The 142184-nt window shown below is 51.1% G+C and overlaps 2 protein-coding genes across 5 annotated transcripts; both read right to left on the minus strand.

Moving 5' to 3' along the window:
- Window positions 1-780: 780 nt before the first annotated feature.
- Htra3 (HtrA serine peptidase 3) lies at window positions 781-30314 on the minus strand. 3 transcript variants are annotated; one of them, XM_027387112.2, is made up of 9 exons: window positions 29912-30314; window positions 20349-20448; window positions 17400-17622; window positions 15139-15333; window positions 14501-14533; window positions 12876-12990; window positions 4050-4098; window positions 2689-2784; window positions 781-1821 (listed from the first exon to the last, which is right to left on the minus strand). In XM_027387112.2, exons 1-9 carry the CDS (start codon window positions 30312-30314, stop codon window positions 1656-1658), a joined length of 1380 nt encoding a protein of 459 aa, XP_027242913.1. In that variant the 3' UTR covers window positions 781-1655. The 3 variants fall into 3 exon arrangements, with proteins under 3 accessions (XP_027242913.1, XP_027242912.1, XP_027242914.1); XM_027387111.2 differs by having other exon boundaries at window positions 12852-12990; XM_027387113.2 differs by lacking the exons at window positions 781-1821; window positions 2689-2784; window positions 4050-4098 and adding an exon at window positions 10677-11384.
- A 17065-nt stretch (window positions 30315-47379) lies between these two features.
- Sh3tc1 (SH3 domain and tetratricopeptide repeats 1) lies at window positions 47380-91666 on the minus strand. Of its 2 annotated transcripts, none has more exons than XM_027387110.2 (18): window positions 91538-91666; window positions 75734-75949; window positions 73615-73689; window positions 71006-71133; window positions 70361-70466; window positions 69012-69158; window positions 68181-68391; window positions 66989-67065; window positions 66010-66205; window positions 62729-62862; window positions 61487-61528; window positions 57451-59130; window positions 54419-54599; window positions 52762-52912; window positions 51256-51378; window positions 50525-50675; window positions 49459-49655; window positions 47380-47748 (listed from the first exon to the last, which is right to left on the minus strand). In XM_027387110.2, the coding sequence occupies exons 2-18, from the start codon at window positions 75900-75902 to the stop codon at window positions 47491-47493; spliced, it is 4026 nt and encodes a 1341-aa protein (XP_027242911.1). In that variant the 5' UTR covers window positions 75903-75949; window positions 91538-91666; the 3' UTR covers window positions 47380-47490. The 2 variants fall into 2 exon arrangements, with proteins under 2 accessions (XP_027242911.1, XP_027242908.1); XM_027387107.2 differs by having other exon boundaries at window positions 91474-91632.
- Window positions 91667-142184: the final 50518 nt, after the last annotated feature.

The raw sequence follows: 142184 nt of genomic DNA on the forward strand, positions 1-142184 counted from the left end.
TATGCCTGGGTATACTCCCATCTTCTCTTCTAGTTAGCCATACATCATGCAGCCATCCATCCTCCACAGCTTCCAAAAATTAAGACATCTGCCTCCAGAGAGCCCCAGTACAAGACACAGATGCTGCCCTGGGTGTTTGAGACTGGGGAACAGGAAGGAGCCCTAGAATGGGTCACTCAAAATGCCTTCAGTTTATGCTGTGCAGACCCTGCCCCTGTAAGCACGTTGAGCTGAAAGGTCCCAGATCCTTCTGAACTATATGGTACAGAGCAGCATGGTTGTGGGCCCCCATCCCCAAAGCCCCACACCAAGCCCTTCTGAGAATTTCCTCTTGGAAAACTTGGGATGTGTCTTACTCCCAGTTACTGTGGGCTGTGGGTAGTATTTATGAAAAGAAAGAAAAAAGGGGGAGGCAGAGAAAGAGCTCCCCAACATGGTGAAGTATGCATGGAAGGGCTTGGGTACTCACTGGGGGCCACATGCCCTTCTAACTGATGTTGTTTCCCACAGCAAAAAGGAGTTGGGTAGTGTCAGGAGTGAGAAGTAAAACCTCAAAGCTAGATGCAAAGGAATGGTCCTCAGAGGCCTGACTTAAGGCTGCTCACAGCATCAGGAAGATCTGCTGCGTTCCATGCCTTTTGTGGTTGACACTGCATATGCCTGGAAAGGCCACTTACAGATCTCCGATTGGCACCAACGATGTACTAGGTGTGGAACCCCATGAAGACCCTGGTCGGTGGGGTGCAAACATCTCTCTGTGGCAGCTATTTGCTTGTAAACTTTAATTTTGTACAGTAGAGAAACATACAGTACAAGCAACATGGGCAGTGGGGGTAATTTTACAGCAAAGCTCACAAATACACTTGAAACACTAGGGAGAACGAAGATGCCCTTGGGAGCCTGCTGGCTGCTAGATGGCAGTCTTCAGAGATGCACCAGAACTGTGTGTGGAGGTGAAGTGGCTCAGTCCTTGCACCTCAGGCAGGTGCCAGCTCCCTCTTCAGCCACCACTTGGTCACCTTGGGAGAATGAGCTCTCAGGATTGGAGACCGTGATCATGACACTCCTTCCTGCCTGCCTGGACCAGCACAGGGCTCAGCTCAGCAGTGAGTGACATACCTGCTCCAAGTCAGGACCCTGGCTTCTCCAGGGTGACAGCTGCAGGGCCTGACCCCCAGGGATGCCAGGTGGCAGGGCAAGCAGCCCCTGTCTTACTATGAGGAAGTGCTGAGGCAGATGGAAGCCAGATGGGGTCAGGAAAGCACTTGTGAGGGGAGAGGTCTAGGCACTGGGACACAAGGGAGAGGAGGTGGGATGGAAGCCAGGAGGGCCTTCCTGAGGGTAGAGGTGGGAAACAGGGGAAGGGCAGACTTCCAGGGAAGTCTCTAGGAGCTTCTAAATCCAGAGAACTCAGAAGGTGACATCAGGAGCATTTGGTTCAGGGGACACTGTGCTCCCTCTATTGGAACTGGAACTCAGGATTAAGGCTGAGATCCAGGCCCCTGGTTAGGTCCAGCCTCTGACTCAGCTCCAGATGCAGAGAGGAGCCTGTTTGGCCCTTCTGAGGACCACAGCAGCCCTTCGTCCTGACCTCATGAAGGTCAAGACCCTGCCTTCTGCAGGCTTTGGCACGGCACTGGAGGAAGGTAGCTGCTTCACACCACCACCTCAGGAGTGATGCTGAAGAGGAGGTCATCATTGCCCCGCCGCACCTCCAACAGCAGTGGGGATTCACTCAGGACTGCCTCCTGCAGCTCACTGGAGTCCACCAAGGGGCGTCCATTGACTTTGACGATGATGTCACCATCTTGGATGCCTCCTCTGCCAACCAGGAGAAAGACCCTCAGCATGCACATACCCTCAGGGCTCAGGTGGGGCTTACCTGGGCTCAGCAGCAGCAGTTTAACAAAATGATTTTGAGAAGGAACACCAGTGGAAAGCCAGTGGCATGTGGTGGCCAGTGATGTTCAAAGTGCAGAAGGGGAGCAGGCAGTCTACATGCCAATGAGGCCCCTCTAGATCCCAGAGCCACAGTTCAAAACAACTGATGTGATCCACCCATCATGGCATGGATGAGGCAGAGGCCTGGATGCCAGAGCATGGGCACATTGACACATGGCCTCAACTCACGGTGACCCAATACTTAACATTGCTTTGTTTGTTTGGATTCTTTTTTTTTTTTTTTTTTTTTTGAGACAGGGTCCCACGTGGCTTAGGTTGGATCTCTATATAGCTGAGGCTGGCTTTGAACTTCCAATCCTTTCAATTCTATTTCCCAAATGCTGAGGGTACACTCTTGTGCTACCATACCTGTACCTAACATTTCTGTAGTTCTTAAAATTTGCTGTGACAAAGTCTCTGGGATGGGGGTCTGCAGAACCATATCCTTTCTACAGATATGAAAACTGAGGCCCCAGCTCCTTCTGGAGAGAGGGATGCTTGGAGACAGCCTCTGCTTCATGAAGGAAAGATCCCTCTGCTCCAAGGACAGGCGAGGCCAATGCTCTCAGGGACAGTTCATCCCTCCCATGGCTCAGAAGGGAGGCCAGACTCCACAGCTCCTTGCCAGGAGACTTGTGGGTCACATAAGGTCAGTGAGGAGGCCCAGCCCCGGCACCAACACACACACACCCACACACACACCCATGTCTGAGTGTCAGCAGCCCTCCCTCTGCTGGCCGAGCATACCTCTGAGAAGGTGAGTTAGGAACAACCTCTTGCACGTATATTCCGCTGCTGACCGATGGAAAGTCTGGGTTGGCAGCCTTCAGCTCCTCCACCAAACTGAAAAAGCAGTTCTGTGTCAGCCTCTGCCTTCAGCCCAGCTCCCTGGCATGTGGCTGCCCCTTTCTGCCACCACCCAAGCCAGACAAACAGCCTCCTGTGGGCTCTCAGAGCACCCTGAGCCCCATGAGATGGGGCTGCTTAGCGGCCACAACTGGCCTTGAGTGTGGAGAGGAGACAGCTAGATGGAGGATGGGTACTAAAGGGTGATGGAGGGAGGGCAGGTGGGTGGGTGGGTGGGTGGATGAACAGACGGCACTGGATGGAAAGGTGGAGAATGATCAGTCATGGAGTGGAGAGAAAAGACTGGATAGATGGAAGTGAGTGGCTGGTTGTGGAAGCACACAATACAAAGATGAGTTGGTATACTGGTCTTAACTGCAGATTGTTTAAAATCTGTTACCTAGATTGACAGCTACCTAAGCAGGAGAGTGAGTTAGGGGTGGCTAGTGGATATCCCCGGGTTATCCCCAGAACTTCACAATGTAGTAAATCTTCCCCCCACCTGCCTCCCCAACCCCCTTCTTTATCATTTCATCCTGTAATTCCAGACAGCTGCCCTGTTCTGAACCTCCATCAGGACCAGAGCCAAGAGGAGGGTGGGAACACAGCCATCTCCTTGGAACTCACAGTCAAGGTGGCAGGTAGGGAGGGAAGGTCACAAGACAGGCGATTATACCACAGTGTTAAAGGAAAGTGGGTGTACAATGGCCTGTGGAGATGGAGAAATGTCCACTAGGACCTCAGAACATGACCATGTTTGGAAACAAGGTCTTTGCCACGCTAGTTGGTCAGGGACCTTGAGATGAAGTCATGGACCTGGGCAGCTCTCATATCCAGTGACTGGCAGTTTTGGGGCTCAGACACAGGCTGGAGGAGGCCATGTGGAGGTGGGCGGGGATGAGGGATATGACAGCCTGCTGAGGAATGCCCATGGCCAGGAGGAGTCAAGACACACAGGAAGGATGAACCCTGGAACCTCAGAGAGTGAGGCCTGTGGGCACCAGAACTCTCAAGTAATATATTTTTGTTGTTTTAAACCACCCAGTTTTAATCACTTATTGTGGGAACCTCAGGAAGCAAAGCCTGGGAGCTTCCTGGATGATGGGGCATCTGAGTAGATTTGTGAAGGAGCAGAGGGAATCCATCAGGCAGTGGTAGTGGGCCTGACCTCTCTAGCACCTGCCAGCCGCTGCCCATAGTGGTCAGCATGTGGAAGGGGTCTCGGGAGGACAGGACAGAGGGATGTCACCCACGGCATTCACCTTGGTGTGATGGTCCGCATCCGGATGCCAATGAAGCGCTTCTTCCAGTCTGGAAATGAACACAGTGGACTCAGTTAGGCTGCACGGTCTCTGCCCTTGAGAAGGGAACCCATAGGAGACTTGGTAGGGTGGGGAACCAGGAGCCATTTTGCTATTGAGTAGGGGCCTGGGGCTGCCCGGTCCTGACTGCTCTCTGGACATGTCTGGCTCTAATCTGCTCCTGGAAGGTGGCTTTAGTCCCTTCCCTCCCCTTCATCTGACCCCTCACCTTTGCCCCCAGCTGAGCTCCTTCCTTACTCCAGCCCCCTCTAGCTTCCCCACTGCTGATACCCCACTGGGGCCTGAACTCATATTTCTCTGTAAAGGCAACATCACCTGACTATACCGGAGAGCACTGGTCACAATGAGGAGCAGTTCTCAAGGGCCTCCCCAAACCCTCCCCTCCCCGGCTTTCCTCACCCTCAATCCTGGCTGCTCTAGTCATGAAACCACCAGGGCAGTTTCTGAACCCAAAGCAAGGCTTGACACATTTCAGGTTTTCATTTCACTAGAATTCCCTAAACACAGTGGAATCGGACCAGAAATCAACAATAGAAAGAGTCTGTGAAACCCAAATGTTTAAGAAGAGACAAGAAGCCATTTTCAGAGATGAGATCAAAAAGAGAAATGAGAGATTATTTTCAACTGCGTCAATGAAAATATTACTAACTAAAATTTTCAGGGAGCAGAGGCTGTTCCTTAAGCAAAGAGCACAACTAAACACCCATGTCAGAAAAAACATGACTCAGGTGGGCAAGGTGGCTCAGCAGGTAAAAGTACTTGTGGTATAAGCATGGTGACTTGAGCTTGATACCCAGATAAAGATGGAAGGAGAGAACTGACCCCACAAAGTTGTCCTCTAAACCTCTACTTGCATGCCATGGCACACACACCCCTGCAGAAACAATAAAAATTTAAAGAGATTTATTAATTTTTGTTATATATATGTATATATATATATGAGTATTTTGTCTATGTAGTATGTAGTATGTAGTATGTGCATCCCATGCATGCAATGCCAATGTTGGCCAGAAGAGAGCATCAGATCCCCTGGAAATGGAGTTAACAGCTGCCATGTGGGTGCTGGGAACTGAACCCAGGTCCTCTGCAAAATCAGGAAGTACTTTAAACTGCTGTGCCATCTCTCCAGCCCCAGTAATTTTTTTCTAATTTAAAGAGGAAAGTATCAAACCAGTGGCTTCAAATTCCCTTTAAAGAAAAAGGCCAAGCAGTGGTGGCACATGCCTTTAATCCCATGCAGAGGCAGAGGCAGGTGGATCTCTGTGAGTTCAAGACCAGCCTGGTCTACAGAGTGAGTTCCAGCCTGGCTAGGGCTACATAAAGAAACCCTTTCTTGAAAACAAAAAGCAAAACAAAACAAAACAAGAAAAAGGTGGCCAAATGAAACTCAAAGAAAGCAGAAGAAAAGACGAGAACATAAACCAATGAGTCTCAAAACAGCCCAGCAGAGATAGAAATGAACCAAAATCCAATCCTCTGAAATCAATAAAATGGATAAATCATTGCCCAATGTGATCGTGAGGAAAAGACAGATAGTTACCAATGTCAAAAATCCGAGATGAGTTGTTGCTGTGAACCCTCAGACCTCACAGGGCTGCTAGGGGAGCTATCCACTGCTCGTGTCCGTGCATTCCACCACTCAGGGTCTGGAAAGCCCCAAACACTTAGGTCCACTCAGGGAGAAATGAATGGCCGGAAGCCCTCCATCTAGTAGAGAAGCTGATGAGTGGTTAAAAATCTTCCCACAAAGAGCTCAGATGATGTCGAAGCTGAAACCAGTAGTTTAAGGGAGAAACAGCCCAGGTTCTACAGATGCCTCCAGGGGACTGAAAGTGACCCTGGTGTCTCCTGACCAAACCCAGAAAGTAAACCAATAACCTCTTGTCTTGGAGGAGATACAAACACAGCAAATCAGACCCAACACACCAAACACATACATAATACATTACGGCTGAGAGGTGCACAGGACGGTTAACATTAAAGATCAGCCTGACCTAGTAGCACAGGTCTGTCACCCCAACTACTCCAGAGGCTGAGCCAGGAGAGTGGCAAGTTCAAAACCTGCCTGAGGTACAAAGTGAGTTCAAGGCCAACCCCGGTAATGAACTGAAACCCTGATTTAAAATAAAAAGTTGGAAGAGGGCTGGAGAATATGACTCAGCAGTAGAGCACTTGCCTGCCTTGTATTTGGTCAGGATTCAGTCTCCAATACTTAAAAAAAAAATAAGAACCCGCTAATATTAGTTATATTATAGACTAAAAAAGAAAGCATGCTACTAGCTAAACAGACACACAGAAAACAGTGGGCCAAATCTTACATTGTGTACCTATGAGAAGCAAGAAACAGAAGGGAAGTTTTCAACTTGATTTTTTAAAAAAAGCAAAAACAAAAATGACTTTAGCCAGCAGTATACCTACGGGTATAAGACCGGATGCCTCTTCCAGCAGGGACCAGACAAGGAAGGCCATTCCCAAAAACTTTATTCAATGTTTTAGGAATTAGGGTGGGCCATTCAGGTGGAAAATGAAAGGACTGTTTACTTACAGACCATACAATCATCTACAATAGGAAACTCAGCGAAATCTACCAAGAGGCTACTAGAACCCATGAATTATCAAGTATTCAACATACCAAAGTCAAATTTGCTTGTAGTTCCTGGTAGCAGGACATCAGAGATTGGCCAGTATAGTGTATACTCAGTATAACATATGCTGAGAAGAGCTAGATGCTGTGATCCTGGATCTGAGGGTGCAGCACTGTTAAACTGACAATTGACCCCAAAGTATTTGACAGACACATTGCAGCTCCAATCGAAATGCCATCAGGCTTTTGATTTCTTTCCATACAAATAAAAAAGCTGATTTTCAGCTGTATCTGGAACAAAGGGAGCTCAGAGAGCAGAGATGATGAGGAAGAACAGAGTGAGAGGGCTCAGACCTCCTGAGAGAGCCATGGGCGCTCAGACCACCTGCCTCAGGACTTCCTAGGAGAGCCACAGGCGCTCAGACCACCTGCCTCAGGACTTCCTGGGAGACCACAGGCACTAAGCCATGCAGCACTAGGACAAGGATGAACAACTTGATATATGGTAAAGCTGGGAAACCACTGGGGTTGGGGAGAGTCCTTTGAACACATGGTGCTAGAATAACCTATTATCCAGAGCAAACGATGAATGAATAGCAACAATACCCAGGGGAGCTGGGCTGGAAGGCTCTGGATTCTACCTGAATCATGGACACACACACACACTCGGCTGTCATTCTGAGGCCTATGGGAGGCACTGTGGTGTGGCTAGAGTAGCACCATAGTGAGCTAGGGCTCTGGTGGCTGGTGATGTTGAATGATAGAGTAAATGTGGGGCCAATGAAGATCTACCCAGGAGGGAGGGCCTAGGGACTTGCAGATGGGTGTCAGAAGGGCATAGGACTCAGGGAGAATGGGGATGCCCTTAACTGAGGGATCAGCAGGTGGGGTTTAGGCACAGTGCTTCTTATACTCATGTGATGTCCCATAATCACTTGAAAATTCAGCTCAAGCAAAGAGAGGCTGGGAGGGGAGATGGGGAGTATGGGACTTCACTGTGGATGCCACCTAAATCTAGGAACCTTGAATCAGGACAGGATGAAGCCCAACTCTCAAGCTTGGGTATCCAGGATGCCCCTCCTTCGACACCTCCACTGGCCTTTAGCCTAAGGCCATGTTTAAAAAGCACAAAGTTCAGCTTCCCACAGGTGCGGGGCCTCATCCCTTTCCAATGGGAGATGCCTTCCTGGCAAAGCAGCAGCCTGGGGTACCTTTGAGGGACATCCTAAGATAGGGGATTACCATTTCAGGTCACCTGGCAGTACCCCAGCCCTAAGCACAGAGGCTGGGTATTTAGACACACTGCTGGGGTTGGTACAGAGCTGGGGCTGGGTTCTGTCCCCAAGGCTAGAGCAATTATATCTGTCAACCCTTCCACCCTGCCCTGATCTCTGTGGGAAAATCATTCTGTAAGGTACGTGCAGCCCAACAGGAAAGAGACTAGCACAGATGGGAATCTTCACTTTGCCCCCTAAGTACCCCCCACTTTAATGAGCATCAGGCATCAGCAACAGAATCCCAAAATAGGGAAGGGGGGTTACCTTAAAGGGATAAGACAGCTGGATACCTGAGAATGTTCTGGACCTTTAGAGCCGTAGCTACAATAAGTACCACTGCCACCACACACCTCCAAATAACATCAAGCACAAAGCTCTAGCCAGGGCCTCATACTTGAGGGCTCATTCTGAGATTAGGTTGGAAGGGCACCTGACCCTAAGGGTAAACAGGGGACATGGGTAACATTATTTCCATACAGGTTCTTTAATGTAAGCAGATTTTAGTGTTTCTGAGTTCGTTCCTTCTTTAAATAGGGCAAGCATTTAGGAACAGGTCATTGAGTGACCAGAATGACAGCTTGACAGGCCCTTCTGCCTCACTGCTTTTAACAGGGGCTATAAGCCAGGCAAATCCTTCTTTGGCAGCCCATATGGTGGTTGTGCACACTCCATGGTCCTTGGGGGTGCAGATGGGGCCCTCCACTCTAACTGCAACAAACTCTAACTACAGCTGCCTCTGGAGCCAGGAGGAGGTTTTACTCCAGTCAGGCCAGCTCCAGACAGTTCTGGGATGCCTCACTCCGGCCTTGAGAAGCCTTGGTGACCGCCATCCCTGGCAGAAGCAGTCTTCAGCAAGTTCTGTGTGGGGTAGGGTAGGGTGGGGTGGGGCAGAATTTCCCCCAGTGAGAGCTGTCCATCACAAACGACTTGTGATTGACAGAAAAGTGGCTGTGTTTGTGAGAGACTTGCGATTGGTGGACAGGAAGCTGTGCTGTGATTGGTAGAATCCTACCATGCTCTTTCTAGCTATATAAGGACACATCCCTCAGACCCTATAAAGGCTTATTCCTGACTGGTTTTTTGCCTACTTCTGATCTTTATCACAGATGGAGTGGGCTGAACTGGTTGCACAAAAAGCAGATGAAAAAACCCCAAGTTCTTGGCAGCCCCAAGAGGACAGCTAGGAGCTCCAGATAGGCACTGAGAACTATAGACACCCAATAAATCAGAGCTGTAGCCCCAAAAGGAGCTGAGAGTCCTACACAGACATGGAGAGCTATAGACCATGACACCCAAAGCTCAAAGCTGTAGCCCCAAATGGAGCTTAGAGTTCCATACAGACATAGAGAGCTATAGACCCTGACACCCAAAGTTCAGAGCTGAAGCTCCAAAGGGAGCTGAGAGTTCTAGAGAACTGCCAAGAGATACAGACCCTGACACCTGAAGCTCTGAAGAGTCTGGAGATCAACAGAAGGGAGACTCTGAAAGAAAATGGCCAAGAACAATACTACAAACCGAAAGAGTATGAAGAGCCCAAAGAGAGTGCAGAGACTCATAGCCTCTAGATGTGGAGAGTGGTGACGAGAGTTGAGGAGCAGAGGATCCCCACACCCAATGCTCTGGAGCTATAATTCTCGGAACTTTAGACGCCCAGTCTGTGAGCCCCTATTTCTCAGGAATATCAACAACAAGAGAGCTACCCTTTGCTTATCTGTGATTTCTACCAGGTCAGGTCAAGGAACCCCAGCCAACTGTCTGTGACAGCTCCTCAGCATTTGGTTCCCTCCCACCTCAGCACACAAGCCCCTCCCTGGCTCCTATACCACTTCTTGCCTTTTGGTAAACCCGTATCTCAACCTCCAAACAAAGGTTGATTCAACCGTGAGAAAGGGTTATGCCCTGATGTCTTCTTGCCTCCTTACTCCTTCCCCAAGGCCCCACAACACCTAGCCTATGTAGGCCCCCTGCTCTGGAAGTTTCCTCAGTACTGCCTTGCACACTGGCCTCCTGGGATATTGGGCTATCCTGCACTGCCCCCAGCTGGGATAGGCATGACCCCCATCTCCTGAGCTCTTTGTCTCCCCATTTTCCCTACCCAGGCCATCATTCAGATGTCATATCATTCCAAGGTCCTCTAGGTTTCCCTCCCCACAACAGGGAAGGCTCAGAGGGCTATGTGCTCGCTTTGGAACAGGCAGAGCAGCTCAGCCAGTCATACACTTGCCATGACTGCCCAGCCTTGGACCCAGTCAGACCTCTGGGTCCAAGGCTAGCCCACCCTCAGTTGTCAAGGTTCCCAGAGCTGTCCCCAGAAGGATGCAGAGAGGCACAGCAGAACTGCTGCTCTGCACTGGCTCAGAGTCCAGCCCAAGTTCCTATCCAGCCCCTGCTTCTGTGGCAGGTCCCGTGTATTCCCTAGGCCACCTCCTCATCTGGGATTCCACCAAGCAGGGAGTTCCCCAAAGGGAATCTATGAGCTGTGGAGGTAGGCATGTGCCTTGCCCACTGGCTACCTCTCCTGTCACCCTAAAGTTCCTGGCTCACAGCCAGGGGGCCAGCTTCCCTGAACAGCACTGCTGTGGTCACTCAGGAATCTGAAAACCCCAGAGGTCCCTGCAAAAACCCTGGATGAGAAAAGAGACAGATGTACTCAATGCTTCCCTGATTTCATAAAAGAAACATATTAAAGAACTTAGATTAGCTGAGTTCAGGTCTTTAAATGTTTTATTTTAAAAAGGAAAAGCATAAATAAGCACAAATTTCAGAAGACTTTAAGTCAACAGACTCCACTTAGCTAGGCCTGGTCAGACCCTCGGGTAGTAGGCACTGTCCTTACGTGATAACACAGCTCTAGCGACGAGGGTGCACATTTCCGCAGAACCCAGGGTAAGTAACTAGGACACTTGTGACTAGGACAAGTGCTCTCCAATGGAGGAGCAGATCTGTCCCCAGTGAGTTCTTATCTGACAGTGGAAATGGGAAAGAGGGGACAGGAGGCCATTGGCCATGTCCAGCAATACAGTTACACACAGGCCGATCTGTGTGGAGTGGAGCTCTGATCCTATGAACAGGAAAAGCTGGAAAGCTCCAGTCACTAGAGAAAGGGGCCAAGGCTACCAATGGAGCAAAGGTGGAACCCTGGGCTAGTTCTGAGCTTCCTACTAGCTGAGAGAAAAGGTGGCTAGTTCCCACTGTTCACCAGAAGGTGCCTTGGATTCTTGGGAGGGACAGGCTCTGCCTGCTCCTGTCATCTTCACACAGGGCCACTTGGAACAGAACGAGGCTCCTCAATTGCAGTTCTTCATGGGACCAGTCTTGGCTGTACTGGGGTCCATGTGTGTGTCTGGCAGGGCCGCAAAGGAAGGGGCAAGCAGTAGGAAGGCCCCTGATCTCAGTGCAGTGCTGGTGAGAGGGCTAGGGGGAGACAGGGAGGCAGTGTGAGAGGATATAGGCAGCAGGGTGGGGTCAGACCTGGGCGTTGGAGACATGTGGCAACTGGCAGCTCACTGGGCTGAAAATGGGAAGGTGAGGGCCACCAGGAGCCTGAGATAAGAAGTGGAGCCCTTTTCTGGACAGTAGTCATTAACACCAACTAAAAAGATTAGTATGCTCTCACCTGGAAAGCAATGTTGTCCTTGGCAAGTCCTCTCTCTAGAGGAATGCAGATGGCCACCCAGAGGGCAAGAAGGACTGGGAATGTTTATACCGGGATGAGGGGATCAGGGCTGGCAGGAAGTGACTCCCAAGCATTGGGTTTTTGGGCTTTGCTCCCTTGTAACAAAAGATACCCTACTAGGCTGACTGTATAGACTGAAGAGAGTGCTTAGGGATGGGTAGATGAATGGGTGGAAGTTTAAATGGATAGGAGAAAGAGAACAGGTGTATGAATGAATGGATGACTCCATGGATGGGTAGATTGGTGGATGCATGAATGGATGGGTGGGTGTGTGAGAGTGGATGAATGACTGGGTGTGTACACGTAGATGAGTAGATAGATGGAAGGATAAGAGGACGAATGGTTAGATTGATGGATGGGTAGATGTGTGGGTAGATTGGGGGAGCAACAGAGGAGTGAGTGGGCATGTGGATTGATGGAAGGATGGATAAATGGATGCAATTCGTACAAATGAACAGATAGACTGGTGGATGGGTGAATGAGTGAATGGAAGGGTAGGTGAATAGATGGATATATGGATAAAAAATTGAATGAGTGAGTAGATAGTAAATGGATGAATGGCTGAATGAATAGATGTATAAATAAGTGAATGAGTGGGTGGATGTATAAACTGATGGATGGATGGATGGATAGATGGGAATATGAATGGGCAGGCAAATGAATGTATAGATTAGAGAGTAGAGTGGTAGATAGGTTGATGGATGGATGGATGAATTAGCAGGTGATTAGGTGAGTATAGGTGAATGGATAAATAGGTAAATGGATGAATGAAACGAACAGTAAATAGAATGGATGGGTGGGTTGATTGCATATAGATAAATTGGGGAATGGGTAAATAGATGAATTCTTAGATGGAGGGTTGGATGTGTGGGTAGATGATTGGTGGAGAGATGGATGGGTGGGTGGGCAGGTGGGCAACAGGAAGGAAACACAAGTTTCTGCTGACTAAGAAGAATCCTGGGAGTCCAAGCTTGGATGGTGGGACATGGGAAGAAATTGTCTGGAGGAGCAGGAGGTGAATGTGGCCATGAGCTGAGAGGCATCGAGGAAGGCTCTAAGACAGGCTGGGGATGAGATACCCTGGGGTCTCCTGGTTTGGGGAGAGTGAAGGACCTAGGAGTAAACATGGCTTATATAGCCCCTGCAGATGATCCCTGGCTAACCTGGGTGGGACTGGGCCTCCTCCTGGGAGTGCCCTGCCTTACCTGCCCCTTTGGTGAGTTCTTTACCTTTCACATGCTTGTTTTGGAACTCGGAGAGGAAGCGTGTGATGCGATCCGAGGGGATGGCAAAGGAGATGCCAGCTGCAACCTTGAGTGTGTTGATGCCGATGACCTCACCATCCTGGGCAGGGTGAGCGGAGCATGGGGTTACTCAGAGGCATGCAAACAAACCACCAACTGCTGCTGAGCTGACTGTGACAGCACCCTTTCCAGAGGCAGAGCTGGCTGCCAGTGCACCACTGAGATGCCCCAAGCACCTCCCAGCTACTCTGGAAAGTTGGCTGTCTGGGTTACACTGGGGTCAGTGACATTACCCCTACCCTGTGTAACCTCCAAATCCTGGGGACTTCTTGTTTTACCCCGGGAGAGGGCTTTGGGGAAGTTACTAGGTTGAGCCTGCTTTACTAGCCCCAGCATCTCTGCCCTAGGATTCAGTATCCACTGCACTCAGGACATCATCTGTTTCCATCAGAGATGCAGACCCCTTCTATCCCTTCCTTATGAAAGCAGAGACCAGTGAGCCGAGCCAGGGCAGCAGTCTGTAATCTGTTTTGAGCTCGATTTCCACCCTGTCCAGCTTCAAGGGACCATTGCCAACAACAGAGCAGGAGCTGGTCCAGTCAATGGGACCCACTCCTGGGCAGGACCCCTCCACAAAGATGCCAGGCCATGGGAGGGCTGCTGGATGCTTTCCCTAGACAACCCAACCAGGGCACTATCAGCTTGTCAGGGAAGCTCTTTGGGGCCTAGGGCAGAAAATTGAGAACCTAGCCCAGGCCCTACCACATGGATCTCTCTCTCCCTTAGCAGCTTTGCCTGGAAAATATTTAATGTCGAGGAGACAGCCACCTACACAAGTGGCCTAAGTGCCAGCTAGACACAGCCCCAGCCCACGAAGTGGCCCATGCTGTCTTCACCTACCCTGGTGTGGCCCATGCTGTCTTCACTACCCTGGTGTGGCCCATGCTGTCTTCACTACCCTGGGGTGCCCCCACGTGCTGTGTCTTATCCTTAGCATTCCCTTGTCCACCTATTCCTTCACCTCCACACCCTCACTAGATGCTGCCGTCTCCAGGAATCCCTCCCTGGTCTGTCTCAGTGATGAGGCCTGTATCCCTGCAGAGCCTCCTCAGGTACTCCTGTAGCACATGGGCCCACCAAGTCTGGACACCACCCATTCTATGATAAGTTTCCTGGGGCAGGCTGCACTAGTCTTCAGAGTCTGGGATCCAACCTTGCCCTATTCTGGAAAAATCTCAGCCAGGATGAAGCAGGGCCTGACTCCAGGAGTGAGGGTAACATAACTCATGGGGATGGTCTCCTCTCCCCTTAAATTATAAGTGAGGACAGCAAAGCCCAGGGCAGTAACAGCCTGATCTGTGCCCCCATTGTCCAGTGCCACCTTCGGACACATGGTCCCAGCCTGGCAGCTGTTTTCAGTTGTTGCTGAAGGTTCCAGACAGCACAGGCCTGGTGCTTAGGTCTTCCTGGACTCCATTCCAGCCACACTACTGATCTCTGGACATGCAATTACTATGGCTGCACCAGGGGGCTTGTCCCTACCTCCAAACTGAGCCTCTGTGTGAGCAAAGCCTTGAAAAACCAGACACTCCACTTTAGTGCACACTTACCAGGTTCACCAGGGGTCCTCCAGAGTTCCCATACTGCAAGGGGGAAACACTGTGTTAGCTGTGCCACAAACTCCCAGGTGGTTCCCAAGCTCTTTCCCTACCACTGACTCCAGCCAGTGACAAGATGGGTTACTGGAATTGACTTTCACTGCCTTGGTGTTCAACCCACAGGCATCAGCAAGCAGCTATCTCATTAACCCTCTGGGTATCTGCACAAACCATGTGCTTTTGTGTCTACACAACTCACCAGTTGCTAGGTACCTGCAGAATAGGCAGTGTCTGAGGTTTGGTAGTCTCCTCAGACATAAATGGCTCCAGAAACTAGTCATGGCAAGCACAGGGGTACATACCAAGGCACCCAGGCTTGGAGCTGTGTAAATGTAGTGGTGCCATCCAACATAACCTTAATCCAAGTAAAGTGCCAAGCTGTGTGGGGAAGGCTAAGACCTTCCAGGGATATGACTGGGCCACCCCATCTCTGCAGCTGTCCAAGGTGGCCCATATCTAGGAAGTAGTCACTGGGTGAATGCTCCACATGAGATAAGGAAAGGCCTTCACAGATAGTGGTTTGCTGTATTATGGGACAGGGAACAAGATGGCCAGAGGTCACTGAGGTCAGCCTTGCCCACAGGACTCACATTGATGATGGCATCTGTCTGGATATAGTCCATGTCTGAGTCTCGGAGGCCCAGCTCCTTGCCATCTCGCTGGGCAGTGCTGACAATGCCCGTTGTCACAGTGTTCTGCAGAGCAAAGGGACTGCCAATGGCCACCACAAACTCGCCAGGCCGCAGGTCTGCTGAGTGACCCAGAAGCAACATAGGGAGCTTTTTCTGGAAGGAAAAGAGGGGCATGAGAGAGAACAGGCTCAGACCACAGAGAGGGATCTGACGGGCTGGTCTCTGGAGCGGAAGGAGGCTATTCACAGCTCCAAGACCAGGCTGAGGCAAGTTGCCAACGTTAACTGAGGCCAGGCCAGCAGCTGGCTGAGATTGGGGCTGGAGCCTACAGAACCAAGGCTTATCTTAGGAGGCCACAAATGTCTGTCATGGGGATGTACACAGGGCCTGGCCTCTGACATCCTTGAGCCCAGGGGTTTGTTATAGTTTTGTTTATTTTCTGAGACAAGGTTTTTCTATGTATCTCTGACTAATCTCAATAGAACTCACAATGTAGACCAGGCTGGCCTCAAACTCACAGAGATTCACCTGCCTCTGTCTCCAAAGTGCTGGGATTAAAGGGGTGTGCTACTGCCCAGCTAAGCCTGAGATTTAGTGGTGAGAGTTTTCTCTGCAGGTCCCCAGGCTTAGTATACTGCACCCAACAGAGGCATGGAGGAGGGGTATATAGCTCCCCAGAGCCCTGCCATGGGCCTGGGAAACATAGTTTGGAATCTTTGATCTCTTAATATAGACACACAGGGAAACTGAGGCCTGGGAAGGAAACACTGCCCTGCCATCTCTGGCATGCTAGGTACCTGAACACTGTTTCACACAGGGCTAGCAGAGCCCATCTGTCTGTGAACTCAGTTATCCAGCCCTGCGGCTGCTGTGGTCCGAGAGAGTAGGTGTATGTGCGTATCTGTTTGGGGAGCTGCAGGGCACAGGTTCTGAGCTTCAGAGGCTCTAGGTGTGTGTGTGTGTGTGTGTGTGTGTGTGTGTCTGTCTGTCTGTCTGTCTGTCTGTCTGTCTGTCTGTGACGTTGAGATACACACATCAAGCTTGTATTACCAATGAAAGCCAGGCATGCTCTACCAATCACGTCAGGGCAGTGTCCTTGATGTCCACAGCAATCATTTATGCTCTTAACACCATGGAAACCGTGGAAGGGCTGTGGCATCCTGTGCTGCCCTATAGCTTCCTGCAGCTGCACAGGGTTGAGCATGCAGCCCCTCCTAGCCTGTATACTCTAAGCACAGTAGAGCTGCATGCTGGTCACAGAGAAGTGGGCTTTCACAGTGTGAAGAGTTCCTGCCACTTCAGCCCTCCTGTGTGTCCCACCCACTCTCAGTTTTTATGTCATCAGGAGGAAGGGGTGCACCCAGATTCAGCTCATGACAGGGTTCAGGACTACAGAGGGTCTGTATCAGGGTAGTCCATTATGGATCCTCCATCTAGGTAGTGAACTCTGCAAACATCTGTCACCATGTACACTGAGAACCTGCATCCAGGATGGGCTAGGCACACAGACAAGTAAAGGAAATTATGTGCCTGTCCCTGACTAAAAGCACAGTGACCTGTTTGATGGTGGATGCAGGGGACACAGAAGACTCCCATAACCATCCCAGAGCCATGCAGTGGTACAATGGTTGCAATAAATCCAGTTTGAGAATGACTTGTATCTAGGCCTGGCCCGCTGGGCCTGCCACTGTTAGCTGTGGTCCTAGGTCTGAGGTCTAACCTCTCTGGGCCCCAGTTTCCCCTCAGATTCCAAATGATGAGAATTCTAATCTTCCCAAGGCTCCATTTCTCCCTGTAACAGTCTAGGTGATGAGGGTTCTCCCTCCAGGGGCTATGCCACAAACAGAAAGAACACCACCTGAGCTTCCGGGGACCATAAAGGGTCTTGTGATAGCCAGAGTAAGTATGGGAACAGATGTGGAAGGTGGATACTGACTTCCCTGGTCTGTTAGTCTGCAGGGACAGGGAACCCCAGATGTGGGCCTGGCTAGGACAATAAAGAGGTGGGAAGGCATGGGAGGCTGAACCCCTCCCTCTTGTGTCCTGCTTGCTCCTGGTGTTGGCACCTTGGGCAAGGGCAATTCCGAGCTCTAGGTCTGATGTGACCAGTGGCCCTGGGCCTCAGATCGCTGCTATCCTCTGGGAAGGCTGAGCTATTAAAGCTGTGCGATCTGGGGAGGGCACTTCTGGGACAGGCCGAGGCGCCCCATCCCATTCACCTTGGGGTGGATTACAATAGTGGCGATGTCAGACTTCTTATCAATGTCCTGGATGGTTGCCTCATAGGCATCTCCATTCTGTAGTTGCACCTTCAGCTGCTGCCGGCCTGAGGCGGTGTTGGAGCTGGTGACCACGTGGGCGTTGGTGATAATCAAACCAGCCTCTGACATGATGAAGCCGGAACCACTGGACAATGGCACATTCCGGCCAAACAGAGGATGTCTGCAAAGAAAGCACAGGGGACACTCAGGGCCAGGCCTGGGCCTGGGGGAGTCAGCATAGTGGAGGGAGTAGAGCCCTATGTGTTGAAGGAACAGGCGTGGGGGACCACTCCCTCCACCACCTGGGTTTGAACTGAGGCTGTCACTTGTGGGTATAGCCTTGGCAACACTGCAGCTGGACCTAGTTCATGGCCATAAAGATATGACCATCATCTCTGATCTGCAGTTTGCTGTAGTGAGACACAGTACTTGTTGACATGTTAGCATGCACTATCCCACAGTGGCGCCAATGCCTGACAGCAGGGCCCTGGAGACAAACAGCCAGGACACTAACTGCTAGTCCCACCTGTGACCTAGCTGCCCTCAGGCAGGCTCTGTAAGCTCTCTGAGCTTGTCTTTCATCTGAGAAATGGGCCATCTGCTTAAGGATGGGAGGGGGCAGAAGGCTGGAGCAGCTTAGGATCCTCCTCAGGGTAACACAAAATGTACACAGGCCCTGAGGACACTAAGCAGATGAGCCCAAGTGTCTATCTAGCACTCTTGAGCATGTGACAGTCTTTTCAAAATGTCACCTCAGCCTGGCAAGACCATGGAAAGCAACAAACATCCTAAGTGCTCGCTGGAGCCAGGGACAAGTTCATTCAAAGTTCACAGGAGACTTGTGGGTCAGTGTCCTCCAAACAAATGTGATCAAGTCCTGACTACAGCTCCATGGGTGTGACCTTATTTGGAAGTGGGTCTCTGTGAGTGTGGCAGGACTGTGACATTTTGATGGAGTACGGGCCCTATGTCCAAGCATCAGTACCTTGAGAAGACAGGAACCCAGAAGAGGACAAGGGGGACATGGGAGATGGGTGGGGAGGATGTACTCCAACCCAAGGGTGCCTGGAAGTACTAAAAGTTAAGAGCTGGCCCAGGATCCAGGTGCGATGTCCTGCAGATAATTTCATCATGGCCCTCAACCTCCAGAATGGGGTTTAATCCTCCAGTCTGTGGGACTCTGTAACTTAGCCCTAGATAACCACTGCTATACAAAACTCTCAGGGGAGAGTGAGGCCCAGAGATGTGGTATCCTCCTCCCCTCCCATACTTGCTGGGGTCAGGCAAGAGGCAGAGCACAGCAAGATTCCCACCATGCCAGGCTGCTTAGCTTCCTGCAGTGTCTGTTTCCTTACCAGTCACGTCTCTCTGAGAAGCCCTGGAGGGCAGCTACATCCAGCCACTCAAGGCTGCAGACAGGGCCCAAGAGAGCCCTGCACCCATACCCTCAGGTCAAGGGTCGTGACTGGAAGGCTCTGTGCTGTCTGCCCGACTTGGACCTTACCCACCCATGAGGCTTTGGCTTCACGAGTCAGACATCACTGCTGCTCAGCTGCCTTAACCTGTGATTAACCAGCTCAGGGTTAGTGCCCCAGGCCCTCTGGAAATACACAGTCCCTCCTTAGCCCCCTTTGGTTGAGACAGCCTCCTAGGGCATCCATTTGTAATTTCCTCAATGATGTGTCTCAGATTTTACCCCAGGGCCAAAGGCAAGGGCAGGGAAAAATCACACATGGCAGGAGGATGCTTCTGTTCCAGGGTCAGACAGGCTGGAGTCAAACCCCGCTCCAGGTGGAATGGTGTGTGTGTGTGTGTGTGTGTGTGTGTGTGGAAAGGCCTTGAGAAGCATAGGTCTATAAGTTGTTAATCACAGGAGGGACATGGCAAGCAGAAGGGTCCCACAGTCCCATTGGGGCTGAGTCCACATCTGCCTCTCTTGTCGAAGAGCAGGAGCCCCAGGGTAGCTTAAGGAAACAGACTCAAAATGGACTAGGTCCAGAGCTCAGGCTAGACCCTGGATGAGTCCGCCTCATCCTCCTCCCCTGCCATATCTCACCACCACCATGCACACCTTGCCACTGCGAGGCTCTTGCCACTGTTAGTGGGCAGGAGGTTGAGTAGCCTGACACTTCGCTGGCCATGGAGCATAGAGGGAGGGGATGGTGATTGACATCAGTAACCAGGCGGCTCCAGACCAGAGTCAGACTAATAAGCCGGTCACCAGCTTCCCTGATCCCTATCAGGTGGGCTCCTGTCTGGCTCCCCCATCCCAGCTGGCTCTCTCCACTCAGCTGCAGGGCGAGAAGGGTGGAGATTGTTGTGTCTAGAATCTTGAGGCTCCTGACACAACCGGCCTCTCTCTAGGGGGTCTAAATTGAGACCTCAGGACCGGATGTGAGTGATGGGACCTTGGCTGGTGTGTCTGGAAGGCAGGGCCTCCTCACCCAGCACAAACATCTCTGGGATAGAATACTGGGTGTGGGAGGAAGGAGGAGGCTCTTTCCCTGTCTGTAAAGAGGGATCCTGCCAGGATGCTAGACCATACATTATACAGTGGGCTTCCTCTCCCATGGACAAACCTGCTTCCCTATCAACCCACCTCCACTCAATCAGTCCTCCCTCTCCTCCACATCTAGTCATGAGTCCTCCCTCATGCCTGATTCAGACACTTTGTCCTGTTGAGCTGGCACCTCAGTGGGACTGTCCCCTATTCCTCTATATCTCCTTGACTCCTATGTTCTCATTTTAGGCTAACCTTCAGCCTCCAGATTTCCATAGTTGCTACTCATCCCACACCACCTGTGCTATGCCTCTGGCTGCTGGAATCAGGTCTAGTCTGAGTGACAGCCGGAGCAGGACAGATGGGAATGGCTGGGAAGCTGCAGAGCAACTTGGGACCCCACGTACCTCAGGAAGAGCTCTATATGGACCACAGCTGGCGCGATCTTCTCCACCACATCAGCGATGAAGTTGAACTTGTACCGAGGGCTGGTCAACTGGTGGAGACCTGCGCTGGCGGCAAGGACCAAGGGTGTCAATGAGACCTCCTGGCTCCCAGAAGCCCCTAAGCCCAAGGTGGAAGAGGCCCTGCTGGAGACCCCTGCCTGGACTCAAAGACAGTGTCAACATGCTCTGCACCCCATTCCCCAGAAGTACACGGACACCCAGACATTTGAGATAGTGGTCCCTGCCCTGGAGAATGGTTAACTAGAACTTCTGGGAGTTGAGCCTCTGCACATTTTCCCCTCTGGGCTCTTCAGGGTTGAGCAGGAGTTGTAGAGAGGTTTGGATCTTTGCTCCAGGAAGCACAGGACTGATGCTGGGGACCAGAATCCCTGGATCCTTGTTTGCTCCCATGTAACAGAAATATGTTGGAGAGTGGACCATCTGCCTTTCCCTGCCTGAGGACCAGTGCACTGATAGATAAGGGCAGAGTGAAAGTCCCTGAGGCCTCCTCTTCTGAGCCACCCCCATCTGGCCTCTGTGAGGCCCTTCCTCATTGGCTGGGCTATAGATTCCTGGGTGGACAGAGCACCCGCCTTTGTCTGACTTGGCCATAGCCCAGGGCTACTTGCCAGACAGCTCACAAATGTCCCCCAAACCTTAATCACTGGCTCAGATTCCTGCCACCATCAGCATAGGAACTGTGGCCTGCCAGGACCACAGGCCTGAGGCATGCGGGTGGGCAGGAGCCTATACTGAGACCTCCAGGTCCCAGTCTCTGACACCATGCTGGTTAGCACTACTTCTGAGTGCTTCGTTGGCTTTAAAGTGAGCACAGGACTGGGAGATGCACACAACTGGGCTCAGCTGGACCTGTTGCAAGTCACATTCCCTCTCTGGGCCTCGACTTTCCCATCTGACAAGTGGGACTGAAGATGACCTCTCATGGGGCCTGGGTGAACTCATAAGAATGTAAACCGTGACATTCCCTGTCCCAGGAAGCGACCACTCACCCTGGTACCTGATGATGTGAAAGGACCCTGTATGGCTCTCTAGGGATTAGCTTCCTTCTCATAAACCTGCTTTTCCACACCATCAAACAGTATGGAAAAAAAACATGTCTACATGAGAGGGGTACAGACCACAGCCTGTGCTCTGAAACAATTAATTGTGGGCCAGCACTGTCCCCACATACAGCTGACTCCCAGTGGCAGCCTAGGGGGAATGGAGCCACAAATGTAAAGGTGGGAAAAGAGAGGCTTATGAATCAATTCCTAGCCAGGTCGTCTCTTTACCCAGTCAAACCTGCCCACAGCCTTGGTGAACCCAACCTGGCATCCACTGGCAGTGAGAGACAGCAAGTGACCAGCCAGGGATGGACACGTGTTAAAAGGCTGGGTCAAATGGAACCTGGGGTGAGATGGGGTGTGCAGAGGGTTCCTCTGTGGGCAAAGCCACCAGCCGCCCCTGACTGGCAGGAAGTAATCAGAGAAGTTGTTTAAGTGGGTTAAGACCTAGGCCCAGTGTGTCTGTGACTGAGAAGGAGGGAATATCGCCCTTCTTGCAGACAACATGGAGAACAGATCACCCTGTCTGCCTCACTGCTGAGTCCTTCTTGGGGATCAGCACTTCCAGGACCTATAGACCCCTCCCTAGACTCTGCCCACATGACCTGCCAGGCCCAATATAGGTAGCAAGGCAGGAGCCAAGGCCTCCCAGTCCCTGTGTCCCCAGGCTGTTGGGCGCTGACCTGGAGGCTCAAGACAGTCAGCACTCTCACCATGGTGTTGCCCCAAGCTCTTAAGCCACTTGTCATTCCAGAATGAGGACCAGGCCTTCAGAAGGACCTCATCAGCTAAGACTCTGCATGGTAGGTAACTGGAGACATTCAAAGGCCTGGAGCAAGGATTCAGAACAACAGAACAACCAAAGAGATAATACACATAGTCCCCATTCCCCAGCACAGAGACATGTTTTGCTCACCCCACTTCCCAGCAGTGACAGCACAGCAGGCAACCCCATGAGCTTCCTGGGAGAAGGGAGGAGGAGGATGCAGCCACCAGCCACACCACAAAACCAGAACTTGCTCAGCCCAGTCACCAGCTTTGGAACCCCCACCCACAGAGCATTAGCCATGGCCCATACAGGCCAGAAAACTGAAGCTGAGTGTGAATGCCATCTTAGAATGGCAGGCCTAGCCCTGTGCCAGGTTAGTGAACCCTGTAGCCCGACAGGCATGGCCCTTTAATCCATCAGGCCCTACTCTCAGATGAGTCATCATGAGTCACACAGAGGGCCCCAAGCCCCCACCACAGGCTTCCCACATGAACTGGCTTGGCTGGGCCAGGAAACAGCACTGTTTATTTGGGGTTTCTTAACAGCCCCACCCCCATGCCAGGCTGAGCCAAGTTCTAAAGGCACACTCAGCACACTCAGCTGTTGGCTGGGGGCGGGGGGGAGGCGCTTGTTTTTAAAAAATAAACAGAATCTGGCGACCCGGAAGTTTTGTTCGGCAGCCTGACAGAGCACAGCCATCAGGGCCAGGTGTCTGGGGCCTCCAAGGAAAGGAAGGGCTGTAAGAAGTAACACCGGGAGGGGAGCTGGCCTCAGGGCTCCATTGCCAACATTCCTGCCCAAGTGACAATGGATGACCTTCAAGTAGGATGATGTGCGAGCTTTTGGACAGTCAAAACTGCCATGGAAGAGATGAGGAAACAAAGCCACAGAATGTGAATGACCGAGACACACATCACGGAGACACCATACATACTGCATAGTTCCATCAGCATTATCAATGGGGATCTGTATCTGTGCCCATATCCCCTGGAGTTGTACAGTACACATGTACAACTGTGTGCGTTAGCCCAGAGCAGCACACAGTCAACACATAAAGAAGCCAACTCTGTCACTTCTTAACAGAATGACCCCACAAGTCTCCTGCGTTCACTGTGCCTCGGTTCCCTTATGGGGGGACAGCCGTGGTATCCCTCCCTGGATTACTAGCCAGTCACAATTATGAATTTACAGGCTTGGTGTGGTATGGGGTCTAATGGGGGACATCAAATAGATCTAGACATGGCACATGTTTCCTGACAGGGCTGGACGACTGAAGGCAGCATTAAGAACCCCACACCTGGAACTTTTTACTGCCCCTCCCCACTCAGTCACAGGTGGAAGGGCATTCCATAAGGGGAGCAGGGACTCTCTGTGAAGTGAGCATGGCCTCACAGCACAGTGGCGGGCAGACAGCACCTCCTCCAGAGGTTGGCTCAGCCAGCAGAGCCTGGAATTTCACAGCCCACAGGCTCTGGGCTGGCCCCAAGCCAGAGACAGGTCAAGGCTGGGCTCTTCTGGAAGCCAACCAGCCGTTACACCCTCCAGAGCAGCACAGAGATGGGATGTACCTCGGTTTAGGAGTCTGGCCTTGTGCCTTGGGCAGGCCACCTGATCTTTCTAAGCCTTGTTTCCCAACCTATAAAACAGCCACTGTATCCACATTGGAGAGCTCAGTGAGGCTGACTCTGGGTCTAGAGCCTTATACCTGGTGTGCTGTGCTTGATACCCTGCACCTGGGCCAGTGCCCTGGGCTGTGGCAGTGAGGAAGAGGTGGTGTGTGGTATGTGTGCTCCAAGCTGGGCAGCTGCTTTCCCATCTTCCATTTCCTAGGCAGGACCTGGGTCTGACTGAGGGCTGCAGACAGCAGTATGACTCCCTGGGAACCACAGAGAGATCTTAAGCTGATGTTTGTGGCCAGGGGACATGGGTCACCTAGGAACAGGCAAGCTTTTAGGAGGAGGAAAAACAGTGAACTTATTGGCTCTCCGGGCAAGAAATCTGCAACAGGGCTGAAGCTGTGGGGCTGTGTGCTCCATTCTTGATGCTCACTTCCATGGCCAGCCCAGCCTGAATACTCAAGCACTGAGGATACTCTAGAGCAGTGGTTCTCAACCTGTGGGTCACAATTGGCTTGCATATCAGATATTTACATAAGGATTCATCACAGTAGCAAAATTACAGTTATGAAGTAGCAATGAAATAATATGGTTGGGAGTCACCACAACATGAGGAACTGTATTAAAAGGTCAGAGCATTAGGAAGGTTGAGAACCACTACTCTAGAGAGGGTACAAGTGTGACCTTAGGGTAGGTGCCCTGTTGGCCTGGGTCTTGAGGAATGGGGAATCGGCACACCTGGCAAAGGGACTATGTGTGCAAAGGCAAGTGACACTGGGAGAAAGAGCCCAAGACTGGAGCTGGGATAGGAGGTGAGGCTACTGAGTTGACAGAGCCTCTACTGGAGGAGTGTGTGGCCTGCAGGCCACACTGGCACCACAGATAAACAGATACAACTTGTAGTTGAGGCATACATGTCTGCCTGGTCATGCTTCCACAGCCCCAAGAACAGGGGCTTGTGACTGCATTCTGTTACTCATAACTTAGTCACCTCCTCACCAATGTCCTGCAGGGTAGCCACCTCCTCAAGGGGCTCAATGACCATGGTATGTCAGACCAGCAATAGGGAGTCAGAGGTGATAGGTTTTCTGAACTCCAATATTAGGTTTCTCCACAGACACAGTAAGCCAAATCAAGCCAAATAAAAATTCCAGATTTAATGAGCCAAGCACTCTCAAGTGACTCTGAAGCCCCCAGAAGTGAGGCAGGGAAGAGAAGAGGAGAAATCATACAGCAGGTCTAGGGACCAGAGCTTAAATACACTGTGGCTATGGTCTTGAGCTTTGTGGGAAGATCCTGGACTTTTGGTGGTCTTTCTAAGGACAGTGGGGCTTGGAGAGGGAGGACTGGGACTGATATGAAGCTTCCAACTGTACAAGGGGGACCATGGCTTGTTGAGAGCCCTAGGGTGGCACACTACAGCATTGCAACCTGTCCTTGTAACATTATCCCCATCATGAGTTCAAGGCTTCAGAAGTTATGGCAGGAGTCTGAGACACCTGAAGCTAGGAGTTCACCATGGTAGCCACCTCCCCCAAAGCACCAGGCTGTAGATGTCCTGTCCAGCCCGCTGTGACATCTGCACAGGTTTGCTGCCTACAGTGAAGGTCAAGGAGGCCACCTGCCTCACTGTGTCTAGAGAGCTCCTATAGGCCAGTGAGCACACACAGACTCTTGGTGGTATAGGACACCAGGGTCAGCAGGCAGGCAAGCATGGTGACTGTCACTCTGTCTAGGCATCATTATCCCCACACAATCCTCTGCAGGGCCACCTCTGCATGTCCGGAAGGTACATGAAGAAAGGGACTTGGGTTTGACAGTGCTTCTGGACTCAGGTCACAGAGTTCCTCCTTGTAACTGATCATGACACACAGTCCTATCCATCATCAAATAAATGTATGAAGCCACTAAAAACCCTGCCAGTCCTCACCAACAGCTGTACTGCTGTCCAGTTCTTCTGTCCCAGCAGGCAGAGGGGCAGATAGAGGACACTTCATCTTGCCTGGGTAGTGTCAAATGCTGAACTCCAAGACCCTAGAAGCTGCTAAGAAGACTGAACACAAAAGCCAACCAAAGCTCTTACATAAACAGGCTGCGACAGGCCAGCAGGGCTTTGCACACTAAAAGCTGCCTATTAAATCTGTGTGGGAACTTCCACAAGGCCCCACCCAGTTCCAAGTTCCAGAAACAGGTAGGTATCTACTGTCACAAAGGGGCTGTGGGACATAGACTCCAGGAATACAGCAGGCAACCACCTGCAAATAGATCCCTGAGTGCTGGTCATCCTAGCAAAAGGACCCTTCTCATGGGAATGCTTTTCTAACATGCAGGTAGGCAGCTCCCATCTCTTCCATTGGAGCAATCTAACAGGGACCAGGAGAGCTACAGGGATCCATGGGCTCAGGCATTCATATAACAACACCCACTGCATGTAATCAGGTGCTAGACCCACCTCTACCATGAGGCCCAGAGTGAGCAAGAAGCAGAAAGAACAGACGGGTCAATGGACAGGTAGTATAGGCCTAGTACAGTGACAGGGAAGGTTGCTCAGGGTGGTGGGACATCAAAGCCCAGGAAGAGGAACCCTACTAGGTGAGGATGAGGGAGGGAACTGTGGGTAGTGGGCAGAACATGTGCAAAGACCCTGAGGGAGAAGGGAGGGGAAAAAGTAAGGTGGCCAGAGGATGAGAAGGTCACAGAAGATGGCAGTGGATGTGTGTGTGTGTGTGTGTGTGTGTGTGTGTGTGTGTGTGTGTGTGTTGGCAGACACAGGGCCTGAGAGTCCAGGTAAGTCAGGGGAGGGTGTTAGAAGAGGTCTTGCTGATAACATTCAGTACAGACTGACCAGTCTGCCAGGTAAAGTGATACAGGATGATAAAGAAGGTGGAAGCCAGCAGAAGCCAGTGGTGGCTTAGTCTCCCTCTGCTACCCAATCTGTTCTGAGACCCCAATGCCACAGGAGCCCCCCTCTCAGATATCACCCTCAAGTGGGGCTCACTAGCTCTCCCTGCACCCCCCCCAGACACTCATGAGCCCAGGGCATCTAGACACTGTGGTTTGTGGTCAGGCTGGTTAGTGACCACACTCACAGTGGACAGGAGGCGATGACAGGTGCAGTGGTGAGGGAGGCTGAGACATTAATGTCCTGGGGCGGTGTTGTCAGCTGAGCTGGGAGGCTGCCTGAGCCAATCTCCATCTGCATGGAGCAAGCCTGGCACTTGTATGTGAGGATTCCCTGCAGCCAGAGATAGCAGCCTAGAAGCCTATGCAAATGATGACCCTGGAGTAAGCAGCAACCTGGACCATCCGGGTCCAAGTGGGCAATGGACAGATGTCAGGCTCAAGGTCACTAGCCCTGTCTAGCTGTAACCATCCTGACTGGAATTAAGATGTTTTGAAGGACACTTGGCCCTCCCCTCTGACTATCAGACTACTGAGACAATGGGCCCTGAGAAATTGGAATTTCCCCAAGAATTCCAAGCTGGGAGGAGAAGGCTGCAGCCAGTGAGAGGGATGCATCAGACCACCTTGCAGGAGAGATTGGAGCAGAGACAATGATGGGTCAAGGATGGGTGGGAACTGCTTGGTTGTATATACTTCTGTCCCTCTATTTAAAGCTAAATTTCGTGTCAGGCCCTTGATGGACTTGGGCCTTTTTTCTCTTCTTCCCATCGTGGTTACATTGCTTTAGTTGGCCCTTTGAGGATGGGTGGTAGAGCCTGGCTTGTTAACATCCCTAGTAATGTGCCCTCCCTCTCTGTCGTCAGCTCCTGCCAACTCCTTGGCACCTTGAGCTTTGGTGGTGGCCAGTGCTCTAGACCAGATCTTGGTCCCTGATCCGCCCAGGCTTCTCCATCCTCCCCTTCTTTGCTAGGAGATTCCTGTTCACTGTTCCAACTCAGCACCTCTCCTAGGGGCCTCGTTGCTTAGCAGCAATAGTGCACCCAGCACAGGAAGTAACACTGGTGCCCAGTTTGCACTGCCCTGGGGCTAAATATTCCTTGCATGGGTCTCTCCCAGACTTGTCATCAGATCATTTATGGATGAGAACCCAGAATACAATGAAGCAGCGTAACTAAGGACAGTGGGTCTATGAAGCCTAGGGTCCTGCCAACACCATTCTTAGTGATGGATACCTGCCTGATCCTTAGGCTGACTTTCTCCTCTCTCCTTGCTCTGTGCCCTCCAGGGTCTAGAAGTCTCAAGTGCACTAACAAGGTCTGCTTTGTGCCATACATTGTTACCAATTAAGGGACAGCCAGGCACAGGAAGGATTTTTCATAAATGGCTCAGTCTGTAAAGAAGATCCACCTCCATCCCTGTCCATCTCTACCCAAAGCTTAATGCTAATAGCATCTGCCACATGGGGGAGCAGGGGAAAAGCATGCCAAATACAACCAAGATGACAGCAGAATATCAGAGGAGGCCAGGTGCCTGGCTACCCTGAACCCTCTGCATCTCAGACAGCAAAGCCCAAGATGGGCACATAAAACCAGCACCCAGCACATCCTGGGTGTCCATATAGTTTATTACAATTGCCCAGACAAAGATAGCTCGGACTGCTGTCCCTCATGTGACCTGTGACCCCACCCATACCAACATACAGTCCCTTCAAAATTTAGGTGTATACCCTATAAGATCCTTCCACTTATGAATAGGGACTAAGGTCATTGTAAAAGGTACTATACCCTTTGGGTCTCTCACCCATGCCACCTGCTTACCTTCTGCCCCACCATGGCATTTGAGTGCACAGCAGCCTCCCCTTAAGGGATCAGGGCTCTCACCACACTGCTGAGTCCAGTTGGGCCTCAATCATGGACTTCCAGGTCCCAGACTATGAGACATGAATGTGTGTTCATGATAACCTGCCTAGTCTCCTGTACTTCATTGTAATACCATAAAACAGATAAGGACATCCTCCTCCCAACTCTCCTGAAATGGCTTAGCCATGTGATCCATGCAATCCTACATGACATTTTCCAGCCTGCGCACCTGTGGTCACCCAGCCTAGGGAGAAGGTAGGTGTTCACCAGGAAAGGGCAGTGCCTGCCACTCGTTCGATGCCCTCTGGTTGTCTAGAGCCCCTCCAAGCTTATACACCTTCTCCCCAGGAGAATGTTCAGCTTCCTGGCCTTTTGGGGGCACAGGCTCTTAGTGTTCAGAAAGCTACACAGCTCTGTCTGACAGGGCAAAGCCAGCCTCTGGCACGATACTTACAGTCACCAAGTCCCAGTCCTACCTGGCTCTGAGCTACCTACACTTTCCAATGTGTCAAGTGCACACAGCCAAGCCCACACAGATCTGTTCATGCCAATGTGACTTTCCAGGAAGCCTTCCACACAGCACAGAGAAAATGCAGCATTGTTCTCCCAGAGATGGCTTAGGTGACCCTCTGCCTGCTTCCTAGGTGTCCTCTGAGTACCAGCAGAACACCTCAGGCAAAAGACACATAGGGGTCTTATTCCACATGAGCTTTGGTCTGGCTGAGCTGCGTTGAGGAACAGCCACTGAGTCCCTATCACACCAAGAGCAAAGCTTGGCGTCCTAAACAATGCTCCAGGCAAGAAGAAGATTGGCAGGGTTTTCTGACAGTTTCCTGGATGTAGCACCTGCCAAGCAGTGGAGGCTGTTCTAGGATTGCCCCCCTGTACACTTGAGCCTGAACGTTAACACACTGGCTGTAGCCCCAAACTGCCCTCCAAAGACCACCTAGCTACAGACAGAAGAAAAGAAATCCCGAAGAGCAGAAATTCAAGATAGACCAGAAGAGACTGCTCGCCATTCGTTCTCGTCTAAACCATTACAGGACTCTAAAAAACAGGAGAGTGGCTGGGTCAGAGAGCCCCCACAGCCCACCAGACCCTACCAGGCTGCCATACTAGGTTTCAATTCTAACTTGTTCTGTGGCTTTGGGAAAAGCATTTACCACTTGGGCCTCAGTTTCTCCATATAGAAGGCTAGAGGGTTGTCTCAACTGTTACTAACAGGCTGCGTAATGGTACTCCTGGAGCGGGCAGAATCCCTTTGGGCCTCGGTTTCCTCAGGACAAGCCTTTGGATTCTTGGTGGAGCTTACCCGAAGGACAGGCGCCCTTCTGCAGCTGGCGCACCGGCGTCCCGGAGATCTGCAGGGCACGGCGGCTGGCAGCCTGCAGCGCGCACACGTCGGCATAGGTGTGCCCATCCGTGCCACACACTGCGTGGGTCCAACGGCAGCGGCAAACACCGCGCACGCACTCTAGACTGTCTCCACACGGTGAGTCCAATGGGCGACCGCAAGGCTCGCCCTCGCTGGCAGCGCACACCAGGCAGCAATTGCAGAGGTCAGGAACATAGCCCCCGGGGCAGCGCGGGCTCGGACAGCGAGACACGTCGCAGCGCGCAGGGCACGGCGCCGTCGGGGGCTCCCGGGCCAGCGCCAGCACAGCCAGCGTGGCCAGCGTGGCCAGCGCGGTGGGAAGCAGCGCACGCGCCTGCATCGTAAAGAGGCGGCAGCGCGAGACCCGCGGGGACACCGAGGCCTGGCCGGTTCAAGCGCACTCTGACCGGGAGCGCAAGGACATGGTGTGGGGACTGACCGGGGGCCTCTCCTTTGCCGACCGTCTGTCCGCAGGCGTTTAAAAGCCAAGGCCGCCCTCGAAGGCCGCCCTCGCTAGAAGGGGCGGCCCTGCCCGCCGTCAGCCCCGCCCCGGCCCCACGGGACCCCGCCCCGGCTGGTGGGGGCCCACCCGGCTCTTCTCCTCCCGGCCTGCCTGGTGGGGGATGCGCTTTGGGTGACAGGTCTGCGAGGCCATGTGAGAGCTTGGAGAAGGGGAGCTGCCACGGAGTACCTCAATCCTAGCCAGGGGCCTTACCACAACCCTAGACACATAACAAGTCCAAATTCTGTCCCTAGATTTCCTCCATAGAGGTGCCCCTCCTCTACCCTTCTGAGAGGGAGAGCTCAGCAAGTCCCCAAACCCAGACCCACTCCTGCTCCATATCACTCCCTCTGGGGACATTGGAGCAGATACTTAGGAAGCAGCTGGGTGCCCCCTCCTCCCATTTTCAGCTGGAGGGTGTGCCCCCAGCTAGGGAGGGAGCCCATCTGCCTTCTATTAGGGGTCTATTCTGTGCTCTCCCAGATCTAGAACTCTGGTTGCTGCCTGGTGTACCTCAGTTTCTTCTCCTACAAGAAGGACTGAGCACCTCCCACCTCAGGGTTGTTGGAAGTGCCAAGGTACCAGGCAGTGCAGGAGCAGGAAGCACCCCACCTCAGCTCACCCTGCCTCAGCTCTCCCTCCCCCACATCTCCTTGTGCATTCACCAAAAGCTACTTCAGACCCAGGCCAGGCAGCAGGGTCACTGGTGACAGGGATGTCAAGTTGCTGGCAGTTGAGTCAGAATACCCAACAGACACCCCCCCCCCGGACCCCCACTTCCCCAGTTGGTGATCCTAGATTGAATACACAGCTCTAGGGTCTAGAAAACTAGTATCCTGGTCTGTAACACAGAAGAGAAAGAAAGCAAAGCAGAGGGGCCTGGCAGGAAGCTGTTTTCTGCTTGGAGTTGCCCAGCAGCACTGGAGCGTGTGGTATGGTGTGTGGTGTGGCATGGCAACACCTCTGCTTCTATGGGTGAGCTGGGGAGATAGGGTAAGGATCAGTCAGTTCCTGGGAACTCTTATGTTTTAAAGGCCTATGCAAGGCCCAATGGCCAGGAAGCAGACTGAATGGTTTGGGGAGAGGAGATGGGGCTCCAATTGTGAGCTCTTACCTGTTTGCAGGGAGGGGGTTGCTGTCTCTTCACAAAGGGGTAGACCAGGCCTTGCTCCAGACTTTTGTGTGCAGATGGGGAAACGGAGTCTCAGGTTCCTGGACTGGACATTCTACAGTGTATAAGTGGTCCTGGCTGCTGCTTGGCAGGCTGTTCCACATGTGTTATTTGGTTCCATGTGCCCTCCTGCCTGAGAGGTGGGTATCAGGGGCCTCAGAGTGAGGCTGGGAAAGACAGTGGGCTGCACTCATATCCATTTTGTCTGAAGTCTCAAGTCCAACTTTTCCTCTCTAGATCGCATCATCCTCAATGGTCACCTGGGCTTACCCTTACCATGGCTGTGTACAGCACTTTAGTCCCTGGGTAGAAGAGAAACTGAGGCTTAGAGTTAAAGGGTAAACACAGCCGTAGCTAGCTTCTCTTCTAAGAGGGAGGTAGTTCCAGGCCCTGTCTTTGTTCTTCTGGAAGCTTCCAGGGAGTTCAGCAAAGGCAGGACAGTGGCTCCCCCTGCTGTCTTAGCCCTTTACAACCCATTCAGCCTCAGGGACACCTTGGGTCTGTCTCTGGAGTCTGAGTGACACCCAGGCCTCTGACCTCCAAGGTCCTGGCATCTCCTGCATGGTCCACCAGGGAAGGGTCAGCCCCTCCTACTCTCAGGACAGATGGAGGCACAAGGCATTTGGCAACCTTTGTTATCCACCAGTGTGAGTGGGCTCTGGACTGGCTGCTACCCTCTCTTGAATCATGGTAGGTGGCTGGTTGATCCGTACAGCCCCATCAACCTTTGTTTCCCCTCCCCAATACACTGTAAATTCTTCACCATGAAATAGTGTGGAGCTGGTTGTAACCAGGCTGAACCCGGGTCTGTGTCACTTCTGGGCACCACAGATTGTCCCTCCTGCTAAGCCATAGCAGAATAACAGAGCCAAACTGGGCCTACCAGACCCTTATGCCTGACCCTTGCTGCAACCCAGATGTCATCAGATGAGGTCACAGCTTACATGGTTTGGGGGACCTCAAAGATCATCCCTGGCCACACCTGGCATGTGATAAGGATCCTCAGCCCAAGTTAGTTGGTGACTCACAGGGTGGGCCCTGCTTGGGTGATGATATAAAGCACTGTCTACAGCCCCTCCTTTGGGAACTCCCTCATGGGGGTGCTGAGAAGGGCAGGAGCAGCCTCTAGCTGTTCCTAGGAACCCAAGAAGGATACTGCTAATCCCAAAGATGTGAGGAGAAAGACCATCAATTCAAATCATCATGACCGAATTAATTAAAGCAAGCAATTAATTGAAGCAAATTTTTATTCATGTACATGGGCTGCCTGCCCCTAAGGTAGGGCTCAAGAGGTCAGTACTGGACACGAGGAAGACATGGTTTTTATAACTCAAGGATATGGAGTTTCCAAAATAGGGGGGTGGCAGGCAAAATAGGTGGGGTTACAGAAGCAGAATGTAACAAGTTAGTCATATCAACCTTTTGAAACAAAGGTAAGATAGTCATTATAACTTTTTAAAACAAAGACATGGTTGCTGTTTCCTGGAACAAGCAGTACACAATCATTTGCAGAGAAGGTTACATGTAGGGCATAACCCAATTCCTGAGACACAGAAGTTTAATCATAAATAGAATTGTGCCTGGTTTGTCTTTACTATAAGATGGATTTCAAACCTAAGACAGAGGCAGGCTGGTTCATTACTTTGAGTCTCTGTATGAACTGCTGCCCACTGCAAAAAGAAAGAAGCTTCTGTGGTTAAGGGTGAGAGCCACAGTAAGCTATGGTCATAAACATAAATATTTAGAAGGCAGTATTAGAATATGTCCATTCATCAAAACAACCTAGGGTCTATGAATGCCTCAGCCATGGACTTTGATCAAGTTTACAGTATCAGGCATGAATTCCCTCTTAATGGAACAGGCTTCAGATTCAATTAGACACAGCTGGTAACTCTCATAACAGTAGTGTCACTATTGCACCTCTAGGCGCACACCTTGTCAGGCAGGTTGGTATTGCTGCATGAAGGGGTGGTTGCAGGGTAAGACCATTATTGTCTCTTCTCCCCAGCAGCCTGCACAGTACCCTGTAGCATTCCACCCAAAGTGTGTGGTGTCTCCAGCAATAAGGGAAGCCAAGAACAATGGCAATAGCTCATGCTGTTGTGTTTCTGGGGCCTCCCTGACTAATAACTCATAGGGAGGTATCCCACATCTGTCACAGAGATTTTCATTTAATAATCTGTGTCTTCTAGGAGCACCATTGTCTACCTATGCAGGGTAACCACATTCAAATTTATTTAAAATATTTTTTAAGATGAGTTTTCAAAGTAGTGGGCTTCCATATGGATTTCTCGTATCTCCTTAGTTTTGGTTAACTCTCCCCATCCATCCTCTCCCTCATTCTTCTCACCCCATCCTGCTCCACCCGTCCTTTCCCCCGTTCCTCTTACCCCATTCCTGGTTAAGCATTTGACCCTTGGTATACATCCACCTACTTGCATACACAACTCCCCTTTTAAAGAGTGTGGCTGGTCATTTGTAATGTGGTCATAGAAATATACAACTACCATTACAATTAGTTTAGACTGTTTTCATCCCTGTGAGTTAGCTGCTCTGTTTCCACTTGAATAGGGTTGTGTGACCTGGGGTCTTCTGTCTGCCTCCTCTCCCTCAGCATCATGAGTCCAGGTTCATCTGCAGGCAGCATGAGTCAGTTCTTCTCTATTCCTTTGCATGGCTGAACACTATTCCAGGGCACGACTAGACCACACACGTTTGTACATTCTTCTGCCAACACATGGATTTTTCCCCTCACTTTTCAGTAATCATGGGAAAAAAATGCTGCCCTGAACATTCCTGTATGGAGTCCTACGTGGTCTGGATTCTCCTGAGAGTATTCCTAAGAGCACAATGACTAAGCCATGGAGTAGTGTCGTGCTTGTCCATTTAAGGAACACCAGGCTTTCCCACATCTGCATCATTTTCCACCCAAAACCGTGAAGCTCCATTTACCCCAAACCCTCAACAACTCAGTATTTTCCATTAAAACAAAAAAAGACAAAACGAAAAACTTTTGTTGCCATTCTAGTAGCTATGACGTGTGGTGGTCTCCTCGTGGTTTTTGATTTATGTTTTCCAGGGAGTGGACAATACCATGTGTCTTCTGTATGTTTTTGGCCACTTGTGTCTCTGTCTGGGAGAGATGTCTCTTCATATTTGTAGATAGGTGTGGTTAACACAGGCATTGGGTCCTTGACCAGCAGTGCTTTGTTCCCTGTCTCCCTATCCCTAGGCCCTGTTCTCTGCTGCAGTGACATCAGCTTTCTTAGATCCCCTGTGAGTGACATCAAACCACCTTTGCCCTCCTGTGCCCAGCTTATCTTTCAGTGCTCAGTTGTCTGGGTTCCTCTGTGTTGTTACTTATGACAGGTTTTCCCCTTTGGGGCTGAATAATATTCCACTGTGTGCACACACCACATCTGCTTTACCTGCCTGCTGATGGACACTGCACTTGCTCCCATATCTGCCAATTGTGGACAGTACCTCAAGAATACGGGACTGCAGATGCCCTCGGAGAGGAAACAGAAGCCCAGAGAGCCGCTTGGCCAGCTCATGGACCTCCTCCTCTCTCCATTCTGAACACATACCCACCTCTGTCCTCTGATTCCTTGGTATATTCCAGAGACTCATCTTTCCCCAGACCCTTCTGCCTCAACCCTGACCTCTCCCACACCTGCTCTTCACACCACTGCTCCTCCTGGGATGGGAGAGCTGGTGAGGGCCATGGTATGTGGCTGTCCCCTCCCCAGCCCACCTCACCTTCTCTGACACATCCGAAGGCTGCATGCAAACTCCTACCCCCCACCCATTGCACCTTTCCCAGTGATGCCACTGTGTTCTGGGATTTTCATTCTCAGATAATTGTAGAGTTTCACAAAAGTTGGATTGATAACCCAAAGAAAGATGACCCTGTGCTGAGCATCCCACAGTCAGCACATTATTGCATTCACTTGGTCCTTTTGCAACGTTCTGACTACCCTCCTTAACTTCACAAGTTGGAAACTTCAGATTGGATGAGGAGGCTGGGCCTTTGAGAGGTGACTGGGAATAAATACCGCCATGGGGATAGGACCCTTGGACAGCATTAGTGGCCTTCCAAATGGACAAGAGTCCTGAGAAAGTAGTTTGCTCTGTCTCACCACGTCACTACATAGCCCAAGGCCTCAGCAGACACCATCAAACACCACTGCCACACTTTAGAAGTTCTAGACTCCAAAACTGTGAACCAAATATTCCTCTCTTTACTAAAAGAGAGGAATATTTTATTAGCCGCTCTCAGATGTTCGGCTACAATGTCAGAATGTGGATTAAGTCATCTCTGACCTCTCTCTCTCACCCTTGCCCCTCCTTCACACATGCTATTTTCAGCTTGTCTCTAGTGAACTTGTAAACTCTTCCTTCTTCTGCCCTGCTGTCTTCCAGCATGCATCCTAAGAGCAGGGTGGCCTCTCACACGCCCAGAGACAATGGTCAAAGTCCAACTCAGGCCTGCTTCTATGGAGCCAGGAGCTGAAGTGAGAGTCCAGACTGGGTAGAGCTCACTATAACTGAGGCCTCTGTGCACAGTCACTCAGAGGACAGAGCACTGCTTGTGTCAGCAGGGGCTCCTCTCTGGGGAAGGGGAACAAGCTCGACCTCCCTCTTGCCTGCCCTGCATGCTTCATCCTGTGGGCCAGATACATGAAGCCTGAACATAGGGAATTGAGGATCGAAGAGGTGCAGCCTTCTGCTTCACTGAGGGTCAGTGGAGGGCCAAGTTGGCTTCCAGGACTCACACTCCTGCTCAAGAGCCAAGAGTTGGGCAGGGCTGTCTCAAGTGACTGCAGGATTATTTTCCCAGGCCAAGACAGGGTTTTGGTGGGGGGGGGGGTAAGGTGGACAGTCCCATTCTAAACATGGAGTATGGCTTAATGCCTACTTCTTGAAGAGGGTGACAGGGACATGTTGAGAGAGCTCTGAGGATGAATGTGGGGCTAGGCCAGGTGTGGGGAGGCAGAGCTGGCAAGGCACTCCAGCATGATGTCAAACTTGTATGGTGGCTGGGGCTGGAGAGTGAGCCTATGTGTATATGATCAGACAACCAAGTTCACATGCTCCCTGGGAAAGCAGGGATAAGCACTCAGGGTAGTCACAGAAGTGCCCCTACCACTGTCATCCCCAGGGACACCTTGGTGGCACTTGGAGTTTCAGACCCAGTGCCCCATTGACCTTATGTGCCCCAGCATGATGTGGTCAATGACAAACTCCATAGACTGTGACACAAGGGGCAACTGCTCCCACCAGCAGACTGTGCTGGCAGCAGCAGAGTGTGAGGCCCCTGTCAGCCTTGGCCTGTAATTTTCCTGTTCAGTGGGCAGGAAGTTCCAGCCACACATCTAATGTGGCTGCTCTGTCAGAGAGGGCCCCTTGCCGCCGGGCTCTGACTGGGGTCACCACAGGGCCCTCACGGTAACTATGTGCAGACACAGCACTGGCAGCGAGTGACTTCATCTCTGAGGCATCCCCTTCCCACAAACCGAGACTGAGGTCCCCATGACTGGCTCATGCTGTGAACAAGGGCTGAAGCCTTCTGGGAACCTTAGCTCAAGTCTGTCCCTGTCTGATATGGCTCCCCTGGACCTAGTCTCTACTTCCTGTCTCCATGAGGGTCCTCCAGTGATCTCTGTTGTCCCTAGCTCCAGGGCCTTTGCTTTTGCATGATGCCTTCTTCACTGTTCTTACTTGGGACTTTTCTCCAGCTTTATGTGTTTGAACTTGGCAGTGACTCCCTAAATTGGAACAGGCCTTACCTCTGGACCCACAGGGTCCAGGACTCCCTAGAAGAAGTCAAGCCAAGTATGACCAGCACTGTTCTAGCCATCACAGGCCCACTGTCAGTGAACCCTTGTCATACTTGTTTGTATTTGCAACCCTCCCTCCAATGGCACGTTCCCACCCCTGGTGATTCTCAGAACTCATGACACATGGCCCTGTGGCTTGTCTGAGCCTCTTCTGTGTCAGGTAGGGTGGCTGTGCCTGAGAGGGGTGAAGGGAGAAGATCTGGGGTCTGAGTACAGAATGAGCTGGCTCCTCTCACTGTGGCATCTGGGAGCTGTTGTGGAGAACATTGGCTTTACTCCCTGCTTGCTGCTCTGAGTGCTATGGGGTGTGGAGAAGGAACAGGAGGGGTGATGACACAGGGCCAAAGAAGAGAGCTTCTTATGTGACCCCCATCAAATTGGGAGAAACCCAACACTGGCTGCCAGGGCTCTTAGCCTTCAGGACAGTGGGCAGGCAGAGACTTCTCTAGCTGGGATGTGGTGGGAAGAAGGGCACTAGGGACCCTAAGCATCAATGTGCCTCTTTGGACTTGTTTGCACAATGGCTGTTGTGGAAGTTGACTGTGATCCAGGACACACCTTCAGCCACTCACTGGAAATCACTTCACAGAACCATGGGAAAGACAGGCTGGCCTACAGCTCCGCTGTGGCTCTTGGGCTCTCCTCTCAGTTGACCCTTTTCCTCACAGTCAGGGAGGATCACAGCACACAGTAGCTGTCTCTGTGAAGATGCAGAATGGTCAGCCATGGGGACAGTGAGAGAGGTCACATAGCTGCCTGAGCTTACCCACCCCCTCCCATATACACACACACACACACCAGGGCACCTGTTCAGAGAGATAGTGGGAGGGAGCGTCTCAAGTCATTGAGAGTATAGGAGGAAACCTGTTATCTTGTTGATCACCCTGCTCTGAGAAGCTTGTGCAATGCCCACAAGCCAGCCCAATCACTGTTCAGATTGAGAATCTAAGATGCTGAGATGATCTGACATGACCCAAATCACAGGATTGGAGCTCAACTCTGAGGTTAGGGCCTCAGGGCTCAGAACACTAACTACTGCTCGCTCTGGCTTCATGGGTGTCATAACCTGGCCCTGGCTCCTTCTGCCATGACCCCCAGAATCTCCCTGTCTTGGGGCAGGTGGCTGATAACAGAGTCAGACAACATGCATTCCCTGGAAAACATTTATTGAGCACCACTGTATACACTCAGGATAAATAAGGACATGTTTTCTGGTCTACATTCAGAGTTGTCAACTTTGTAAGGTGTCCTACACCTGAGCTCACATACCCCTCCAAGTTACAGCCACATCACCCCCAAGCTGTGATTATCAAAACAAATGATGCCACCATCCAAGCTGCTGTCACCTCAACTGTGCAGTGGGAGATGAAGCCAGCCTCCCCAGAGTTGAGGATAGGATAGGGCTTCCCATCTCTGCCCCTGTCATCTCAGGGACACTGGCTTATCCAGACGTCCCCATGTGCTCAGGAAATACCTTTGTGATGATGTCATCCTTCCTCAGGGACAGAGCTGCTCTCTAGGGCAATGTCAGCCCTTTGCAAAAGGGGGAAGGAGGTTTTACACCCAGTGGAGGACTAGGGAAGGGGATATTTTATCTTGGAAGGGTCTAGGGAGAGAGTCCAATAGGAGAAGTCAATGAAGGGGTCCTGCAGGAGGGTCAGGGAGGGGTCCTACAGGATGCTGTGTGTGAGTGTTTGTGGATTGACTGACAGACAATGTCTTAGTCTTTTAAACAGCTTGATTCCCTGAGAATCCTCCAATCTTATCACGTGCTTTTTAGAGAACTGCTTCTTTCTGATTTTAAAACATATAGTACAAAATGCATATTTATTTTACAGAAGTTGGATGATTCAGAGCTAGCGACACAAGGAACAAAAATACATTTAGCGTCATCTAAAAGCAAGGACCGGTTTTGTTTTTCTTCTCATTTTGGGTTTTGTCAAAACCCTCACAGGAGCATCTGGGAGATGGACCGGTGGATAAAGTCTTGTCGAGCAAGTGTGAGGGCTGGAGTGTGGAGCCCCAGCACCGACATAAGAAGTCAGAGAGGCCTGGTGGCTACCTGCAATCCCAGTGCTCCTGATGTGGAGACAGGGGGTGCCTGGAGCAAAACTAACCCAGTCAGTGAGTTCTGGGTCCACGTAAGAGGTTCTGACTTAGTAAATAAAGTGAGTGACCAAAGAGACACTTGGCAGCAACCTCTGACCTCCACACACATGTACACACACAGACACACAGACACAGACACACATGCAAACATGCATGCACAATCACAATAACAAACAAAATCCTTTTAGAGAATATAAAAATGATGCAACCTTTGCTAACCTGTTTGTTGAATCCCAGCCATTGCTTGTCCACATGACAGCTGGGACAGGATAACCCACAGCACATTCATTTGTAACCACTGAAGTTTTGCCTATTGTGCCAAACTAATGCTGAAGCAGCTATGGTCTGTCCCCAGCAAGCCACAGACCATGGCTGTTGTCAAGAGGAAGAAGAGCGTCACTGGCCCCCACAAGCCTGGGGTGCATGCAAGGATTCTTTGAGAGAAGCTTGTATCTCATCCACTGCATAACTTGAAATGGTGGCAACAGACCTAAGGCTGCCAGGGATGGCTGGAGGCACATGACTGCCAGACATGCCTCTCAGCTGTGGCAGCCACAGGAATCTACTGAACACGATAACTAACATGGAGTCACAAACAGCAGTACAAGGCTGGAACCCCTGGTGTCCCTACTGTACTGGGTTATGTAGCATGAGGTATGGAGGGACGCTGGGAGAAGGGCTTGCAGGACCTCTCTAAACTGTTTTGCAAATCTATAACTATTTCAAGATAAAAAGTCAAAGTGGTCCTGATTTGAAGATGGAAGCCACCCCAGGGAAATCAAAGACAAGCAGGCAATAGAGTCTGGGTGGCTGCCACCTGGTGGGCGGAAGGACATGAGCACCTGAGCGGGGAGGTATATGCCCCAAGGGGCTCAGGTCAGCAGAGCCTGAGGCAGAAGTCCATGGCTGGAGTTAGAACCCTGGGGTAGAGACAGGGGAAGTTTGCCTGGAATTTGTGCAGCCCAGTCCAAGGCTCTCCCAGGTTGAGCCTAGCAAGAGAACTACAGGTAGAAAGCTCCCTGACTAGAGCAATTGAGAAGGGGGTGTCACCAGTCATTGAATATAAAATCCTTATGCCCTCTCATTTCTCACAGTCTGTTTGCTTCCTGCAGGGGCCCTCTTGATGCATCATCGTCATGTTGAGCGTTATCTTGAGAGGACATTTGCCGTTTTATCTCTTTACTACTATTCATGGTGCTGGACAGACATGCACTCAGACCATGGGCAGGGGAAGAGGACAGAAAGCCAAGGAACTCCTGCTACTCCGTCATTGTGACTCTTATCCTCCCTCAGTGACCCCTAGTCAGTATTTGCTCACTCTCCAAACCTTCCCTTCTGGCAGCTGGCTTGATCAATCCCTCCTCGCAGCCCACTCCACAGGCACGCCCTGAAACTCATTGTCAGCCAGGAGTTACTGGCACAGTCTGGAATCCCTGCCCGCTTCTCCTGCTATCTATTCACTCCTGGCTCCCCCAGTCACATCCTGAGTCCTGGGGCTTTGTGATCTGGGGTGGCCAGGGAAGCATCTAAATGTCTAGTGCATGTTAAGTCCTCACTGAACTTCAACTTCTGTGGCTCAGGGGTCCAGGGAGGATGTCCACGGTGTTCTCTGTGCCCCATGTCCTGCTGTTTGTTTGCATGGAAGGCCTCATGTCTTCCACATGGCACCAGCACTTCAGTCACTCTGCACTACTCTAGACCAGGAACTCAGACTTAAAACTGAGCAGTATAAATGGACTGGGAACTGTTCCTTGGACTGCTACACAATGACACATGGTGACCTTAGTCCTGGCCTGGAGCCCCCAGAGAGTACCAGATACTTTTGGAATGGGGACCATATACTTTTGGAACACACTTCTGTTCATAGCCGAGTAACCAAAGAGTCAGAGAGGAAGGTGACCTGCCTGGCCACAGGCAGTGTCTGGTCATTCCAGAGACAGTCAAGGGTGTGCTCTCCAGCCTGGAGAGCTTGTGACTGTGGGAAGCCTTATGGACTCCTCCTGACTGTGTGTCAGGGAAAGAGAATGGCAGGTGTTCATGTGGATACCGTGACTGGTCAGAAGGAATTGTTCCTGACATCATGGTTCAACATGGAAGACCTTGGTTATGGAACTGAAGGGCAGAGCGCCAAGTCATCTGTTGAAATCCTGATCCCTAAGGCAAGGGTACCAACCAGGAGGGGTACTTAAGACTGGAGCAAGCCTAGAGGGTGAAGGGTGTGGGACATAAAAAGCCTTGTCCACCGTGCCTTGCCATTTTCCCACAGACAGAAGACAGAGCCTGTTGTTTGTCAGCCTTACAGACCACGGAACAGATCACAGCAGCTATATTAGGCAAGACAGGTTTCTCCACAGTAGAACACTGTGGATTTTTAAATGGAGAAAAGAAGCAGTCCTAGGTGGATAGGGCAATGAGGGGAGTATTAGGGAGGAAGATAACTGCTCCACACACACACACACACACACACACACACACACACACACACACACACACACACACACACACACACTGTTCCCACTGGCAACAATCTTAGGTAGCAGGAAGCTGACCTGGGAGCCTGAAAGCTCAGATCAACTATTGAGATGATCCAGATTATAGGAAGATGTTCAGGGGCAGAGGAGGATGCTGCTTGGGAATCAGAAGCTGGTCACTCCCCAGTGCACCAACCATTATTAGCTGCTGGTGAGAAGAGGTGGGCCAGTTCCCTCTGGTGGGAACTGCATAGTCAAAGGCTGGGCAGCCGCAGCTATGTGATGAGAATTCCCACTGTAGAAGGGACTGATGAGGCTGACTGCACAGAGCTAAAAAAGATATGTGTTTACACTGCCTGAGAAGTAGAGAGCACTTAGACTGTATGTGTGAGTCCCTAACTTCTGGAGCCAGTTGGAGTAAGCTTTGCAGAAGATGGGACATTAAAGCTGGGTTTAGGAGGGAACATAGGAGTTTGCCACACGGCTTCTCAGGCAGCATTTGAGCACTTAGTTCATGCCTCCTTTCTGTACCCATCATCTGAGTGGGTAACACATGAAAAGGACCTGAGAGGAAACCTTTGGGTTCCCTGTCTATCTGTTTGGGTCTCGGGTGTACTCCAATCATGCCCTCATCCACGTTGGCCTCATTCCATCAGGGAGGGGCTGGTGCCTTAGTGAGCGAGCTGAGAGCTGCTGTTTGCAAGGAACCCTGCTTGGCTGTGTCCTCAGAGCCACCCAGTGAAATGTTGTGCCCCAGGTCTTTCCGAAGTCTCAGAGGAGGGAGCTGAGGAATCCAGTACCATGCAGCCATTCCCAAGAGTACAGCGGTACTCAGGGCCAGAGGAGCCCCTCCATGAAATGTCAGAGGAGGGAAGAAGACCGTGGGAGTACACAGGGTACACAGTGGCACCCCCATGACTCTGTGGATCTTCGCTATGTGGGATGGTGGATACACAGCAACTCAAGGTGCAGGGGTGAAGAGAGAGGGATGTCTCTAAGCATCTACCAAAGGGTAATCTGTTTCCAGACACTGCCTGTGCCTGGGGCTTACAGAACCCTATGGCCTCTGCAAGGGGAATGACCCCTCCAAGCCATGCCCCACCCCCACTGTGATATGCAGTCCACCCCTTCCCTCCTTCTATCAGTCACCCCTCACCTTGCAGACAAGCTTCTCTGCCTCTACCTTACCCCATTTCCGGATTCCTTAATATCCTCCTTCCTCCTCTCTGCTTGAGTCACCCAGCCAGAGAGCCATAGTGACCCTGGAGATGCCAAGGCACCAATGACTACCTTGCAAACACGATCCTTACCAAACAAGTGTTTTTGGAACAAGGCAGACTCCTAGGTGGGTGATGGCCTGGGTCATCCAAGTGGCCCTGACTGCCTTCCTGTGTCCTTGCTGGAGTGAGGAACAGGGAGACACACCCCACCCTACACATTTGGACATTGGTGTGACTGGAAGGATGCAGAGACTGGAATGGTACTGTCAGCAGAGGTGGCTGGAGCCTCCCAGAGCTGCTGTGCTCCACACAGCCCTGGCCTCTGCAATCCCACGTGCTGCTACTCAGGTTTGCCAGGCACATGGCACAGGAGCTAAGCTGGGATGTTCTGCTTTTCCCAGCCACCTCCCACCTAGCCTCAGCTCCCAGGGTCTGTTCTGAGGAATACCCCTCATCCCCATGGTGCAGCACCTCCAGCTGCCCACCAGAGAAGTTTGGGGTCAGAATTTGGAAATGTTCCGTTGTCAAACATAGTTGACACAAGCAGAGTATGGGCTCTGCTCTGGCAGAAATCCAACCCAGGTGGCTCTTCTAAGCCTCTCAGGAAATAAAGATCACGTTGATGTATCCCAGACCTATGGCCTGGAGGGCAGCCTTCAGACTTCTGGGAGGAAGACAAGCCCCACAGAGAATTCTCCAGACAGCCTCCCCGGAGGCTTAGCATCATTTCCTGCCAGGGCTCCAGAAGCTTGGGGACTTTCAACTCAACCTCCTGCCTCTGGGAGCCCTCCTGACCTCTTCACAGATCACTTCTGCAAGGAATGAGTCAGACAGTGCTGGCCATCACAGGTAGTACTTGATGGCATCACAGTGAAAGTGCCAGGGGGATGGGGTGCAGACAACCTCCTATGACTGTGGCTTTTGGGATGTTAAGGGAGAAGAAACTAAACAACAAGGGGCAGGGGGGTGCTAGTCAGGGCAAGCTTGTGAAGGAGCTATTGACATGGGGTCATGTATGCTAAGGAGGAGTCCATAAGACCAGGAGTGTGAGCTGTTCATGGGGAGCATGAATGGTGGGTAGAATGTTGGCCTCACCTGTGGTAACCTCTCTGTTGAAACTTTTTGCAATAAAAGACAAGTGACAGGAGCACAATCATCGAGGGTTCACACCCTCCCATGGTTCCTATGATCATGTCTGAGATGAACCTCAGTGTTCTTGAGATGGACCAGGACCCAGGGAAAGCTAACTTGCTGAGAACTATGTGGATTGGATGTCGCTATACACCAAAGGCCTGTGTATTGATGCCATGGTTCCCAAAGTGGCATTGCTGGGTGATGCACCAGGGACACTGCACACTCTTGGGCTTAAGTGGGTTTTTCTGATGCTGCTTGCTGGCAGTGGTAGGACTCTCAGCTCAGGTGGCTGCATTACAGTTGATGGCTGAGAGCCAACATGGAACTGAGTCCTCTCTGCTGTTTGTTCCATCTGTCCCCACACAGCCCCTGATCCCCATGCCCTATGGGGAAGGGAATCCCCACCTCCAGTGGGAACTGCTGCAATCAGGACTAGTCCAGCCTCACTTGGCTGCAGTACAGGCCATGCTAGGAATGGGTGTGCCCACGGTCATCACTGAATGATGACCGCCTGGTCGAGCCTTTATGCTGGCTCCTGGTCTAGAAATGGACATCTAGAGTGAGTTCATTGCTCAATGGTCCTTTTCCTAGCCCTCTGAGGCAGGCATGATGGAAAGGTGAGGAGAACTAGCAGGTTCTGGGAACAGGGAAACATGGGTGAGGAGTCAACACCCACTGCCCTCCTCCTAGGGCAAGCCTGTCTCTGTCCTCAGACATATCTGGAAGTCCCCCCTCCCAGGCTAATGGGTCCCCACAGAGATGTTCTTACCCTGCTGACTGGGTCATAGAGGCATCCTGGACTTCCAGGAGCCAATTCCCCTGCTCTCTACAGATATAAGCATAGAATTCCTGCCTCCCTAAGACACAGAGGCTGTCAACATGAGTCTGGTCAAGAGGACTGGCTTTGAAAAGATGCCACAATGGGTAGGAAAGACTGAGTGTATGTCGTTTACACACTAAAGCCACCCAAAGCTCTGGCCCAGGTCACAAAGAGGGTCCTGGTGATCCTGCCCTCATGCCTGCTCAGATCCCTCAACACCTGCATCTGTCTGCCCTTGGACAAAACTGGTACAAAGAGGGACAAGAGAGTGCTCCCAAGAGAGTGGACACAGCCCTGCTGGGGTGGGGCCCCATGGCCTCAAAGTCAGGCCATGTATGAAGGAAGGTAGTTGGATAGACTTGGCAGACACTGGGCCTCCTTTTAAATCTAGGCAATGGGAAATGGGCCTGCTGGTTCCTGCATCCTTCCTCAGACCCATGCTGATGAAAGAGCCCTAAAGAGTATACCAGGCCTAGGTGGAATCCCAGCTTCCACCATCCACTCTTGCCTTAGTAGGGATTCTGAAGGCTGCTCTGGGCCCATGTTGTCTTCCTCCCTTCGCAGAAACTCAAAGTTAGGTTTCTTTGGTTACAGATGATGTGACAGAGGGTCTGAGAGGTTAAGACAGTGACCAGTGTTACTCCACCTTGGTGCAGCATGGCTGTTGGGCATCCTGGGATCATAGGCATTGTAATAGGAAACAGCCCTGTGGGAGGGCCAGCTCAGGGAGCACCCTGCTACCCAAGCCTCACCTCAGCCCCCAGGCAGTCACTTTGTTTCAGGGATGACCAACCTAGGGTCAGAGAGATTACTCCCAAAGGCCCTGCATCCCCAAGACAGCTGGCATCTGAGGATCCCCAGGCTGTGCACAACTCCTTGCTGAACCACAGGCAGGTGATGACCTCAGCCAAGTGTCCTTAGTTACCATGATGACTGGCTGAGCTCAGAGTGGGTCACCAGTACCTTTCATCTTCAGTACCCCACTTCTGCTGTGGCCCAGCCCACCTGAGATTGGGACTGTCAGCAACTGACAAAGGGCTTGGGTGGGGGAGGACCTGGTACTGAAAGTTCTCTGCTGCTCCCTGGTGGGGAGGAAGGGAGGACCGATCATCTGTTTCAGTAGGGTTTTGAAAAGTGGACAAATCTCCTTGGTTTTCAGCAAGGTTATGTGGAGTGGACACCCCAGTTTCTGCCTGCAGTGTCTGTTTTAAAGGGAGACTTGGGGAGAGTATAGTGTTCTGGGATACATGGGGGCTGCAGGACACTCTGACACTGTCATTATCTCCAGAAGTCATTAAAGTGAGAAATTTCGCTCATTTAAACATGACTGATGGAAGGGCTTGGAACATTGCAGGTCACTTTCAACCTTGCTGTGCCATGGTGTCTATGCTTAGTAAAGAAACTGTCTCAATCACCTTGCCTGGGCTGGAGACTTGAGAGACACAAAGGTCTTGGGGACTAGGTGACAGCAGAGGCCAGAGGGGAGCAGGCAATAGCAGGGAGTGTGGCCATGAGGCCATCACATGTACCAGGCAGCAGACTACAGCACTCTGCAGGCCAGACAAGTCTTGGACCAAGGGACACTGGGCAGGGAGAATCTTCCTCCTGTGGCCTGTGGCTCTCCTACACCATCAGGTGTGGAGAGGTCTACAGGCTGCTCTCCAGACCTTAGGGTCTGCATCCCTGAGGGGAGGGCAGTCACTGTACTTGGCACTGAGGCTCTGTTCCTACCCACTGTGCCGATGGATAATCTGGGTCCCTACATCTCCCACTGCCAATAGGGGCCATCATGTCCTGAACTCCTCTCAGGACATGTTCAGTATTGTGAGAGTGAAGATAAGCTTGTGTCAGATACATGAGAGAGCAGAGAGGGAAACAAGGCCACCTTAGGTCCTGCCAAGGGACTCCCATAGCCAACTTACCTTTTTATAGACAAGGTGACAGAGGACTGAGGTAAGTGACTAGCCAAGACCACACTGTGAGACAGCCAGCAGGAGGCCTTACGAACACCTGCTGTGTTCAGTCCTCACTTGAGACAAGGTGGGCACAGGCTGCAGTGTGATGGGTCAGGGAGCTGGGAGGGAGGCAGAGCCAGCGTCCAATGGGACACATACCACACACCTTGAAGATACCGCAGGTGCTGAAAAATATTTACTACTGTTTGGTCCTTCCTTCAGTAACCTCCCCAAAACAAAACAAGTCACCTGCACCCAAAGAAGAGTCCCCTTGCACAGACCCTTCTCAGGTTGTCAGGATGGGTAACCAGGGGCCAGCCAGGGTGTCCGGCCACAGAAGCGCTGGGGCACCAGGTTGGTCCTGCGGAGGTTCAGTTCTGAGGCAAAGGTCCTTGCTTTTTGATAGAAGAAGAGGGACATCTCACGGTCCATGAGGAAGTGGTGGTAGATGGTGGCCAGGCGTGTGTAGATCTTCAGCTGAGCTTTCTTGTGGCCCAGGTCCACGGCCGCTGCCAGTGCCAGCTGGTAATACCCAGCTGCGTCAAAGGGATCCTGTGGACAGATGTATTTGACTGGGATTTAGCTGACTCACTGCAGTGGGGTAGAGGGTGGGGGTGCAGAGGATGCCAGGGGCAACCCCCAAGGGCTACACTATCCCAGGGTCACTTGGATACACCCACCCATAATGGTTGACCCACAAGTCATATGAGGGTACTATGAGGATATTCCATCTTGCCCCACCACAGCCACAGCTTAGCCTTTTCCCAACAGGGTTAAAGCTTCCTGGTCCTTGTGTTTGGATACTGGTTTTAAATAAAACTGTCCCAGCTAAGGGCATACCAGCTTCTGGGCAGGCTCAGAGAAGCATCATGCCTACCCCAGATATGATCCAATGATCCAAGTGGCTCGGAACAGCATTATGGCTGCCCTTCAGCAACTTCCTGTGCACAGATCTGTGCCCCTTTTCTGAATCTCCCTTCTTCCTCCTAGATTCCAGAGCCTAAGGTCTTGACCTGTTGTGGCCTCCGCTTCTCCCCTGAGCCTTCCTGCTGCCTGGATCTTACCACGCCTCACCCCTAGTCATTCCAGAGGGGTGCATGATGCCTTCCTTGGAGGAGGTGAGGCCCCTGGGACTGCAGGGCCTCCCTGGCTCTGGGGGCTTCCTGGCCCCCTATTGTTAAGTGATTGTCCAAGTGGCCATGTCCCCGGGAACTAAGATGAGGTGTATGACACACCTCACCCCCAGGTCAAGTGTACTTTTGTCTCAAATTCAACATCCTAGTAAGATGCAAACTCTCTCTGGACCCACTCCAGAGGAGTCTCCCACCATAGATTCTTTCAGAGGTCCCTTCTCAGAAGGGTGGCCTGAGGGGCTTCCTGAGACCCCACCCAGCCTGCCTCTCCTTGTTCAGCATCTGTGACAGCTCCCTTGGTTGGCAACAAAGTCCAAGATCTACCAATGTCTCCTCTTGTACCAGCTCCACAGAGCCAGAACCAAGAACCAAGCAGAGTGGGCCATGTACTAATGGTGGGCACTCCTCACCCTGAGCTCAAGGCCACCCCTCCCTGACTAACTCTGTGACGCGAGGAAACATGGGAGGTACCTGGCATCTATCTCAGGGGGATAAGGAGCTCTGGAGGAAAGGGTACCCCGATAAGTTGGAAGGACAGCAAAGCATGTGCATCTGCACATGTGTGGCACCTGGGATTCACATATGTACCCCAAGCTGTGACTAGGAAAGACTCAAAAAGGGAGTGTACCCATGCCTGAATCTCAGATTCCTTCACTGTGAGGCAAGATGGTAATATCTCCACCCACTCCTCCCAAATGACGAGGAAAGACAATGCCACAGAATTCCAACAAGGAATTGTGGAGAAAGGCTGGCACTCCAGCTGCGCTTCCTGGAAGAGGCACTAGGATGTGGGCTGGATTCTGCAATGTGAGTCTCAGGGGCCAATGATCATAAACGTCGTTGTCCCTTTACGTTTTTTTAGGAGGTCACCATATCCAGGAAGCCCCCTAACTACTTTCCCACATACTTCTGGAGTATGGTAACCCTGTGCCCTCTACTTGTCACATAAGAGGGCCAAGACTGACCAGCTCAAGAAACTAGCCCTGTCTGCTGACCTTGCTGGCTTCTCACAGACAGGCCTTCTCCATGGGAACATGAGGCCATTGCTGGGAGGCAGTGACTGCAAGTGCAGACCTCACACTCAGGCAGAGCAACGACTCCACCCCAGGCTGAGTCCCTTCTTACCCACCTTCAGGTCATAGAAGATGATGTCACCCAGTACCAGATACACCTTCACATAGTACAGAGTCTCCTCATCGAATTCCAGGGGTGAGTTGCAAAGTGACAAAGCCTTGAGGAAGAAGTGCTCAGCCAGTTCTCCGTGGCCCAGCTGGTGATGCAGGGTGGCTAGCCGGTGGTAGGCCACTCGCTCATTCAGGCGGTCACCTGGGGATGCAGGTAGAGGGGCAGGTGTGAGGAGTGAGCATGCATGCAAATGCAGCAAGAGATCACACAGCTGTGTACATTCACAGCCTTAAACCAGGCCGCTCTAGCCAGTCCTTTCCTGTCCCCGGCTCATTTGTTCGTGTGTAAAGTGAGCTAATGATAGCATTTCCCTTTCCATTCCCAGATCTGGCAAAGCTGCAGGCTCACATGCCCCACTTTGTGTCTGCATGGAGCTGCCTGGGGTGCCTGCCTTCCCAGACACAGGGCTCAAGGACTGGCTGTGGCTGCTGCCTTCCTTATATGTTCAGCACAGTCTATATCACTTTAGGCAGTCATGCTCAGAGCCTGGGGCTTGTCCCTGCAAACAGGTAACCTGGCTCCCTGGCTCTGGGGGCTTCCTGGCCTGCGTGGCTGGGCTTGAGTGCCAGTTCACAGAACCTATACTCAGTGCTTTGAGTTCAGCTGCATTCTGCCTGAGGTCAGGGCTTCTGTCCAGGAGGAACACCGATACTTCCAGTCAGTGGTACAGTACTGGAGAAAAGGTAGCCTAGCACTATCAGGCTGCAGATGGTAAGGACAGAAGAGGCGGGGAAGGGATGGTGGAGGGGAGCAGCATACACAAGTCCACCTGTGTGGAAAGCAGCTGGCCAGCATTCGGTGCAGCAAGAGAAAGCAGCAAAGAACGCCTCAGAGCTTTGCTCTTCTTAAGTCCCTGCCTGCACTGAACTCGTCTAGGGCCAGTTCTGTGGGCCTCAGCCAGCCTTTACAGGAGATGGGAAAAACCAAGCAACGTCTCCTTATTCTGCAGACCTGGGACTGGAGACCTAGTAGGATGGAGTGCAGAGCAGGGCACGGGGCTGGGGACTCACCCAAGGTGATGCTGAGTGCTAGGGCCTCATGGGCGAATTCTAGGCCCTCCTGGGGTGCCTCCAGTGCAGACAGAAGGGCCACCAGCTTGTTGCACAGGCGCAGCTCTGCCTCTTGATTTCCTATAGTCACAGCCAGGGGCAGTGCCCGGTCCTGTTCACATATTGAGATTAGGCTTCTGCAGTGCCCACCATGAAATACCTCCCGGGCCCACATGTGTGCAAGGAACTACCATCCCCTCACTGTATGGTCTTTTCATGGGACAGAGGATGGTTCTGCTTTGATACCCCATGCTGGGACTGGGATGACCCCCACCTAAACAACTACACCTTCAGTCTCAGACCAGGCTGTGCTTCTCTGCCCAGGAGACAGGACTTGAGTGGGACAATTGAGTACTCTACTAAAATGCATGATATGTGAACCCAGAGCCAACTGTACACTGTGAGCCACAAGGTCAGAGAAGCCCATGGCACACTATGTGTCCTTTTACACATGCCTATGTCTCTCAAAGCTCAACATCCTCATCTGTAAGGTGACAGGATTTCCCCACCCAGAGCTGCTTTAGATATTAGTGTGCAAGCATGAGACACACTACAGAGGGCTCAAAGATCACTCTAGGAAAGCCAGCTACATTGAAGCTCTCTACCTCCAGGTGGGGAGCTCTTCCTGCTACTGTGCCCACTGAGGGACACCCATGAGAAGCACACATTACCTGCCGATGGTGGCCACTCACCCGATAGAAAGACACAGCTTTCTCCCGCTCCCAGGTTCCATTGAAGAATATGTCTCCAGCTGCCTCAAATAGCTCCAGCCCCAGCTTGGGATCCCCAGTATACAGGGCTGCATTCTGTGCCACCTGTAAGGACCAGAAGTTCTCTGGTGATGGTAGCCCCTGGGGAGGTTATGAGATGGGTGGCCTCACACTTGGAGGCACCAACCTCCTTTTAGTCTTCATGGGTTTGTGGCTCTGAGGAGAGCAACTTTCAGGACCTGAGAGCTAGGAAGTGTCAGTCCAGCTGCAGCCCAAGAGTCCAGCAGGTGTGGGCTGTCTGGGTGAGCAGGGAAGAACTCAGACCTGACCTCTGGCCTGCACCCCCATGTTAGAATCACAGCTTCCTGCCCTTGCTTTGCCTATAGCTCCCACCACATCCTATTCCTTCCTGACCCATCCACGCCTGCCTTTTCCCCTATCAGTGCCACAAGACAGGGCCTGAGGCTGACTGAGGCTTCTCTGCTGTGTCCAGGGTGCCTGCAATGCCTGGCGCATAGTAGATGCCCAACAAACATTTGCTCAGTGACAAGAATAAATTTACCCACTCTCCAGCTTCTAAGTTGGACCTTAATATTCTCTTCCAGAAGGTGGCGCTAGCTCTCCACCCTTACTCAAAGCTGTTGGACCTCAAGTTCAGCTGCCCCTCCCTGTGTAGCTGCCTGCCACACGACCCAGGGACCCTCTGAACCCTGGACTCCTTGATCCTAGATCCTTAGCTCACAGTGTTGCTCCTGTGCTCCTTATATGTCCAGAACACACTGTATTTGGGAAGCATCATAGCTCCTATGATAAACATGTACCATGAGATGCTAAAGCAAGTTCTGTGTACAGACAGAGCAGACACAGCATCCCCACATACACTGAGCACTGACTATGTACTGACAAGAGATGGGTACTATGAAGAAACTGCCTTCTGCCCAAGGAGCTCAGATGGTTGTCAGATAGTTTGGGCATTGAAGGAGATTGAGGAAGCCACAGTGGGAAAGAGGCAGGCCCCTGGGATACAATAGGTACTCAACAGTGGTACTCAACAATGATGGATGGGTGAGCAAATGGACAAGTAGATGAATAGACGGATGGATAGGTGGATGGTGGGCAAATGAATGTGTGGGTGAACAGGTAGATGGATAAAGGGATGGGTAAGTAAATGGGAAGGTTGAAGGATGGATGGGTGGATATATGGATGGATTGGTGGATGTGTGGGTGAGTGGGTAGACAGGTGGATAGGTAAGTGGACAGGTAAGTGGGTAGGTGAGTGGGTACTTAGGTGGGTATTGGGGGGTGAGATAGGTAGTTAGATGTGTAGATAGGTGGGGGCGGTATGTGAGTGGGTAGGTGGATGGGTGTGGGTGGGAGTGAGTGGGTAGTTAGGTAGATGAACAAGTAGAAGCAGGGCAGGTGAGTAGGTAGCTAGGTGGGTTGGGTGGTGAGTGAGTGAGCCAGTGCACCCAACAGCATTGAGCGCACCTGGATGTACAAGTCCACCAGCTCATTCTGGCGCAGGATATAGTAGATCTTCCCAGCCTGCAGCCAGGCACGTGCCTCCTTCTCCTTCTGCTGCAGGTCGATGAAAATCCCCAGGCTCCGTTTGGTGTAATCCAGAGCAGATTTGTAGGCCCTGAGGTCAGACACAGGCATCAGAACAGGCTCCACCTCCAGAATGGTCTGAAAGGTCAGGACCTGAGGGAATCTCTGTGGACAACATCCTGTCCTGCCCCAGGCAACCCGACACAGCATGGAAAGACAAAGGGAGTTCTTTTGAGGGAAGATGGGCAGCTACATGTAAGTAACCTTATATGTTCTGTTAACCCCCACATGCTGAGTCCAGCCTGAATGGTTAGTTTTATGTCAACTTGACCCAAGCTAGAGTCATTTGGGAATAGGGAATCCCATTTGAGAATATGACCCCATCAGACAGGCCTGTGGGCAAACCTGCAGAGTGCTTTTTTGATGATGACTGATGTGTGAGGGCCCAGCCCATGGTGGGTGGTACCATCCCTGGGCTGGTGGTTCTGAGATCTATAAGAAAGCAGGTTGATTACATTAGGGTCTGCCTCCAGCTTCCTGTCCTGTTTTGAATTCCTGCCTTGACTTTCCTCAGTGAGGGGCTATGATATGGAAGTATAAATAGAAATAAACCCTTTCCCCCTCATGTTGCTTGTACTCATGGTGTTTTATCATCGCAATACAAACCCTAATTAGGGGCTGGAAAGATGGCTCAGTGGTAAAGAGCACTGACTTCTCTTCTAGAGGACCACCACATGGGCAGCTCACAACTGTCCGTAAGTCCAGTTCCAGAGACCTGACACCCATGGCGAAACACCAATGCACATAAAATAAAAATAAATAAAATAAAAAGAAGAAACCCTAACTAAGACAAAGTCTCTGTCTTTTCTGGACACTAGGGAGACATTGGCATAGGGCAGAATTCAGATCCTAGGCCAGGACTTATCAAACTTGTATACACTGCAGCGGCACAGAGGACTGCTCTCAGCTGCTGTCCTTGATCTAAGTATCTGACCTGAGGCCTGGCTGGGGTTGAGCACCTCCAACAAGCTCCCAGGAAGATGGACAGCAGTCCAGGGACATACCCTTGCTCTAGGCCACTAACCCATGTGAGCTCTGTGTTGGGACAGGAGCCTCTCTGTTTCCTCATAGGCTCTTCCCTGATGCAGTGTCCCTGCCTGAGGGTGGTGTCATGTTGCCAATCCAATTTTACCAGCTTGCAGGCTAGTCAGAACTTAAGTGTCAGTCACACCTCAAACATAACCTGGCTGCAGGGAAGTTGGCTCCGCCCTCTGGGGTGAGAAGCCTAGAGAACATGTGGCCACCACCATGTCTGGTGGGTGAATGACATCCAACTGCCTTGACCCAGGGACAGGTAGATACGGTCGGCTCACAGAAGCAACCATGGCATGGGTGGCTTCAAAATGCCTTCTAGCAGTCTGACTGTTGTGTAACCAAAAAAGTGAGGCTAGGAGAGCTAGTCCTTTATCAGAGAGGCCTAAGCTGGGACTCATGTTGTGATTAATGGAATGATGTCAGCCCTAAGTGGTTGGGGCTTGGCTGGTTCCGTAGGGGGGGCTCCCCAGGCCTTCAGTGCCCCTTACACTGCTACTCTTACCGCTCAGTGCCCAGCGACAGGTAGAGCTGGCTGATGGCCTCCAGGAGCTGACCTTCTAGCACCTTGTCAGCTGTCCTGCGTGCCAGTGCCAGTTGGAACTCATGGTAGATGACACATCGTACCTCGTTGGGCATGACCTTGCTGTAGAAGTGGCATAGCTTTTGCACAGCCTGTAACTGACCTGGGGGGGCACACAGAGAGAATGTTACCCTCCTAGCTCCATCTCCTTTGAGGCACCCAGTGCCTGGGCTAAAGGCCCCAGTGTGTGACTGCCTTTTTACTTCCAGGAGTCAGACCCTCAGAAACGGGGACACTGACATAGAGCCAGGCTATGCAGTCTGCAGAATGGCACACTACGAGGTTCCCATTAACTGACATATCAGTGTAGCCTGTAGCTAGTGCTGACCATTTAACCAATCCAAGGAAGGGTCCTACCCAGGCTCTTGCCCTGCTCCACACCTTTTGTTTCTGTCTTACCACACACACTCTCCCTCACCTCCACCTTGGCCTAATGGCCAGGGAAATGGCAGCTCAATATAGTTGGACTCATGGACAGTCCACAGCCAGCATCTTGCCTAGAGCCTGCCACATAGAATAATGGATTCAGCCAAGCTCAGGCACCCACAAGCCTGTGCTTCATTCAGGAGACCAAGCTCCAAGCCATGGCTTGCTGGGCTATCCTAAAGCCAGGGAGAGCCTGGGAGCCATGAGGCATCACCAACTGTCAAGACAACCCAGAAATCAACATGGAGACAGAAGGCTTAGCCATGCCATAAGACAGCCAGATCTCAAGGACTTCCTCTCAGGGGCTCATGAGGCAGTCTCTAAAGACACACACTGACCAAGCCACGGTAATGCATGCAAAAGGAAGGAAGTCACAGGGGATGTGTTCTTCAGCTGCACAGCAGCAAAACTGAGCTGCAGAATGAGTTCAGGGCCTGGATGAGTAACTTAGGGAGACCTTGACTTTTGTATAAAGCGAAAAGAAGGCTGGGAGTACAGAAAGGTTACAGAGCATTTATCTAGCATGTGTGAGGCCCTAGGATGGTTCCCAGTCCTGCTGAAAAGACAAACAATAACAGTAGAAAGTTTGGTAAGTTCATGGATGTATGAAAGTTAAATTCCTGAATAGCCAGAGTTTAAAGGAAGAGACACAAGGGAAACAGAAGCATAGAAGTTTAAGGGATGATTGGGTTGGAGACATGGCTCAGCGGTCAAGAGCACTGGCTTCTCTTGCAGAAGACCTGGGTTTGACTCCTAGTACCCACACGGTGTCTCACAGCCACCTGTAACTCCACTTCCAGGACATCTGAAGCAGGGATCTGACTCCTCTTAGGGTACCAAGCACATATGCAGTACACAGATATATGAAAGCAAAACACCCATACACATAAAATACTATTAATAATAATAGTAATAAAAGAAACTTACAGGATGTGGAAAGCAGAGCTTAGGGGAAAGCTGATAGCTGTGAGTGCTTTTAATGGAGAGGGCAGGGAGGGGAGAAGAGGGGAGAAGGGGAAGGTGAGAAGAGAAGAAGGGAAAGGAAAAGAGGGGTGGGGAGACAGGAAGAAGAGAAGAGAGGAGGGAAAACTTCAAACCTCAGCTCCCATCTTAATGAACTAATAAGGAACAACTCTGATGCTGGTGAGAGCAGAACTATAGAGGAAACAGGCATAGCCAAAGTCTGCTGCTTTGAAAACATTTACTGAATTATAAACCTTTCACCAGCCTGACCAAGAAAAAGAGGCTGCAAATTCCTAAAACCAGAAATGAGGGGGCACGCTGCTGACAGTTTCATGGAAATGACAGACCACCATGAACCGCTGCCATCAACACATCAGCACGCTTCCCAGAAAGACACACTACACCAACACTGACTCAATGGTGACCTGGCCTGTGGCCCTGGGGTCATCCCTCAACCTCCCAGGGAAGGAGGAACACACATGGCTGGGTCCTCGGCTGACCCTGCCCGAGTCTGAGGGGATCTCTGGGGATGCCTGGCAGGGATGGGCTGGTGGCTATGTGGCCAGGTTATGAGGCTGTGGAAGTCTGGGCCATAGCGAAAGGATGTAACCTGAGGCTTCCTGAGGTCCCTTTCAGGCCAGTCTGTCCCACCAAGGCCTTACCGGCTAGACCCCGCTTCCCTCCTTGGCTCCCTCCACACAGTCATATCCAGGAGACCTCAAATGTGGGTTAGTCCTCTGCGGGAGAACAGACTCCAGCCAGACCCACCTGCTCTCCATCTTCCCACAGTCATAGAGAGTGTTCTATAGCACTTGACTGTTCTTGGAAAAGAGGCAAACCATAGGCTGGAGGTTCCTGGCCCATGCTTAGTGTCCCATACAAAGCTTACCATCCCGTACTGCAAAGTACATGGGTTCATACACCCCTGGCCTCAGCTCCTTACCCAGCACTTCCTGCTTGACTAACCTTTCCTCTGTCCTCTAATCTTAGAACAAAGAAGCATCTCCAAGCCACAGGCTGGAGTAGAGCTGCCTGTGAGCACACCGATAATCCTCTTTATGGATGCTCTGACTCACCCGTGGGTTTACTGTTCAGCTCCAGACCCCAGCAAGAACAACATGGTCTCACTTGTGGGTGGGGCCTGGATCACACCTGTACAAGGTCCCTATGGGTGAATTTGATCTGTTCTAAGGCTCTGGTGACGTCATGAAGACGCCATGCGAGGTGTTCAGGGTTGCAGGACACAGAACTGGAGGTCTAGCTCACAGAGCCCCAGGCTGGTGTTAGCTCAGTGTCACCTCTAAGGTAACCTCCAGGGCAGGGATGTGGAGTTCCTAGAGTAGGGTGTTTTCAGTACTCTCCCCATGGGTCATTAGATATGATCCAGCATGGGAAGAGGCTGCGTCAAAAGTGGTGGCAAACATTTCCAGGTTTCTACTACTCAGTGAACAGACTCTGTTCTCTGCCTCCCACCCCAGGGTGCTTTGAGTAAGGAATGACACACTTTCTTGGAAGCCAGCATGACCCACGCAGAGGTGTGGAGAAGAGACAAGGGTGGTACTTACTCTCCAGATGGTCCATCTCCACAGCCACCAGAAAGGCCCACTCGTAGTAGCACTTGGCCTGTTGGTGGAGGGCCCTACGGGTGCATAGTTGGCCCAACCACAGGAGAACCTGGGTGAAGTCCCGGCCACACACACTACTGGGCAGCTGGGAGAAGAGTCCCACAGCCTCCCGCAGGTAGTGTTGGGCTAAGCTACGTGCACCAGCTTGAAGGCATAGGGCCCCGAAGTTGGCCAGGACTACTGCCTGGCTCTTGAGGTGGCCCTGGCTGTAGGCCATGTGCAGAGCTCGGAAGTAACCTTCGGCAGCCTGTCGGGTCCTGCCCGTCCTCTTCAGGGCCATGGCTACCATGTTGGTCATCACACACTCCTGGTCCTTGTTGGCCACAGCTGCGTCTAAGATGGACTTCAGGATGTCCATGGCTACTAAGTTCTTTCCACAAAGCATGTGCAGCCAGGCAAGCGCCACCAAACGGTCTACGACAGGGTAGATCCCAGCTGCAGTGTCAGCTTCTGCAGCCTGAGACATAAAGGCAATGGCCTGGTTGTGCTGCTGATGGTGGCTGTACAGTTGAGCTAGACTGGCATAGAGGGGCCCACACAGTGCCTGTCCCGTGCCCGGAGTGAGAGAAGCCAATGCCTTTCTGAGGTAGTAAGCAATCTGGGTGGGGAGGCGGTGGTTTGCCCTCCTTTGGCTATTTGGACCAGGAGCATTCCGGAGTACCAGGTCCACACTCCTCAAGGAGCTGGCCAACGAGCACCTAGTCCACAGTGAGGACACCCTGAGGCAGCTCAGTGCCAGATGGGGCAGGCACTTCCGGCCATAGATGTCCGCCAGGAGGAGGTAACAGTCCTTGGGCCATGAAGCCTGCGGGGTCCCCACATCTCTGTTGAGACGAAGCAGTCTCTCCAGGTAGGGCAGTGCCTCCTCAGGCTGCTTGAGGTGGGTGTAATGCCTGGCCAGCAGGAAGCAGGCACGGGCCTCGGCCTGTGGGCTGAGGCCACAGATGGCCCTGCGCAGTGCGTACTTCAGGAGCTCAGTGTCCGTACTGTATGCATGGCCAGGCGTCCCCAAGAGAAGGGCTGCAGCTTTGGGTGCGACCTGCACACATTTCTCCCCATTCTTCTGCTTCAGATACACAGTAGCCAGGCTGGTATACACTGCTGCCACCAGGGAGAGGTCCCCAAAACTGCCTTCCAGAGCCCCCAGTGCTTCCTCAAAGTACACCCGGGCCTGGGATAGCTTGAGTTTTCGGGCACACAGCCGCCCCAGCAGGAGGCAGAGCCTGGCCAGAGCCATGCCCAAATTGACTTTCTTGGCAACTCCTCGTGCCTGTGCCAAGCATCCAGCCAACTCCTCTTCATCATCAAAGCCACAGAGTGCAGTGCTCAGCCAGGGAAGTGAGATATCATACAGGCCCCGGAAGTGGGCCTCATAACCAGGGGCATTCAGGACCTGCAGCAGCGAGTCCAGAGGCTCAGGGTCTGTCCAGTCAACCTCTGGATCCAGGCAGAAAGGGGGCTCCTCAAGGTCTGGTGAACTCACTCTGTTGGACACTTCTCCGAGGCTCCAGGATACTGGGTCTTCAGGGTGGTCAGGGCAGGCCTTGCACCGTTCTAGAATGTCCTTCACCATGTGCAGAGTCTCATGCGGTTCTGGGTTCAGGTGAGGCAGAGATAATTCTAGAAGTCACAGAAGGCCCAGTTGGATTATCTTTGGACCTGAGTCCCAACTTGACCAGTGTGGTATCCTCCATTCCACCAACCCCACCCCCCCAACACACACACACACACTATTCTCCTAGCTGCATGTTCTGGATGACACTTTCCCACTCTGGTTCCAGAACACTGAAGGCTGAATCAGGGTCAGTCTTGATTCCCCTTGTTAACTTTCCTAACCAGATGCCCCCTCTCCTTGGCCTGTCCTTGGACAGCAGAGTTTTCAGAGGCCCCGTACATCAGAGCACAGGGGTGGCTTGTACATGGTTTCTCTTTAGAAAGAAATAAAAGTCACCTCACCACCTGACCCACAGTCAGAGTCCAGTCACAGGTGTGTGTGTCTGCAGGCCTCTCAGACTCTAGAAGCCATGAAATCTCCCACAGCCTTTGGCTGAACTAATCAGCATGGGCTCAAAAACTGCCACTAAAATGGGCAAAGTTAACAAAGACTGCCACATAAAATGGGCAAAGTTAACAAGGCTGTGGGAATTATAGCTCAGTGACAGTGTACCTAGCATGCACACGGCCTAGGTTCAATACTCAGCAACACACACACACACACACACACACACATACACACACACACACACACACACACACACACACACACGCGCGCGCGCGCGCGCGCGCAGACAAAACTAATGGCAACGAGGACAGTTTGCTGTGGTTGTTGGCCTCAGCTATACCATGGAAAAGGGACAGTCTTTAGCAGATGATCCCAGGAAAGATTTATCTATTGACCATTGAGAACAATCTACCACTACCTGCTAGCAGGACCTTGGCTCAGAATGGTGCAGATCCAGAGCTACACCCCTCCATGGGGCAGAGCAGACTCCTATTTCTACTGGGAAAAACACAGTCTTAACCTGCAGTTATTTGGAAGCAAATGAATGAAAGGCTCTGGGATTCTCCACTGTGACTAAACATCTGCTTTGCTTTCAAGTTTGAAAGTCAAAATATACTCAAAACATGGGCTGGAGAGACGGCTCAGTAGTTATGAGCATCTGTTGCTTATCCAGAGGACACAGGTTTGGTTCCCGGCACACATGATACCTCATAATTCCAGTTCCAGTGGGGATCCAATGCCTTTTTCTGGCCTCCAGAGGCACTGGGCACACATGTCATGCACATACACACATGAAGACAAACACTTAGACACATAAAATAAAGACAGACAAAACTAAAAAAAAAAAAAAAAAAAAAAAAAAAAAAAAAAAAAACTATGCTCACACAATCTGAAGCCAGGCATGGTAGTACACACTTATGGTTCCAGCACTTGGAAAACAGGAAGAAGTGTTTAAGATTCTCTTTTGCTACAAAGTGTGTTTGAGGCCAGCCTGAGATCACTATCTAAATTTTTATCTTTAAATCTATCATTTTACTCTTCTGTAAAGCCTTAGAACAGACCTGAGTCTACTGCGTTGGTTAAGAAATCCCAGCTGCAGAGGTTTTCAGCTGCCTTCCTGCCTGGACAGATGGAGGAGCCTAGGGCCTTTGTCAGGACCTGGGTAGAGGATGGGCTACGCGGCAGAGCTGCTCCATCCTTACCTGCCTCTGATCACTGAGCCCAGAGCAGGAGGCCTAGGGCCGATGCAGGCAGAACCAGCCTCCTCCTGGTCCTCTTCCTTGAATCCCAGCTAAGCTTAGCTGGGTCTGTTGCTGTGGAATATCCCAGGACCCTCAGGGGCTCACATTTGTTTGTTTATTTGTTTTGTTTTTTTCCAGACAGGGTTTCTCTGTATAACATCCCTGGCTGTCCTGGAACTTGCTCTGAAGATCCACCTGCTTCTGCCTCCCAAGTGCTGGAACTAAGGGTGTGAATCACCACCCGTCAGGGGCTCACATTTTTAGATCCCCTGTTTAGACACTCAAGGGAAGAAGATGGCTGCAGAGGATCGATATAAAGGGCATTGGAGGGAAGGACTTCTAAGGTTACGTTGTGGGGGACTTTCTCTTCAGCCCCTAAATCCAACTGGTGCACTCCCCAAGCAGTGTGTTCAGGACCACTGTGGGAAATCTGGATAGTTTCATCTGGTCTTGAAAATGAGCGCACAGCAGCATGGGCTGGAGCAGGGGGAGGGGTGTCCTGCCTTCTTGGGAGGTTCCGATGAGGCCATGCATCTACAGAAAGAGATCTGGATCCCCACAGCCTGCACAGGTGCAATAGTTCCAGGCCACCCATCCCATACCCCCCACATCCTGCAGAGGAGTGGCATTAGTGGCCAGTGGCCAGTGCCCATGGTGTCCCACGCTGCTGCCTCTGCCCTGTGTTCACACCCGGTACCTGAGACTTAGCCCTGAGCTGCAGGGCGGAACCTACCTTGTTGTTCCAGCTGCTCCCCCTCAGCTTCTTCTAACCAGTCTAGGAAAGGGAAAAGAGAAGTAGTCACTCCTCCACCTGCACCCTGTGTCCTGCCTCATATAGCCGGGTGAATGCAAGCTCTCCAGTCACCAGCACCTACAATAATCAAGACCTGAGAATCCAAGTTCTCAGATGTCTCCAGGCAACAATGGAGCTCATGTCTACTTCTGGTGTCCCATCCCCACACTCCTACTTAGGATGCCTGTGATCCTCATCAGTTCCACGGCTAGGAAAGGCACAGATAACTGCAGATCAAACTAGGCTGAGTCCCTCTGATGGTTGCTCTTCACCCAGGGTGGCACTCCAGCCTCATTCCCACTTCCTTGTGTTGGCACTAACTGCCTGCTGAATTTCCATAACAACCAAATGAGGAAATGAGCTGAAGAAGACTGTAAAAACTAGGAAATTATGACATCAAGCAAAACTTTGAGGCTTGTCTAGCAGAGAAGAAATGCATTGCCTTTGGTGGTTCTGGTCCTCGGATTCTAGGGACCAAGTGCCCAAGGTCAACCAACAACCATGGAACCAGTTCTGTCTGGAGCTGGGAGAAGTGAATCTGACCAACATTGGCAGAGGGGCCAGCCCCATGTACTCGTAAGGGTGCTGGTCAGATCACAATGGGGGCCCCAGGCTTCCTTGCCCTCAGAAGCTAAGGGCTCAGTGTGTCATCCGGTGCCTGGTGACAGTGGAGATAGGTTCCCTCTGCAGCTAGGGCCTCAGGACTGCCTTCTGTGTCACCGGCTCCTGATGTCTTTGGATGCTGAGCCTGGTTGCCTGCACCCAGCCCTGAGGGCACATTCTTGGCCTGCCTTTCCCTGCTCCCTGGTAGTGCTCTCACTGCTTCTTCGGGATGCTCTGAGAAAGGTGATATAGTTGGAAAGGGAGGGGAGGAGAGGGTCCCTGGGGAGTTTGGAAAGAGGCAGAAGCATCCAACCAGCACCCAGCTCCCTTGGGACTGAGGCAACAGTACAATGACCCAGTGCTGGCAGGGCAGAGTGCAACAGTCACGTGTGGCCTTAACCAGACCACTCGGCTCCACCCACTTGCAAAGCATTTGGACCACACCCTTCAGTGAAGTCCCTGCTCTTCCAGGAATCTGCCCCAGGGAGACACTAGGTTAACATGACTTAGTCAGCACAATCTTGACGGCTCCAAAAGCTCACAGAGAGAACAGAGGTGCCACACACTCCCAGCACCTACCCAGGCTGCACGTGGTGCACACGTCTGTGCAAGATGTCCTGCTCAGGAGCCGCCGAGCATCTTCATCAGAGAAGTGGCCCTCACTGCGGAAGAATGACCTTTCTTCCTCACTAAGGAAAATTGCACTTTCCAGGCTGGGAAGACAGAAGAAAAAAAAAGAAAGAAAGAAAGCTGTATTTAGAAGAACCAATTCTCTCAAAGCCCAGGAGGCCCAGGGGTGAGTGGGCAGAATGGAGTCTGACCATTGGAGACACTTGTCGTCAGGTTAACTGAGTTTACTGTCATTCCAAACTCTGGATCAGAGAGAGCCACAGGTCAGCTGAGCGACCTCCTGTAAGAGCCAGGTGGCTCATTTTACTGCATTTCCTGGCTCCTGGCTCACAGAAGACACTGACCCCTGGGATCCAGATTCAGCAATCACTATCAGCAGCCATTTATCTCTACAGCTGAACTTGTGGGGTTTCTTTTTGTTTGTGTTTGTTTGTTTAACAAAAGTCAAAATTTCACAGTAAGACCCATTTTTTCTCTTACATTCAACTGCCGGCCCCACTCAACTACAGTGGAGACACTAAATATAAGCAAAGCCTGCTTGCCTGGCAGTGGTGGCCTTTAATCCCAGCATTCGGGAGGCAGAGGTAGGCAGATCTCTTGAGTTGGAGGCCAACCTGGTTTACAGTGTGAATTCCAGGACAGCCAGAAAAACCCTGTCTCAGAAACAAACAAACAAACAAACAAACAAACAAACAAAACCCAAAGCCTGCTCTTGAAAGGACCCTTGTTGGGCCTAGGATTAAGAAAGACTTTTTCAGTGGGCTGGAGAAACATCACAGAAATTAAGAGTACTTGTTACTCTTGTAGAGGACCTCTGGGTTTGGTTCCTAGATACAACCATCTATAACTCCAGTTCCAGGAATTCCAATGGCTTCTTCTTTTCAAGTACCCATTTGGTGCGCAGACTGACATGTACATAGGCAAAACTCTAATGCACATAAAATAATCTCTAATTTTTTTTTTTTTTTTTTTTTTTAGAGATTTAGATTATAAAGGTCCTGGGAAACCACCATTCTTCCCACAGTCCCTAACACAAGGACAGTGCTTATGTGGCCATGAAGTCAGGCAGAGGACACAGAAAGGGATAGAGGGACAAAGGGAAAAAGAATAAGGGAGAAGGCAATTTTGCCTATAGGAGTAAGTTAGCAGGGCAATGTGAAACTTTAAAATGCACCTTCTATCAATCAAGGAAACCATAGCGCAGTCCTTGGGCCTCCTTAGGCCAACTGAAGGCTGTTGGGGTGGAGTGAAGCAGATGACGAAGTGAGTGTAAAACACATTCTGGGATCATCTTTGGCTGTGAACAGCATGATGGTGATGTGAATTTCTTGATTTTTGACACTTGCCCTGGGGTAATACTTGAGGTCCTGGCGTTAAGAGATGAGTACTGTAGTGGGGTAAAGGACCATGACTTGCATAACTCATTCTCAGTGGTTAAAAAAAAAAAAAAAAAAGGAAGGAAGAGGAAGAGAGAGAAAAGCAACCAAGATGAGAAGCTGGGTTCAGCCATCAGCAGATAAGGGGTGGAATGTTGCTGTCTGCTCCTCCGTTCTCTGTACGTCTGAGATTACATCAAGAGGGAAGAAAAGAAAAGCTACTGGGCTGTGCCCAAGATGGGAGCCCCCAGGTTCAGGGCAGGAGAAATGCCAGAAAATATTTGAGTGACAGAAAAGTGGTCACAGTTCCTTGCTGTGAAAGATGATGCCACCACCCCCAACACTGGGGAGATGGGGGAGAATGGGCCAGACCCCAGCAATTCTAGCCCTCACTTTTGTTAAGTTTAGAACCATTGAAGCCACTAGGATCGCATTTCTGTCAAGAAGCCAGGGACAGAGGAAGCATTATAGGGAGAGCTGTACCATCTCTGTAATAAGAGACCAAGACACAAACCACGAGTCACACCATGGTTTCAAAGACCCAGCTGAACTAATGAGGTTGTCGTGTGAAGCAACATTACCCAATACAGAAAGCGATAGCCCAGAGTTCTCTGTCTCTGGAGCTGGGTGGAGAGTCTGTGGAGGTCACAGGGGTGTAGATAGACTGTGTTCCCATTCCGGATGCATGCTGACATTTTGATGGGGTTCCAGGAAATGCTGCTCTAAGTATATTCAGTACACAGGACTAGTCAGTGTCTGCCTGCTCTGACTGATGCTTTAAATCAGGGGATAGAAGGGAGAGGACACATACAGATGGCAGCAGCCTTGGAAACTGCAACTATGGCTATGGTATCCAGTCTCCAGCAAGGCCATTGAAAATGGCTGGTTTGAGGGAGGGACAGGGGCAGAGGACAGGGTTCTCTGCATGCACCTGTATCTCCAGGCTCTTTGGCTGAGGTCTTAACTCGGCCAAGTGCAGGGAAACCAGGAAATGAACAACAGTAGGCTCAGCTAGACTCACTGGACACTTCCCAATCACTCCCCTCCCACCATTGTCCGAGGCTATACAGAGTTAGTCCAGAAATGGCCAAAGCACTCCTCTGGAGACCCCCTCAGCTAGTGCAGGTGCAGGACAGAATGGGGTCAGGGGTTTGTGATTAGGGATGGGAGTACAGCCTGTCAGGGACCCCAGAGAACCAGGTGACAGTGAAGGGTCAGAGCTAAGGAGCTGAGCTGCCCTGTGTCTTGGCCGTGGCGGAGCTGGTGGCAAGTGGGATCTGCATGGAGATCAGGTACAGAAGCTTCACAGGGCTTTATGTTGAGAGGGGACATGTCTGTGCCCCTGGAACCTGAGAGGCAACTGGTTTGGGAATTGGGTCTTTGTGAAGGTTACTAGTAAGCTGAGGTAAATAGGAGCTGACTTGATGCACAGTATGATAGCAAGTGTCTCACAGGAGGAAACAGACATGGCCAAGGAGCTACCAGGTCCTTGAGGATTCATCCAAAGCCAGGGAGACCCAGGCTGGTGGGCTGCTGAGTTCAGCAGGAAGGTGCACTCCCCAGAGCCACAGCAGCTCAGTGGCTGAACCTTGGCCTCAGGCCACCATAGAGGTTATACCCAGCATGTGGCACCTTTCATCAAAACATGTGGAACTGACACTGTAGATGGGTATTCTGGATAGACATACAGTGCCCTCTGGTGGCACCCTGGCAGAGCCGAGTCAGGCTCAGTGGAGGAGGGAAGGGAGGAGCTACCCAGGACAGTGCCTAGGTTGCTCCTGAGAGGCTAATGGAAGGTGGCAGGATCCCCGCAGGAACAGTGTGGGGTTCAGGAAAGGGGCCTCTGCCACTCACTCAGATGCCGGGCCCTGCATGCTGACGAGGCCAGTCCTCACAAAGCCCACCTGGCCAGAGGCCACGTGCCGGCCCACACACCAGGGCAGGCCAGGCACCTGGGCACCGATGATCTCGATGACATCACCAACACAGAAGGACATCTCTTCAGGCCCTGAGCCCTGGAAGTCACCTACTGCAGAGGCCAGGCCAAGCCCTGAAGGAAGAACGCCATGTGGTCAGATCTGAGACCCTGTGGACAGACATGGGAGCCCTCAGGCACCTGTTGGTGTCCCTAACATGGTCAGAGGTGTGTGAAATGAAGCTTGACTCCTGAGGTCCGAGGAGCTGGGCCTCTCTGTGGTCCTCAGAGGGGCTGTCTGATCCTCATACCAGATGGGCCACCAAGGCTGAGACACTGGTTTACTCAGCCCTAGGCAATCAACCTTCAGGCATAGGACTCTGCCTCATGCAGCTTAGACCTTAGACTCTCTCCTCACTCATAGGGCTCTGTGTGTAAGCAACAGACACAGGAACCATCCAGCACCAGCTGGCTCCACAAGGGGCACAGAAATCTGTCCCCACACCTGCCTCAAGGGCAGCCTGCAAGGACCAGCTCCTCATGAGGAAGGCCTGGGACAAGGCCAGAGAGCCTATCCATCTTCCATCCTGCTCCACAGATTGTAAGCCAGCCAGCCAACCAAGCCTAGGGTCTTCCAATGTACCAGTCTCTATGGGGTATCCTGCGACATCACATTCCTGGCTCTTGGGGAGGGTGTGTGTGTGAGAAGAGTCCTGGCCCATTTCCCCATATGGTGGGCAATTTAGTTGGGCCCTGAACCTCTCTGAGCTTTAGATAATTCTGAGTATTGTAGAAGGGATTCTGGCCTCCTCTTCTGGCTTAGGGAACATTCAGAACAAACGCAGAAACTTCCAGAATACTAGTTCCTGCCACCTTCTTTTGCTGCCTCTCCCCCAGGGAGGGAAGTCTGATACTCACCCATCAGCTGGGCATCAGGTGTCCCAGGTCCATCCATGGATTCATCAATTGGATCCCATGGGACCCTGAGAGTCCACCTGGAGTGGGGAGAAGAGGTCTACACTGAAGTCTCAAACTGGGAACAGGTGTGTCTTATAGAATGGTCAGGAGTAGCAGCCTTTGAGGACACACATGAATCCCACCCCTCCTTCAATATATCTGCCCAGGTGTGTAGTCCTGAGGATAACATGTGTGGTGCTGCCCAGGATGGGTGTCTCATCCTAGGGGACACTGCCATCCCTGTTACCATGAGCTCTGCAGAATCCCCTACCCCCTGGCAAAAAACCTGCCCTGTCACTCTCCTGGAGCAGCTGGGGCCAGCAGTGTGAAGTCCTGCAGCCCAGACAAGGCCCTAGATTTCAAGTCTGAGTCTCCTGGACTCTCATCTGCTGTGTGGCTTGCTCAAACTGTCCCACCTTGAGCCTCAGCTTCTCCAGAACCCTTAGCTGATTACTGCAGCCCCTCCTCTGTTGAGAACCTGACACTGAAGGGCATACCCTGTCACCAATGAGGCCATGATTAGCCCCAGTACATATGGAGTGTTCCAGGGAGAAACTCCTTGCACTCTGCAGGGGGTGGTCTTTGGGCACAGCTGTTACTTCAATGGCATGGTCATTCAGGAGGTGGAGCTTCTCCTTTCCCTTTGGTAGCCAGGAAGCTCTAGCAAGCTTACATTCCATGAATTGCAGTCAACAGGAACTCCCATGTTCCCTCTCTTCGTGACCCCTGGCTTTATCTTCCTTTTGTCTTTATTCATGCAGATTTTGTGTCTGTGTCTCGAGTGTGCCCTCAAATGGGCTCCAGACCAAGCACAGCAAGTATCATGGGCCACAGACAACTCTACTCTTTCTTCCTGGGCAGTATTGTCTAGGAGATGCCAATGCTCCTTTTAAGCAGATGACCACTTGACTGCACTTCCAGCCACACTACAGGGAGCAAGCATCAGGAGGGCCTTGCATGTCTCACATGTCTCTCGGTGCAGGGGGTGGTCTTTGGGCACAGCTGTGTGTGTGTGAGAAGAGTCCTGGCCCATTTCCTGTCTCACATGTCTCTCGGTGCTGCCTGTCTCACATGTCTCTCGGTGCTGGAATAGGGTCTATGAAGCCCCACACCACCCAAGCCCTCAGGATAGAGATTCGAACTTGGTACCTACTGGTGAAATGGAGTCAAGGGCTCTGGATCAGCCTCTGCTGCTTCCACATTGGAAGATGTGCTGGGCATGGGAGATGAGGAGTTTGTTTCCAGGATGGCCACTCCCAGAGGGACCCCCGAAGCCCGTCTGAGGGCCTGAGGGCCCTTCCCTGCACCCTGGGGTCCCATCATCATTCTCACACGGTGTTCGGGACACCGAACAAAGAAAGGCCCTTTGAAAGACAGAGATAATCAACAGGGTGACCAGCAGGGCAGTCATGGCTCTCCCTGTCAAACAGAAAAGCTGCCAGCCCAATCCCAAGGAGACCCACAGTGAGACCCTACAGGAGCCCACTCCACCCTCTTCTTCCCAGAATACCCATCTGTGGAGGCCTAAAGGAGGTTATAGCCTCACCTCACTGACACTGTGAGGTAGACTTAGACTTACTCTGGGCCTCAGTTCCCACAGGGCACTATTCAGGGACAGACATGGGATTCCCATGCCCCTTTGTGCTTCGATGATTACCAAGGAGCCTGGCCTTATCTGGGTGTCCACCCATGGTCAGGGAGGAAAAGCAGCCCTGAGATTCCTTCCCGGAGACTCAAGCCCCACCCCCCCTTCTGTAAGGCCAACAAGATCAATCAGGGGCAAGGGGTTCTAGACAAAAACCCTTTCTCACATTCTCCTCACCCCTCACCTCTTTGGGAGCCACATACATTTTCGTAACCAGTGACAGTGTCTAGGGCATCTTATGCTAAATCATGTCTCCCACCTAGACACTCCTGTGTCCAGAGCTGTCCCCCAGTGTCCCCAGGCCTGTGTGATCTAACCAAGGTCACCGTTGCTGCCCACCTTCCTGGGTGAGGAGCTTCTTGTGTGTCTGCTTCAAGGCTTCCTTGCTTACATACATGAGAATGGCCGTCTCCTCCTCCTCACTGGGTGAGAGCAACCAGAAGGTCTGGTCCACCAACAGATTCTCCAGGCAATGGTGCGTGAAGCCTGCAAGGCCAGACTTTATTACCAACAGGCTCCACGAGGGGCAGGACCTCAAATATTTGGGGAGGACCCTCATATATTTTTCTTTCCTGGGAATTTCCCAGTACCTCCACACTCTGGGGTCCCCATCTCACTGTCCTGGCTGTTAGGGTTACATCTGACCACCCACTATATCATCTGGCCTTGTGTCTTAGGGTTCAGAGAAGTCAAGAGTGCCGTGCTCTGCACACTGCTATGCCTATGCCCCAGTGTTATAGCCAGTGTCCTCCATGCCCATTTCCATCAATCCTGTGGGATGCTGGGTGTCCCAGCCTACATAGGGACCATCCCTTTATCAAGTACTGCTTTGCTGGGAGGCATAGCCTCACTCCCTTTATAAAGTCAGGGCAAACGCTGAGAAAATCACTCATTTACAACAAATGTGGGTGGACGCTGAGGACAGGAATTAAATAGGCCACTGTCTTCTGGATGGCAAAGTCCCCTACTGGTGCTTAGAGGATAGACAAAGGACAAGCTGACTCATACAAGACTGAGCATTGCACCAACTTCTGGTGGTTCCTCCCCTGCCTGCCTGGAGGGCTGAGAAATGGTGACTTAGTGGACTCCACAGAGACAGCAGGATTGCACACATGAACACATCGTTGTCATCTACAAAGGCCCACAAACTACACTGGAAAACAACTCTATAACTGATTTTTTTAAATCTCCTATATTTTGTTTGTTTGTTTGTTTTTGTTTTTCAAGACAGGGTTTCTCTGTGTAGCCTTGGCTGTTCTGGAACTTGCTCTATAGACCAGGCTGGCCTCAAACTCAGAAGTCTGTCTGTCTCTGTTTTCCAAGTGCTGGGATTAAGGGTGTGCTACCACCGCCCACCAAAAAACTCATGTTTTAAGTAAATTTTGATTCTGTGTTGGCCACATTTAAATCTTCCTGGACAGCATGTAGCCCACGAGATACAGGTTAAACAGGCTTGGGTATACCAGGGTGTGGTATACAGCCTCCCTCTGAGAAAGGCAGGGAGGGACCACAAAGCTCAATCCATATTCTTCAGCAAAGCCCTGGCCTGCCTCAGTCTGGCCCACATGCTTTTTTTGTTTCTGTTTTTTTTTTTTTGTTGTTGTTGTTTTCTGGAGTCTAGGGTGATATAATGCTAGGTTTCTCCAAAGGGGGAGCCACAACCCACTGTGGGAAGGCAGCTGCCTTACCGAGAGCGTGGTAGGTGGAAAACTTCCAGATTTCTTCGAAAGTCTTAAATGTCACCACAATCCGGTCCTGGTCACTGTGGATGGACAGCAGCCTGGCTGACAGTTCCTTAAGAGGAAGAGACAGTGAGTGACAACATTTCCCGTGGCCTCAGTGCATCCAGTGACTAGAGAACAGGTGCGTTGCTCTGGAGAGATTGAAAAATGGTCCTGGTTGGGATGACAAGTTCAGGGTTCATTCCCTTACATTTCAAAAACTCATTATCGCTATCCACCTGACAGGACAAAACCATGGCTACTTCTTACTGTAAATGGTCATTTGGAATCCAAACCCTGGAGCCAACAGCCCAGAGGCACGGTTTGCTGAACAGCTTGAAGGGTCAGGGCTGTACTAGGGGCTTTGTGGTGGTTATCTGATATAGCGGCTCATTAAAGACAAAATTCTAAGTGTTTCCAGTGTGTAGCTAAAGGAGCTGGTTTCACATAGGCCAAGTAAATACCAAGGCAGGACCTTCTTCCCCAACTCTGTAATGGTGACAGTTCAGTCCCTCACTGAGTGACTCTTCCAGCTCTGCTACCTTCCTACTCTGACCTTCCTGTGAAGGGAGGGTCCCTACTTGCTCCCTAGGCCTCTGAGGGTTGACTCACTCCAAGCACACGGGCCACTTCCCGGCTGTCATTCTCCAGCAGGCGGAGTCGGCTCCTCAGGGCCTGCTGCAGGCTGGGGCTCCGCAGCCCACTCTTCCGCCTCACGGCCAGCAGTTGCAGAGTCAGGTCTGGAGGAACAGGAGGTCAGTCAGGCAGCTTATCTGGCCTGATGGGGAAAATGTTTTCCACCAGTTTCCACAACTCAACAGAAGTCTATAATCCAACAAACTCCACAATGCCTGTAAAGGCCTGTAATGGCCCCTCCCCAGCCTTGTTCTCTCAATTATTTGTTTCATCCAGAAGGGGATGGGACACTGGGCCATTGTTTACCTCTCCAGTCTTAGTTTTCCTAGGAGTGCCTACCCTGCACAGGAAGGAGGGATTCATGCCCCATCCTTCCCATGGGCAGGCAAAGAGAACCCATTCAGCAAGGGTTTCTTAGTAACTGTAACCTCCAGCCTCCCACTCCCACAACCCAGTTTCAGATATGGGTCCAACTCAAACCACCATGGCATGCCAGATACTCTGAAGCCTCCATACTGGTTCTTTCCCACCTTCATAAGGGTCCTACCTCATACCTTATTAATCCACCACAAGTCCCCACCCTTGACCCTGCCCATCTTTAAGATGCAGTGACTGGGGAGGGACAGCTGAGCTGCAGCTAGCTTTCCTGGGCCTCCCTCAGATAGCGTTCTGATCTCCACACAGCCGGAACCTTGTGCATGTGACCTGGCCTGGCTGCCAGCATTGCAGGGTAGCACAGTCCAGGGGTCTTTCTTCATGGTAGGTACCCCATTTGTCCGAACGTTACATGCAGTGGCCACCAACCATTTGGGGCTGCAAGACTCTTGAGAGCTGCCCAGTGGGGCTGAGGTGTCAGCCTTTTCTTATATTCCAGTAAATCTGAATACAAGTTGCCCTTGTGATTAGTGTCTCCACCTCCCAGAAAATAAAATCTGTTGGCCCTGTGTGGTCCTTTCTGCTGCTTCAAGACATCTAAGTATCCTCAGCCCTGTCTCGGGTCTTCTTCCTGCCTTGCACAGCTCCTAACCTGGCACAGGCCTCCCTCCTGCTGCCATCTCCTCTACTGCCTCTTGCCCCAGAATCCAGGCTCCTGAGCAGCCAATTTGTCTGTCCCGGTGTTTGGAAATGCTATGAAAACTGGACCCCTGACCCTCAAGGTCAAGTGAAACTGCCAATCACTGGCAGCAGCCTTCTTGGAGTCATTCTTTCCATGGAGGATACTAAGAGGAGGGAAGAGTGAGGGAAGGAAGGAGATGCTGATTCCCACATCCTTGGGATATTTCCAGAGCACCTGCCTGTGTCTTCTGGCCTGGGGTTCCAATGTCAATATTCTCAACCCAACTGGGGAAGGTCCAGAGTCTAAGCAGTGTGGAAGTGTCTAGAACAGAGGTTCTTAACTTGTGGGTCTCAGATACCCTCCATGTCAGATATTTACATTATGATTCATCACAGTGACAAAATTACAGTTATGAAGTAGCAACAAAATAATTTTATAATTGGGGGTCACCACAACATGAGGAACTGTATCAAAGGGTCGTAGCATTAGGAAGGCTGAGAACCACTGCTATAGAATCTCACATTTCACAAGCATCCTGAACTGGGCTTGTTTCTGAAGCCCCTCTTCCCTACAAGGGCAGGCTCTGCATTTGATATCACACAATGAATGGTTCATGTACCCAAGCAACAGCAGGTGTCACTGACAATCCCAAAGGAGAGTCCAAGGGTGGTGCGTGTAACAGTAGAAGTGAAAGTTCAATGACAGAGCTGGGTGCTCAGGCTCCCCACAGCTGGAGACAACCGTGAGGCTCCAAGGGGAGCTCCCTTAGTCCAGTTCTATATGTAGTGCTCACCAACTGTCCTCAATAGATTCTAGGGTAAGGATACAGAGGCAAACACAGGCTGACCCTGCCTTTAGCCTTCTGTCTGTGGAGACACTTAGGACCTGAGGCACCTATCCTCAGCACCCTGAAGCAGGAACCTGCATTTGACTTGTTCCAGATAATGTTAATGTGGGAAGCCTCAAGCCCCAAGGCAAAGTCCTGGGTAGGTACTTGTGAGCTCCCAAGATGCCCTACCCTGCTTTCTGTGTGACTTGGAATGACCCCTCCCAAGGCCCATGTGTTGAAGTCCTGGTTCTTAGTTGTGGTGTTAGGAGGTAGTGGGGCCTTCAAGAGGAAGGTCCTAAGCTGGGTGCGGTGGCTCATGCCTTAATCCCAGCATACAGGAGGCTGAGACAGGAGGATTGCCTTGAGTTTGAGACCAGCCTGCTTTACAGAATGAGACCCTGCCTCAAAAGACAAAAATAAAACAAAGTAGGTGGGTATGAGTGGGAGTCACTGGAGAACGGAGGGAGATTGCAGGACCTGTCTCCTCTCTTCCTTTCAATTCCCAGCCACGGTAAGTGTTGTTTCCTGCCATGTGCTCCCACTGTGACTTGTTGCCCCAGATCCAAAGCAAGGAGCCAGCCAATCATGGTGAGTAGGAGGCAACTCCACAAGCCTAGTCCTGTGCTGTTACAGTAATGGCCAGTGACACAGACTGCAGGTCTGGCCTGTTGTGAGTCTCAGGCCCCAGTGCTTACTTACCTGTGGGAAATACTGCCTTTCGGCCAGAAGGGGTTTCAGCAGCCAGCTCAGCCATGCTGGGTGGAGAAGCCACATCTGCAACACACCAGGTGATTGTGATTAGAGGGGCAAGTGATTCCCCAAACAACCTGGTTCCACAGGAGGAAGGGTTGGCACCCACTGGACTCCTTTCTCATCATCATGCCTCATAAAACCCCCAAAGAGGGAAACTGTTAGCCTGGCAGCATGCTTCAAGAAACTGGTCCTAACCCAGCAGCACAGTTTTGGAACCGACATAGGCATTGGAGTGAATCAAGGTGCAGTCAGTTGGCATATGCAGCTCCAGACAGACTACTTCCCTTCAGCTTCAGGACACTGCCCTTGTCCTATGACTCTGCCATTCTCCAAGTTCAGATCTCTGACTCTGTCCCTCTTACCAGCTGTCTTTCCAGATGCAAGGCAGCATGTCTAAAATTTGCTCTCAAACAATTCAGAAAATTTTATCATGTCTATATATACCCTCAGAGTGAGATGCAGTAAACACAGAGAAATGTCACATTGGAAACATTCACTGGAGGAGATGAGAGTCATTTACTGATTTTTGTGAGAGCTGAGGATGTCCTATCCACTGAGCAGCCTTGCTGCCAGTGGTCCCTAGGACAGAAGTCCACAGGCTGGATGGACCTGGCTACAGTCGTTCTGATGCCATGGTGTGTGTGTGTGTGTGTGTGTGTGTGTGTGTGTGTGTGTGGTGATGGCCCTGGTGATGGTGGTGGCCGCAGTGTTAGTGGTAAATTTACAACCCAGCAATTCCAATTTCTAAGTATACTCAAAAACAATGAAGAATTAGGCTGCACAAAGACATATACCTGAGTGTTCATGGAAAGGGCAGATGAGATGCCCCCGCTGGTAAAGGTACTTGCTGCTGAGCCTGACAACTTGCATTCAATTTATGGGACCCACAGCTCAGCCTGCAGAAGTATCTGGCCACATGGTCCCTAAATGCTTCCTAAGCTCTCTCTCATCTCTGACACTGGCAGTCTCTTCCTGGGTGGCCCGGAGTGACTGACAGGACTTCCCCGCTTATCTGCATGTTCCCTTCTGTTTTCCTGCCAAGGCCTCTCTGGAAGGAAAGCCATGGCAAGCTGTGGGTTCCCCAGGCCCAGGCCCCAGCCGCACCCAACCCTCCCTCCTTGGGAGGACCATTTCCTGTTTTTGAATCAGTACTAGACCACCAGGCTCCTCCTCCTCCTCACCCAGGAGCAGAAGGACAAATGACAGGTCTAAACTCTGCAGGTGCCCACCCTCCACACATCAGGCCCATTTGGAAGGTTAGGAGTCCCTTCTCCTAGCATGTCATTCATTCTTATGTCAATCATGAGTGACTGAGCATCTAGCATTTGGCTATCCCTAAAGGCAGAGACAGGGCAGTTGAGCAAGTAACAGTCATATAATATGAGGAAGTTTGAGAAGGGAGAGGGCCTGTCCTCCTCTCCTCTCTGTCAGGGCCCAAGGGCAGCAGTGATGGAGTCCTTGGGATTGCTAGGGTTGACTCTCAGGAAAACTGAGGTCAAGTCTAGCAGTAGACTGTGGACAACCATGATGAGAGCCAGGCCTCACTGGCTTCCTCATCATAGCACTCAGCTGTTTGCCTGGGTAGCTACCTACTCAGCAGGTGTCACCACCCAGGCCTCAGTAAAAGACTCCAGTCCTGGTTTGGCCCCTGATTACTATAGAGCCTGAGCCTTGGGGGGGGGGGGGCGGGCACTCCACCTTGCATAACGGAGGATGTCAATGAGGACAAGGTGGGATAGCACTTTGTAGACTAGTCCATCGGGGGTATTTCTAGAACATTGTCCTTATAAGCAAGTTGGCCCCAGAGCAACTTTGCTATCACTGAGGCTCCTAGAGAGGCCCCTAGTCAGCAGAGGACTCACTGGGCCTAGCAGCCTAGCTGTACTGCACCCAGCCCAGAAGCCTGACCCGCGTTACTGAGCCCTCAGTATGGCTGGTCCAGTGTGCCCAGTGAGCAGCACCAGGGTGTCCATGCCAGCTCAGCAATCATGGAGGAGTTAGAAGTATGTGGAGTGGACAGACAGGTGGACAGGAGATTAAGATGGGCTTCAGAAGCTGTACTCACCACTTCTGACTGCTTCCTCAGGACCTGCTCTCTCTTGACCAATGGGCAAGCTCACGGATACACTGTGGATCTGGTCCCCATGGCTACAGCCTCCTGGAGGCTCCTCAAGGTCCTGTCCCATAGTGGATAGCTCCTCAGAAGTTGCCTCCTCCTCCCTGGAGCTCCTCATGACACACAGTAGCCTCAAGGCCAAGAGCTGGGCATGTTGCTGGCCTTCTGTGGAAAGAGTATAGTGGTCAGTCAGAGGCCTCTTAGTGATAGGATGTTACTGTCAGAGCCAGGTCAAGAGAAGAGAAGACTGACAACACAGGGTGACCAGGACCTCCAAGATTCAGCAGTAAGCCTTTTTTTTTTTTTTTTTTTTCCATCAGTGACCACATAGGCTGGGCTGGTGACCAGACCCACAGACTTCTGCATGTCCTTGTCATACATCTTCAGTCCTTCATGTCTGCCATGCTTTTAGTATGTGGGGCCTTTGTGCAGAGGCTGATATTTCTGCCCAGAGAATCCAAACCCTTCACCAAGTGAATCCCCATGGAACTTCTCAGAGCTCCAGTTGGCAACTGCCTCCCCAGCTCGGTCAAACAGCTGAATTGGGCTTCATTAGAGCCCGGCACCAACATGGACATCAAATCAAAGTCACCTCATCTGACAAGACAGGGTGGGTAGGGGGTGAGAGATGCCTCCCTTCTTGCTCTCCAGGTGGTCCCTGAGAAGTAGCTCAGTGTCGGACCTGAGACAGCTGCTCAAACATCCTTGTAGATGACTCAACACATGTACAGGATGCTGTGGGGACAGAAATGAATCCAAGTCTCCATCAGACACCTGTGGATCCTGGTTTTGTTGCATGACCACACACCCCATCTAGCTAGGCCTGGGGGAATCAGCTCAGAGTGAAACAAAGAGGGAAAGCAGAAAAGGGGAGGGTAGGTGGAAGGAAGAGAGAAAGAAAGGAAGGGGAGAGAATAAATCTTTTGTGAGTAGGGGAGGGATCTCGGTTTTGTAGGCTATGTCGTTCCAGTCCCCATGACCTCAGCTACACTGGTGACCCCGGGGCCTGTCATTGTGTGATAGAAGGATGATGTAACCTGACAGCCAGGTTCCTGAGTGGTTCTAGCATAGTAAGTAGATGGGAGAGATCACAGGCAGGGTTATGGAGCAAGGATTAGACTCTCAGCTTTAGTAACTGTGACAGGGCTAGTCACAACACCCTCAGAGAAGACAAAGGGCTGGCTGAATGTAGTTCTAAACACTCCAGCAGGAGGCTTTCATCTCTATATGCAGAGCAGCCATGGGGACCTCTGTACTGAGTCCACAGTCTGACCTTTCTTACCGCATACTAAGGAGTGGGGTGCACAGATACAGACCCAGAAACCCAGCTGGCAGAATAGGACCAGTGTCCACATGTGACACCAACTGTTACCATTAATGCCCGTGTCTACTGATCTGTGGTGGGGAACTTCCCAGCAGAGGCAGACAGGAAAGTGGGGCATTCAGGCTCCATCTAGATCTAGGATACAGGCTATGGGACCAGGACGGGCTGGAGCCCAAGCCTATGATGCTGAAAGCAGAGGTGCCATTAAAAAAAAAAAAAAAAAACAAAAAACAAAAACAAAAACAAAAAAAACATTACCAGAGCCGGGCAGTGGTTGTGCTCACCTTTAATCCCAGAACTCGGGCGGCAGAGACAGGCAGATCTCTGCAAGGGGGCACGTGGAACTCCAGTCACTGCCTGATGCTGACTATGAGCCTGCGAGCCCTGTTGCTTTCAGGAGGCTGGCCATCTCAGGATTTTTCCCTGAGAGCTGCCCACAGAGACCCCAGCAGGGATTCAGAACAGAGTGACAGAACCCTTGAAGGATGAATCAGGAATGGGAGGAGTCAGTGCAAGCCCTCATGGGTGTTGCTGGCACCATGAGAACTGGCCCTGGCCTAACACGTGGCATCTCCCCTTCTGCAGAACAGGGGTGGTAGGACCCTCATTCTGAAGCCTTCCTTTGTTGCAACACGGACTGCTGTCCCCTACTCTGTCCAGGTCTCTGTACCAGGCCACTGAGCAGTTGGGAAGTCAGGCACACAGCAGGGAGTGACAGGGAGGAAACTTGGGTCCTCAAGAGACAAGGGTTTGTGGAAACCACAGCCCCACCTCTGAAAAGTGGCCTCCGTGAACCCCTGACCTACCCATCTAGCCACCTGCTTTTCATGGAATCCAATAGGTTGGTTTGTGGATAAATCCTTCTCATTCTCTAACTGGGCCTGAAGGCTAAAATCTGAGATAGGCAGATAGGAAAGAGATATCTCATACCAATGGGGACCCTGGATCCCTGCAGACACCTGTTCATCTAAACACTCAATCTCAAAGGAAAAACAAAAACAAAAAAACAGAACTGCAGGCACCAGGAGCCTGGCATGGCCCAGTTTTCAACAACACTGGGACAGAAGTAAGCAGCAAGTCTGCCCTCCTGGCCACTGTCCTAAAGCACCGTCCCAGCTGGTCATGCCTGAGATCCTCCAGGGCATCCTTCAGGCATTGACCCTGTCAGCCTGACCCCTCCCCAGTCTAAGTCCAACCTGAGGCTGGACTTGAGTCCTTCCCTGTCTTGGTTCCTGGTTCCTAGGAACTGTCGCCCTGGTTCCTACTACTGCAGAGCCCACTGTCTTTCTTGTCCAGGTCTGTGAGGACCAGGAGGTACATGCCCAAGGGGTAGGTGACTCCTGATCTCGTCGGTGAAACACATCAGGGTCCTCAACCAAGCACTTAACCTAGACTCTTGATGAATGAGGTCCTGGTTTGTAGGGTCTGTGGATCCCAATCACTGCGCCCTCAAACCCACCATGTCCCACTCCAGTGCTCTTACTCTTGTCTCTCTGCCAATTTAGACCTTCAGGTGTTCCCACCTTCAGGCTGGCCAGTGCCTTTATGGAAGCTGACTGATACCCACTAAACTTACCATCCCTGGGCCGGGCATCTCGTACAGACTTGGAACTAGGCTTATAATGTTTCCGCAGAAATGGGGCTCCCAGCTGAGGGAACTTCCCACCTGCTCACTGAGAGCCCAAAAGCTGCAATCACAGTGGGACTCCAGAGCCCCAGGGAGGAAGTAGGCTCTGTCTGCTTATATGGAGCCATCTCCTCCCTGCACAGACCTTCACAAGCTTGCTTAGCCTGCTCCAGCAACAGAAGCAGCCCAGAGCCAGTCAGTCCAGCCCCAGATAGTATCCAGAAGCCTCAAAAGTGCACTTGCTGAGGTCAAGTGACCAAAAGTGGCTTGCAGAGTCTCCTTCTAGACTTTGTCTTCTGCCCACGTGGCAGAAGCATCAGGTGACCACAGGTCAACCACCACAGGCTCTTACCTCCAACACCCACCTAGTTTACTGCTGGAACACAGAGACCTAGGGCCAATCTCAGTGTGTGTGTTGGGGGTGGGGATGCTCTATACCTCAGTTTACCCACCCATAAAATGAGAACAAAGACACCCACTCAGGGTGTTAGGAGGATCAAGCAGACAGATAGCATGCTGGCTTCCACCTGCCTCAGTACTGTAGGCTGTAGGGAGAAGCCTCTATGGTTGGTCTTGCCTGTGTTCCACAAGATCTGGCTAGAGACTCACCAAAGTACATCCTAAACCTATGGTTTGCAGGACTGTTGAGACTTTGCCTGGAGGTGGCAGTATTCTCCACAGTTATACTACCAGGACCTTCTGGGTGGAGAAGACTTGTTTGGAAACAGGTGTTTTCAGATGACATTGCCCTTGGTCCTGTTGGATGTTGGATTAGAATGGTCCCAATGGACTAGGTGGTCATGCCAGATTAGAAATGAGTCCTCTACCTGGTACCTGGGTCTCTACAGAGAATAAGACACATAGAAGAGGATGGCATATGACAGAGGCGGTAGCCATTCAGCCACAAGCAGAGGCTGGAAGAAGGGACCCTATCATGGGAATTCTGGAGGCTGCACCCTTGTCTCTGACTCCTGGCCTTTAAACCCTAAGAGAACTATTTCTGTCATAGTTCATTATGGCAATCATGAACATGGTGACACACTGAAGGTTTCTCTCCTGGGGAATGGGTGTGACACACCCACATCATGGCATTTGTGATTCCACACACTTAAGACTGGCATCCTGCCTCCCGCAAGAAGATCCATGAAACCAGCAACATGTTGACAGTCACATAAAGGTGGCACCTCTCACACCCTCCTCTGTCTTCACCTTTGATCTCAATCTAGAGGATGACCCTCACTCTATCCATGTCACAGATGTGCAACGCAAGGTTTGGCCCAGCCAGGGTCCCAGCAGCAGGGACCCTGTAAGTCAGGTGGCAGGAGTCTGTTCCCTCACTCTGAGCACATTTTACTTTTATCCTTGTGCCACCTGTAAGTAGTTACTCTTCTACTGTAGGGCAAAAAGGGCGAAGAGGGCAAGGAGGGTCAGGAGGCCCTGGAACCCTGGAGTCCTGGACAGTGGTCAGTGACCCTAGTCAAGTTAGGCATTTCATTGGTTAACATAAAGCGACTCAGAGTGACCTCTGAGTGTCCAAGTCACAGCCACAGGGACGCCACAATGCTCCACACTAGCACAGGCATGCTTGTCATGGCCTGCAATGAACCAAGGTTCATCACTTGGGGTCCACTGGCTTTTGAATCCCATGTTGTCGCTCAACTCCCATGTCTTATCCAGACCTCAGGAACACATTCACAAAGGGTCAGTGTGAAGGCCAGGTCACAATCAGCAGTTGGTCTCATCCGAGCAATCTTGACAGTCTAGCAGAGCCCTGGGGTGCTTAGTGCCAGGCTCTAACAGTTTCCTGGCAGGGTTCTGCCATAGCCCAACCCCAAACAAGGCAGAAGAAAGAGGAAGGTGGAACACTATTCTTAGATACAATTGTGACAAAGCCTGGCTCTACCGACCACAGCCAACTCACCAAATCCATACCCTCCCCTGCCCAGAGCCCCCTTACCGGCACTCTGTTCTTCAGAGAACCGCCTCCCAGGCCCAGGGACGCAGGTGCCAGGTGGCCACTTCTGGCTCAGCTCCTTGCTGACTGGCCTATAGGCTGTCTGTCTCTAGCTGGCCTGGACAGGCAGGGGCCGCCCACAGCCAGCTGGGTGACTGCTCAGTACTGCCACCGCCCCCTGTTTCCTGCCCCACTTCCTCCCTTAGCCTAGGGGCCTGGAGACCCAAGGCAGGCCGAGTGCTACAAGGACTCCTCTGGCCAGTTGATCATTAGCTCCTTGTGGACCAGAGCCAGGCCCTGCCTGCCCACTGCCAGCCCTGCGCTCTGTGGTGAAGGCTGGGGACACCCTCAGTGCTGAGATTGGGGAAGTCCACCGGAGGCTGGCCCTCAGGCCCTGCAAACCCCAGCCAGCTCTCTGTTCCCTTTTCCCTCTACACACGTGCATACGCATGCATGCAGACACGTGAGTGGCCTTAGAGACGTGTATGGATACATAGACTTCACACATGTATGCATGCATACACAAAAAAGTACACATGTGCTGCTTCTTACTCTGCCCCTAGCACTGTCTCAGTCCACTGATTCCAACAGGAACATTCTGAAAGGGGCCGGTCTCCTCAGCTTGCAGGTACCACATCCCTGAAGCTGGCCTGTGGAGGCACACATTTTACTTTCCACAGGCTATAGCCTGACCTGAGAACTTCCCCATGACCCAGATTGAGACCTGCCTCCTGTTCTCAGGCCCTTGCAGTGCTCACCCTGAAAGATGGGGCTGGTCTGCTCCCCACACTCACTAGGTGTTGTAGGTATCTCTCCTCCCTGCCTGTCTCCACTTGTGAGGAGTTCTGAGAATGAAGGTACACTGCGCTTCCCCTCTCTCCTCAGAGAATGCAGACATCTGGGATGCTAGCCTTCCACTGGACCTATTTTTCTGAAAGCTGTGTCAATAGAGGTCCCTGCAGCCCACACCCATACATGGGTCTGGAGGCATTTCCTCTCCCGGCTATTGTCCCCACTGCGCCCAAACCAGTATCCTGTTTGTCTCAGAAGCTGCTCTCTTGGCCCAAGGCCAGGGGGATTTTCTGAGAGCCTCCCCCAGAGTGTGCAGGGTGCTCCGGGGCCATCCAGCAGGGCAGGTTTCTTTCTGGTCCAGGGCTCTTCAGAGAGATCTTCCTGAAGTTTGGGGGTTCAAAGAAGAGCCACACAGCCCTGACTTCCAAAGGGCCACCCAAACCCCAGCTTGAGATTCCTCTGGAAGGACCTGTCACTTTCCTGAGCCTCAGTTTCCCATTTGCAAAAGGTAGAGTTGGGAGGCACTAAGATCACACAGCTCTGATCCATGACATGGGTGTAGTATGTTTGAGTTGTTATTGCCATGATGCTGATCCTTTGGGTAGATCACGCCATGGGACTTGTTGACAGCCCAATGAAACTGTCATCCCTGTGACCCCCAACGGGCTTTATAGCAAATAGACTTAGAGAGGCATTTAGGTTCCTCAACTCAGGCAAGCACTGGAACCAGAGTCCTCACTCCTTTATCCCCCCACTCTTTGGTGTCTGTGTCTAGACAGAGGCAGCAGGCCCTATTCCTAGGAACCCTAAGAAGCAGGTGCTACACTGAGAGGCGAGGTCTCCAGATCATCTCAGACCCATGCTTTAAGCACCAAGCCAAACAGCGGAGGCCCTACTTCCCTTGTCCGTCTTCAGCACATAACTTAGGTCAGTTGCTCCTCACCCCGCCCCACCTCTCATCCCGGCTCTTCTCATCTCCTCACCTGCCCCAGGAGGGGGAGCCACAAATGGAGCTACCTGGAAGGTATGTTATCCTCCTGAGGGAGGACTCACTATCAGAAGCTAGCCTTCTGAGGTAGGTGCTCCCTGCCTACCATTCAGGCTGCTTAGGATACAGGCCAGTGAGGCCAGAAGCACACATTTAATGAAGTCATGGGCACAACTACTGTTTTGGACTGTCCTGTGATCTAACACAAGGGGTAGAGCCATCCCTGGGAGACCACAGGGCCATTATACCACCACAACACAGACAAAGAAAAGTTCCTAGCCTGGCCCTCTCAAGAGACTGTAGGCTTTGAGCTGGTAGCTGGCACCCTTGTTCTCCCCAAACATACTCTGAGACTCTGATCCAATCCCTCTGCATAGCGTCCCCTTGTGTGACACACTCAGGCTTCTTTGGAGACAAGTGTGCCATTGCAGGGATCCTGTGCTCAGGCCCTACCTATGGGAGAGTCCACATCCTGCCCACCAGGATCCAGCTGTGGCTTGAAGCCCCAAAGCTATGGGGGTCCACTGTACCAACCCTGACACCAGGATGCCATGACTGACTTGTACAATGATGGAAAGGTCCTTAGAGGGCCTGCAAGGAGGACAACAGAGGCAGGACTTCCTGGAAGTGGGAGATCCTGAGCCAAATTCTAAAGGGAAACTAGGCAAAGACGAGCCATGAGGAGTCTCCAAGGGGACAGGTGACCTGCAAAAAGCATCTAATCCCAGGTATATCCCAGAGGGCCGAAGACACTCACTCCTTAGTACGGGCGGGTAGGAGAGGCTAGGCTCCCTGCCCTGCGGTTAATCTGCAACAGACTATATAAATGTTGAGCTCAGGAGAGCAAAGGCCTCCAGTAGAGACTTAAGATCATTCTAGAACATGCAGACAAGCATACTTTAAGGCCTGGAGAAGAAATGTGTTTAGCTTTGCTGACCATCGAGTCTGATGTGACTCTGCCATCATAATGGGGTATCAGGGAAGTAGCCAAGGGTAGGTAGGGCCACCCTCCACCACCACTTTACACAGCAGAGGACCAGGTCTGGTCTATGGGTATGGTCTGTGGACTGCTCTATTTAGGCCTAGAGGCAGCTTGGGTCATGCTGGCCTGAATAGCAGTGGCTCACTTAGGCCCCTGTGACAGACTGAACACACAAAGGCTCAGCTCAGTGTGGGGGAAATACCTGCTAGGATATGGGATGGGTGCTAAGAGATGGTGGGAGCAGCTGACTTGAGTGGAATACAGGAATACAAACTTTCTCTGCTTCACAGGGGGTTGAAGCAATCAAACAGAGAGAAAGACAGTAAACCATTGGTTTTCTCATGGACAATGGGCTCCAAATGAAGATGGGTTGGATGGCAAGGCAGCAACTGATATCTTTCTGATTGCACATGGGGAAACTGAGGCTTGTGAAGAGAGCTACCTTCAGTCCCTTGCACAGGAAAGAGGGCTTTCAATGTATTTATTCCTCTATGTCTGCTTGTCTGCATCTAGCTGGGGCAGCATGAGTCTGGTGCTGGAGGGCAGCTGCTGCGTGTCCAGTGTTATCCAGTGATGTGACACTGGCCTGTGATGTCCAGTGATCTAAAACTGGTCAGTTGTGTCCAGTATCACCCTCCAGCCTGGGAAGTCCCTGACACTGCAACTTACAAAGTCCACAATCATTTCTCTCCCTTGTGTTAGTCTCAGTAGGCCAGGTCCCAGATGTGTCCCAATGACTGCCCTGAACAGTGCTCTCCATCTTAGGCAAGGCAGTCAGAAGAAGGGTGTGGGCCTCATACCCCAGATAAGGAGACGGGTACACGGGAAAGAAACTGGCTACAGAGCCCTTCTCACTGTGTGTCCAGGTTTTCATGCCAGAGCCATGACCCCATTCAGCCTGGCAGCAAGGAAAACTCCACCAGCTCATTCTACAACAGTGAAGAGTGGAGATCTCACAGGATAAGGTCACAGCTGGGAGAAACCAGGTCATTACACGGTCTGGCCTATGAGTACTGAGGGAACAGAGGACTTAGTAGAAAGTACTAGATTGAGACCCTGTGGGTACCTCATTGCTGCCACTTTCCCAGAGAGTTTAGGAAAGTCTTGTCCCAGTTTGTAGAGGAGATGCCAGGATACTAGGCCCCAAGCCCCATGGGCTCTCACTTCCTTGAGCCCCTGTGCTCCTGACTTGGTGTGCAGGCCTTGCCTGGAATTTCTGGCATTTCCTAGAGCCCAGTCATCCCTGGGATGATCCTGACCACAGATCATGCAAACATTAACCAGTCTAAGCACACTTTCCCATGTACCTTTGTGAGGACCAAAGTTATATCAGCTAAGACTTCTTTCTGGAAACCAAGGCCTCCAGACCACACCACTGCACTCTAAAGTGAGCAGGAGGGGTTGAGATGGGGATTTCTGCAGCCCTGTCCCTCACTGTCAGCCTCAGGCTTACTGGGGCCTTGAGGCCACTTTGGCTGTTATGGAGGCACAGCCCCACTTACTGAGTCACTTCCCATTTCTCCACTCCTTGCCAAACCTTAAGTGCTACCAGTGCGTCTGCCATGCTACATACCCCAAGCTGCCTTTGCTTCAGTCATGAGCCCAGTGCCATCTGTGGATGCCAAAGGTCCCCTTCCCGCTCTCTACAACCAAGCAAACTGCACGCACCCAGGCCTCCTTTGGTCCTGCTCTGGTGACAGCTAGGTGGGAGAGGGTTACTTACCTGGAGTCTAGAACCAGGTTCAGCTCCTATGTCCTCTCCTGCCTCCTGTGGGCATCATGATGAGGTGTGGTGCTGGACAGACAGACACTGAGTAGCATCTGCCAGCGAGTCCTCCCAGCATTCTCTGAGCAGCAAGCCCCAAGGTGACAACCACACCTGCACCCTTCACAACCAAGGAGTCCAGCTGTGGTGTTTCCCAAGTGATGAAATGGAGGAGTGGTGAGAGGGATCACTGCTTTGATGCCAAGCCAGGTGTGTACTGTGGGGTCTCCTCTCATCTGCTACAGGAAGGGGCATGCCCTTTACCTCCGTATTGGTACACAAAAGACAACCTGAAGACAGACACCTATCTCCCACTATTCACAACCCCCCATCCCCCACCCCCCACCCCCAGATCTCCTCAGAGGTGACTGAGGAAGAACAGGTTCTGGAGTGGACAGCTCATGTGAGTCTTCTGGGTAGCTATTTTAAATTCAGCCTCCAGGTCTGTCTGGCTCAGCACCTGCTAGGTATGAAGGAGGGGGCTGCAAAGGACTATCACTACTGTCATGATATTTCAGCAGGGCCAAGAATGGAGGAGATGGACCAGGGCTGAGCATCAATGATGTGGGCAATGTGGCTGAGCCATGTAGCCTGAACCACCCACCAGAGCTCACAGTCAAGTGGCAAGGAGAGCCATAGAGGCCAGACAAATAAAATAGCTCTACTCCAGGCCTGGGTCAGGGCAGGTGTCAAGTGACTAGATCTTGACTGCAGATGGGTGGAAAGTGGCTTGGAGATGGGGTGCCCAGACGCTGTGGCTCATGAAAAGTGACTGAATGTATATCCTGGAAGGATAGGAAATATACAGATGGTCATGAAGTGGCTGGTGGTGCCAGCAGGTCCAAGAGTACAATTGATGGACGATCAATCATGGATAGGTAGATAAGATGATAGGCAGAAAGAAAGGAAGAAATGAAAGAAAGAAAGAAAGAAAGAAAGAAAGAAAGAGAAAGAAAGAAAGAAAGAAAGAAAGAAAGAAAGATGAATAAATGATTGGTGGTGGCTCAACAGGTCCCCACTGTGATATGACTATGCCAAGAGGACATAGGCAGTAACTGAAAGAGGTTCCAGTGGAAACAGCCATAACAATTTGAGCAAGAAAACAAAGCAGCAATGGATGACAACTCAATGTGTGATATCTGTTCTTGGTTGCCAGCTCGCTACAACTGCAACTAACTAAAACCCAAGGGGCTAGGCACATCTGTGAGGAACTTTTGCTTTAATTTTCTTAAAGCATTTGAAGTGTGAAGGTCTATTTTTAATCTGGGAAGACCCACTTTTAATCCTGGCCACACCTTCTGCTGGCAGCCTATGTAAAGGACATGGGAGAAGGAAGATTGCTCTATTTGGCTGTTTGTTCTTGCTTACTCTGGCAAGACCGTTCCTTCACTGGATTTGAAACTCATTTCTTTGAGATTCCAGCATATACAGAAGACCAGTTGAGACATCCAGCCTCATGGATTGGAAAACTGCCTCCAGACACTGCTGGACTAGCTGAACCACAGATCATAAACCATTCTAATAAATCATATATATATGATTTCAATATATATATATATATATATATATATATATATATATATGTAATATATTTATATTCATTCTATCAGTTCTGTTCCTCTAGAGATCCCTGACTAGTACACAAGGTGTGAGATAATGTCCCTAAATCCAACCTGGTATAAACAAGGTTGGCTAGTTAAATGTGGTGTTTTGAGTAAGAATGGCCTCTGTAGGCTTATAGATATGACTGTTTGGTTCCTAGTTGGTGGATTGTTTAGGAAGGATTAGGAGATGTGGCCTTGGAGGAGGTGTGTCACGGGAGCAGGTGGGGAAGGGTGGGCTTGGAGGTTTCAAAAACCCACCCCAAGCCCTGTGTCAAGCTGCCTCCTGCCTGTGGATCAGGATGTAAACTCTCAGCTACTGCTCCAGTGCCATGCCTGCCTGTTTGCCCTGCTGTTCCCTGCCATGATGGTCATTGATTCACCCTCTGATACTGATGCTTTCATTTGGAATTTGCCTTAGTCGTGATGCAGCAGCAATAGAAAAGTTACTAAGACAGTGTCTTAGGGTTTACTATTGCTGTGAGGAGACACCATGACCACAGCAACTCTAATAAAGAAAACATTTAATTGAAAGTGGCTTGCATAGTTTCAGAGGTTCAGTCCATTATTTTCATGAAGGGGAGCATGGCAGTGTGCAGACAGACATGGTGCTGGAGCTGAGATTGCTACATCTTGCAGACATCAGGAAGTCAACCGACTGTCGCACTGAGTGAAGCTTGAGAAAAAGACCTCAAAACCTGCCCCAACAGTGACACACTTCCAACAGGAGGTGTGGCTCAGAATAAAGGTGTTGCCTCTAGCCTCAAGGTCTGGATTAAAGGTATGTGTCACCCAGCCTCCTCTCACAAAACTATGCTTCCTCCAACAAGGCCACATCTCCTAATAGTGCCACTCCCTATGAGTTTATGGGAACCAAATTCATTCAAACTACCACAGACAGTAAGTAATGGGGGAGAACAGGCCCTGCAACCCAGTGCATTCCACTGAGTATGTTACTCCCCTACCCTGACTGCAAGAGACCTGACAATTATTCCCTAAGTGTACCACACATGGTGACCTCCTCAGGACAGTATAGAGGGGATCAGAGCAACCTTACCACACAGACTTATGGCCAGCCAAGCAAGGGATCAAGGTCAGTACTTGGGAACTTATCACCCAATCCCACCAACCCAGGCAAATCCTACTGTGTATGTGAAACAGGATAAGAGGACAAGTGGGGACATTCATTTGGTTCTGCAATCAGGGAAGACTTTTAGGACTCTTGAGCAGGGTCTTGGAGGCTTCATGGGTGTCAGATTTCTGGGTGACATGAGACAAAAGATGGACCAGTCCTGAATGGACCTGACAGAAGAAGGAGGTGGAGGTAAGCAGATGTCATGTTGAGAAACATCTGTAATGGCAGCCCCAGTCCTCTTTTACCCCTGAGGAAAGGACTGTGGTCCTATTGCCTACAGTAGGGACAAGAAACAGGTGGGTAACTGACCTGACCTCACTAGACACCAACATTTGAGCAACCATAGTCAAAAGGGAACTGACTTCCCCATTCCTCCCTATAACCTTAAAACTTGACATGAGGTTGGCTAGCCCCAAGACCCCCTTTGTCACTGCCAAGGTTAGATGAGCAGCGCTGACATCTGCCACCATATCCTTGGCAGGCAGCCAAGATAAGAGTGCCACTAGGTCACCAACACTTGGAATCTCAATTGCACTCACCTTTGGCCAGCAGCCTCATTCCTGGGTACTTGCTTTCAGATTGCTGCCTCTGGTGTGGGGACAGGTGCCAACCAACCCAGCTGTTTACAACACCAGCACCTTGGAAATAGCCTGGTGTCAGATAAGTCACACTCCCTCCCACACTGCATAGCAAGTGCAATGATAAAGAACCAGGGCTTTCCCTGCATGCCCAAGAGGTATGCTTTGGAGACACATCAGGCAGGAAGTGAGGCAGGAGCAGCCACATGCCACCTGGGCACTGGAGCACACTCAGCTCCTCTGCATGTGAAAAGAGACCAGGTACCTAGGATGCAGAGCATGAGGCCAGCAGAGGGGGTGTCACAGGGGAGCTCAGGGGACTTTGGAATGAAACCATTTGATGTCATTGTGAAGGTGGGTGTGGCACCCTGGTATTTTCAGGAGACACTCACCAACACAGCAGCAAGAGTGGACCTCAGTAGGCACACAAATCAAGAGGACAGGAGGGGCACCCTGTTATATGAAGGCTAAAAAAAACAAACAAAAACCAATCCATGGGTTACAAATGCATGGTGGAGCTTGTTAAAACTGAAAGAGGGGGTCCTGGGACAGGATAGGACATTTGGGGATTTGAATGTAGAGAGGCCTCCAGCTGTATTAACATCTGCACTAGATCCTGAGTAGATAACCCCTTATCTTTTTCTAACATAAACTAGGGTTATCTGGGAAGAAGGAATCTCAGTTGGGAAAAATACCTCTGTAAGACTGGCCTGTAGGCTACTCTATGGGCCATTTTCTTGATAAATGATTGATGTGGGTGTTCTTGGCAGGTGGTTCTGGGATATATAAGAATGAAAACTGTCTAGGCATGGTGGCATACATAGTCAATCCCAGCACTTTGGAGGCAGAGGCAAGTGGACCTCTGAGAATTGTACATCAACCTAGTCTACAAAATGAGTTCCAGGCCAGGTAGGGTACATAGTGAGATTCTATTTAAAAAAGAAAAAGCAGGGCTGGAGAGATAGCTCAGCAGTTAAGAGCACCACTCTTCCAGAGGACACAAGTTCAGTTCCCAGCACCCACATGACATCTCCCAACTGTCTGTAACTCCAGTTCCAGGGGACCCAAAACCCATGGCAAAACACTAATGAACATAAAATTAATTTTTTTTAAAAAAGAAATATTCTACATTTTAAAAAAAGAAAGAAAAAGCAGGCCAGGCTGTAGTGGTGTACAACTTTAATCCCAGCACTTAGAAGGCAGAAGCAGGTGGATTTCTGTGAGACTGAGGCCAGACTGGTCTAAGAGCAAGGCCCAGGACAGTCAGAGCTATATAGTGAGACTCTGTCTCAAAAAGAAAGAAAGAAAGGAAGAAAGAAAGAAGGAAGGAAGGAAGGAAGGAAGGAAGGAAGGAAGGAAGGAAGGAAGAAAAGGCAGCATTCCTCCATGGCTTCTGCTTCAGTTTCTGCTTCCACTGCTTTTTCCTGCCTTGGTTTCCCTGGACTACAAACTACAATATAAAAATAAAACCTTCCCTACACCAGTTGCTTTTGGTCTGGGTTTATCACAGCAATAGAAACACTAACATCCGGCACCATCCTGACATGAGACACCAACAACAGAAAACAAACACCAACAACAGAGGACAGAGGGCTGTTTGGGACGCTCTGTCCTGCCTTCCTCTGACATGTTCCAAAAACTGAAGTCTGTATAAGTCCCATTCAGAGGGCAAGGCTAGACACTTTTGGACAGCAAATGGCCGACGCTCAGAGATGGGCACAGTGGATGGGATCCTGCTGAAGGACCTACTACTCAGGGGCACACCCCAGCCCCTCCTATATCACGGCCTCCATGTAGCCTTGGGCCACACCTTTCTCATGCTGTTACCTAGAGAAGATTTGGGGCAGAGCCTAGGACGCTCCTACTGTCCTGAAGCATCAGAGAAACTGAGACAGGCTTTTGAAACAGCATCTTATTCCAAATTTGTGGAATTGTGTGCTTCAGCCCTGCTGGGTTTCTGGAGGGCAGAGACACACCTTTCACCATGAACAAAGTTCTTCCAGGACCACACTGCTACTACAAAATGCACACAGGCCACACATGCTGCAGTCCTCCCAGCCCTGGAGGGCATTCCTGGGCTTATGGTACCCACAAACAGATTCTCAGGAGTCTACCCCTTTCTCTAGGGCCTGAGCTAGCCTTCTCAGCTTCTGTACAAAGTCCATACACTCACCAGCCTGGGGCAGCCTTAAAATCCAAGGGCCAACAAACTCACTCAGCAGGACTACCATTCAGTCCTGGCCTGGGTGGGGAGGGAGGTGGGGGGTGGAAACACAGACCTACTGTTCCCAGGGGCTGATAGCTGGCAAGAACTTTAGCCCCTGGGAAGAAGAGGGCTGTGCTAGGTTGAGAACAGGGAGATTGGGAACAAAGCACAGGATTCCCCCGCCTTTGGTGCTGGTGTCCAGCAGATGGGGTCCAGCACCCTGCTCCAGAACCCAGAGCAGGGCTCCTGCTTGTCTACAGAGTGCAGCTGTGGTTACTGGCCACATGCAGACACTGCTCAGGGTACCCAACAGTACACATCCCCAGCGGATAGATGGGGAGACTGATGTTCAGAGGAGAGGAAGGAAGGCAAGTGCCCAAAGACACTCATCCAGCAAGTGTGGTACTGAGGCCAGAAGACAGGTGCGGTTGCCCTGGCACTTCACAAGGCACCAGGCCCAGTCTGGCTCTGGGGATCATGGGGAGACCACACCCTCTACCTTAGACCTTCTGTCAGCCCTGACAGGGCCCAGTTGCACACACTTTTCAGATTGGAGGACACCAGGGTCCCTCTCCTTGACCACAGTTACCTGAAACCTGTCCTCCCTTCTGCTCCAGATAAGACCTGTTCAAGTGCTCACCACCCCAATCATGCCCTTTCTAGTCCTCACCGGTCCTCAGGTGAGCAGACTGTAGGTCCCGCCTGGGGCAGACCCAGCAGAGATGTCTAGAACTTACCCTGTCAGGAGAGCAGACACTGCCAAGGAGGAGGGGGGTGGCTAGGGGACTCCAGGTCCCTCACCTGCACTGGATGACTGTCTCAGTCCTCAGGAGGCAGCAGAACAGGCCCTGCCCAGGCCACTGGGCTCCAATCAGACAACCTGAGTCATCAGACTGCTGGGCCCGCCCTGCTGGGAAGGGGCCAGCCTCCTTTTGACCTTCCTCCTCCTTATCAGCCATCAGAATGTCAGCTCCTGGTCAGCATTCCCTTGCTGGGCGCGGAGGAGCAGCTTTGAGGGTATGAGAGGGGCTCACGCATCTGAGAGTAGAGGCAGGGTGTTGGGACAGCTACCAGAGGAATAGCTGTGCTAGGATTCAGTCAGTGCGGTCACTCTCACGCCCGGTGTTTAAAGCTGGGGCTGAAATGTATGACTAGGGAGTTTAGCCAGCACTGATTGAGCACTTACTGTATGCCTCCAGACCCCATGTAGAGCCAACAAAGCAACAGCAAAGATGGGTAGATCTCCCAGGTGGTGTCCAGAGAAACTGTTCCCAAATGTGGATGTTCCTGAAGTTAGATTCTGGCCCCTTCACTTGCTCCGTGAGTGTGGCAAATTTGGGTTCTTTTAAAGAGTTGGTAAATGATCCTTGTCACCAGGTGAGACTGTGAATCCCTGCTTTAAATAGCAGGAGCCTTTGGAGTATTAACAAGTGGTCATAACCCTGCCCTCTGGGGCTCCCTAGCCACCAGGGTGGGGCTGCTGCCTCCTGGCTGGGTGGGTGACGCCAAGAATGTTTCTCAACCATTCTGTGCTTCCCTTTCTTCTTGTTTGGAATGGAAGAGCCCAAGGAACTCCAGCTTAGGGGAATGGAGGAGTTAGTAAATGCAGAGAGGATTTGGCCCCATGCCGTGCACGTGTGGGTGTGCACTAGCTTGTACAGGGGCCCCCACCCCTGCCTGTGTTTTTTTATCAGTCATCCTGTGGATTCTGACTCTCTGTTTACTGTTGTTTGTACTGGCAGGGGGAGGGGGACAGAGCCAGCTCAGCAGGGAGGCAGGAAACACCGACGCCAGCTAGGCTCAGGGCTTGTCATTTAGGAGCCGGCCACTCAGTCTTCCTTACCTGTGTGAATGGATGAATGAACCAATGGGATTCCCGCTGTGTGGCAATTCTCTTTGCTTTCATTTAGGATTTACGTGAGATTCTCCCTCAAATCTCTGTTCCATGCTGATACCATGTTCTCAGGGGCCCCTGACACTGTCCCTTTATCCAGGTCTTGCCTTCCTCCCTGCTATGCTCTTTGTGTGCTTGCCCACAGTTCCAATGCTGCTCCAGGCCCTGGGATTCTGTCAACCCTAGCCATTAACTCCCCAGCTCTGCAGTGGATAGAGGCCTCTCTCACAATTATCCATCACCACCTAGGCAGGGGTGCTTCTGGCTGACACCCTGCTTAGACGGGTATGGCAGAACCTGTGTGACTGGGAGATCACCCCCTATCCCTACCCCCCTAATGACACTGTCTGGTAGGAACTAGTGACCCTGGAGTGCACTATCATTAGCAGAGTGGCCAGGCCTAGGGCTTAGAAAAGCTTAGTTCAACCTGCTCCCCCACCTCTCCAAGATCTTGCATCACCAGGCACCTTTCTGGAGGCCTTCCTTGTGCTTTCAGTTTGGGTGTCTCCTGACCAACAAGGTCTGCAAAGCTGTCCCTTTCCAGGCTCACAGATTGGCTTGAGCAGTGGAATCAATTTGAAGGAATGTCATCCTGGAAGGGTCCCAAATGGCTGTAACAGAGCAGCTCCCATGGCTCCCCGAATCCCAAAGGGCAGGACCAGTAGGCTCATTTACCCTTAGAGGCTCAGTGTTTCCCCTCCCTGACCTGACTGGTCTCCTTACAGGGCCCATGCCTTCCCTCCCAGCTCCATGGCAGGTGACAGGTACCTCTCTGAGTTTAGATTCCACTCTGTACAGTGTGAAGGACTGGCCTAAAGCTCTTTAAGTACTCTTCAGCCATAACCCTTTGGAACTCCTGGAACTGAAGCAGGCGCCCCCATTGCCTTCCAAATTGTGGCAGCACCATGTAGTGCTCCCTACTTTGTCCCCAGGCCACTGTGTGCCACAGGACACAGCACAGGGGCCATACCATGAACCAGCCCTTCTCATGCTCCAGGGGTCTCACTATGAGCTTTGGCTGTAGCAGCCTCTCACCACGCTTGCCTCCTTCAGGCTAACTTGTCTGGGCTTAAAATTCACAGGGAAAACCAGTTCATGGAACACAAACTTAATCTGCTGATGAGGACTGGCTCTGTGAAGTCCGACTTCATTTAAAACATTTAGGACATAGCACAAGTCCTAAAGTTAATGTCAGCCTTTAAAGAGCATATTGGACAACTGGGCAATGGTGGTGCACACCTTTAATCCCAGCATGTGGGAGGCAGAGGCAGGCGAATCTCTGTGAGTCCAAGGCCAGCCTGGTCCACAGAGCAAGTGCTAGGCTCTAAAACTACACAGAGAAACCCTGTCCCGAAAAATCAAAGAGACGGAGAGAGAGAGAGCGAGTGAGTATATTGTACACCTGGCATTTAAAATAAAGACAGGAGCTGGGTGTGATGTCATACACCTTTGCATTGCAGAGGCAGGGGCAGGTGGATGTCTGTGAGTTCAAGGCCAGCCTAGTCTACATAGCGAGTTTCAGGACAGTCAGGGCTATGTAGAAGGACCCTGTTCAAACAAACAAAAAGCAAAACAAGTAAAGTGAAGCTCACTTTTTCCTGTTGAGCTTTCACCCCCAAAGTGCTGTCAGGGCACTCCAATTGTTCACACTGCTCCTGAGGCAGACTTTCAGATGTTTTCAATGATCTGAAGTGGACCCTACCTTGGCCTATATTGTAAACACCTGAATTACTGATCCCAAGAACCATGTCCTTTATGGCTGTATACAAACTCCTCCCCCAACCACCTCAGTTTCCCCATCTCTAGTCAGAACAACAAACACCTGCTTCTCTGAGGGACATTTATGCTGCCCAGATTCAGCATCCCAGTCTAGAGGGGATGGCCCTGTCCTGGTTTGTTACTTCTTTCCAGTGAAAACCTGGAAGACAAACAAGCACTAGGCTAAAAGGGACCAGAAAGGAGGCTCAGATCCTTTCTGCTGAGAACTGACTATTATGGTGGAAGCTCTGTCCTAGCCCCTGACATCCATATACCCAAAGAGTCTGGGATGTTATATGGAAGTTCCACCCAAGCTCCCCTCTCCTATCTCCCTCTAAACCCTGCTGCATCTCAGAAAGCCCACCAAATGATTACCCCTCCCTCAGAGATACTTAAGACTACTCCCACAGGATATTTAAACTGCCCCCAGAAAATAGACCTGCGGTTTTCTGGTCTCTCTTTCCTGTCTCCTGGAAGACCATCTGGGAGCTCTGTATCCATTAAATGTGAGCTTTTTCTAATTTGGTTTGATTTGGTCTGATTTGGATTGTTGCATCTGCGGAGAGGCTTATCAGGGTGTAGAAACTTTTCATTGACTCCTTCAAGTTGTCTTCTGACCTCCTCACCCATGTGCACATACACACACACACACACACACACACACACACACACACACTCACATGTATATATACAGGGTGGCTTTGATAGAGGTCTAAGGATGGAGACAGGCTATTTGATGAAGCAAGAACAGAGTTCTCAGCCAGAGGCCTATCTTCAGGCCACCTCTCCCAAACTAGTTCTCATCTTGTGTGTGTTCCTGGCACTGAGTTTGGACTATGTGACCTCAGGCAGGGCCCTCACCGGCTGTGAGCCTGAGTAGTCCTGACTGAGTGGGTCAGGTCTGTTTTCCTGTCCCCTGCCTGTTGCCTGCTGGATTTCTGCTTTTTCCAGTCTAACTTCTCAAGGAGCCAAGGCTGCCCTGATGCCACCCATCAGTCAATCAAGCCCTCCTTGTGAAGGCTGCAGCCCTGTCTCTACGGAGCTTTCTGTAAAGGCCTCACAGTTCCCAAACTCTGTCCTGTTACCTACATCACCAGCAACTGCCCTGCCTAATCCTTTCATAGGGGTGGGCAGGCTGTGAAGGATCAAGGGACTTTGTCAGGTCATACAACCACTCTTAAATGCCATGTGCATGACACAGGAAGCCAGGCCACAGACTAGGTGGGGCAAGAAACAAGAGAGGAGAAGGGTTCATTGTGATTTGCAGTGAATGGCGACTCCCTGTTCTTAGGTCTAGCCCTCCAGAGACCCTGTGTCATTTGGCTTGTGCCCCCTCTCCTGGCCTTGGGCTCTGAGGGGCTATGTGGGCACCCCCATCCTAAACAGCAGTGGTCTGAAATAGAGTGTCCCATTTAAGAAACTGTAAGAGCAGTTTTTTAGAAGGAGGCAGGAACAAGCAAGTACAGACCCTACAAAATGGATGGGCAGGCCATAGCTTTAGCAAAAGGCATTGATGTCTAGAATATTCCAGAATCCAGAATGGTCTGGCAGAGAAACTTTTTTTACTGTGTACCTGCAGGGCATAGTAGAACTGGCTGTTGGATGCTAGTGCTGTCACTCAAAGTCATGTGGCCCTGAAAGTTCCCTCCTTTGGGCCTGCTATGTAAAGGGGACAGGAAACAGGGGCAGCGAAGGGTTATGAGTTGTGTTTGGGACCCCACAATCCACCATACAGAGAGCCCTTCTCTCTTTTGCTTTGTTGAGATAGGCTACACAGCCCTGGCTAGTCTTGAACTCACTGAATAAACCAGTAGACCTTGCCTCAGTCTCCCAAGTAAGAATGTACATGCCAGGTTCTGTTTGGTTTTCTCGAAAGAGCTTTTAAATGTCTCCCATTTAGAGGTAGAGTCTCCTATGTTGCCAAGTCTGGCCTTGAACTCCTAGGCTCAAGGAAGCCTCCTGCCTCTGCCTCTTAAACACATAGACTACAGATGTGGGACGCAGCACCCAGTGTTTCAGTCCCCTGTTTTAAACTGCACAGTCGTTCAACTATCCCTGCAACAATAAAATCAACCCACCCCCTCTCCAACAGACCCTCATGGGCTGTGGTCATGCTGGTTAGGTTTAGATAACAGTCCTGGCCTAAGGACTGAACCATTTGTGATGTTGTTGGGACTTTCCCCAATTGTGCAGCCCCCTGTGCCATGTTCAGGATAGGAACAGGTGCGGGAGTATGCAAGGCTTCCAGCTATCTCCCCAGCATCCTGGCACGGGGACTGCAGGCTGTAGTCTGCCATTCACAGGTGTTGGGTCTGTTTCCTCAGTGTCTGAATGTGCATATCTTATAGGTGGCCTGCCAGGTGCAGGGGAACATGCCCCATTTTAAAGATGAGAAGAGTGAGGCTCAGATGGGATCTCAGGACCCTGGGAGCTCCACAGATACAACTGGTGAACCATTGATCTTGATTAAGACTGGAATTGCAGCGCCCTCTAGTGTCTGCCTATCTCTTACTGCAAGGAAGCCCCTAGTTTGCTCTCTGAAAGGTGAGACCACTCTTTTATCAGCCAGAGACACAGCCCCCACCCACCCCTGCTTCCCATTTCTCCCAGGATTCTTGCTCTTAGAAGGAGAGAGCAAGAATCTAGCAACAGGAGAGGACTGTGAGATGGCTTATCAAGTAAAGGCTGGTGCTGCCAAGCCTGGCAACCTGAGTTTAGGTCCTGGTAGAAGAAAAGAACAGACCCTATGCACATTCACACATGTAAAATAATAAACAAATACATAAATAAATGGAGAGCAAAATAATCTAGCTTTAAGATTTTGTTTTAAGCCGGGCGTTGGTGGCGCATGCCTTTAATCCCAGCACTCGGGAGGCAGAGGCAGGCGGATCTCTGTGAGTTCGAGGCCAGCCTGGTCTCCAGAGCAAGTGCCAGGATAGGCTCCAAAGCTACACAGAGAAACCCTGTCTCGAAAAACCAAAAAAAAAAAAAAAAAAAAAGAAAAAAAAAGAAGAAGAAGAAGAAAAACAGAAAGAAAGATTTTGTTTTGGTTTTTGGTTTTTGAAGACAGGGTTTCTCCAACTGCCCTGCCTGCGTTTAAAGGCATGCTTCACCACCTCCTGACTGATGTGTCCTTCTAATAGCCACAGCTTCCCAGAGATGGAAAAGATGGAAAGATAAATGAATACCCTGGTCTGGAATAAAAAGTCATACCTTTTTTGGTGTGAAATAGGAGTCTACTCTGAGGCCCCTTCCTCCTGTACCTGCATGGGCAATATTGCCGAGTATATTAGCAATGAAGGGACGATTATGGGGGCTCAGTGGGGTTTTCAAAAAGCCCTGTGGGGTGAGAAACTGGAGTCTGGAGACTATCCTACTGTGTCCTCCTTTTCTTTCTTGGTAGTGGAGTGCTGGGAATGCTTCTGGCACATGCTGCCTTTTGCTCCCTCTGAATACCTCCTGGAGCAGGACCTTTCATCTTCCCTTCTAGCTCTAGAGAGGGGTCAGGTCATCCATAGGTACAGGACTTCTCTGAGAATGCCTGTCAGAAGAGGGAGCAAACAAGAGGCAGGGACCTTGGGATGTCTCACACTTAGGCAGAAGCAACCCAAACCTCAAGGCCATGCCAAGGATGCCTAATCTCACTGGCATTTATTCGTTCCCAGTGGTATAAAAACCCGATCATCTGGGAGCTGAGGAAGGGTGGTCTCAACAAGCAAAGCTCAAGTCCACATGGCTCAAACAGAAAGGTATCATTGGCTTTGGCCCTAGAAATTTAGAGGTAGATCTCAGGACTGGCCTGATCCAGGGGTTCTGGGCTCCCTCTTCTAGGATGTCCTGAATGTGCCTTCTTCCACAGGCTGACTTCCCATGAGAGAACAACCCTGGCGTGGCTGTCACAGGTATGCACCTACTCCTAAAATGTCCTGACCAGGAGGGACATCATTGGAATCATCTTGAGGGTAAGAGACACTTTTCCTCAACTAGCTGGCCTCCCAGCTGCCAGGCTTGGGTCCTCTGCCCTCCTGGATAGAATCCTTTGTGTCTAGGGGACTCTGGGTGATGACTGATGTGGTCTAGTGCTGTCTTCATGGTCTGTGCTCATCTTGTAACCATCTGAGCTAGACATGGGATTAGCTCACTGCTCAGTCAACTGTGTGTTGGGTGGGGTACCACTAGAAGCAGGAGAACTGAGTCAGGTGACTAGGTAACCAGCCAGGAGACTAGAAGAGATTAAGGCAGTTCCCTCCTCATCCTGGGCCTACTCACACAGTGGTCACAGGCTAGGGACACCCTGGCACCAAAACCTCAAAATCGGAGAAGTTACCCAGCAGGAGACCGTTCCTTCCATTCTGTTCCTCTGTAGGTGAGGGCAGAGGCTTGGGATGGAGAAGCTCTGTGACATCAGGCTGCAGTGGAGCACTCTCCCACCAGGGGGCAGTGCAGTAAATAAACATGTTGAACAGAGAAGCTTCAGCAAGTATCCCCGGAAATGGAAGACACCACATATTTTCTCTGTAAAAATTATGCGTAACTTCAGTTTTAAAGTATTTTTATTTATAGATATTAAAACGCTGTACTGTATGCATACTGTTAAAACTGTGAGTGGAGGGGCTGGAGAGATGACGCTGCAGGTAAGAGTACGTACTGATCCAGAAGAGGATCTGAGAGTTTGGTTCCCAGCACCCATGCTGTCAACGCACCTGTAACTCCAGCTCCAGGGCTTCCAGTGCCTCTTGCCTCCTTGGGCACCTGCACTCACGTGCAACATATGGACACACACTTTAAAAATAATAATACGACTATACATGTGTATGTATATATAACACTTTGGAGGCCCAGAGTAAACTCCAAACTTCTGTGTTCAGCAGTATAAAAGGACAGAAAGGAAAGAGTGGCTAGAAGGAGCCCCATGAGACATACATTGCCTTGATCGTGGCTCTGGGTGAAGCCCTGTCGATTTTCCCCTCTGGGCCTGCAGAAGCAATTTCCATAAGACTTGGGTGGCAAGTATGAGCCCCACAGCAAAGGTCTTAATTTCATGGACACCAAGATGGATGTGACTGAAAGTGCACCCCTCTGCCTGGGCAGGCAGAAATGGAGATGGTTCTGTGCTTGGCTGTGCCTGGGAATGCAGAGGTGGAGAAAGGGCTGTGCTCGGTGACAACTGTGCCTCCATCCATCGCACTGCATGGGCTCGGAGCTTGACCGCAGTCCCTGAGCAAAGTTGGGAGCTTGAGCGCAGCCTGAAGCATCGACTAGTCTTTCCCCACTATTCCTTAAGCTTAATGTTCTTACTGCTGCTCTTAAGATCTTCCTACAGAAAGCTTTTCCTGGGAGGACACCCCAATTACTCTTTAGAATAAGTTGGGGTGTTAGCATTCTGTCTCTGGAGTTGAAAAGCCAAAGGAGGTATTCCCCTGCCTTGGTTCTATGGCTCCATTCTTTACCTGGCTCCTTCCCCAAATCAGCTTCAGCTTTGCCAGAGGCTGCCAGCATGAAAAAGCTTACCACCTGTGAAAGGGGGAACCCAGAATATGTTGGAACCTAGGAGAACACCCAACTCTGCTACCCAGGTTGGGGCTTCCTGAAAGAGGCAACAGCTGGGTTGACTCCTGCACAACAGGCAGGAACCACCAGCAGGGCAAGGAAGAGGCAGGTGGGAGCCTTCAGCAGGGAGGCCTCCAGGGCTGATATGTATTGTTAACAGATGCCTTTGGCTTGCTGGAGGAGAGATAGCGAGACCAGGATGGGGACAAAGAGACCAAGAGGAGGTGGATGTGGCCACCCCAAAGACATAGGACTTGGTCAGGTCTAAGTAGGAGCAGGCTCAGGAACCTGAAGACCTGAAGGCAGGACCTGGAACTGTGCCAAAATGGATTCTCAGATGTCAGGGGGACAAAAGTGGCAGCAAGTGCTAGGATGAGGTGTGAGAAGCTGAGAATAGGTCACACTTGGGCCAGGCCTAAGCTGTGGCACCTGGAAGCTGAAGAGGTGGTAATCTGGACTCTCTGGAGAAACCAACTGATAGATACAGATGGGTGGGTGGGTGGATGGTGGAAAAGGTGGCATGGTGGGTGAGTGGATGAATATATGGGTGTGTGGGAGGGTAGGCAGATGGCAGATGGGTGCATAGATAGATAGGTGGGTGGATGGATGGATAAATGGATGGGTGGTGGAATGGTGGATTAATATTTAGATGGAAGGATGGGTGTGGGTGAAAAAGTATATGGATAGATGGGTGAATGGATAGTTGCTGAGTGGATGGATAGCTGGATGGGTGGGTGGTAAAAGGATGGGTGGATGGGCTCAGTGTGTTTGCACAAGTGAGGGGGCAGAGTAAAGAGGGATCAGGACTGGAGAACCCAATGGCAGGGATGAGAGTCAGAACAGAGGAAGAAGCCGGAGCCTACTGGGGACTGCTGAAACAGCAAGTCAGATAAATGTGGAAGTGTGTCCACTCTGCAGAGCCACACAGGGTATGACAGAGCAATTGGGCCAGGTGGAGCAGAAGGCAGATGAGTGGCACTCAGGTAAATGGAAGCTGTGTAGGTGTCACAGTGGGTGTGGCTGGCTCTTGAGGGAATGAAGACCCTAGGAGACAGACATCGCAGCTCGACAGGCTGTGGTCTCAAGTTGTTTTTGGCTTTGTTTTCCATATACAAAAATCAGAACAATTACCTTGATTTTCCCTGGCAGGAATTTGGCATTATCATGGAGCCACATGATCCCCTGCTTCCAGTGCCTTAGCTAGACTCTGTAAAAGTAGTCCTGGTGGAGATGGCCCAGTGGTGTCACGTAAGGGAAACTGGCCTTGTTCATAGCCTTGGTGAAACTATGGGGCAGATGGACTCCTCACCAGGGAGGGCATCATGGTATGACAGGAGAAGGAGCTGGGCCTGTGGAGCCTGGAATGGTGTGTGCAGGAATGGGACTGAGGGTCAGCTCCCCCCTGTTCCACAACACACATCCTCTGAGACCCATTCTCTACATGGAAGAAAGGGGACTCTTGGTTTACCCAAGACAGTCATTGGTTGTCAGCCTGTGACAGGTGGCAAGTGACCATAGGCTTGGAGTTGCTCAGTGACACCAAGTCCAGGCTCAATTTAAACAGGCCCTTTCCAGGTCCCAGGACAAGAGCTGATCTCTCCATCAGGGACGGCTGTCTTCTAAGACACACCACTGAGCTGTGTGACCTCATTGTCATTGAATGGGTATACTACTAGTAAATGGGACGTGTGTCTGGAAGAGTCAAGGGGATTCTGACCTTGGGGACCCGGTTCTGTTGACCTAGTTTTGTTCTCACTTTGTTCCTCCTGCCCCAGAAGCCTGTACACCTGCCTATCCCTTCCCAGGGCAACATCCACAGTTCTGGAGGGATCATGGGGTTCCTTGTGGAATCTGAGGCTGGGCGCCTCATATATTGGGTTGAGTTATGCATCCCCCAAAACCAAGTCCTAGCCCCTCCTTCCCACACTGGACTCTGCTCTGCCTGCTTTGTAGAGGGGCATCATTTCTCAGCTGAAGCTGGCCTGGTTCTCCCTGCTCAAAGCCCTGGTACTGATCATGGCATTGCCCACATTCAGGGTGGCTCTTCCCATCTCAGTCATACTTCTATAAACTCCCTCTCATGCACAAGGGCTGAGATGGTTCTAGACTCAAGTTGACAATCAGTGTTAGCCGTCACAACATGTGACTTTGACAAGGTTGTTGAGGATGCTGGAGTTAAGATGAGCAGACTAGGATGGGCCTCAGCCTAGCCCAGCTGGATCCTTACGAGAAGGGAAATGTGATGGAGATGCACAGAGGAAGGGCAGAGCATGAAGAGGAAGGGGTGCTCCTGCTAAGCCAAGGAGAGAGACCCAGAACAAAGAAGCCTCAGAATGGGCAACCCCCTGGCCACCCTGACCTTGAGCTTCCATCTTTTAGATTTGGGAGAAGACATTTCTAAGGGGCTCAAGCCACCTTCAGCACAGCCTATGGTATTTATTACGCAGCCCTCATGGGCCAGTTCATCCAATGCTTGCTATGTGCCCTCCCTCCCACATTCTCCTCCCCTGCTTCTGCTGCATGAGTCCAGTCCATCCAGTGGCTAGCAGTTTGGGGCCTCGTGTGTGTTATTTCTCAGACGTGGCCTTATGCTCTGCTTCTTTCTGGGTCTCAGATCAACTGTGGCATGATCGCTCAGTGAGGGAAGGACACGCTGTTGCACCTGCACATCATTTCACATCAGCAGCAGGAAGCAGCAACAGTCTGGGCTGATGACCATCATCCCTGCATCTCTCCCTTTCTGTTCCCCAGGAAGAACTTAGTGAGCCAAGGTGGGCCTCAGCTGTCTGCCCAAGTGTGGACACTGCTTTTGTTTGTTTTTTTTCCAGACAGGGTTTATCTATGTAGCCTTGGCTGTCCTGTAACTTGCTGTGTAGACCAGGCTGGCCTCGAACTCACAGAGAACCACCTGCCTCTGTCTCCTCAGTGCTGGGATTAAAGGTGTGTGCCACCACCACCTGGCTGTGGAGACTGGACTGCCTTTAGGAGAGCAGTGCAGAGCAGTGAGTTGGCTGCTGGCCTCTCTCTTGGTTTCACATGGCATGACTTTAAATTATTGAGTGGTTGGGAAGGCCCACAATGACATCCTATTTCATTTGTTTCTCTCCTGGGTTGTGAAGCAGATCAATGCTTCAGCTCCATGTGGGGCTATGGCTCAGGCTGGTCCTGCCCCTGGAAAGGAGTTCTCCCTCTGCCATGGTTGCCTTATAGGCAGGAACTGAGCACTGCTACATTTCCAGACTTGTACCTTTCTAGACCAGGTCCCAGGTGAGCCTCGCTGCCTGTGGCACCCTGCCCAGAATCACCCTAAGGGAAACTTCCTCAGACTCAGGGAGAGGGCCAGGAGACTGAAGAGGCTTGACAGGTCTGGCCTCTTTTTTTATGGAGTGGGGGTGTTAGTAGAGTAGCAATGTTGGGTACACATTGACCTCATAGGTTCAGTGGCCCCTTTTCCTCTGGGCTAGACACCCCAGGGGTCTCTATAGATCAGGAGGTGCACTATGGTCACTAAGATGAGAAAGGCTTAATGTCACCTGGCAGTTCTGATGCTGGTGATGGAGCCAGGCAGGAGATGGAAGCAGAGGCTCTGAAGTGACATGATGGTGATCAGCAAGGCCCTGGGCATGGGAGGGCACTGACTTTGCAGGGTTCAGGAGAGGCTGCTACAGGGAGAAGGCTTAACTAGAGCCCATAGGGTTAGCCTGCCCTTTCCAGAAGAGTGGACATTCCAGAGGCAGAGCATAAGGTGTGGTCCAGTGGAACAAAATACTCCTGATTTTTTGTTTGTTTTTGTTTTTTTGAGACAGAGTTTCTCTGTGTAGCTTTGGAGTCTGTCCTGGAACTCGCTCTGTAGACCAGGTTGGCCATGAACTCATAGAGATCTGCCTGCCTCTGCCTCCTAAGTGCTGGGATTAAAGGCATGCACCACCATCGCCTGGCAAGACTCCTGTTTTAATCACTTACTTCAAGTATGGTTCTTATGGTTCTTATGTCCTCTGTAGGAAATGACAGATTCAGGAGGGCACAGCACTAATGACCCAATGGCTCACTCTTCCCAAAAAGGTCTGGTTACATTCTAATGGCTATACTTGGTAATAGTGAATGCCTCAGTTTCTCTCTGTGTAAAATGGTAGTGGTGACAACGGGATGATAGGACTTTTGAGACAAGGTATCTAAACCATAGGGTTTGGCACAGAGGCACAACAGCCCTGGCTGTGACTTCCTGCCTGGCTTGGCCCCTCAAGTACAATTTCATGCCCATCCTCCATTTCTACGCCCCGAGCCAAGCCTCATGTGAGGTCCATCCAACTCTGACTGCCATTGGGGTCCCTCTACTCCATGACAGCCTCAGCTTTCCTCTCTCACTCCCCACACATCTCCCACCACCCTACCTGCTGTCTCCATGAGGCTGATACTAGGGGCTCTACCTGCTGCCATTTCATATTTCTGGGGACCTTGTATCTGAAAAAGGAAGTGAATACTCCCAAGACAAATGCTCTTCATTTTGAAACAAAGCAGCATGGCAGGGATCTGAGCTTTCCCTCTGGGCACTGATGTAAAAAGAAAGAGCCCTCATCGTAGCCACAGCCCACATGTCTCAGGAAGCCTCACAAGCCCCAACCATGAAGAAACTTCCTTTAAGACATGGCAGGACAGGCTGAACTTGTCAGCTGCACTATTAGATTCAGGTGTAAACATCAAGATCATTTGTTTCCCTCATCGTTTATCTTCATGCTTCCAGGAGCACACTCATGTTTATAACAGAAAGCAGTGACTGGCTCATGATATTCAGAACTAACTAGGCCACAGGCCAGGAGCTGTCTATTTGTTTTGTGCCTCATCCTACAGTAATCTACATTCCATAATCAGTGGTTAGGCTACTCTCCTAAGGGTTGGAGTGACATAGGGTTGGGACTTGGATGTCCCTATGGCCCACTTGGAGCTCTGACAATCCTGCCCTGTCTCCTGTGCACCCTGTCCCCTTCTTTGTTGGCATTGGGCATGACTTGGAATGATGTAGCAGTGCCAACATCTAGGCCTGATAACACAAGAGATCTCCCCAAGGCTATAAGTGAGGTGAATACCAAGTCAGAACACAGGACAGGGTGTGTGTGTGTGTGTGTGTGTGTGTGTGTGTGTGTGTGTGTGCGCTTGTCTTTAAATGTTTCCTAATCCAAAAGAAGGCAGATTGAATGAGAGGGCAGCCTCCCTGAAGGGCATGTGCCAGTTGATGCATCCTGAAGTTGCCAGCAGTCCCAAGGGTTGGACCACACCCATCCCACTCCTAGTGCCCTGGTGCTAGAAAAGCTCCACCTCTAGGGTTTTCTGGAAAGAGAGACTAGCCAAGTTGAATGTCCTATGTTAGGTCATATTCTGTTGCTGTGACAACACACCTGAGCCAGGCAGGTTTTTAAAAATAGCGATCTGTTTAGCTCATGGTTCTGGAGGCTGGATATTGAAGAATGTGTGTCTAATAGCTGATTTGCATCTGCCCCTGAGTCTCAGTGGTCAGTGAAAGGGCCATGGTCTGGCTGTAAAGGGTGCAGAGAGCTTCCTGTGTCCTCTTTGAAGCCTCTGGTGCCCTCTCCAGGCAGGCTGCTCAAACAGCAGCAGTGGAACTTGACAACGGTGAATCATGGGACTTGATTTTCCCTAGTCATTGTTGACCAAAATCATGAATGGATCCCTGTGAGATTTACTTCTTGGTCAAAAGCACTGCCATCTTGACTATTGTTTATTCAGTATTGGCTCTAGGCTATCAGCTTTGAACAGTTTTCCCTATATTAGTAATTTAACCCAAGGTATTCACTGTGACTGGAAAGGTAAGGAAACTGAGGCACTGAGAGAAAGCAAGTGGCTGAGGTCACCCATGGGTCACAGGCCTGCAGACTCAGAACAAAAGTCTAAATTTAATCTATTCAAATAGACTGATTTGTTGCTAGTCAAATACAGCCCTGCAGGGTTCTGTGCAGCTGGGTCAGCCCTACCTTGGTTATCAACTTCCTGGGTGATTTGGTTTTCTAGGCAAGAGATCCCAGAGTCAGACCCCGCTCTTTGTGGGCAGCTATTGCTGCAAGAACAGCTGCCAGCAGGGTCTCCTGGTTTACAGGACATGGAGGTACGTGCTGTTCCCCCAAGGCTTCTGCTCTTCACCACAGCCTCTGGCCTCCTGGTCCCTTTTGAAATACATGGGTGATACTGATCACTGGAGAGGAATTTCTGCTCCTGCCTCAGTACTACTTTGAACAGCAGTGACTGGAGCCAAATGCCCCTGGCCCGTGTCTCTCCATGCAGTGGAGATCATGTATGCTTCTACTCTGGGCCCTGCGCATCCGTGCTCCTCTCTCTAGCCTGTCTCCTCTCAACCTCTTGTGCCCACCTGTTGTCATCACGGCGCACGGCAGAATCCACCTGCTCCTCCCCATGCAGACTCTCCTTTCAGTCTGTTTCCACGCCCTGCTCTGGACGCCTGACGTCACAAGGGAATCGGTCACCGTGTGGGCAGGATGGCGAGAGGGCAGGATGTTCCAGCTTCTCCTTGGGGTGCACCGCCCAGCGTCAGCCGAGCCCTATGAGCGACGCCTGGGGCGTAAGGCGAGGTGGCCAACAGCTTAGCCCCGGAGTTCGGACACCTGCGCCGGGATCCCAACCCGTCATGACCTCGCCTGGGTGGGTGGGTGGTGGGTGGGTGGGTGGGTGGGGTGTGTGGGTGTGTGTGTGTGTGTGTGTGTGTGTGTGTGTGTGTGTGTCATTAAATACCTCTCCAGATCTGCTTCGCCGCCCCGCCTCAGTTTCCCATTTCTGTGCACTGGGAAGGAAGGGGACGATCTGGTTCCGAGGCCTTCCATCACTCTAGGAGAGTTACTCCAGGATCTCTTTTCCCTGCGCCTCCCCCTTCGCGATCCCCAGTACTGAGATGAGCCTCAGTCCCCTTGTCTCCCTTAGACGGCGTTGACAGCTCTGCAGATCTCTAGAAGCAGGTGCGGGAGGACACCTGCCCTGCCTCTAGCGTGCGCCTGCGCGTACCGCACAGCCTGCTGGGACTTGTAGTCCTCACGTCCAAACGCGGTGTCACGCAGGCGGGCTGTGGGGGAGCGGCGCCTACACTTCCCAGGGTGCGACCCTCCCAGGGCTCAACAAGGGGAGGGGCCTAGCTGAGGGGCGGGGCTGGGCGAGGGGGCGGGGCGGGAGCCCCGAGCTGCGGTGGCGCTGCGGGCAGAGGGTGCTCCGAGCCTCTGGCCACAGGCGCACCGAAGACCGTGAGAGCGCCGCACCTGCGGGCCCGGTTGTCGGGCTGTCGCAGCACGGGGACCGCCCTATTAGGAGCTGCCGCTGACATGAGTGCAGGTGAGTGTTGCAACTGGGGATCCGCGGGTTCAGAGCTGCAACCCTGGCAGGGTCTCTAGGACTGGGTAGCAATCAGGTTGTACCTGCAGTGCAGAGCCCTAAGCCCAGCGGCTCCACCCAACTTTTGCTCCAGGGTGTGTAGCCCCGAAAGGCCGGCCCTTCGCCCCTGTCCCTGAGCCGGGGTTGCGAAGCTCCGTGGCGTGTGCCAGGGTTCCTTCCCTCTGTGCCAGCTAAGGGTAGCTGCGTAGGGATGTCTGGCAGGCGCCACTCCTTGCTTCTCGCGGGGGTTCCAGGTTGTTTCAGTAAAAGGCCCTGGGTCCTGTTAAGGGGCTCTGGGTCACCGCAGTCCTAACGGTGGAGAGAGGTGTGATGACAGGCGGAGCTTTGCAGCAGGGGACTCCGCCCTTGCGCGGTTCCCGCAGCGCCTGGGTGGTGGCGTCTGGCAGACCCTGAGTGCCCCAGGTTCGCCGCTGCAGATCTAAGTGCCAGAGCCTGTATGTGTGTCAGTCCCGGCGCTGTCTGTGCGCGTTGTCCTTCCAGCCCCTCAGTCCTGAGCATCTCAGCCCTGCCTTTCCCGCCGCACCCACCCAAAGGGATATGACAGCCTCTGTGTGATGCTGGAAAATCCCACTTCCCTGCAACCCAGCAGCGCCTGTGCTCAGAGAGAAACTGAGATCTAGAGCTGGAAGGCTTTGGCTCAGAAGCGAGAGCGTCTGCACATCACCTCAGGATGCACCCATCTGACAGCCTCATGAGTGTGGCCTGTGAGGAGGGGTGATCCTTGCATTCCCCAGCAGAGAGGGGCAGACCTCCATTTTCAGTAGCTACAGCCAAACTTCAATGACTTGAGTTCTGGCAAGTGATAGAGATTTGAACCCAGGACTTCTTGATTCCAGCATGCTCCCCCACCCCCACCCCAAGCCCAAGCTGCTACTGACAGCAGTGTGGCCCTCGGTCACATTGCATAAACCAATATGTACAGCTGCTTCTTTGGGAGAAAGTGGATAGGGAGGGATTGAGCTTGGGGACAGCTCTCAGCCTGGAGTACCTCCTCCCAGGAGACTGTCCCCTCTCCTTCCTAGCCAAGGAAGGAGGAACTTCTGTAGTGGATGTTTCCAGTAACTAAGAGCAAGTGGCACGGGAAGCAGGATCCCTCCTGAGATGGCCAACCTGTTACCTGGGTGTGTATGGGGAGAGTATCTTCAGACTTGGCAGGGCCTCTAGACATTTATCTAATGGTGGTGGGGATAATGACTGGGTGCATGTAGGGTAATTCCATGGTTTCAGACCATAATTGATACCTCTGGCCCTCCTGTAATCAGGTTACCCTCAGAGGGAGCACAGGTGCCCACTCCCTGCATTTGTAGTTTTTGTCCCCAGAGGAGGAGGGCTGGGGTTATTATGGCAGGGAGACTTGTTTTTGAGATGTGGTGTGTTTGTGTCTGGTGGTCTTGGCTGCTCATCTGGAACTTCAGTTCCTCTCTAAGCAGGAAAACCCTGCATACAGCAGCCCTCAGGAGTGTAGATGGTCATTGTCATTGCTGGTTGCCCTTTTGGAAAATGGAGCTCAAGTGTTGTATGACTCACCTGTCCCTCTGTCTTGGCTCTGGCCAGCCAATTACATACACAGTGGTGAGTCGCCTTCATTTACAATGGAGGGGAGTGGACAGAGGCACGTGGGTTCTAGTGTGTGGCTGCTGTGTACATCCAGCAGCTCAGGAGCTTTCATTGTCAACAGGGAAGGACTTCCTGTGCCTCCCTGTGCCTCATTCTGGAAGCTGGCACAGACAGGTGTCATGGAGTGATACTGGTCCTGGCCATGCCTAGACTGGCATGTGATGGGAGCGCCTGGCAACCTGTACAACCTCCTGGGCTAAGTTCCTTTTCAGTTGTGATGAGGACAGGGTGGGTGCTTCTGGGGTCTGACAGCACAGTGCTACTCCATGCTGAATCTGGTGTGACACTGAGGCCTGTGGATACCACCTTGGCTATGGTTGCCTGTTGATCTCAAGTGGCCAGGGAAGGGTTTACAGAGCACCAAAGGAAGGTAGAAGGAGATGATGCTCCTTGGCAGACAGATCTTGATCTGAATCTAGCATACTAGCCATGCAGTTCTCTGTACCTCAGTTTCCCCAACTATTGGAGGAATCTCTATAGCTGTGTGTGCAGTGCCAGCCTTCACATGGTGAGCTTGTAAGGTGGTATTGAGAGCAGAGATTGCTTTTTTGCATTGCAGCCCATGTGACCACAGTGGGGTAAGGGGGCTGGGAAGGCATCTGAACCAGGCGTGGACATGATGAACCCTGTGTTGCCTCTGCCAAAAGGCACTGGGTCTTGAGTAAGGCCTGTGTACTTGCTAAGCCTCGATGACCCTGGAGGTGGATATAGGCCTTGCTGAGCTGAGGTAAAGGAGTGTGTGTGTGTCTGTGTGTGTGTGTATGTCTGTGTCTGTGTGTATTTGATTCTGTAACTAGGTGCCACAGACCAGGGACTTTATGGAGAAAGGAACTTTATTTTTGAACAGGGCTAGAGCCCAAACAATCAAGATCAAGGCATCAGAAGACCTCTCTCTCCTTGGCTTGTAGACAGGATCCCCTTCCTGTGTCCTCACAGAGTTATCCCTCTGTGTATCTGTGTCCTGATATCCTCCTCTTCTAAGAACACCATGCTGATTGGATGAGGGCATGAGAGTGACCTCATTTTATCTTGATGACCTCTGTCAAAGTCTCATTTCCATATATGCCATAGTCTAAGGTGTTGGGGTCAGGAGTGCACTGTGTGAATTCAGCTCATAACAGGTGGAGGCCTGGGAACATAGCTCAACCATCTTTTGTTCCCATGGCTACTGTGTAAGCAGCTGGAAGGGACCCAAGGATGCTCCGGATGTGAGAAGGACAGACACCCATCCGGGGTTAAGGAGAGTATTTGGTACAGCCATCTAACACACTTGGAATGTGGCACTTGCTCCTCCTATCCCAGGAGTGGGTGGCATGTGGCCACAATCTGTCTGCTTGGGCACCACTAACATAGCAGAGCAGGTCACCAGCCATGGAGGGGAACAGAGGATGCCAGATATCATGCCTTCATCCTGGAAATATTTACTATGTGCCCAGCATGTGCCTGCACTGCTCCAGGCTCTGAGACTTTGCAGTAAATGAAAATGTGAGGAAACTATCAGTTTCTTGAAACTTGCATCCTATGGAGGTGAGTGGGAGGCATTAACAATGGATATGATGACCTCTCGGTGTTAGCAGAAAATGTTTAAGAAAGCCAGCTTCATTAAGGAACAACAGAGGGGAGCTGGAGAGATGGCTGAATGATTAAGAGCACTGGCTGCTCTTCCAAGGGTTTGATTCCCAGCACCCACATGGTGGCTCATAACCTTCTGTAACTCCAGCTCCAGGGGAATGTGGTGCCCACTTTTGGCCTCCTTAGACACTAGGTGTGCATAGGCATAAATGCACATAAGACAAAAATAAAAACAAACAGTGGAGAGTGAGACTGCATATCTCATGTGATCTCAGCTCTCCCACACAAAGAAGAAAGGCTTAGAAGGAGAATCACCAGCATGTCTGAGGTGGCACCTGAGAGCCATTCACGGCCCGCTCTTCTTTGTAATGAGATGTAGAGTCAAAAGCAGGAAGCAATGTTGCTTTGTTTCTGGGAATGGTGTATGTGGGCTTGGAAACCCATGATTGCAGAGAAATGGGATGTTCCATTCTGTAGGAGTCACTGCACAGAACACAGAGGTGCATCTCATTGTCCATGTCCATATCTGGGCAGACATACTGTGTCCCATCTCCTAACAACTCTACTGTGTAAGGTACAACAGAGATGAATCCCCCTAACCCTGAAATGTGTCCATTTGGTCAGGATTCCGAGGACCATAGACTGGCATTCTCTAGTTCTATCTGCTCTGTATCCCCAAGCTCTGACCTTTTCCCCCATGATGGTCAAGGTTAATTCCTAGTAAAGTTTCTGCTAATGAGGTAGTTTTGCATTTTCTAGAATCAGGTTTGAAGTTGGTGAATTCTTGGTAAGTCCATTTTGATATCCCAGGAAAGGGAGTGTCCCCTGACCCTTGGAATGTTCCTAAACCACCTGCCCAACACACAGGAGAACTCTGAACTAGTGAGGAGGAGGAGGAGAGGACGGTCAACCCTGAGGAAGGCCCTGTCCTGTCACTAGCCCTTTAAAAGGGGCCACGGCCTAGTCTCAGGGCCAGGTCGGCTACAGTTGCTGACACTGGCAGCTGCTGGGCCTCAGGGATGCTGGCCCCATGCCCACATGCTCTAGAGTCTGTGACTGGCCTCTGCACAGGCTCCTTGTACCCTCCTCTGCTTTCCTGTGGCTGTACAAGCCTCATCGGAGATGTGGTAAGGCCTTCCCCAGAGTCGGGCCTCCTGGGCTGGCTTCTTGCCTCTGCTGTTCTCTGTATTTCCCTGATCACATATCAGGGTCTTGGGGGACCAAGGGTGCTAGGCACTCATTACTATTGCGAGCAGTCTGGCAGAGCTGCAAAGATCAGGTAAAACAGCCACAGCAGAAAGACAGTGTGGCAGGCAGTGTCAACTCTTGGATTTAGTCACTATCATGTGCTGTGATGGGGGCTTCTTGGCTGCTTCAAGCTTCTACGCACAACCAAGTTGCTGTGTAGAGCCCCAGGGCTGCCGGTCCCTGGCAGAGTAACTAGAGCGCCTCATCTCTGTTTACTCCAGGAATGTTTCCACCACCACACAGTTCAGGGCTTCTAGGGTATCCACAGCACCCAGGCAGGACAGACAGGCTTATGTGTCACATCAGCAGCCATGCTGGTGGGGCACTTCCTCAGGGCCTCGGGCCAGGCTGGGGATCTGCTTTCTCCTGCATCCTCCTCATTCCTCACAGGCATAGTGCTGGGGTTCCCTCATGCAGAGGGAAACTGAGGCCTTGCAGGTCCTGGCAGTTACCTGGTGTCACAGCGTTGGTAAAGTGGAGGAGCTGGAATTTGAACCCCAAGGGGCCCGGCTGCCCTGTGTCTCCTTGATGGAGTGGATTGTGTCTGGTCCTTCTCCACCTGTGTGCCTTGGCCATCAGCTGGAGCAGTTTCTGTTGCTTGGGGACATGTGGATGACAGCTTTGTGTGCACAGGCCCAACCCTGGGCCATTACCTCAGAGCATCTTAGAGGGATTTGCTCATCTATCTTCTCACCTGAGCCAGGGAGCCTTGCTCCAGCTTCCCAGATACAGGGCTTGCTGGCACACATTCCACCAGCCTCCTCTGCCTTCCACAAAATCTCCCCCTGGGGTTGTTGATGCACACTTTGACAGCTCTGATTATAAGAGAGGGATTCTTACCATGTGCAGCTCACATGCCTTCCTATAGGTCATCTCAACTCCTGGTCCCTTCAATTCACAGCTCTAAGTCCTGCGTCAGACTCCCCGAGTGTGCCTGCTGGGCCTTGGCCCTTCAGAGTCCACTATCCACTTGAAGGGGGGAGTCACAATGCCTACCTTCCTTCTGGTTCCCACAGCCCCTCCCAGCCAGGTCTCCCTTTGGGCAAGTTATTGCCCCTCCTTTAGCCTTAGTGTACCCGTGTGTAAGAACAGGGTCACTTTGGAGTATGTGATACTGCTGGCCAGGAATTTGGCTTCTGAGACTGCTATCAATTCAGGAAAATGTGTCTGCCAGTCTTCCGCATCTGACATTTCTACCATGTTCCCTTCTGGGGAAGTTTTTTGGCCTTCACACATTGGTTAGGGGTAAGGTTCTAATATGGAAGGACTGATATGGAAGCCTGGCAGGGAAGAAGCACCTGAGTTGCACACACAGAAACTGCCTTTTTGGCTCTGTGAGAAGGATTAGGGTATGTGGGAGGTGGGCTTTCATTCTAAAACCCTCATTTTTGCTGTTTGGCTCAGCACTGGGGTTGGTCCTGGATGTTCTCTGCTTGGGGGCTTTTGGCTGGTGGTGAATAGGTGTGTCCCAAGCAGGTACTGTGTGGATGTTATCAGGGGGGTCTCATGCCACCTACTCCATGGCTGAGGAGTTCTCTGTCTGAAGGTAGTTTGTACTCAGTGGAGAGCATAGGCGACCCTTGGTACACTGGGGTTCTAGGCCCCCTTGTTAGGTATGCTCCTCCAACTGCCCTTTACTTCAGCTTTCCCACCCATGAGCAGAGCTAGAACAAACTTTTGGGGATTCTTCAAGACCTGACAGAAACTTGGAAGTGGGAATGTAGGGACATCTGAAACACCCTGCACCGCTTGGGGACACCCAAAATCGTCCTCTGCTCAGTCAGCTTACTACCTAAACCACTTTGCAGTGTGCCTTTCTTTTTACCACTTCCTAGGCCAGCACCACCCCAGATCTGTTTACACCTCTGATCTCTAGGGAATGCCCAGGTGGTGCATCAGCCATCAGCGTATCCTCAGGGACAGAGGTCCCTGTGGTGTGTTGAGTCATGTCTCCTGAGTTGAGCTTTCTGGGCCTTGGGATCTTCACACACAGGAGCAGGGAGGGACAATGAGGCAGCTGTGTGATTCCAGTCAGCAAGCTGGAATAGAAGCTACTGTTCCTGCAGGAGTCTGTTCTTAGGGCAAGGCTGGCCTGAGAGCCTCTCAGAGTGTTCCTAATAGGAAGATGGCTCCTTGATACCTCTCCTGGAAGAGGGAATGGCTGTAGCTGGGGACTGCCTCAAACTTGGTTCTTCTGTCACTCAGAAAACATGATTCTCCGGGACTTCAGTGTCTCCAGGATCTGACATGGCAAATGACACCTTCAAGCCTGTTCCACACCATCACCACCATTGGTTGCTTTAGTAGGCACAAAAGCAGAGCCTCAAGGACCACATTTGCTGTCACCAAGATTACTTGTGACATTCTAGTCCTTTGTCTTTAGTGGTCTTGGCTTCAGTTCTGAGTGGGTACAGAAGGGAGGTGGTGCTGTTGGTTAAGTTGGTGGGGACCCTGGGAAGCTGGAGGGAGAGAATGTTGGGGGAGAGGCAAGAGGGAACCTCGGGATGGGTGGGCATCGCCAGGGGTGATGGGCTTGATTCTTCTGCAGCTGCTGGGAACATATTAATATCCTCACAGTCCCACGAGGAAGCTGAGGTCTTTCTCCTAGACAGCAACTCCCCTAGGAACAGGGTTGGTTGTGACAGCTTAAATCCCACACTGTCCTGGGTGGTGTGAACAAAACTCCCGGAGGTGAAGGAAGGTGCCTCTTTAGGGATGCTGGGCAGTGTGCTTCAAGAAGGGAGGAGTGGGAGGGGACAGTTGAAAAAGTTACAAGAGGTGTGGGGAGGACATAGGAAGAGAGGAAAACGAAGAGGAAGAAGGAAGGAAGGAAGGAGGAGAGGGAAGAAGAAGAGGGAGAGGGAAGGGGCAGAAATGGAGAAGGAGGAAGAGGGAGAGAAGGAAGAGAAAAATCGAGGGGAGGAAGGAGGGGAGGGTCACCTTGAGGCTGCTGCCACCTAGTGTTTCTGGCAGAGCCACCTGGTCTAGCCTCAGCCTGGTTGAGGCTTCCTTTGTTGCAGGAATCAAAGTCTGCCCCTACTCAAGCTCAGAGCTGTTCCAAATGTTCTGGAAGTCTTCATTCACTAGCTCTTCTGCCCTCATGGCTAGCCCTGCTTATCTTGTCTCTGCCCCTTCAACCATTTATCTGGACTCTGCCGCTTTTCCACTCAAGTTCTGGTCTGCTCTAGCGCCACATGACCACTTTGCCTCCCAGCTCTATCACACCATCACCTCCCTCCTTGCCTTTGAACCCATGGAGTTCCCTGCTAAAGACTCAGGTCAGTTCCTGGCTGCTGTGCAACGCAGGGCTGCTACTGACCCTCTCTGATATGCGTCTTCTTAGATGATGTGAGGGCTGGATGGATACCAGTTCCCGGGAGCCTCCTGTCCTAATTCTTGGAAGTTGTCACTGTGTCAGCTTTACATGGGCAGAGGGAGTGTTCGGATGTGACTAAATGAGGACCTTGCCGTGGGGACATGATTCTGGGTTACCCGGGTGGGTCTTCATCAGTGAGAGGCAAATCAGAAGAAATGGAAAAGTGACTACCAAAACAGAGCCAGGAGGGGAGCTTCTGGGCTGCTGTCTCCAAATATGGAGGAAGGGTCATGAGCCACGAGCCATGGGATGTGGGAGGCCAACAGGGCAGAATCAGCCTTGCTGCCCTCAAGTCTTTCTTTGTAGCCACCCCAAACCATTTTCCCTATGGGAGAATCTTGCTTTAATGGAGTTCAACTCCTGTATATTCCTAAGTGCCCATTTAACATCACTGTGCCAGGAAGCCCTCCCAACACCCCCATGGGGCTGATGTGTCCCTGGCACCTCTAAGGATAGAAGGCAGATGAAATTCTTCACTGTGTGTGACTCTGTGTTCCCAGGGTAGGGTGGAGCATGGTGGAATCTGGAGAGGCTCTTGTCTCTCACCCCAGAACAACTCTGACTTTGGGTCTGGTTATGTCCTAACCCTGCCTCCCCTCTCTCAGATGTGGGACCTGGCTGGCTTTTGATGTTCATGATGAAGGGAGATGATCTAAAGCCAGGGCCTTCCCTTCTGCTCTTGGTCACCTGGAAACTATATTACAGAGCCAAGGTCCAGGGGGGGGTGCTCTGGTTGTCCCTGGCAGTTGTATGGAACAAGCAGAATAGCACAGATGTGTCCACTAGTGGCTTAGAAAGCCAGTGGCCAAGCCTGGCTGACATCAGTGTATTGCTCTGCCTCTCACAGTCTGTAGGATGGCCAGTGCATGTCTCTTCCTGATTTGGTGGCTATCTGCATTCCATGGCTAGTAGCCATATCACTTCAATCTCTAAGGCCAGGGTCTGCAACCCTCTCTTCCCATGGTGACCTGTGTGTGTAAATTGTCTTTGCTTCCTTCTTGTAAGGACAGCTGTTATGTTACCAGACAATCCTGGGTGACATGGATTTTAACTCCATGAAATCTTAATCAAACAACAAAACCACCATTACCCACATGAGTACCATATTTCCACATATTTTGAGGAGGACATTTTGGAGCCCATCTTTTGGAACAGTCTGTGGTTGGGGTAGATATGTCTCCTCTTGTGGTACATACAGTCTGAGAGTGCGATGATGACTTCTCATAGGGTGAAGAATGTTTCTCTTAGCTCACTAAATTTAAGCACCCTGTATGCCTTGAGCTTGACACTTGCATAGCTGGTGGACAGGGCTGTCTCTTTGGAAGCAGTGAGCCTGAAGTAGGTAGGACTGCTGAGGACAGTCCTGCCTCGGAAGGTGCTGCCAAGGAGTGGCTCTGAGTATGGCTGGGGGCTGGGCATCAGAAGCCACAATAGAGGGAAGGTGATGTCATCCACTGTCCATCCAGGCAGAGATCACAAGCCGAAAAAGCCACTGTCCATTCTAGCAGCATATCTTAGACTCCCAGGGCTTTAGGACCCAGCATTGCTGAGGACCCTGAAGTGTTTTTATGTGGGTTTCACTTAAGGTTATTTGCTGAGCTAGGAATTAAAATACAATTTTTTTCAAGCTGTTAGATTAAAAGTGTAATAAAAGCTCTCATGTGAACCTGTGAGCATAGTGAGTGTGGAGTTGCTCCTCAGATTTGTGAATCTCCTTAGCACCCGGCTTCACAGACAGTGACCAGACTTTGATGTCTGGTTCTGTGATCAGTTGGTTGTGATATCACATGTGTGGCCACTATAGTCTGGAGACAGTGAGGGTGACCACGAACTCTGTCACCATCAGAAAGGACCCAGGGCAATCACTTTATAAACAGAAAATGCTTCTGTGATATTCCTCCATGGGGGTCCCAGGGCTTTCAGGCCTCTGGTGGGGTATGGGTACAATGGTGGGGGCACATGGCAGAGTAATTCTTCTCATCTTGTGGCAGGAAAGCAAAAGAGGACGAGGAGAAGGTTGGAGCCCCACTGTGTGCTTTGAGGACACATTCCCTGTGGCCTGGGACTTCCCTTGGCTTCACCCCCTTAACAATTATGCCACCACCTCCCAATAGTGCCACCTGAGGATCCGGCTTTCCTTACTGGGCCTTAGGGAAATAAAAAAAAAAAAAACAAAAACCCCAAACCAAACTGTAATTCCCTGCATAATGCAAAGCCTCATATCCATCTCAGGGTGCAGACTACATCCCTTCATTCCCAAGACCCAACATGTTTCTCCTGTCCCTGTGCTTCCTGGAAATCCAAATTCAAAATAAAAACAACAAAATATACCAAACAAAAAGCCCAAGTTCAACTGTGCACACCTCTTTACTCCCAGAACTTGGGAAGCAAAGGCAGGTGGATCTCTGTGAGTTAGAGGCCAGCCTGGTGTACAGAGTGGGTTCCAGGACTACACAGGGAAACCTTGTCTTGAAAACAAACAAACAAACAAAAAACATGAAAACAAAAAAGTTCAAGTTCAGAGCTTCTGGAACTCAAAAATTCTGATCTGTAAGCTCCTATAAAATTTTTTGAAAAAGGAAATTATACCTTCTGAGGTAAACATTCTTAGTTAAAATTGAGGAATAGGAAAAGAGGCGGTATCGGCCCAAAGCAAGACCAGAACACAGCAGAACAGACATGAACCCCTAAATCTGCAAGGCCAACATCTGAGGTGCATTGCAGAAGGATTTGGCCTCTACAGGTTTAGGCAGCCCTGCCCGTTTGGCTTGCTGACTGTAGCACCCATGACCTCTCTCAGATGGGCTTCTTTCTATGCTGCCTTCAGCATCCCTCAGCATCTCTTCATCTGTGAGGTCCTGAGGTAGGGACACCACAGGCTACAGCTTCAGTTTGTGGTTTTACACTGTACTCTTTTAGACGCCGATTTCAGGAATTCCAGTCCTGTAGCACTGGGCCTGGCCTTTTTGGGCCTTCCTTTGTCATGCCAGTGAAAGCCATCATGACCTATAACCCCACATTCTGTATAACTGTGAAACCAGCATCCTGTGGAGAGTCCAAGATCTGCGATGGGATGGGGGATTGTTTTAGAGCTGGCTTGGACCACAACTGCTGTGGTGGCTTCTGGATGCCTTATTGGCCCAATTAATGGCTGGAGCACACAGGGCACCCTGGTGCTCTTTCAAGAAAGAGTTCTGTCCTGGAAGTTCTCTGAGGCAGGTTTGTTTTGTACTTCTCTGGTTTCTGCCTGTGGTGCCTCTGCAGTCACTCCCCTCTCCCTTGGGAGCCCTGAGCACCACATGTCTTGGAGCTGCAGTCACACCCACCAGCTAAAACTTTACACAGGCTCCTCCTGGTCAAGCTGAAATTTCCAAATCTTTCTTCTTTGCTCCTCTTTGCTCCTTATTCTTGTTGTTAATCTGGCTAAACGTAACTGGCAGTTACTATGCTACAGCTAGTGATCGATGCCCATGCCAAAGTCTGAATGTTGTATTACCATGACATGGTTTCTGTCAGACAAACTAGCCTGTCCTCCTCCTGCTCTTCCTCCCTGCTGTCAGGGCATTGAAAAATGCAACCATATTCTTTACTGAGGTCTAGCAAGGAGACATCTTGCCCAATTCCAGGTAGAATCCCCATTGCATGAGTCCTTCTCAGCTGAGACTCCATTGTGCGTATTTCCTGTAGCATCTGGTCTCTTGAGCTCCCCAGAATGCCCCACCCCAGCTCCTTCAACAGCTTCCCAGGTCTCCTCTAGCCCATTCTTCCAGATGCTTCCAAACTCCTTCCTCAGCCCATAAGTTCTTCTTCCTCCTTAGGTACGATTGTAGTCAATGACTCAGCCTCTTAGTATGATCTTCTGTTAGCTTTCTGCTGCTATCACAAACTACAGGGACATTTAGCTTATGAAGAGAAAGTACCTATTTGGATCTGGAGTTTTAGAGATACCAGTCCCTCGTTGGGCAGGTCCATTGCTTTTAAGCCCCTCCTGGGTTGCCGATGGTGATGGTGAGACATGTGTGGAAGAGTTTAACAGCTCACTTCACAGCAGTGAAGTATGAGGAAGTGGAGAGGTTGGCACCTCACTATCTGCTCCAAGGCTGTGACAGTTATTATTAATTGTCTAAAATCATTAGGGAGACTGGGCTGGGGCCGTCATCTGTGCTGACAGATGTGGGAAGACCTGCCTTAAATGGGGGGGGGGGTCCTGGACTGTATAAAATGGAGAAAGTGACTGATCACTGATGGTCACTCAGCTCTCTGATAATTGTGGATGCCATGTGACCAGCAACTTCAAGCTCCTGCTGCCTTTACCTCCCACTGTGATGGACCATACCTTGAACTATGAACAAAAATAACCACTTCAGTTGCTTTTGTCAGAGTATTTCATCACATCTACAGGACAAGAGATGAAGACAGGAGTTTAATCCTAGTGACCCAAGGAAACTCCTTCTAGGCCGCTCCTTGTAAGGGTTCTTACTCCCCATAGGATCACCCTGGGGATCAAGCTTTCAACACATGCACCTTTCGAGAACACTTAGTATATGTCATAGTTTATTGCTGCGAAGAGACACCATGACCACGGCAACTCTTACAAAGGAAGGCATTTAATTGGGGCCTGCTTTCAGGTTCAGAGGTTTAGTCCATTATTGTCATGGCAGGAAGTATGACTGTTTGCAGACAGATATGGTGCTGGAGAAGTAGCTGAGATCTCTACATCTGGATCTTCAGGCAGCATAAAGAGACAGTGAACCACTAGTCCTGGCTTGAGCTTCTGAGACCTCAAAGCCTGCCCTCTAGTGACACACCTCCTCCAGCAAGGCCACAACTACTTCAACAAGGCCATACCTCCCAATAGTCCCAGTCCCTATGCGCCTAAGGGGACCATTTTCATTCAAACTATTACAGTATCCAAATCAACAAATGGCCAGAACACCCTAGTCTTAGTAGCAAAATGGTCTTGACTTCACTAGGTCTCAAGATGTTATTGGGGACTACCAGGAATCTATGGACAGCTCTGAGAACTTCTGACCAAGGATGGAATAATATGCACTCATTAAAATGATAATGAGGCATTAGTAGAATGTACGTCAGTGCATTTAGGATATACATTTGTACAAAGTGGTGTCTTAGATATTTAAAACAAGGAAAATCCTTCAAGAGATAATGGCATTATGGCAACCCTTCCTTCACTCCTATCTCTGTATGAGTGATGGCTTTGCCCAGACTGGTCTCAAGGATGCTCCCCTGAGAGCAGCTGTTAGCCTCCCCATCCCCAGATGGCATTCTCCACTCACTGTAGAGCTAGGGCTCTGAGTGACACCTGGCATTCTGCCATCTCAGGGATCCAAATGCATGTGTGATGTGATCTCTGGTGACGATTTCTGTGCAGGACTGAATTCTACGTTTTTGGTGAGGAATTAGTTGCTGTTCTGAAATTCTGTGTGCTTGGTCAGATGGAATGCTCCCACCTGACAGGGCCTCAGCAGAGAGCTAAATATACCCTGGGTGTGGCAACCTCAGAAACCCTGGCTGCCGACTGGGCAGATCCTCAGGGAGCCATTGCTTTATCTCATAGCAATCAATGCTTATGTTTTCATAGCACCTAAAGACCCTGGGTGCTCTGGGGACATGTGTACTCCTCACCTCCCACCTTTTCAAGTCCCAGTGTTGTGATGTCATTGCTCCCATTTGATAGCATTGGGCTCCAATTTGACAGGAAGTGTGGTCTGCCTAAGGTCATGTGGCAGGTAGGGCTGGGCAGTGGGGTTTAGATCTGCAGGCCAGGAACATATGTCTCCAACAATGCTTTTCTAACTCTAATGCCAGTGGAGGCAGCAGCCCTATGTCTGATAGAAAACATCTGTGGTGGTTAATATGGACTGTCAACTTGGTAGGACCTAGAATGACCCAGGAGACACACATGTGGACACATATGGGAGGGAGTTCTAGACTGGATTTATGCAGGTGGAAAGACCCACCCTGAACATGGGCAACACCGTCCCATGGACTGGGGTCTCAGATGAAATAAAACAGGAAATACAGACTGGATACCAGATTTGAAGTAATAGAATGTCCCTCTCATGGGTGGAGCAAACTGCCTGTGAGCTGATGGCATAGGGGCCATCAATAGCAGAGCAATGACCTTACCTACCTGAGGCATCACCAATTATATAGGTGGGCACACAGAGTCAGGGAGAAACCTTCCCAATGACACTCAGCATTGGCTACCCTTCTGTACAGATCCCTTCCTTTCTCCAGCCATCCCTTCCCACAGATGGTCAGCACTCAGGTGCAGGGGCACCTGTTCTTCAGCCATTGTGGTACTGGTGAATGGTGGTGCTTTACAAACTGTGGATGTGTGAATCCTCCCTTTTACTTGAAATGGGACCTTGACCCCATGGCTGGTACCTTGGAAAGTGCATCTGACCACAGTTGGAGTCTTGGGGTGATTTTTGTTTCACATCAGGGGCTCTGGCACTTCTTTCCCATTGGTGGTCTGCTCTAAGCTAAGACACCTCCTCTTTCTGACTCTGAGTCCCCCCACATACCCTGAGGCTCAGTGGGTCTCCGTAGGTCTCTGCTGAGATCTGAGACCAGGGGCAGCTCAAGCTAGCAGGGCACGTCTCTGATGTGGGCAGCCAGCTGGGTATAGCAGCTCTCCTTGAGCTGAGTCTTCCATCCATGTGCCTAAGAAGGACATGACACTTGCTGATGTGACAGATCCCAGCAGGCATGTCTTCCAGATCTCAGCCCCCTCCACCACAGTGCCCTTTAGGCAACTGGTTCCTAACACAGTATAGTACAGTGGCTTGTTAGAGTTTCTTCTGTGCCAACGCCTGGCCAGAGTTGTTCTTGATGCGATTCCTCCCTCAGAAGCCTCTCAGCCACTGAGGAAGACAGACAAGATATTGACTATACATGGTGAGAAAGAACTTCTCAAGGAGGCTGTGGGTAGAAGCTTACCTCAATGAAATCCTGGTATGCTGCCTGGAGGAGGTGGTATACAATCAAATCGGAGCTTGAAAGACAAAGAAGTGAGAGAAGGGCACCCTTGCAGGGAGATGTCCTGGAGTAACTTCATTTGTGCCATCTGCCTCTTGAGCTCCCTGTCTTTGCATTCCTGGGTACCACACTTGTGCATAGCACTGAGACCTCTCAGCCCAGGGGGTCCTGTGAGGCTGTGTTCAGGGAGGTCCCCAACCCTGGAGCATGGGTAGAGGTGAGGAAGACAAGGAGAAGCCAAATGACTTGAACACCAGTAATGCAGATTCCTGGGCCCCTGGGCTGTGCTGATACAGCTGGCTGGCTCAGGGTCTACATTTTCCACAAGACTCACCCCTCCTTTGCACAGGGTTCTGTTGATGTAGCTGCCAGGACTACTGTGGTGACATCGTGTTTAAGATGTTCTGCCACAGAGGAAGAGGAGGACAGTACCAGGAGCTGGTGTGACTAAGAGGAGCTGGGAATTTGTCATTACAGAGGGGTGGGGGACAGGTACCAAGGTCACATGCTATGTCTCCTCCCAGCCCTGAGTGTTGTCGAGGGTCACTCAGACTGACTCTGCTGTGGGCCAGGGGCTCCACACAGTTCTAATAGAGGGGCATTCTGGAGCAAGGGACCATGAGCTCAGGGCTACATAACTTGTCATGGGCAAGGCTTCTGGCTGGGAAACCGTGGGTCCCTTCCCTGCCCACAACGTGACCACAGCCATGCCCCGGGGTTGCCAGGATCCAACAGCCAGCGATGAGCACTGCAGCCTCTGCAAGCTCTCTGGGAACTGAGCCAAGGTGCTGAGGCTGTAGAAGCCATGGCCTTAAGGCTCGGTCCTTCAGGCTCAGGACCACTGAGGGTGATCATGGGGTCTGGGGACCAGAACACATGCCCTCCACACCTGGAGGTGGAAGCCCATTGTAAACATGCCACTAGTGCTCTTCCTGGACATTGGAGGCCCCTCTGTATTATTCCAGGTAGGGCATATAACAATGGTGACATGATGCAGGTTCCCTGCCCTGAGGGAGTTCCTGGCTAAAGACAGGTGACCATAGTGTTCAGGGCCACACAGCACTTGAGAGCCAGAGAAGTAGGGAGGGCCTTGAACTGTATGGAGACCCTGATGCCACCAGTCCTTGCTTTCAGGTGTGGGCAGAGCCTGCTTCCCAAAGGGCCACCTAGTCCTGGGGGCTGCAGCAGCTCAAGGCTGAGGAGAGGGGCCAGCTACCTCTGCCTCCCCATTTTGCAAGCCAAGAGTCAGAGTCTGGCACTGGACAGGCCTTATTCTCCCACTTAGGGAGACTGGATCATTCAGATATCAGCCACCTGACCCACATCAATGCACTTGTGTGTGTGTCTGGCAAAAGCCATTTCCCCAGGTGCCCATGAACTCTGTTGGGCAGAAATGAATTGCAGGGAGAGCTCTGAACTCTGCAGGGAGGCTGTGGTTTTCAGAGCAGGAAGAAGACAGCAATTAAAGCAGGTTGAGTCAGGGGCCTGGGCCTGTGGGTTTATGATCCATGATTACAGCTTCCGTTTGCTCAGGGCTGTGCACATCTCAGAACAGTCCGAAATTGGAGATTCATTAGACTTTGTGGAACAACCTCAGAAACATGCAGGGAAGAGAGAGCCAAGGCCATATGGCTAGAAAGAGGTAACGCTGTGATTGAGGCCCAAGTCCCAGGCCCTTCCCACCACCTTCTGATGTTTTGTGGCATCTGGTCTGTCAGGACTTCAGTGACTTGTGTGGACTCCCAGGCCAGGCAGGGGGAGGCCCAGAGGAGGTGACATTGTCTGAGCTTGGGAGTCATGCTGTGTGATATCAGAGAGGAACCCTCAGGGCTGCTGGCTCTGCTGTCCAGTGTGGAGTTTCTAAAGGCATTGTCCACCAGCCCAGGCCTCCTCTGTGGGTCTTCCTTCCTTCCTTCCTTCCTTCCTTCCTTCCTTCCTTCCTTCCTTCCTTCCTTCCTTCCTTCCTTCCTCCCTCCCTCCCTCCCTCTCTCCCTCCCTCCCTCCTCCCTCCCTCCCTCTTTTAAGCGCCTGAAGCAACTCTTAGCTGCCACTCTCCTGACCTTGACACTGGAGTGTGGGAAATCTGGGTGTCCCCTAGGCTGGCCCAAGTGACGTCACCGAGGAGGCTGACCTTTCCTGTGGCTATGTCCTTGCCCTTGTGTGTTTTCAAGGATTCGTTTTCATCTTTAATATCAGCATTAGGCCAGGGAGGAGGGACAAGGAACACAAGAGAAAGGTTTGTTTTTGGAAAGAGCAGGTGGGCCTTCACCATCCGGGAAGGACTGTCGCCACAGTCTGCTTCCTCCAGCTTTTCTCCATGGTCTCTGGACCTCCTCTGGCTTGGGTACTATGCCTGCTTTCCTCTGAGTCCCATTTCATGAACTTCCACCAGCACCAAACCTCCTTCCACGACAGGTTTGTCTCTACTGAGCATGACTCCACTGCCTGTGCCCTGCTGTGTGTGGCTCAACCATACTCTCTCCCCGTCTCCAGGTGGGGAAGCGGCTTTTGTTTTGGTGTGTTGTTTGGTTTTATTTTTATTGTAAAATATTTACAACATAAAATTTACTATTTAAACCACGTTTAAGTGACCAATTGTAACTAGTAATTAATAATTACCATTAGTAATTTGTCCATTTCCAGAACTCTTTCATCTAAAACTCTGTCCTCACTGACCCCAGCCCTCCCTCCCTGCCTCTCCCAGCATTCTCTGTTCTGTCTCCATGTACTTTGGGACCCATATGAATGGATTACTCCTGTGTTTGTCTCTCAGCACTAACTTATCAAACCAATACAGTGTCCTCACTCAGGCTTCATCCATGTTGTAGATGATAAAAAAATGTTCTTCCTTCCTTCCTTTTTTTTTTTTTTTTTTTTTTTTTGGTTTCTGAGACAGAGTCTTGCTGTGCATCCCAAACTGGTCTGAAAGGTGCAATCCTCCTGCCTCAGTCACCCCAATGCTGAGATTACAGGGATGTGCTATCACACCTGGCTGTCCTTCCCTTTGAAGGTGAATTTACAGTTTGGATGAACATTGTGTTTGTTCATGATGACAGACACTGGGTAGCTACTGCTGGAGTGGTCACTGTGTGACAGTGAGCCTGGTGGGGGATACCTATTGGTGTCCTTGATTTTGTATATAATTCAGAAATTATATATAATTTGCTATATCCTGTGGTGCTTAGGTGTTTTGGGAACTGCCATGCTGTTTTCTGTAGGACCTGTGCTGCTGGGCACTTGGTAGGGTTGTTTCTGGGGATGCCAGCCTCACAGTAGCCTGGCTGAGGGCTGCCTTCTTGCTGCCCCTCGCTGACCTCCCCTGTCACCTCACATTCCCTGGCTCCACTATGGTGAGCTGTGGAGATTTCCGCCTAGGCCTCTCTTGCTTCTCACAGCCACGCCTTTGCACAGGCTGTTCCCTGTCTTGGGTAGCCTTCCCCCTCTGTCCCTGTCACCCACCCCCTCATGATTCCCCATCTGGTAGCTCCCTGCTGTGCTCTTCTGGGAGGATGCTGGAAGTGGGGTTGGGAGGGCTCAGTTGGCTGCCCCTTGCTGTTCTGTTTCAGCTGGTACATGGCTATCTGTCTGTCCAGGCCCTGTGTCATGACCTCTCTGTCTAGTCACATTAACCAGGCACTCCTGGAAAGGGGATGACTCTGCCACCTCTGGATGCCCTGATTCTTCAGCCTCTGAGTCATGGTGGTGTCCCAGTACCTTCCAGAAACTGCATGGCTGCACAGCACTGGGCCAAGTGTGTACATATCAGGGGATAGCAGTGCCAGGCTGCAGGAGTGCCTGGAGATGCAACATGGATTCTCCTCACCCAGAGGCCAGAGCTCCAAGACCCAGGCAGACTGTCTGGTGAGGGCCCATGCTGCATTTCTGGCTGGTGCCCTCTTACCAAGTTCTCTAGGCAACTTTCATGAGGACATTGATCTCATCCTGAGGGCCCCAACTTCATCACCACTCAAAGCCTCCACTTTGGGGACGGGTTCCCAACATATGGATGGAGTGGTGTTCACTGTAGCCTACACTGGCCAGCCTTAGTGTGCCAGACTCAGGGAGACATATGAACACTCTGTAGCCCCAGGTGGCTGGGGCCTGAGCTGGGAAACCAGCTGCTGGCTCTTGAGAGTCAAGCTGGGCCCATGGCTGTGTTGCTTGGTTCCATGCAGTGTGGTTAAGCAGGTTGGTAACAAGCACTTTGTGCCACCTCCCTGAATGTGCTGTCCCTAGCACCTTCATGGCTTGGAGAATGGACATTGTTCTTAAAGTTCACAGCCATCATATTATCAGGCAGCCTAGGAATTCTGGGGGTTGCTGACCCACAGACCTGCCTCAGTGTGGGACATCAGCAGTCAGTGGTACATCTCTCTAGTTAGCCCTGCCAGTTCCCATTCACTTCATGTGAGCTTCGCTACCCCAGGCATAGAGGGTGGCTGCAGGTAGTTTTGTTTGTTTGTTTTTTAATCATGGAATTACAAATACAGCACAGCATCACCACTGAACCATTTTAGGAGTACTCAGAGGTACTGAGTACACTGTCAATATAGCCATTATTATCTCCCACCTCCAGAATTTTCCATCTTATACAATGGAAATCCACTGGTCATGGTGGTACATGCCTTTAATCTCAGCACTCAGGTGGGTATCTGTGAGTTACAGGCTATTCTGGTCTACATAGTTAGCTCCAGGCGTGCATAGTGAGACCCTCCAGAGACTAGCCCACTCTTTCCCACCTGAGCCTGGCCCTCACTGTTCTTCTTTCTCTCTGTGTGAGTTCTTTTCACTGGGGCCCTCATCTGAGTGGAACCACAACATTCTTGTCCTTTGGTAACTTAGCCTAATGTCCTCAGGGGCACACATGTGGTAACATGTCAGAACGCCCTTCCTTTTAAGACTGGATGCTGTTCCACTGTGGGTGAAGCGTGTTTACCTCTCCACAGCTGCCTGTGGGTCCCAGTGTCCTAATGCGCAGTTGATAAATGTGAAGCCAGGTGGTGGAGCAACCTGCTTAGGGAGCTGCCTATGAGTTGGGCACTAAGGTTCAGGGGATACCTGTTTCCCTTTGAAGCCTGCCTCATCCTCATCACATTTCCTTCCCAGCAGTCAGTGGTGTGCCTCATCCATACTCCAACCTCATGTTAATTCACCTAGGACTGACTGCTTCTGCTCCTAACCAGTGACCTATTCTTAGTCCTACCTGTAGAACTAACAGTGGGTAGCACAGCTGTGTGTGTGTGTGTGTGTGTGTCTGTATGTCTGTGTCTGTGTGTCTGTCTGTCTCTATGTCTCTTTGTCTGTCTGTCTGTCTGTCTGTCTGCATGTTGGGGGTATGTGAGTAAGATAGACAAATGACTGGCTGACTGTGTTTGCCAGGGGTGCCAGAGGTAGTAGGACAGTGAGGAAGCTAGACTACAAAATGTATTTTCCAATTCTATGACAGATGGGGAAACTGAGGTAGGGGGTAGGTTTGTACAGCTCCAAAGCCAGTTCTGTGTTCATGTGCTGTTTGTGTTTCTGCAGAGGTCTTTGTAGGGCAAGCAAGTGAGTTGGGCTCTGTCTTATCTCTGGTGGAATTAGCTTCTGCTCCATCAGCTTTCTGCCAGCTTTAATAAAATATGTGTTTTTAGAAAAAGAATTTAAGCATGTAGAAAAATTGTAAAAAATAAATTATGATGAACACGCTGTAACCCATCTCATTGGGCACACTAGCTGCTGATATCTTGTTATGTTTGCTTTTCCCTGCTCAGTACAAAGGCAGCTTGTTTGGCTCATGGTTCCAGTGGCAGCAAAGTTCAGGAGTCATCATTATGGCACCCGGTGAGGGCCCCAGCTGTGTCACTGTATGGAAGCTAGGAGCTGGTCAACTGCATTAACATCTGGTCACATGGATGCCTGGTGTCATAGCAGCCTGTTCTACTGATAACTCATCCGTCTCACGGGGCCCAGTCAGTCCCATGAGAAGTGCATCAATCCTTCCTAGGGTGAAGACCCCATGATCTGCTCATTTCCCATAGGCCCCACCTTCAGAAGCTCCCACCACCTTGTTATTATTAACTATTAACTGGGGAGCAAGCCTCCATCCCAGGACAGGTCACTCACAGGTGTCCTTAGACCTGTTTCCCTCTTTTCCTTGGAGGTCCTGGTCAGGCTCACATACCATAGCTGGCTGTTGTGTTTCTCCTTCCTCTGTCCTTTATTCTAGAATGTTCTCCACCTTCTGTCCTTTTGCTTTTGTTTCATGTTACTCATGTGCTTGAAGAGTTAAGACCTGTTAGTTGAGGCATGTGCTACATCAGGTTGGTCTGAGTCTGAAGGCTTGCGTTGGCGCAGCACCACAGGCCTCCAATAAACACACCAGTGTGCACCTGCAACCGTGAAAACTCCCTGGCATGGCTTAGCATGCACCTGGAGATAGAAGGGGAAGGATATTCCGGTAGGTGGGATGGCCACACAAGAATCCCTCCTGCCAGACTGCTCTCCCCAAGAGTAGCCCAATGTATACTCACAGGGAAAGGGGCACAAGTGTCCCTTTTTCACACCCAGGGGCCAGGAGGTGGAGGAGCCTGTTGAGCACTGACCTTTGAGCTGGATGCCAGGCTCTGGTAATGCCCAATCCCATTTGGCGCTTGCTTAATTGTACTTTGTGTGCAGCAGCCAGTGGCCTGTGCGCCTCATTCATGCTCTGACCAGGCAGGACACCAGCTGACGGGGGAGGGCACATGGTGATGTCCTAGCATTGGGATCCTGAGTGCTTGTTATATGTATCTGTGAATTTCCCATCCACTCCTTGTTTGTCTTTTGTCCAGTTGCTTGTCATGTCCTTGTTGATTCAGGAGGGAACTGGAGTGTGGACTGCGTTGTCATGGCAGCTGCTGAGTGGACTGCATCTTGTCACACAGGGAGAGGAGTCACTTCTGGTTTTAGCCTGGCTGATGGTCTGGGAAGGGTGTGTGCTGGCGGCAGGCAGCAGGGTGGAGGCTTCCTGACTGGGGCAGGCTGTTGCTGGACTCAGAGGCAGGGTGTGGTAGAGAGAGGGCCTCTGAAGAGGGAGTGTCAACCCTAGCCCTTCAGATCTGTTATTCATTTGATTACCTTGACCACCTATTGAAAAGACAAGAGACCCCTCCATCCTGTATTGAAGGCTCATCAGGGCTCTTCTTGCCTCTGCTGACTCCTGGGCATAGGGCCCTACCATCTGCCCTTGCCTTCTTCAGCTTCTTGTTCTCATTTAAAGGTTGGTGTGATTGTTGTCCCCTAGAGAGGTCCTCCTCCTCTGTACCCTGTGCCTTCAAGCAGCTGGGAGCTCATCTACCCTCTCCATATTTTACTGACCATAGTCAGCCTAGCATGTTCTATCATCTGCCACGCCCCTAACCTGTGAGTGACATGTAGGATGAGACGATGCGTACCGTGCCTGTGGCACCATGCCTAGCTCCACAGGCCCTCCCTGGGGTGCCAAGAGCAGTAGTATGTGTTCTGCATATAGGAGGCACCACTGTCCAGCTTCAGGGCTGTATTCCACTGTGGCCAAGACTGATGGGTTCCTAGGGGCCCTGAGCATTACTCTTCAGGGGAGTTGTGTGGGGCACTGTCCCATGGTGGGTGGCATGGGTTGAGGACCACAGGAGGGCTGGCCTCCAGAGTGTGCATACCAAAGGAATATGAGGATGGGCAAGGAGGTGGGACTGAGGGAAGGCTGTGGCCATGCTGAGCTCTCAAAATGTGGGGCTGAGGAGTTTCCTCTTGATCTGGGAGTGCTCATGAGCACCCAAAGATGGCCCTTTGTGCAGGGAAGCCCAGGCCAGGAGGGTAGGGATTGAGGTCAGTGATCGTAGAGTGGGATGCCTTGTAAAGTGTGAGGAGAGAGGGTGTGGGTACTGTCTCTGGTTGATCCAAGCCTGAAGGTCACCTTGCTGAAAGTGGGAAGAAGAATGCTAGGGGGAGTGACATGCTCCAGAGACATGCCCAAATTCCAGCTTCTGCTCCACTGTAGTCAGAGCATCTAGTCAATATGAGTTCATGAAGTAGGGTGACCCCATCCAATCTGACTGTTGTCCTTAGAAGAGGAAAGGCAGATGGTAGACAAAGCCAGGAGGCCATGATATGGCCATGGGAGTGGAATAGCCACAGGCCAATGACAGCCCAATGGCCTGTGATCAACAAGGCAGGAAGGATATGGGGAAAGCCCCTCCCTGGGTCCCAGAGGGGTTACGGGCCTGGCATTCATCGACTTGGGGCCTCTGCTTTCTGGATCTGTGGGGGAATCAATGCCTGTTATTCATGGGACTTTGTGCCAGTTGGCCTGGATATTGACAGGAACTGACAGAAAAGGCCTGCCCTGGGGGCCAGCCATGCCCCAGCACATCTCCTCAGCCTCCTGCAACCCAAGTGGGACACATCCCTCATTTGCAGGTGGACAGACAGGCCCCAAGAAAAGGTCACAGGGTGCTGGGTAAGAGCATGAAGTGACAGAACTGAGGTGGCTGGGTGATGGTAAGGTTTCCTGTGGCGATCGAGAAGACAGCAGCGAGGCGTTTCCTGGCTGTGACAGAGTGTGTGGGTCTCCCAGGGAGGCACCCAGCATGCAGCTGATTAGGGGTCCAGGACTTATAAGAGCAGGACTGACATTCCTTACCAGCGCCTAGGCAAGCTCTCAGGTTCCTCCGATCCTGAGTGTGCACATCCATGAAGAGTCAGTGATGTCTTGTTTCCTTTAAAGTCACATAGAGGAATCTCTGCCATGTCATAAGTGATTCTGGTACCTGAGTTCACTTGTTTTAAGGCACGTTCAAAAGTGAAGCTGTTATAATTGGAGAATCCCTCAGCTGAAATTACAGAATTCAAAATGTTTCAGACCCTGAACTTTTTGTGCTCTAGTACAATGTCACAAATGGAAAGTTCCACAGCACGAATCTTCATTTTTGTGCACAGAATTGTTTAAAATATGATGTCAAGTTACCTTCAGACTGCAGAAGATCGACATGAGGTAAATGAATCTGAGGTTTAGTCCAGGGTCCCCTCAATCCCATTATGCTTGTGGAATCCCATTATGCATATGCAAATATCCTGAGTTCAGGTGTACTTCTGGAGGTCTGAGCACTTTCAGAAGTTAGAAATCAGAGACTGGTGGTCCCAGGCATTTTGGACCATGGATGCTCATCCGTAATCTCAACCACAGATATTGCTTTCATCAGTGGAAATCATGACACTGCGGTGGGCTGCGTGAAAATGGGAATAAGACCTCCCCAGGGTGGAGCACTTCCCAACCCATCAGCAGAGCTCAAGAGAGAGAGGAGTTGGATGAGTTGCACCATGTTATCCAAACCTTTGCTTCCTTCAGCAAATGCCTTTCCCCCAGAAATCTCCAGGCTCCCATGGGTCTGAGCTGGTACCTATGTGCTGTTGGGGTGCAGGTGGCAGCCTTGGCATCTGGCATGAGGCCAGCTATGGAGGAGAGTAGGTGAAGTGCCTGGGTGGGGTGGAGTGGAGGTTCTTCTGTGGGTTTATGCAAATGGCTCACTTCTTTCTTTGAAATCTTGCTTTTCTGCCCCCCCCTTCTCCCAGCACCACTGTGGGGGTTGGGATAGAATGTTCTGCACTGCAGGTGGCGACCCGTTCTCTGGCGTGAAATCAGTTTAGTGGGTCGTGGCAGCACACTTTACATAAGAAGTTGAACTGAATAGGAAGTGATAGAGCGCATCTCTCACAATAAGGACAAGTGTGGCTTTGAGGAGACCTGGCACACACTTAATGTCACATTAGCCAAATCATTACTAAGTGTGGAAGGCTGAGTAAAAAATTAAACCCAAACAACACACACACACACACACACACACACACACACACAAGGAAACCACCAGCCCTGCCATCTGCAATTGTCACCTTAGTTGCAAAACAGGAATATTACAGGCAGGGTTATGTTAAGAATGCTGAGACAGAAGATTGCCCAGGATCATGAGACAGACACCCCCTCCCCCCCACACCCTGACTCTGTCACAGAAAGTTTTACAAGAAATAGGAAAGTACAGACAGCCCCACAAGGAAGGAAAATCATCCCAGAGGGAGAGGTGGGAGTCAGGCAGTCACAGCAGCTGGAAGAAGCAAGGATTGAATTCCTCTTTGAATGTTCAGAGAAGCCTGGCCCAGTTCATGCCTGAACTTCCCAGTGACCTCTCACTTGGCCTCTGGTCCTAAAAGTGTTATCTTAAGTATCTAGTCTGCAGTGATTTGTCCTGGGTGACCTAGGGCACTAATATACTTACAGAAGAACAGCCCAAGGTCACAGGCATTGACAATACATTTTTTTTTAAAGATTTATTTACTTTATGTGTATGAGTGTTTTGCTTGCATGTATGTAATGTATGTATGTATGTATGTATGTATGTATGTATGTATGTATGTATGTATACTATGCATATGCCTGGTACCTATAGAGGTCAGAAGAGGGTATTGGATTCCCTGAAACTAGAGTTACAGATGGGGGTGCTGAGAACCCAACCCAGATAATCTGTAAGAACAGCCAGTGCTCTAAACAGATGAGATGTTTCTCTAGCCCCAGTAGTGAATTTTTATCACTTGGTGATGGTCTGCAGTGGGCCGGAGATGAGCTGCCCTCGCTGGGTGTGATGGGACCTCTGTTTCTTTTCTTACCTTCTCCAAGGCCCACAGGCTGCCTCCCATGTCTTGCCACAATAGCAGAGGTATAGCCGGAGTGGCCAGGCTTGCTTGCTCAGGCTTGGAAGGGGAATGGGTCACGTGGCCACTTCTGCACAGGAGCCATAGTCCAGATCAACTACATGAACTTGCTTGTACAGAGTCATGGGTCAGGAAAACATTCCTTATGATGGGAGGCTGTGGATTCTAGAGGAGTGAACTCTACCCACTGTAGGTAAATACGTGTGTGTGTGTGTGTGTGTGTGTGTGTGTGTGTGTGTGTGTGTGTGTGCTTGCGCGTGCCGAGCGCACCTGTTTGCAGCATGCAGGGCTATTTATGTGAGCACTTTAGAAGTTGCTAGCCAATGACAGAGGACATAGTGCAATAGATTCTGGCCCCTCACTCCACCCTCGGGGCTCAGAGGTTTTAGGACTGCAGTTCTGTGTCTCTGAGACCTTCTGCATTTGCACAGAAGGCTCCATGGAGGGCAGGAACAGTGCCTCAGCACTTCCCCCTCACATCTTTATCCCAAATCATCAGAAAGAAAATGGGGCACATCCTGGAGGATCTGGGGTAAGGGAGTATCTTCCCCAAAGCCCAGGCCAAGGTCCCTCATCCCTCAAGAAAACATATCCCTGAGGATGGAGTATGCAGATTGCACATTAGTGTAAGCCAATTAGGGTTTAGCCTGGAGCCCAGTCATACCATTGAGGATGGACAAGCAGGGAGACTTTGTGCTACAGCTGATGGGGAAGGCATGGTGGCTGTGAGGCAGTCACTGTCAACTCCTGGGGCCCTATCACTCCACTGTGTACCTGATTGGAAAGGTGCTTCAGCACACAGAGGCTTAAAGATGCTCTTGGGCCTATGCCATCCTGTCTGTTGTCCTGCTCAGAAAGCTGGGGCTGGGGAATCTTCCAGGAAGCTAGAGCTATGTTTCATCTTCCAGAGTGATGCTAGCCCACTGCTCCCTGTTCCCTCCAACACCAAGGTGTATGGGACAGGATGCAGACACATTAACTCCATCCACAGTCAGGACTCAGCTCTAAGGCTGGGGGATTTATCTCTCTCCTCTCTTTCTCTTTCATTGCAGCCCTTCTTTCAGTAGTTCATCCCTATCCACAGTGCTGGCAGCACTGATTCCTCAGGGCCCAGATTCTACAGGAAGGTGACCTGTGGCAACCTTTGCCTCCTTCCCTCCCTGTGCCCCTGCTTCTGTGGCCATCACCCACTGGCAGTTATTCCTATGGTAGGAGGAGATGAAGACAGAGTATAGAAAATGAACTCCAGGTGTAGAGATTATGGGTCCTCTATGTCCTTCCTTTTTCAGTGAGCACTAGGCATGTGCAGAGGATGAGCAGCCTGAGCTTACCCTGTAGCACCTCTGGGTTTTCTTGCCCACAGGGCACTGACCTCATCATACCCAGGGTATCATTCTTTCCACTTGGCATTCCCTGTATACAGGGCACTGGAGGCCAGTCTCACTATGCCTAGGATATCTCTCTTTCCACTTGGCATTCCCTGTCTCTTAACAGTCCAACATCTCTGGAATGCAGGGCTGTAAACATTCGTGTGTGCCCCTTGGAGGTGCTGTTAGGGCTTCTGGGAACACTGGTACAGGCTGTGACCCCTACCACATGGATCCCCACGGGGTTGTAAGATCCTTGCCCCTGGAACAAACCCAGAGGCTAGCGGTTGTACCACTCTGCCAGTGCCTTGTCAGAGTTCCCTTTCCGGATGCTGGAAAACAGGTGCATCTCTGGAGCAGCAGTGTGGCAGGATGCTATTTCAGTATTCCAGGAAGGGCTTGGCCCTACCCTGCATGGACTTGGGGGTGGTAGTTGCCACGTGACTCTCTGGCATGTCAATGGGAGATATGTCAGCCACAAAGGCCACAGAGGTTCTCCACTCTCCTGACTGCTACCTGAAGCCTCCACACTGCTGGGCCTAGCCTTGGAAGGAGAGCTACTGGCACTTTGGGAGGAGGCCGCTCCATGGGGATGCCTGGAGGAGGGTCAGGTAAAGCTCAGAATAGCTTTGTGTTCTCACCAGCCAGCCAGGGAGGAGGACTCAGCTTCTGGCTAGAAGGGAAAATCATGGTACCTATGGTAGTGCTTGGAGGGCAGAGGCTGAGTGAAGGTAGTGCTATCCAGCTTGGTGTCTTGTGATTATGGTGAAAGCCAACACCTATAGGTGCCAATCATATATAGGCTTCAGGGATTTTCACAAACAATGTGTGGGATGAGGTAGGTGACCTCATATTATAAATGCAGAAACTGAGGCTCACAGGAAGGAAGGCCATCAGAGACTGGACTCCAGCACCTCTGCCCTGTGTTTGGGGTGGAGTTTCTGGGCAGTGGGCTCTTTGTGCCTGCCACCTCCTTCCCCCACTTTGGTCTTCCCTCGTTCTTTCTTTTCTTTAATTGGTGGTTATAGAAGGGGATTTGCTGTTCGCAGGAGACATTTAGCAATGTCTGGAAGCGTTTGTGATGGTCACAGCTGGTGAAGGGACAGCTAGTATATGGGAGAAGAGGTCAAGGGCCACTGTGTCCTATACAAGCCCCAATGCATTGACAGTTTCACCAAGGAAGTCAGTCAATAAGGAATATAAAAAGAATGTTCCTTCTGGTGTGGAGAATGGGGCATGCCATGCCCCGGAGATAAAAGCATTAAGTCTAGGGGGCTGTGTGTTGGTAGGGTGAGCATGGTGGGACAGGTCTGGGGGCCCAGAGAGAGGGGGTGATGGGAAAGGAACTGGACCCAGAGCAGAGGACTGAGATGGCCTGGAGTTGTACAGTTCAGGGTAGCCAGCTCTAGCCAAGCTCCTGTCTCTACTCACTATGTTCCCATCCTCCTATGAGAATCAGACACAGTGCTTAGCAGGTCTGTAGGGAGTAAGATCCAGGCATCTCTCTCTAGTATCTCTGCCTGACCAGCAGGGTCTTTCCAGCAGAAAGGACTATAGCCCACATCCTTGTTCCCTGGATGGTGGTGCAAACAACACACACTTGATATTTGTCTTAAGGTTTCTATTGCTTCAGTGAAACACAATGGCCAAAAAGCAAGTCGGAAAGGAAGGGTTTATTTGGCTCACACTTCCACAGCACTGTTCATCTTTGAAGGAAGTCAGATCCTAGAGGCTGAAGCTGTTGCAGAGGCTGTGGAGGAGTGCTGCTTACTGGTTTGTTCCCCATGGCTTGCTCAGCCTGCTTTCTTATAGAAACCAGGCCCATCAACCCAGGGGTGGCCCCACCCATAATGGGGTCCTCCCCATCAATCATTAATTAAGAAAATGCTTTACAGCCTGATCTCATGGAAGTGGTTTTCTCAATTGATAGCTCTAGCTTGTGTCAAGTTGACACAAATAAAGCCATTTTGCACAATATTGTACCACCAAAATGAAGAGCAGTGGCTATCCCACCAGATGGCCCAAGGAAGGAGTGCTCACTGCTGGCCTTTGGCTGGCTGGAATGGGGATGATGGCTGGGTCCTTAGTTCCCTACTTCCCTCCTCTTCTGAAGATGCCGTGGATGCTGGAGCTGGGGACTTGTGATCATGTCCATTTCCAAAATGGCTGTCTCCTCTGTGTGTGTGTGTGGGGCGATGCATTCAGCTCACCCATGGCAAAGAGAATACTGCAATAGCAAGAACACAGCAGCACATCCCACCCTGGGACGACTGCAAAGCACACCACTGCTCCTCAGAGGAAGACTCCAGGAGAAGATTTCGGAGAGCTGGCATCTGCTGAGGCACTCAGAGGCATGGTAGATGCTGTTCTATTTATGGAAAATTATAGAAAGAGCTGAGATATAAAGGCTAAGATAAAAAAACAGGATAAATATTCATTATCTTGGATTGGGCAACAGTTTCTTAGAAATGACTCCAAGAACATGAACTATGGAAGAAAAACCAGAGAAATCAGGTTTCATCAGAGCCAAAACCCTTTGTGCTGCAAAAGGCACTGTGAAGAAGTGATTGTACAGTGTGGAGGAAGATGGGACCTACCGGTCACAGGTGTGATGGGAAGCTTGCAGCTAGAGTAGATACACAGCTCTCAAAACTATCACATCTGACAGCCAGTTCAAAGCTGGCCAGAGAAGCCTGGGTCTCCAAGGAAGACATCTAAATGTATTTAACATCACTAACAAGGGACAGGCCAAACAAAATGAGGTAGCACCTCATCTCCACCAGAATGTCGAAAATAAGGAGTTGGGGGCCCCCAGGGTTGGAGAGGAAAGCGGAGCTTAGGATCCAGATGAGAAGAGACCATGTCCTGAAGCAGTTTAAGCTGAAAAATCTCTTCCTTAGAGCTCTGCAGGCACTCTGATCATTGACTGTGAAGGCAGGGCCTCCTGGGACAGGTGTGGCTTCTACAGCGGGATAGAACATCACTGTGTATCCTCACCTGACTGTAACACCTAGAATCAGAATGGCCACCAACAGCATAATGACCTGGGAACTGTTATGTCCCTCAACTCTTGCCACTGTTTGGGTCTCTAACAATAGAGAACTGGTAATTACAAGGTATTTTTGTCTCTGTGTCTCTGGAAACTGGCCTGGCCAGAACTGGTCAGGCTGGCAGGCCATGATGGAGTGTTGGCACACCCTGTCCACCCTTTATCAATCTCGTACTCTGTGCCTGGATCCTGCTGGCATGAGCAAGTTGCCCGGAAGCCTGCTTCTTGGGCAAGGCCTGTCAGAACTTCAGCCCGGTTGTGGGTCAGCTTTCCAGGTTCCCAGTCAGCAGTTCCTATCTCAGCTTTAATTAGTTGTTCAGGAAATGCCTTCCCAACACCAGCCTTCCTTGGACCCACTGAGGAGGACATGAGAAGAGCCAAGAGGACAAGGGGAAGGAGCCAGAAGGACAGGGAACCAGATCCTCAGGGAGGCACCAAGGTCCACCCTGCCTGCTTCTCTCATGCTGTATGGCCTTGCTAGGTTACAGAACCCCTCAGAACCTTATATCTCTTAGATGGCCTACAGGAGACAATGCCTCTTAACACTAGTTGGTGGCAAGCTAAGCTGAGTGACACTGCGTGCTTACACTTAGCAAGCACATTTGAACCTTGGGTGTCATCACATGACCCGAATGAGCCTGCACTGGTGATGAACAGTTTGCTCCAATCCAGTGTATTTGTTTACACATCAGTTCTAACATAGACCAGGCTGGTCTTGAGCTTGTATGAACATGTATCAGAAGATGACCTAGAACTCCTGATCCTCCTGAGAGCTAGGATTTACAGGTGCATGCCAACACACCCAACTTATTCAGTGCTAGGGGTTAAAACTAGAGCTTCATGCATATTAGCTGAGCGCTCAACTAACTGACCTACGTCTCCAACCCTAAACTGATGATTTTAATGCTACTGATTCAGGTGCACCCCAATCAGAATTGGGGCCCCTTATGCCTTCATCACTTTGTGTTGAACCCAAGGCCAAGGCTTCCAGGACCATTTGGACTACATGAAGGCTCACAGCTGGTCTACTACACCCACCAGGCTGGGTTGTGTCTGCTAGTCACCCATCTACAGAGGCCTGGAGGGGAGTTGGGGGCAGCTGAGTTATAACCAGGATATACCTGTTGGCAGGTCCCACTCTAGAATGAAGAAAGAGAGCTGGGAAAACAGAGCTGGTTTAATCTGATGTCGGCAGCCCTGGGCTAGGCTGTGGTGAAATGACCCAGGACTAGGCCTGGCTGTTAGGAGATGATTGATTGCCTCAGATGCACTTCCTGTTTCCTATTAGATTTGAGGAGCATCTGTGGGTATCAGCTGCTGCTGCTGCTGAAGCAGAAGGTGGTGTGATATGGGGACACACTGGGAAGAAGCCACCACAGACTTCCTGCATGGCTTGGACACTGATGATCAGGGTGGGGGGGCAGATACCCACAAGCCGATGACTGTGCATGCTACTGTAAGAGCAGGTATCCTTGGTCCTGAAAGGCTGATTTATCTGGCAATGGAATGCCGTCCTGCAGGCCTGTGGGTGGCCAATGATGTTGACCAGCTGCTTAAGGCTGCAAGAGTTAGGGCTTTCAGTTGAAGCCAGTGTTCACTGGAAGGCATGGCCAGATGAAGGATCCAAGGCTGCTCCTCAGTTTTCTTCCCTGATCTTTCTTCTGGAAGAGACCATCCCAATCATTTCTCCCTCATCAACCCCCACCAAGGGCCAGTCCAGTGCAGCCACCATCATGTGGACATTCCATAATGAGCAGCAGTGAGTGGGTCACAAGGATACTTTTGGCTCTGCCACTCCAACATTGTCCATCCTACAGTTGGTGTGTAAGATTCCTGTGGCTCTGCCACAAGGTGCCACAGACAGGGTGACTTAGGAAACATTGGTGTGCTGCCCTGTAGTCTGGGATCTGGGTGTGGGCAGGAGTGAAGGGCATCTGCAAGGGCTGTTGGGTGAGACTGAGAGGGTGAAGTCAGAGGGTGGATGAAGTCATTTGTATGTGACTCCATGGTGTGTGAAACTGGAGGATCTACTGCAGGGGGCTGGCCTGAGTGAGACTGCTATGCTGCAGGGGGTTGACCTGAGTGTAGCTGCTATGCTGCAGCGGGCTGGCCTGTGTGAGACTGCTATGCTGCATCAGGCTGGCCTGAGTATTGCTGTTATGGACAGGGGATGGGACTGCTGTGGATGAAGAACTGTAAAGATGCTGTGTGGACTCTGGGCATTGTTATTATGGAGCCCAACTGTGTTTGGCTGGCAGACAGCTATTAGAACTTTTCTGATTGCTAGGATTGTTTCATTAGGGCAAGGAAGCAGCAGGGTATGAATTCCAGCATCCTAAATCTTCTGGGGAGCAAAACCACCTTTTCAAAGAAGTGATGACTAGGTCTTGTGTTTGCTCATCCATGTGTCTTAGGTACACACCCAGCCACAGATGCCCCTGGTGCAAATCCTTGCACAGTTCCCAGTGACTTGACTTGAAGAAAAGACAGACACACAGACAGACAGAAATACTGGGTTCAGGTGGGCTGGACTTTCTCATGGAGAAACCTCAGACCTCCAGAAGCTCAGTGTGTTTATTATATGGAGTTGAATGTGGAGGTGGGTTATTGTGCATGGATGAACCAAGAGGCAAGTTTATTATATACAGATGAACAAGGAAGCAGGGGCTTCAGCTAATCTCAATAGGAGCAGTCTCGGAAGGGGAGCTGTTTCCAGGCTGTAAGCATCTGGGGGACAGAAGGCTATGGTGGGCATTTTCAACATTTTCACTTGGACCAGGAGGGAAGGCTCTGACATTTTCCCATGGGGCTGAGGCTTTGGTACCGGATGTGGCTATGCCTATGTTAACAACACATATTCACTCAGAACTTCACTTGCTCAGAGCTTCCTCTGCCCCCTACAATCTGGGGGATTTGTAACAATCACCAGAGACCCTGAACTCTTCCCACCCTAACCCTGAGCATCCACACAGAATGGCAGTGTGCTGTTCAGGCCCTGAAACACAGATTAAGCTGTCTTCCATAGGTTGTCATGGATTTGGGTGTGTACAAGATTCCTCCAGAGTCCCCAAGGCCCTGGGACACTGGTTGATATCATATGCCCCTGGAAGGGCATGGGTATAGTGGCAGAAGTGGGACACAGACATGGCCCACAGGGTCATGCAGTGACCCAGACCAGCATGGGAAGTGTGCTTGCTTCTATCCCAGAAGGTACTGCCCAGCCCCAGAGTCTCTATCCCATGTCACTTTTAGAGGCCCTCCCACCTGCTGTAAGTTCACCAAGCTGCTATGTCTGCCTTCAACCTAGAGTGTCCTCCCAGCTCATTGTCACAGAACCATCTGAAAGGGGAAGATGGACTTAGACATCAAACCACTCTCTGTGGATGAACCAGAGCCATTGGACCAAGCAATGCCTGGTCACAGAAAACTTTAGAACAATTCAGGAACCCCAGAACAGCTGTTTCTGTAACACACACAGCAGCTGGAAGGCTCCCCAAAGCTACCTTGGCTGCTAGAATGTTACAGCCATTAAGAACCCTCACCTGGACAACCCACCTCCCCTCCTCCTCTTCCCACTCTTGAAATAGAAAATATAAGCAACATGGGCTTCTGGCTTCTGGACACATCAGAGCCCCTATTCAGGGGTTCAGGGACCACTGGTGCTTAGACAAGGATGGAACAAAGTATAGGATTCAGTCCATGAGAGGGAATAAATTGTTAAGAGGCTCTGGGATTTCAGCATGGTGAGTGCTTGGCCATCCAGTTGGCGAGACAGGAATTTGCCTCACAACTCATGTGCCTGATGTGGCCCCTCCTGCCACCTGTGTATGTGGTGTTCAGCTGGCACATCTGTGATTCCCAGACCAGCATCAGACTCACACTGAATCCTCCTAGCTGTGACCACCTCTAGTCTCTACCTTCTCTTCTGTATGAGGTGGTTGGCCATTTCTGGTGAGGTGGTGTCCACACTGGAGCATGTCCAGGGCCAGGACATGCTCACCGTGGTCTTCCAAGACCCAGTGTAGTTCATTGTATAGGATCGGGTCTGAAGCGTTGATCAAGGGGATGAAGGAAGGAAGGGGCAGATGGGGGCGGGACTGCTAATGTCCTTAGGATCACACACTGGCTCTGCAGTCCTGGCTTACAAAGGAAGTCGACAGTTCTTTGCAGAGTTCCCAAATGCAGAGATCACCAAAGGATGTGCTGATGGCTCTGGGACAATGGGGATGGTGAGGAAGAGCTTTTAGACACTGGCCTTGCTTGCTTGGGATCATGTGGGAGATGGTGGATATAACATATACACATGTGACACATGGTGCCACCTCCAGGTTTGATGATGAGGGACTGCAGGGCTTTCAGAACCTAGAATATTCACTCTAGCCTTTCAAGGAATGTGTGTGGGCCCTGCTTCAGACATTGCAGTCCTCGGGGAGATGGCTTCCCTTTTCTGTAGCCCCTCCCTGACCCAGCCTATGGCAATTGTGGCTTTTGAGCCCAGGAGGGAGCTCTGCTCTCAGTTGCCACCCCTGTCAGACACCACCTCAGTGGAACCTTCAGAACTCCTCAGACAGCCCCAATTTGCAGGTGTAGTGACTCCATCTCAGTTCCTCCAGGCTCTAGGGCAAGTGCCCAGCCAGAGTCCAGCTGAAGGAATAAGAAATGTGGATTGCAGTGAATTCCTGTGGGTGCTGTCCCCACAGACAGAGTTAAAGTTGATGTCCCCACACCTGTTTTCTTTGCTCCATCAAGGCTCCCTGGCACTGGGGGTTCATTGCCACAGGGCTTAAATATAAGTAGTCACAGCATAGTGTGACTGATTCCTACCGCTTGAATTGATGCTTTCTGTTATTATCACAGTGAGAGGTTGTTAACCACCTATTAGAGCCGATCTAGAAATTATGGAG

This window comes from Cricetulus griseus, assembly GCF_003668045.3.
Source record: "Cricetulus griseus strain 17A/GY chromosome 1 unlocalized genomic scaffold, alternate assembly CriGri-PICRH-1.0 chr1_1, whole genome shotgun sequence".
Classification (NCBI taxonomy): Eukaryota; Metazoa; Chordata; class Mammalia; order Rodentia; family Cricetidae; genus Cricetulus; species Cricetulus griseus.

Coding starts and splice junctions, on each gene's coding strand:
- Htra3 (XM_027387111.2), bottom strand. CDS start 30,314: ATGCAGGCGCGTGCGCTGCTTCCCACCGCGCTGGCCACGCTGGCCACG. Junction 14,534..15,138: donor AGACAGATGCCATCATCAAT/GTGAGTCCTGTG, acceptor TCCCCCTTGCAG/TATGGGAACTCTGGAGGACC. Junction 4,099..12,851: donor AGAACTCACCAAAGGGGCAG/GTAAGGCAGGGC, acceptor GTTCATTTCCAG/ACTGGAAGAAGCGCTTCATT.
- Sh3tc1 (XM_027387110.2), bottom strand. CDS start 75,902: ATGAGGAGCTCCAGGGAGGAGGAGGCAACTTCTGAGGAGCTATCCACT. Junction 73,690..75,733: donor TGAGGAAGCAGTCAGAAGTG/GTGAGTACAGCT, acceptor GGTGTGTTGCAG/ATGTGGCTTCTCCACCCAGC. Junction 49,656..50,524: donor AGCACTCAGCATCACCTTGG/GTGAGTCCCCAG, acceptor CTGCATCCCCAG/GTGACCGCCTGAATGAGCGA.